The 103224-nt window shown below is 42.3% G+C and overlaps 1 protein-coding gene across 4 annotated transcripts; it reads left to right on the forward strand.

Moving 5' to 3' along the window:
* The first annotated feature begins 5805 nt into the window (after window positions 1-5805).
* On the forward strand, window positions 5806-74641 carry B3GALT5 (beta-1,3-galactosyltransferase 5). Of its 4 annotated transcripts, XM_033131658.1 has the most exons (5): window positions 40966-41166; window positions 60878-60956; window positions 63672-63790; window positions 72816-72982; window positions 73632-74641. In XM_033131658.1, the coding sequence occupies exon 5, from the start codon at window positions 73632-73634 to the stop codon at window positions 74565-74567; it is 936 nt and encodes a 311-aa protein (XP_032987549.1). In that variant the 5' UTR covers window positions 40966-41166; window positions 60878-60956; window positions 63672-63790; window positions 72816-72982; the 3' UTR covers window positions 74568-74641. The 4 variants fall into 4 exon arrangements, with proteins under 4 accessions (XP_032987542.1, XP_032987549.1, XP_032987536.1 ...); XM_033131651.1 differs by lacking the exons at window positions 40966-41166; window positions 63672-63790 and adding an exon at window positions 5806-5870; XM_033131645.1 differs by lacking the exon at window positions 63672-63790.
* The last annotated feature ends 28583 nt before the right edge of the window (window positions 74642-103224 follow it).

The raw sequence follows: 103224 nt of genomic DNA on the forward strand, positions 1-103224 counted from the left end.
TTACCCCGCTGGATGATAAACTCCATGTGATGAGAGATTTTTGTCTTTTGTCTTCACTGTTGTACCATTGGACCTGGAATAGTGCATACAGTAGGTACTCAAATCTGTGTTGAGTGATTGACTAGTTGTGTATACACTGAAGCTGGCATGAGGATGTCATTTCATACAGATGATAAGAAGATGTTTGCTCATTTAAGGAAAGAATAAAATGAAGACACATTTGTATTATTATACATTACTATGAGTTAAAAAGACTTAGTGAAATTTAGTTTGGATTGAAAACCTTGGTGCAGACTTATGACTTTGTAAGATGTAAGACTCCATTCTCTCAGTGAATAACTGAAGACTCCCTTTGGGGGTCACCTTGCCCACAGCTGTGTGGTTCCAGAAATGAACATTCAATCCTTTACTCTCTCGTCCCTCCAGGAAAACTTTGGTTGCCTGATGTTTTAAAATATAGTGTATTAATAGAAAATTTGAGATTCAGTAAGGCCACCAGATCAGGAGACAATTGCCATTGAAATTATAGATTGTTACTCACTGTTCCCAAAGGAGGGGGCACATCACACCATGTGTGTGTGGGGGGGACACACGGGGAGTATGAGGGTGGGTCAGGAGGCAGAAGCAAAGGGAAATCTGTGGGCAGGAGACTTGATCGTGGTTTCTGTGGGAAGGAACAGCTTAGGCAGGGTGAGGAGGCTTAGAATGGGCTAGTTTGAATAATTTCAGTGAACTCTGGGGCATAGGGACCGTTCCCAACTGTCTGGTACTTGGCCCTAGCGTGATTAGAGCAGGGAATAGTGGGCTGGAATATGACAGAAAGTGGTCAAGTGTGTGGGATCTGTACTAATTGGTTTGCATGTGAAAAGCATGCTTGTTGTTCACTATATTTAGGAGTTGGCTAACCCTGGGGTTCTCGGGCAGTCTTCCCAGGGTCAGCAAGGCCCCAGATGTCAAAGCATCAGACCACAGGAAGTAAGACATGGTTAATATACCTGAAGGGTAAGTAGCCCTAGATCCTAGGTCTTGGGAACCAAAAGAATCCTGAAATGCCTTGTTTTGGGAACACAAAAGTATCTGGGCATACAACTGGCATGGGCATGGAGATCATTTATGAAGCAGTACCCAGCACTCGGGGTGGCCAGGCATTGAGGAGTTTGGTCTGAAAAGCAGTGACAACAGCTAGTGAGAGCAAGCCAAGTCTATGAGAATCTGAAGTCCATGAAGATTCTGGGCAGACCCAAGTGACCGTGTCACCTAGTGGTCGTAATGTTAGGTGTTAATTATTTCAGGCATACTGTAAAATGATCGAACTAAGTTATGAGCTTTTCACTGAGATGGCCAAGACCCAGACATTATTTCTCTGTATACTTTTAGACTTGTTCAAGTTATGTTGGTGGCTTTGAATGTATACAGTTCTTTATTATTTTGGCCAGTATGTATCTTTATTGAATAATGTGTTTGATGTGTGTGAAAAGTGAGAGTTGTTCTCTAACAATTCATGAATTGTATTTCATATGCTTAGCTTACATGCACATACACACACATAGTTGGATCTGCCCCTCTAATTTCCTAAAATGGCACAGCTACCCTGCTCTTGGAATCAGGGAAATAACCCCAGTGCTTTGCTTAAAATATTCTGGGGAAATGTCTCAGTAAAAGATTAAAATCAGGACACCATTTTTTCCTGAGCCTGTTTCTCTTGTAATTTTTACCCAGGCCGAGTTCTAGAGGCAACACATGTTGCCAAAGGCAGCAGATGACCTCCTATGTTTCCTGTGCCTTGAAGTCCGGCCAATATCCTATTTTACTGCCCCTTGTTGCTTGGTAGCACTTGGAGGAGCCAACTTTATAAGGATGGTGGTTAAGTGGTCCCAAGTAATTCTGAGTAATGACCCAGACTCTGAGGCCTCCTTCTTGACTATACTTTGGAGAAGATGTTGGAACAGAATGACTGTTCTGTAGAGACAGGAGAGAAAATGGGCAAGGGACACTGAGAATTTCCAAACCCACCTCCAGGAGGAGCCTTGTTTTGTCTCCTACCTAATGTTCCTGTTTAAGTGGATGGTGGTTTGGGTGGATTTCTTTCCTTTCGTCAAACTACAAGGTGTGATCAAACAATTCAGTGAATGTTTAAAGAAAAAAAGTTTATTACAGTAAAAGACAAATTGCCATTAATTCCCCTCAAGATACTCCCCCTCACTTCGAACACACCTATCCCATCATTCTTGCCATTTTCTGAAGCAGTTCTGGAAGTCCCCTTTTGTGAGTATCTTTTATTGTGCTGTTGTAGCTGCCTCAATATCCTGACTCATTTTGACTTTGAGGAAGAGCCAGAAGTCGCATGCCAGATCCGCTGAAGAAGGTGGATGAAGACATACCATAATGTTTTTATTTGACAAAAATCACCATATACCAGAAACAATGTGTGACATGGAGTGGTGTCATGATGGAAGATAATTTACGGCACACTTTAAAACACACCTTCTCTCAATCTTAGCTCATACTCAACTGACAGCACTGTACAAGTTGAAACTTGTCACACATTGTTAGTAAGGTTCAAAGCATTGCTTCACATATTGAAGATCCCTGCCTTTCTGTTGGATGGCACTGGGCAGCAGCACATACCATATTTTTTTATCACAATGGAAAGGCTCTGTGTCACACATTGCATCTGGTACAGCAATTTCTGTCAAAAAAACAAAAACAAAAACATTATGGTGTGTCCTCACCCACCTTATTCACTGGATCTGGCAATGTGTGACTTCTGCCTCTTCCCCAAAAGCAAAATGACCACGTAAGGTAAACATTTTGAATCAATTCAGGATCTCAAGGCAGCCACGATAGTGCAACTAAAGACACTCATGAAAGAGGACTTCCAGAACTGCTTCAGAAAGTGGCAAGAATGATGGGATAATGTTCAAAGAGAGGGGGAGTATTTTGGGAGGGATTAAGGCCATGTGTCTTTTACTGTAATAAATATTTTAAAATTTAAACATTCACCGTACTGTTTGATCACACCTTATGTAAGCAAAACAGTGAACCTATGTGGTCTGAAGAGAAGGCCAAATGGTAAATTCTGGAACAGAGATCTTTCAGGAGTCATGAATATATGCATGTTAGAGTCAGGATTTGAACCCTAGTCACTCCATAACTTGGGGCCAAGACTCATTTTCTCCATCTCTGTTCATACGTGACACGACATTGTAAATAATCCTGCCGCTCCTCCTCCTTCTGATTCTTTCCCTTTGTCTCCTCTTCTTCCACCTCAGGGCTGGCCATTCTTCTCCTACATGTATTTCCTCCTCTGCCTTCTCCTCCTTCCTCCCTGCCTCATCTGTTTTTTCTCTTCCTTCTCTTTTCTTTCTCTTCTTCTTGTGGAGAGCAGGATGTAAGCTGACAAGGTCCTTATAGCCTGCAAGGTCATCCAAGGAGGCCTCACCTTAGCATCTTCCCCCAGAAAGAACAAGATAACACAAATACAGCCACAGGGCATAAAACCTTACAAATACTCAGCAGAGAGAGTCTCGTGCCTAACCCTCCTAATAAGAAAGAAAAGTGTGAGATTGATCCTTTTGGGGATTTTACTTCACCTTTGTGCTTACACCTTGTCTCCCTGTTTGGCCCCAAAGGATGGCTGGTTAGTCAATGACGGGTAAGATTCCTCAAGGAAGGAACAACCTAAGACAGGCACAGCCGCATAGGGGCCATCTGGAGAACTCGATCCCCCCAAAAAATGGCTGGTTAGTCAATGACGGGTAAGATTCCTCAAGGAAGGAACAACCTAAGACAGGCACAGCCGCATAGGGGCCATCTGGAGAACTCGACCCCCCCCAAAATGGCTGGTTAGTCAATGACGGGTAAGATTCCTCAAGGAAGGAACAACCTAAGACAGGCACAGTCGCATAGGGGTCATCTAATTACTCACGGTGTTGATAGAGTTGGGCGTAGTTCCCCACTTTCCCCATGGCTAGGAGAGCTTCTGCCTCTGGGGCTATATTCAATGATGTAATTCTTGATGTCATAACATCAGTTCTCCATCTATTCTTTTCAGTAAGTTTCAACATAAAGGTTTTGTCCCCTGGAAAGGTACATGCAACAGTAACTATTACATTCATGACACTTTCAACAGACAAGGGTGATTGGTTTAAATATATTTTCTGATATGATATGCGAGACTCATAGACCACAGCTTACACCAAAAAGAGAAGGGGGAGATGTGGTGAGCAGGATATATGCTGACAAGGACCTTATAGCCTGCAAGGTCACTCAAGGGAGGCCTCACCTCAACACCTTCCCCCAGAAAGAACAAGGTAACACAATTACAGCCATAGACATACAAATTTGCATATTCACAGAACAGTTTGTTCTTCTGATAATTGCTTGTTCTACTAATACTAGCTTGTGTAGGCAATTGTTCTAAGACTATAAAAACCGTGTGAGAAATAAAAACAGTGCCACTGCTCTGCCATCTGTGGACAGTGGACCTCCTGATCCCAACTTTCCTGTCTCTGTGTTTTTCTTAATCTCCCACCCTTCCTCCTCAGCCCCAGCCCTCCTGTCTGCACTGGACGCAGCACTTCTTGTCATTTTTCCTTTCTCCGTTTCCTCCTCCTTTCTCTCTTTCTTCTCATTGTTATTACAATTACAACTCATTGAATGTTTAGTGTTCCCAGTGTTGTGTCAAGCACGTCACCTGCAGTATCTCATTAAGTCGCACAGTTGGTATTATCCTTCCCATGTTGCCACAAGGAGAGTGACCATGAGTTCTCCCTACAAGGGGCTGGGATTTATCCCAGATCAGCCTGGCTTCCAAGCCGGTGCTCTTAACTATGATGGGCCCAGCTCCTTGAAGCCCCCTCAACTCTAAGTCTTACTCATGTAGAAAAAGCACCTAGTTTTCTTTCTAAGCATGGGTGCATGTTGTCCTCAGGCCTTGTTGTAGGGTTTTGTAAAATTCCAAGGTAAATAACTGGCTCTGGTATTGTTTTGTGTGTAGACGGGGTTATCTGACTTCATAACGACGGCCGAGATTCCATGCCCACATGGAGAGGTCCTGTCTTTGTGCAGTACTGCACTCACCATGGTTGGTGTGTGGGGCTGGCTTCTAGTGGGCTCTCCCTGAGAACTCAACCCCCCCAAACTCGACACCATCAGCATACTTGAGTGATGCTGATGACCCTGCAGACCTTGGCTTTCCTGTAGTGCCCAATATGGTACATCTGTGCCTCACCTTGAGTAATCTGATTCCTGGAAAAGAATTTGTAAATTATAATTTACAAAAAATTATAAAAAACATAAATTATGGCTTTTAGTTGGCCACTATTTTTTTTACTTTATTATATCAGTAATATATGTTTGAACAGAAGTGTATTTTTTTCCTTATTGAGGTAACTCGTCGTGAGATTCCCTGGCAGGAAGCCCCACCCAGACGTGACATAGACATAACATGAAGACATTTATGTACAGGCACAAATCCCATTTGGCAAGCCAAGCTGTGGGCATGGCTGTTGGTAAGGCCATACTATGCTCTCGAACACCAGAACCGACATGCATGATGTTTGGACATCAGAGGGTCACGATGGTTTTTAAAAATCTAATAATAAAACCAAGAGAAACCGTGCAAATAGAAACCAAGGAACTCCTCTGTTTTCCAGCAATGTCTGTAACCTGGAAAGCACCCTGGGAGGGCTTGGTAACTATGGCAACAGCACTGCCACAGTGAAGTGGCTGTCGGAGCTCAAGGCGCTCAGGCCAGGAGGCTAAATCCTCTAACAAAGCCTTTTCTGTGTTAAGTGGGCCCAGGAGAGCCACCGGTTGTGACAGTGGCTATGGAAAATCTTCAGCCCGAGGACCCGAGAGGGAAAAATGTGAGTCTTAATCTTCGCTCCATTAATTATTTTATGAGAAGATGAGTGAAAAATGTCAGCAAACCCCATGTAATTGGGGCTCCTGTCCTAAAGGATTCTTTGCTTCATGTGACATGTTCCCACAGGAGTGCATTTATTGCTTATCATCCAGATAGGATGCGTTCTTTAACTGTTGTCTCATTTTATGGACAAAGTGCACAGTCACCAAAGCTGTCTTGATGTCTCAGTGGGGTTATAAAAGCCATCCTTTCTACAGAGTTTGTTTTAAAATAAGGTCCCCTATTAGAATATTACGCTTGCATTAGATACTGCCTCAGCTGGTTTCGTCCTCAGTTACGTACTTAGAAATGAAGCAGGTTTAAAAGTAGCATTTTGTCATCATGCATGATTTCTAAGGTTGTCCACTTTAGTCACAAGATTTAGGGAGTTTATTGTCAACTAAGATAATCAGTGTGTTATGAGTTGAAGAGGAAATAGACACCAACTTAATAAAATCTCTGGGATGGGACGTGTTGAGCCTGAGAAGAGGTTTAATTTTGAATTCTAAAGAAAGAGGAGTGCTTAGTTTGGAAATTTTGGTGACGATAAAAATGTATCTGAATTCCAGTTCATTTTCATTGATGACAATAGCTATATTGGAAGGTATAATGGTAAAAAAAAAATCCTACATTTTGTGGTCTGATTCTGGTTTTCTTATTTTCCAGGTATGAGATTTGGGGTGAATTACTTAACCTCTTTTTAGAGTTCTTGAGTTCTAAAATGGGAACAGAAATAACAGCCCCCTTTTGAATGCTGTGAGCATTAAATGAGACAATCTCTGTGATGTGCTTTGTTCTGTGACAGGAAGAGATCAGCACTACTTTATAACATTGGTATATGCGTAGGAGCTCAGGTATGGCAGGGTTGCCTTCCACCCGCGGATGCTACAAGTAAAGCTGCAGTGAATACTATTTTCTTTTTAAAAAGGAGATATAGGGCAATTTTAATGTGAATTAGCCAACTTTGCCTTTCTTTAAACTTTTTTTTTCTATTTTTTGTTTTGGGCAAATACATATAACAAAATTTACTGTTTTACCATTTTTAAGTATAATCCAGCAGGACTAAACACATTCATGTTGTGCAGCCATCACCACCATCTATTTCCAGAACTTTCCATTTTCCCCAACTGAAACTCTGTCCCCATTAAACACTAATGCCCCATTCCCTTCCCCTGCAGCCCCTGGCACCCACCATTCTACTTCCTGTCTCTTATGAATTTGACTCCTCTGGGGACCTCATATATGTGGGATCATAGTATTTGTACTTTTTGTGATTGGCTTATTGCAATAAATATTATAAAGCAAATCTCCACCACGCGCTGTGTAAAAATTTTTATACCTAATATCAGAATTGTTGGGGTCATAAGGATGATTGGCTTGATTTGAGTAGACTGTACTCCAGAATGGCCCCCCCAGCTTTCACTCCTACCAGCCGAGCCTGCATGGGGGTCCCAGTGCCCCCACATCCCTGCCAGTCCTTGCCATCAGTCAGCTTTTGAATTTGTGCCAGGCTAATAGGTGTAAAGTGATTTTCTGTGGTATTAGTTTGCATTTCTCTGGTTAGTAATGGCCCTGAGCACATTTTCCAATGCAGGTCACCTTTCCCGGCCTCTTCCCTGTAAATGCTTCCATCCGTTTTTCTGTTAGTGTTGTTGAAATTTTCTTGTTGACTTGAAGACGTTTCTTGTTCTACATTTTAATAGCTTGTTGGTTTTATTCAAAATGGTTTTATGCAAAATCTCCCATTGTCATCTATTATCTTTGCACTGACCTTTTTCCAAACAAAAGTCCTTCATTTTCATGTAATCAAACTTAATGGTTTTTTTCTACATTTAAAGTTTTAATAAGTCGTAACCTACCTGTGGATCATAAAGGTATTCCCTTATATATCTTATTAACTTCATAGTTTTACATTTCTCATGTAGGTATTAAATCCTTCTGGAACTCACTATTATTTAGGTGTTGGGTAAAGATTCGATTTTATCTTGCTTGATATACTTAGAATTTCCCCAGTACTATTTACTAAACAATCTGTTTTTTCCTTTATGATTTTTGCCACCACCTTTATCGGATATTAAATTTCCATATAGATGTGGGTTTTGCTCTGCACTTTCTATTCTGTCTCCCTGATATATTTTCTACTTTTGTCCCAATGGCACACTGCTTTTTATTGCTATAACCTTGAAATATGTCTTTTTGTCCACTAGGACAAGCCCACTACTTCACTTGGCCTTTTAAAGTTCATTTATCATTTATAGATCTTTCTTTCTCTCTATATATCTTTTTCCTTTTATTTAAAATTTTTTTATTTTTATTGGAGAATGTTGGGGAATAGTGTGTTTCTCCAGGACCCATTAGCTCCAAGTTGTTGTCCTTCAATCTAGTTGTGAACGGTGCAGCTCAGCTGCAAGTCCAGTCGCTGTTTCAATCTTTAGTTGCAGGGGGCACAGCCCACCATCCCATGTGGGAATTGAACCAGCAACCTTGTTGTTGAGAGCTTATGCTCTAACCAATTGAGCCATCTGGCTGCCCCTCCAGCAGCTCAGTGGCAGCTTGTTGTCTTCAATCTACCAAGTTTCCCTGAAAATAAGACCTAGCCGGACCATCAGCTCTAATGCGTCTTTTGGAGCAAAAATTAATATAAGACCCGGTCTTATACTATATTATATTATATAAGACCAGGTATTATGTTATATTGTATTATATTATATTATGTTATGTTATATTATATTGTATTACCTTACATTATAAAGACCTGGTATTATATTATTTAAAGATCGGATCTCATATTATATTAAAATAAGGCCAGGTCTTATATTAATTTTTGCTCCAAAAGACACATTAGAGCTGATGGTCTGGTTAGGTCTTATTTTTGGGGAAACACGGTAGTTGTGGAGGGTGCAGCTCACTGGCCTATGTGGGAATCGAACCCACAACTCTGTTGTTAAGAGCTTGTGCTCCAACCAACTGAGCCATCTGGCCGTCCTCTCCATATATATTTTAAAATAAAGTAATATTGAGTTCCTCAAAACACCCACCTGGAATTTTCATTGCGAATGTACTGTGTTTAAAGTTTAGTGTGGGGAGAATGACATCTTTGAATGTTTTCCCTTCTAAAAGACATCTTTCATGGCCTCTTGAGTTCTTCACACCCTTGGACAAGGGTTAAGAGTGAACCCTGAGCGCTTCAAATAGGGTATTTTTGCCCCTGGAATGGGAGCATACCTCTCCTAGTCTCCATAACCCATCAAAATGGGGTTCAGCAGACTCTGGGGGGCTTTGGATGCTCTCCCAGTATCCCTGCCCGTGGAGGCAGAAGGAACTGGATCTTTTACCTCTGCCCACCTCCAACCCCCACAGCCTCAATACGCACTAACCAGTGTCCACCATGACTCATCTGCGTGTGTCTTGTAGCCCATTTGTGTCAATCACTGTGAGATGTCCTGGAACCCCAGGTCATCCCTGCTCTCCTCATTCCTAGCATCCATAGGTGTGTGAACATGGCTTGTATGTTCTGCATTTCCCGTTCTTCCCCAATTCCATATGCTGTTCCATTGCACACTCTGGAATACACTCTGCTGGGCCAGAGGTGGGGCAGGTAGTCCTCCTGCTCCTTTTTGCCCTTCAGACCTCTCTAAAGTCCTCAGCTCTGAATCTGATGTTGTCAAACCATCTCTCTCTCTCTCTCTCTCTCTCTCTCTCTCTCTCTCTCTCTCTCTCTCATTGCAATCATCCTATGATAGATTCTGGGTCACTTCCCCTTATTTCTCAATGCTTTTGGGCTCCTGGTTCACTGCCACTGTCTCCATCACTTCTCCATCCTTAATTCTTTATGATTTCAATACATGTAACTAATTCATCTAACAAGGAGCTTTCTTGTTCCTTGAACCCCTCTCTTCCAATCATTGTTTCCTGCACCTTCACCTAAACCCCTCGTTCTTATGGTTCATAATACCATAGACCACTGTTCTCCAATATGGTAGCCACTAGTCACACATGCCTACTTATATTTAAATCAATTAAAATTAAGAATAAATAAAAATTTGGTTCCTTAGTTGCAGTAGCCTCTTCCTTCCTTCCTTCCTTCCTTCCTTCCTTCCTTCCTTCCTTCCTTCCTTCCTTCCTTCCTTCCTTCCTTCCTTCCTTCCTAGTTATTGAAACCCAGAGCACTTTTATTATCTTTCATAATATGGACATTTTCTGATAAACTGTCCTGGGAAGGGGACTTCCCCAAGGAACTGGAAAGAGTTACTGTTTTTAAGTTCTTTAAATGAAGTTTGTCTTTATTTTTTGGCTGCTAGAACTGTCTTAGGATTAATTCATAGAAGGCACATTGCTCTTTATTTGTTGGATCTGTGTTTCATGCTTTCCATGGAAATGCCAGGCAAAATATCCTTGTCTTTTTCATGTGAACTTACTCTAGCCCTCCAGCCCTGCGGCCCCATCCATCTTTTTTCCTTCCATCATACACAGCTCCTCTTGCCCACTGGGGAATTAGCCAATCTTAATTCCACACCTGGCAATTTAGAAAGATGCCGAGCTCTCCTGGGATCATGTTCCCTGGACATGAGGTGCAGTGGACATGTTATCAGAGAGATGACCTTGATTGAACAGGCAACGCCACTCCCTGTGCTTTCTGCATCTGGGTGGCCCCGAGTGTTTGCTAAGAGCAGCAGGCAGCAGAGCAATTTAACACAAATGAATCCACTGAATGTTTTCAAACCTAAAGTCTCAATCCTTTTTGATTCAAGTTCTAGGGAAAAGTTGGAGCCAGTTGTGATTTAAAAAAATTATAATAAGATAAAAAATTGGTTCATTTGTCAGTGCCACCAAGAAATATTCACATGAGGAGGACTATCCAAAAAATGAAGAGTAGCTCTTTTCCAAGACAGATCTCTGGAACTCTCTCCCTCCCTTGCTCAGAACCACTTCCTCTCCTCAAATCTCAGTTTAAAACCTTCCTGTTTGCTTTAGCCTATGACTGACTCAGGCTCCATTCATCTTTCTTTCCTCTCTCTCCATGACCACATCCTTCCACCCTCACCATCTACTGCGAGAACACTTGCCTGCCTCTTTCCTCCCTCCATTGTTCAGCCCCTTTCCTGTTACCCTGCAGTGACAGCCTGGCATGCTGGGGTTCCTTGCCGGCCTGCACAAATCACCCTCTCCTGGCCCAGACAGGTTTGTAAATGAGGCCCTTCTCCACGTGGGTGCCAGCATCTCTTCCTGATTCTCAGAGGAGAAGATAATGAATTTTAATGGTACTTCCGCCTAGAAAGGCACTTTGCAAGTTGTATTTCACAAGTTACAGACTCAGAACCTTGAGAAGCAGAACACAGTAAACCTTGTGATAGACCCACAAAGCTACCCACCCCCAGCCCTGATTCCCTAGGGACAATTCAGGTGAGGCCTGCAGGAGAGTTTGGGAATAAAACACAGGCCAAACCAGGACTATCGTTTCACCTTCAGAATAGAGTTATAATTGTCTCAGCTGTGCTTCATATTTCCTTCCAATAACGAGGAAACGAAAGTCCTCAGCAGTTCTAAGGCAGGATTGGTCCTGGTAAAACAGTCCCAGAATATGCATAGGCCCAAGTGTTTTCATTCTTTTTGTGCAGGATGTATACAAGCAGTACTTTCTTTTTTTCTTTAAAGTTTATCGGGGTTACAATTCTAAGTAAAGTTACATAGATTTCAGGTGTACAGTTCTGTAATACATTATCTGTATCTCACATTGTGTGTTCACCACCCAGAGTCAGTTCTCTTTCCGTTACGATATATTAGACCCCGTTTACGCTCTTCTAGAGCCCCGTTCCGCCCTCCCCCCTTACCCTCTGGTAACCCCTAAACTATTGTCTATGTCTATGAGTTTTTGTTCTTTCAGTTGCTTGTCTTGTTCTCTTGTTGTTTTCAGTTGTATATACCACATATCAGTGAAATCATATGGTTCTCTACTTTTTCTGTATGACTTATTTCGCTTAGCATTATAATCTCAAGATCCATCCATGTTGCCACAAATGGTCCTATTTCATCTTTTCTTACCACCGAATAGTATTCCATTGTGTATATATACCACACCTTCTTTATCCATTCATCTATTGAAGGATATTTTGGTTGTTTCCATGTCTTGGCTACAGTAAATAAAACTGCAATGAACATTGGAGTACACTTGTCTTTAGGGATAAATATTTTCATATTTTTTGGGTAGATACCCAGGAGAGGGATTGCTGGGTCATATGGTAATTCTATTCATAATTTTTTGAGGAACCTCCACATTGCCTTCCTTAGCAGCTGCACCAATCTGCATTCCCTCCAACAGTGTATGAGGGTTCCTTTTTCTCCACAGCCTCTCCAACACTTGTTACCATTTGTCTTGTTGATGATAGCCATTCTAACTGGGTGAGGTGATATCTCATTGTGATTTTTATTTGCATTTCTCTGATGATTAGTGATGTTGAGCATTTTTTTATATGTTTATTTGCCACTTGTATGTCCTCTTTGGAGAAATGTCTCTCCAGGTCTTCTGCCCATTTTTCAATTGAATTTTTGTTTTTGTTTTTTGTTGTTGAATTGTATGAGTTCCTTGTATATTTTGGATATTAGCCCCTTATCGGAGGCACTGTTTGCAAAAATCTCCCATTCAGTTGCTTGCCTCTTTATTTTGTCGATGGTTTCTTTGGCTGTGCAGAAGCTTTTAAGTTTGATATAGTCCGATTCATTTATTTCAGCTTTTACTTCCCTTGTCTTTGGAGTCAAATTCATAAAATACTCTTGGAATCCAAGGTCCATAAGTTTAGTACCTATGTTTTCTTCTATGCAGTTTATTGTTTCAGGTCTTATGCTTAAGTCTTTGATCCATTTTGAATTAATTTTGGTACATGGTGACAGACAGCAGTCCAGTTTCATTCTTTTGCTTGTGGCTTTCCAATTCTGCCAGCAGAATTTATGAAGAGGCTGTCTTTTCTGCATTGTATGTTTTTTTGCTTCTTTGTCAAAGATTATCTGTCCATATTTATGTGGGTTTATTTCTGTGTTCTCAATTCTATTCCATTGGTCTATGTGTCTGTTTTTCTGCTAATACCATGCTGTTTTGATTATTGTTGCCCTGTAGTACAAGCTAAAGTCAGGGAGTGTGATACCTCCAGAATTGTTCTTTTTTCTTAGGATTGCTTTGGCTATTTGGGGTCTTTTGTGGTTCCATACAAATTTGATGATTTTTTTGTTCTATTTCTTTAAAAAAATGCCATTGGGATTTTGATGGGGATTGTATTAAATCTGTATATTGCTTTGGGTAAGACAGCCATTTTAACTATGTTGATTCTTCCAATCCATGAGCATGGAATGTCTTTCGATTTCTCTGTGCGTTCTTCAATTTCTTTTAAAAATGTCTTATAGTTTTCATCATATAGGTCTTTCACATCCTTGGTTATGTTTATTCCTAGGTATTTTATTCTTTTTGTTGCAATTGCAAAAGGAATTATTTTTTTTAACATTTTTTTCTGAGATTTCATTGTTAGTATATAGGAATGCAGTGGACTTTTGTACATTGATTTTGTAGCCAGCAACTTTACTGTATTTGTTCATTGTTTCTAATAGCGTTTTGGTGGAGTCTTTAGGGTTTTCTATGTATAATTTCATATCATCTGTAAAGAGTCACAATTTAACTTCTTCATTCCCAATTTGGATGCCTTTTATTTCTTTGTCTTGCCTGATTCCTCTGGCGAGGACTTCCCACACTATGTTGAAAAGCAGAGGTGATCGGGTACAGCGCTGTCATGTTCCTGAACGTAGAGCAAAGGGCTTCAGTTTTTCACCATTAATTATGATATTAGCTGAGGGTTTGTCATATATGACCTTTATTATGTTAAACTATTTTCCTTCTATACCTATTTTATTAAGTGTTTTAATCATAAATGGATGTTGTATCTTGTCAAATGCTTTTTCTGCATCAATTGATATATGATTTTTGTCCTTTATTTTGTTTATGTGATATATCACATTGATGGATTTGTTCATGTTGAACCATCCTTGTGCCTCGGGGATGAACCCCACTTGGTCGTGATGAATAATGTTTTTAATGCATTGTTGTATTCGATTTGCTAGAATTTTGTTTAGGATTTTTGCATCTGTATTCATCAGAGATATTGGTCTGTAGTTTTCTTGTGTTGTCCTTACCAGGTTTTGGTATCAGGGCAATGTTGGCCTCATAAAATGAGTGAGGGAGTACTGTCTCTTCTTCAATTTTTTGGAAGAGTTTGAGCAGGATTGGTATTAGATCCTCTTTGAAGGTTTGGTAGAATTCACTAGTGAAGCCATCTGGTCTTGGACTTTTGCTTTTGGGAAGGTTTTTGATGACTGATTCAATTTTGTTACTGGTGATTGGTCTGTTTAGATTTTCCAGTTCTTCATGGTTCAGCCTAGGAAGGCTATATGTTTCTAAGAACTTGTCCATTTCTTCTAGGTGATTGAATTTGGTGGCATATAGTCCTTCATAGTATTCTTGGATGATCCTTTGTATTTCTGTGGTGTCCGTGATAACTTGCCCTTTTTCATTTCTGATTTTGTTAATTAGTGTCTTCTCTCTTTTTATCTTAGTGAGTCTAGCCAAGGGGTTGTCAATTTTGTTAATCTTTTCAAAGAACCAGCTCTTTGTCACATTAATTTTTTCTATTGTCTTTTTGTTCTCTATTTCATTTAGTTCTGCTCTGATTTTTGTTATTTCCTTTCTTCTGCTGACCTTGGGTTTCATTTGTTCTTCTTTTTCTAGTTCTTTAAGGTGTAACATGAGGTTATTTATTTGGGATTTTTCTTGCTTCTTGAGATAGGCCTGTAATGATATAAATTTCCCTCTTAAAACTGCTTTTGCTGCATCCCCAAAATTTTGGTAGGATGTATTTTCATTGTCATTTGTTTCTATGTATCTTTTGATCTCTCCTCTAATTTCTTCTTTGACCTGGTCGTTCTTTAAAAGTATGTTGTTTAATCTCCATGTATTTGTGTTTTTTCCTGCTTTCTTTTTGCAGTTGATATCCAATTTCAAAGCCTTGTGATCAGAGAATATGCTTGGTATGATTTCAATCTTCTTAAATTTGCTGAGGCTAGTTTTATGTCCCAATATATGGTCTATCCTTGAGAATGTTCCACGTACACTAGAAAAAAATGTACAGTCTGATGTTTTAGGATGAAGTGCTCTATATATGTCAGTTATGTCCTTTCATCTGATGTGTCATTTAGGGCTGCTATTTCATTATTTAGTTTCTGTTTGGATGATCTATCCATAGCTGTCAATGATGTATTTAAGTCCCCTAGTATAATTGTGTTTTGGTCAATTTCTCCCTTTAGTTCTGTTAGTAGTTGCTTGGTATATTTCTGTGCTCCCTGATTGGGGGCATAAATATTGATGACTGTTATGTCTTCTTGTTGTATAGCCCCCTTTACCATTATGAAATGTCCATCTTTGTCTCTTGTTACCTTTTCCACCCTGAAGTCTGTTTCATCTGATATCAGTATGGCTACACCTGATTTTCTCTGGATACCATTTGCTTGGAGTGTCAATTTCCACCCTTCACTTTGAGTCTATGCTTGTCCTTGTAGCTGAGATGTGTCTCTTGGAGACAGCATATGGTTGGGTTTAGTTTTTTGATCCAATCTGCTATTCTGTGCCTTTTTATTGGTGAGTTCAGTCCATTTACATTTAGGGTGATTATTGATATGTGAGAATTTCCTGTCATTCTATCTTTAGTTTTCTGGTAAGGCTGAATCTCCATTGTTTCTTTGCCTTTTTGTTGTTGTCTATTATTTCTGTGTGGTGGTATTCTATGATGTTTCCCTTTGTTTCTTCTTTTATTACAGTATATATTTCAGTTCTGGATTTTTTTTTTGAGTGGTTACCCTTAAGTTTATGTAAAAGAAAGTTTGATATATTCCGTTTTCTTCAGCACGCTTACCTTGTCGATTCCCATATTCCAGTTCAGGTCTTTACTCTCCCTCTTTTTACGTTTTGGTTGCCACAAATTGTCCCTGTTGATGATGGTCGAAGAGCCTCGTTTAGTATTTCTTGTAGTGCAGGTCGTGTGTTAGAAAATTCCCTCAGCTTCTGTATGTCTGGAAAGGTCTTTCTTCCTCCTTCATATCTAAAGGATATCTTTGCTGGATACATTATTCTTGGCTCATAATTTCTCTCTTTCAATAGTTTGAATATTTGGTTCCACTCCCTCCTGGCTTGTAGAGTTTCTGCTGAAAAATCTGATGATAATCTAATGGGCTTTCCTTTGTAGGTTACTGTCTTCTTTTCCCTGGCTGCCTTGAGGATTCTTTCTTTGTCGTTGATTTTATACAGCTTCAATACAATGTGCCTTGGAGAAGGCCTGTTGGGATTGAGATAATTAGGTGATCTATTTGCTTCTTGGATTCGAGGATCCAGTTCTGTCCACATGTTTGGGAAGTTCTCATTGACAATTTGTTTGAATATATTCTATGTTCCCTTCTCTCTTTCTTCTCCTTCTGGTATGCCCATTATTCTTATATTGCTCTTTCTGATGGAGTCAGAAACTTCTTGTAGAGTTCTTTCATTTCTTTTAAGTCTCAAGTCTCTTTCTTCTTCCATCTGTGTAATTTCCAGGTTTCTATCTTCAATTTATTGAAGAATCACTGATTCTTTCCTCCATCTGGTCAACTCTACTACCTAAGCTGGCTATTTCATTCTTAATTTTTTCTATTGAGTACTTAATCTCCAGAAATTCTATTTCGTTCTTTTTTAAAATTTTAATCTCTTTCGTAAAATGCTCATGTTGTTCTTTGATTGTGTTTCTGAGTTCATTAAACTGCCTTTCTGTGTTTTCTTGCATCTCGTTGAGTTTTTTCAGAACTGCAATCTTGAATTCTCTGTCATTTAAGTCACATATTTCCATATCTTTAAGTTCCTTTTCTGGAGACTTTTCGCTTTCTTTCTGAGCTGTCTTGTTGCCTTGGTTATTCATGGAAATTACTGATTTATTATTTCTCTTCCTAGACATCTATAGGAGAGGCTTCTGCAACAGGTTGATAGGAAGAGGTCTTTCTTTTGTTTTCCAGTACTTGTTGGTAGAATGTTTTATTTTCTCTCCGACTGCAGCGTTTTTTTCTCTCTCACACGGTAGTGCTATGTTTTCTGTGCACTATTCCAGCTTCTCACACAATGGCGGGATTCCCTGGGAGATGGGCTACTCCTCTGTTAATAGTTCGCCTGGGTCACAGGGCGCAGTGTCCATGTGGGTATGCAGAGAGCTTTTGAAGTTCCAAAGCTCTTCCTGCACCAGATTTAGAGCCCGTATGTTTCAGCAGTTCTGTTTACTCCTGCAGAGATCCCCTCAGATAGGTGGGGCCAGGGGCAGGGTCAATTGTGAGAGGTGGACCAGAGCAATGGTGGCGACCACCACCACAGCCGGTCCTGCTTCCACAGCTCCCTCCCATTTGCCAGAACTAGTTGGGCTGCAAATCTGTGTCTGCGGTCCACAGTTCTCAGAACAGCAAATATTCTGTTCTTTTGATCTGAGACTGCTACTGTTCCGCTTCTACCAGTGGGCACATGGGGGCGGGGCGAGCTCTGGGAGAGTAGGGAGGGGCGGTTAGTCTCAGTGCCTAAGGCTTCCGTTCTCTGCTCCGCAGTGAGGGCTTAAACCACTATTTTCAGCTTTCTTCCCTCAGTCTTTGCTCCGAGGTCTCTGCCATGAGCATTGGGTTCAGCCGTGTCATATGCTGTCCCCTCAGCCCTATGGGCCATAAACGGAGCCCTAGCAGTCTGAGTTCTTCCCTCTCCCGCAGCTGCGGTAGTTCCGGGATACAGCGAGCTCTGAGCACTGAGCTAGGTCTGCGTCCTGCGCCCGTGGGGCTCCGTCTCCGCACTTCTCCCCTCCCTCACTCCCCCCCACCTCTTGCGCGATTTGCCCACCTCTAGGTGAATTCAGTAGTGGGCCTCTTCGTCTTGCCTGTCTGCTGTGCAGGGAATCCTTTGTGGAGTTACAGTTGTTCGATTAGTTGTAAATTCCAGGCGAGATTTACAGAGGCTCACCGCACGCCGCCATTTTGATGACGTCTGGTGAAGTACTATATTTCCTAAGCTCTCCCAGATTTTACAACAGGCAGAATATAAAAATTTTGTTCTTTGGACCCAAATGATGTGCAGATTTTGGTAACTGGCAGAAAAGGGAAAAAAGCTGGATCAGACTGTGGTCTAAACATTATGTAAACTTAGATGTTATGAGCTCATACAGAGTCTACAAGTTGTCTGTAACATTTGTTAAAAATATCGTAGTATAATTTTATTTTCTCCTTTCTCATGCTTGCCCTCTGAATTTCTGGTCATCTTGATGTAGCATTTTTCTTTTTTTGATTTCTATTTATGTTCATTTTATTTTAAACTATACCTAAAATGTCTGTTGCCTAGTTTGATCACTAATTAACTTCTAAAAACATTTCTTCTGGCTAAAGTACAGGAGGTGTAGCTGTGGTTTTCTCAAGAACTGAGGAAGCCACAGAAAGAATGATGCAATGTCCTTACAGAAAACATCTCACAACTCCAATCTGGGAATCAGAGAAGAACAGTGCACTCTGACTTTGACAAAAGATGAAGATGAGTGGGGAAAGTTGCTCTAATTTTCCTTTTAAACAGTTTAGTTCCTTCAGAGTCCCTCATAATCTGGCTGCTTAGGTGCACATTTTGTAGGGAGAGGTTGTAAAGGGGTGGGAGAGGAGGAGGTGGGGGGAAGAACTCTAAACATTGGTGAGAAATGAGGGAATGATTTGGGCTAAGTTTAGGATTTTCTCAAGTATGGTTTATATTTATTGTTTATAAATGCATCCTGAAAAAACAAAATATGTAAAGACTTTAAAACCACTTGATGGCCACGTGTATTTTAATTTTGGGTGAAAGGTGAGAAGAACTCTCCAGTGCAAGAAATGGAAACAAGTAGAAATTGGTCCTTGGGCACATGGCTGGCCTGTTTGCAGATGGCAGAGAGCACACACCAATAACAAAGAAATTGAGCTATGAACTATTCTGGAACCCAGTGAGTGGATTATAAAATGAATGTTTTATGCTCTGAGCCAAACTTCTCTGTTTGGGCAGCTCCACTGCTCTGTTGCATGATGATGAGTGGGTTCCCCTCACACTCAGGCAGGTTTCTATATAACATGGCAGCACATACAATTTGTGCATTGATTTAATTCACTTAGCAAGTTTATACCAATCATAACATTTTTTTTTTTTTGCACTGGCAGGAGAAAGAGAACCATGAACTATATATACTGCTTGAGAAATTATATTTTTGAAAAAGACCTTTTTCTTGGAGAAAAAGCAAAATTAATGACTATGTGACTTTATAGAAATAATGCGCAGAAGACAGTAAGGCACTCTTGCACCTGAAATAGTCTCCCAGGTTGCAAGTCTCAAGTAAATTATAGTGATTTAAAAGGGATAGGAATGGATTTTTGAAATATGGAGAGGCAAATTTTAAAACAATATTGTAAATATTGGTACCAAGCCAAGCATTTTAAGTGCTTTCTTTCATAATGCAGCTCCTCGTTAAATAGGTGTGGTTACAAGCTTTCAAAGGGCATCATGGGAGAACTCTCCTGGTGGCCAGATGTAGCACAGAGACACTCCCCCTCCTCTTGCAATGCCTACTGAGGAATTTAGGAATTGATGTGCTTCAATAATCCATAACTGATTAAATCAAAATTTGTAGTTATTTATAAGTCTCAAAACTTTGTCACCAGAGACAAAATACTTTGGGGGTATGAAAGAAAAACAGGTTCAAAAGATACCTGCAAAATACACTGTTAATCCAAGTTTGGGAAAGTGAAATTTTAGAAGATCCTAAGGGAAAGGCAGGGCTGGGCAGCTGATCTGCTGACCTTCACAGGCCCCCACTGGATGTGGCTATGGGTTCCACACATAGGGAGAAATTTATCCCTGAGCCCCATAAAGTCTTAATCAAAACATCCCTTTGCCTCTTACTTATAACACTACTTTCTGAAGGAGACCCAGAGATGGGCAGGGTTCCCACATTCTGCCGTTCTCTTTTCCTGGTTCCCTCCAAGTCTCTTCCCTAGGGCCCGAGCCCCACGTCCTCCCTCCTCCTTTAACCCCAATGTCACCTTACCGCAATCAGCTTATGAAAATGGATGTCAGGGTGGGGTGGAAGAAATACCTAGCCCCACACTCCGTCTGCACTCGAGCTCCACTTAGACTCACAGCTACACTTAAGTAAAGTATGTAACACAGTGCTTGGCACAGAACAGGAGCTCAGTAAAGAAATGGTGGCTGATAGGATTGGGACCAACGCTTGGGTTGCATGCAACATCCTCATCTATGTGTACAGTATGTAAGGGAACAATGGCCCTCACGGCAGTGAATGATCTGCTCTACACAGCAGTCTAGTTGGCAGGTCATATCTGTGACATGGCAGGGGTGAAATGTGGAGTTAAGGACTCCGGGCGCTTGTACAGGTCTGGGTGGACCCTGTGTAGAGTTCCTCTTGTCTGTTATCAGGGTTCCCCGGCTTCCAGATGGGCACTCCTGACATCATTTCCAGAGCAGGACTGAACCGATGTGCTGAACAGGCACTCAGCCGCTCCATCTACAGCTCTCATCCCACTAGGGGTACTTTCCTCTGCTGTGCTTCTCTTCCCTTTTCTGTTTGTCGTCCTTCTCATCATACCTCCTGTGTTTCTGACTTCCCTGGGAAAAGGCTGGTCTTTCATAGATACCCAGCCAGCTAGCACCCGGCTTTCCATAAGAACTATGCCCTTCCATAAGGCCATAGTCTTTGGAGCCTTGGTTCTTTTCAGCTGATTTTGTCTTTTGATACTGAAGACCTGCTTCTTCCAGATTAAAATGACTTTTGGGGCTGAGGCTGGAGGTGGGCTGTGCTCCGAGTTGAATTTTGTTGCCCCAAATTTATAAATTGAAGTCCTGACTCCTAGTGTCTCAGAAAGTGATTGTTTTGGGAGACAGTGTTTTAACCAAGTTTAAATGGGGTCATTATGGGGTCTTCTGATCCAATACGACTGGTGTCCTTGCAGACGGGGAGAACGCCATGTGAGCATGAGGACAGCCACCTGAAGCCAAGGAGAGGGGGTCAGATCCTTCCGCCCAGCCTCAGAAGGAACCAGCCCTGCCCACACCTTGATTTCAGACCTCTAGTCTCTGGAACTGGGAGACAACACATTTCAGTTTAAGCCATGCAGTCTGTGGTACTTTGTTATGGCAGCCCTAGAACATTAAAATAGGATGACTGACAGATCCAGAGCGATTTAGGAAACCTCATGGTTCAAGACAAGTATGATGGCAAGAAAGAAGGATATATACTTACGTATATAAACGTATACCTGTACATATGCATATACATGTACATTTGTATAGTCTCATTTTATTTATGTGTAAGGAATGGGGAATCCTTTCGGACAGGGCAAGATGCATGCCCCTCAGTTGATGTGTTTGGATGGGGCTAAGCTGCCAGCCTCTGTGCCCTAGGGAGGGTGGCTCCTAAAACAATGTCATGAGCAACTGCTTCAGAATTTCACCTTGGGTAAGTGCCCTGAGGACTGAATGGCTTATTTAGAAATGGTTTTGTCACTTTTGGTTGAGAACATCCTCTTTGCCAGACATTACTAAATCCGATGCTTCTGATCTCTCTGCCATAAAACCTCGTTTAAGTATTCAGATTCAATAAAGTCTGTAGCAAAGAAACCCTCCTGTCTCAGGGATGGCATATCCGGGACTGTTTTGTCACCTCTGTCTGTCTCTGCGCCTTGGTGGTTGGGACATTTGTAGAACTTGGTTTGGCTCTGGAATGCTTGCATTATGTCACAGCAAGCATGTGTACTTTTGATGTTTTTAGTGCGAGTGTGGGAAAAATCATGTGCTGCTTTGCTTTCATCCCCAAATGTATCCCTTTTTATATCCTGATGATAATGGAAGTGGCTTCCTACTTTGATGTTCTTGTTTAGGAATTTTGAATATGATCTTTTCATTGGCCTCAAACTTTTCAAATAATTGTCTTGGCATCTGCTTGATTTAATGTCTTGTTTGCACACAACTTTCCTTACTCTCTGGATTTTTCTGTTCACTTTATTTTAAAAAAGATCTTAAAATTCAGGGATCCAACTATAGACTCTTAAAGGGGGTATTTACTCCTCAGGAATAGAAGGCTTGAAAAAAGAAAATGATGATTCAGGACTCACAAAAAGCACCAGATGGAAAGGCAGCTAGGGAAGACAGAGGCTGTACAGCCTTGAGCAATAATGTACAGAGGATGGAGAGAGAGATGTGCATCCACATAGAAGAAAACTGTGGCAGGGACCTGTAAGGAGAGGGTGAGGGGACCAAGAAGTTGAAGACCTTCTGTGAGGAAGGTGCTGTTGTGCCATAGAAGGAGGAAAGCCAACCGAATCACTCAGTCTCTGGTCTGCCAAGAGGGTCTTCTGGTTGGAAAGAGCAGAACAGTATATAAAGGGAAGTAGACATCAGGGAGCGGAGAGAACAGTCAGAAAATCTAACAAGCATTTAAATGGTGAATAGACGCTTCAGCTCCAGACAAGCCACATCCCAGAGCTCCTGCCAGGCACCTTTGAGGATTCAGTCCTGGGAATGGGACTGGGACCAGACTCGTGTCAGTTCCCTTCAGAAAAAAGGGAAAATGGAGACTCTCCAGGCTGGTAAACTTCAAGTCAGTCCTTGGTAGCTTCTAGAATGGTGTGTGAAGCAGATGGTTCCTGAACATTTACAAAAGGGAATAATGAACACTGAATGCCAGCTGAGGTTCGTGATGAACAAAAACATAACAAATTAGCCTCATTTTTCTCCTTGTTTTTCATTAGGGATATTTCATGCATGTTTTAATCTCATTAAAACACTTGATGAAGCTTCTCATAGAAATATTCTGTGACAAGGTGGAAAAATGAGGTAATATGAGGCTAGAGACTAGAAAGTGGCTTCTTAACTGATGAAGGCCGGTCTTCAAACAGAGTTGATGAAGGGCATGGCATTGAGGTAAAGCACTGTATTCTTGGGTCACAAGTCTTGATCCTGGGCTGGGTTTTTGTTGTTAATCATGCAGATGAAGACTTAGTAGATGTGCTTATGAGAATTCAGGTCCCTGCAAACTGTCACTGTATCTTGTAGAAATTCATGTCCCACATGAGACCTTAGCTAATGACTTGTACATCGTGGGTCATCAGTACGTATTTGTTGAGTGACTAAACAGAATACATGTGAACTAAATTTGCACATCACAAAAGGCCAAATGGAAATTCCCATTGGGGACTCAGGATTAAAACATTTCGCTAAATACTGGAACATTTGCCAAGCACTAATACAAAACTTAAGAGTAAATGTATTTACTCTCTTATTTATTGTCTTCCCTCCCCAACTCCCCAATTGCATGTGCCATGCCTATAAGAAAGAACTGGAGACTTAACTTATAATGAGTTAAAAACAGGATGACTCTTGGAGCCATGGAAAAGCGCAGGCCACGTTGATAGAAAAGTGGTGTCTAACTGGGCCCATCATTGTCAGGGACAGGTCACACTTAGAGTATCGTATCTATTTATATGTGTGACATTTTTTTTAGAAGGAATGTTCAGATTGGACCACGTCCAGAAATGGGCAATTGGAAGCCATCATTTTTATAGAACTGGTTAAGAGGATGAGTAACATTTAACTGAGGAGATAAGAAATTTGGAGGCCAGATTAGTGATAGCCCATGAACCAATAACATTCAAATCCACTGGTGAAATCCTAAAAACTGAGGATTTCCAGGACCCAAGCCAAGATCCTGTCCCGCTATAAAGATCTATTACAAGATAAGGGAGAGGTATGTTTACAGGTTATCATACAGAATCATGTATATCCTACAGAGCATCACTACAGAAGAATCAACCGGGACCCAGGTAGAATAGGTGGAGGAAGTAGAGTAACTGAAACAAAAAAAAATAGTAAAAAAAAAAATAAAAACCAAACCAAATAAACAACTGGGTCTAGTGGTTGACAGGTCTAGTGATGAGTGGAGTAGACTTCTGTACATTGTTGAGAGTTCTTTGCACTGGAGGTATTTAGGCAGAGTTTGGATTACTGAGATGCAACATTAAAAAAATTACAGATTTGGGAGGGGAGTTAATTTGGTAAAGCTTAGCTTCTTTCATTTATTCAACAAATATTTAAAGAGCACATACTGCAAGGCTAAGGATATAGGGCTGAATAAAAACTAGTCCCTGCCATCTGGGACCTCATTCTATGGTTTAATGATTTCAACAAAGTCCAGACTTAAAGAATACCAGTCAGAAATGAAAAAGTCTAAGGAACATGATTACACAAAGAAAAATTTAACTTAGAAAAGAATGCACTCCCGTTTTCCCAGCAAAGAGTTAAGTTAAAAGAAAACATATAGGGAAAAATTGATTTTGGGTATGAATTTAGGCAAAAAAAAGTTAGCAAGTATATAATGTGCTATCAAGTATTCTGAATACTTATATAAGTTTAGTGTTGGTCTATTTAATGGAATAAAGTCATAATGCTTAATTAGCTCACAGACGGCAGATGGGCACATTGGTGATCTTCGAAGGGAAACACATGAGAGGATCTTCTTTTACTCATTGGCCTTAGTAAGGGGTTTGTAGGCGGTTAAGTTTTTGGAAAGAGGATGCTGGCTCAATAAGGTTTTTGAACTTCCTTTGAGCATCAGTCAGAGGAAATTTAAATTCAAACATTTCCTAGCTTTCAATGATTAACTTAGCATTATTATAAAAGTAATGTCATTGTATTTAGTGTATTTAAATTCTATGGTTTCAATAAGTAGTTTAGGGCTCTAAAGAGTTCTTTGGTGTTATTTTAAAATTTAATGTTAAATTTAAAAAAAAAATGCACAGACCAGGGTTTCTAATTCTGTCAATGATGTGCACATACACTGAAAATTCTTCTATTCAAAAGAAAAACCTAGAAATACTGGGTAACATACAACAAAGATGTTTCTATATGCAAGGTTGAGCTTGCAAAAATAGAGACAATATTTAAAGAAATAATGGCTGAGAATTTCCAAATCTCATGAAAAGAAACAAATCCTTAGATTCAGGAAGCCTGATAAAACCTAAGTAGGATGAATGAACAACAACTTGATACATAGAAATGAAACTACCAAATACCCAAGACAAAAATCCTAAAGGTAACCAGGGAACAAAGTCAGTTACATACAAAAGAACAAATTAGACATCATCAGACTTCTAACAGCAATAAAAGTCAGAAGACAATATAGTAATAATAAAAACAATAGGTAACCTTATTTGGCATTATTGTTTTTTAAGGTGGCATTATTATTTTTTAAGCGTTGTACATTAATTATCTCATTCAGTCTTTACAACGACCCTGTAAGGTAGGACTCGTTTTATCCCCATGAAACCAATGAGGGAGCTGAGCCCAGAGACTCGGAGTCCTGTGCCAAGGTCTTAGAGCTGGTGACTGGCAAAGCCAGGGCTGGATTCCAGGGGTTCTGAACACAGAGCCTGTGCTTACAACTCTCACACCACACAGGAACATTCTCAAATAGTTGAGAGAAAATAACTTCAACCTAGAATTCAATACCTAGCTAGGAATCATTGAAGAGTGAATGCAAAATGAAGACATTTTCAGAAAAATTAAAAGGAAAGAAGTAGACCTTCATTGAAAAGGACTACTGAAAAAAAAACAAAAAAAAGCATGGACTAAATGAAACAAAAATAATGATGACGAGTTTTGGGCTCTAAATACAGGGATGGTGAGACGCACGAGGACATCGCTGTAGGGCGTGGCAGTTGGGGGACTGGACTCCACATTGTGCAGCCTGTGTTGCATACTAGGACGAGAGACAGTTGATTAACTTTGGTCTTATGTCATGTATACCTACTCTAATTCTAAGAATAACCACCCAAAGAATAAAACGAGAAAGCATAATTTCCAAAGTATAGTTGACCCTTGAACCATGCAGGGGTTGGGGTGCTGTCCCCCATATTGTCAAAAATTCATGTATAACTTTTGATCTCCCCCAGTCTTAATAGCCTACCTACTGTTGACTGGAAGCTTTACTGATAATATATATCCTCGATTAACACATTTTGTATGTTATATATATTTTATACTTCAATTCTTATAATAAAGTGAGCTGGAGAAAAGAAAATATTAAGAAAACCACAAGGAAGAGAAAATACATTTACTGTATTTATTGAAAAAAAATCTATGTATAAGTGGAGCCATGTAGTTTAAACCTGTGTAATTCAAGGGTCAACTGTATAGAGAAAAAAAGGTAATAGAGAAAACTCCATTTATCTAATAATTGTTTTGATATAGAATATTCAATGTCATATTGACCCTCTTGTCGTGGGTTTTCATGATTGGATATGAATTTGAATGGGACTCTCATGTTTGGAGGAAGGGCACTAACCTTCACTGAGTGCCTACTGTATGCCAGGTGTTTTGCTTACGTTGTCTGAGTTACTCTTCACAGTAAACCTATATGGGCATGGGTAATGCCCCCAAGGAGCCAAGACTCAGAGAGTGTATGTAACTTGCTCACAGGCATACAGCTTTTATGAGGCAGCATATTGCTTCAAACATGACGTGGACTTAGAGGCCAGGATATTTCCACTTCAGTGGTTTTCCAAACTCCCGAGAAGCAGAGTTTTGTGAGGGACTGAAACCACGTGGGCCCCAGCTTTGGGCATATCTCGGATACACAGTCTTGATCCCTTGTGTCCTCTGTTGTTCAAATGTGGAGAAACTGTTATGAAACAAAATTATTTAAAATTTGAGGCTTTTTTTTTTTTTTTAAATCAGTGTTTATCTTCTCAGGCAACAGATGTCATCATGTGGGGGAACCCAGGGCATCTTTTTATATTAAGAAAAAAAAAAAGCAACCAGTCCTCTTACTAAATATGTGGAAATCCCTGAACTTGGTTTTTCATCCAAGACCCTCAAAGACCCCAGCCTTGCATAACTGTATAGACCCTGAGCTCAGGAGAGTGGAGACTTACTCTGCCTTTCTTGGAGAAAACCACATACTTTGCCTCTTTTGGCTTGAACTCTGTATGTCATGGCTAACCTTAATAATTTCAATTAGCAATGAAGGACTTAAATACGTCTTTACTATGTTTTAACACCTTCTGTTCTGGATCTCAGCCCATCTTCTACTCACTCCTTCACTCACTCCCTCACTCGCTCGCTTGTTCATCCAACACTTGCTGAGGGACACTGTGTGCCAGGTGCATTTTCACTGAGCTCTGGGCTTGCCCAAGGTTACGAGCTTGTATATGGAAGTGACTTGCCTTTAGATGGATTTTATATGGCTCTTCCATTTTATTAGTGCCTTTTTCTATTTAATCTCCTTTCTCTATTTGACAAGTCTTTATCTAAATGATGCCATTCAATATTTCCTGTGCTTTATCAAAAAAGGGATATGATTTGCTTTTGTGTAATTCTGTTTGCCTGGAGGCAATCTGTCCTGTTGTGTTTCTGGCCGAGCACTGCTGTGGATTAAGTCAGTCCTGGGATGACCAGGCAGATGGGGTTCCCAGACAGTGCGGGCATGGGGGAGATAGGCTGGCTTCTGGCCCTGACAGGGCCACAGCTGGGGGGCCGTCTTCAAGGACAGAGGATCAGGCCAGCACTGGAGGGATAAGCGGCTCAGCTGCTGGGCAGCCCAGAGGCTGATGTCTGAGGGACCTCGGTTGGATGAATGGACTTGCATCAGAACAGAGCCTTTAGCCTTCAGAACTGAAGGCTGTCCAGGGGATGATGGAAATGGGCTCGGGATGTTCTCGTTTTGCCAGCTCAGTCCTGGATTATCCTTGCTGTCTCAGTGTCATGCCTGATTGAGCACCTGTGCTCTAGAGTCTATTGTGTGCAGGTGGAAAAAGTCAGGTTTTTTTAATTGCTGGAAAGGAGGAGTTTGAGGTTATGATAATTAAGTATTGAAAGCTGCCCTCTGGGTAGGGAGGGATCAGCCCATAAGTGTGTACCCAGTGGGTCAAAAGAAGACCCGTTGTTCACTGGTCTGGAAACAACTGTCGGTTTTGATAATTCCTAGACAAGTGATGCTGTAAGTGGAGATGAAGCCTTTACAATTTTTCCTCTTGGTCCTCCTACTTCCTGGGATGATGGAATGGCCACAGAAAGAAAAGGCAAATGATCTCACTTTCAGGTTTACGCTATCATTTGATTATGATTTGCCATAGAATTAGGATGGTCAGAAAAGCTGGAAATTGAAATTTCATGACTGAACAGTGGTGATCAAATTAAATGTAAATGTAAGGTGATACACACACACACGGTTGGACAATTAAGTTCACAAACTTTCCACCATGTAAACTGTATTACTGATAATATACACACTCAATCAATATATGTATATGTATAAATTTAAATCTATATATATATACATTTACAAGGATATCATCAATAGTTAATGTCGGAACATATTATAGATAGATCTCCAGCTCTTTATCTTAAAATATAAAAGTATTATGATTATCCTTCATGGAGTAGGGTAATTAAATGTAGAAACAAAATCTTTCTTAAAACAAGTCCATTGGTCGACAGTGAATGTGTCAGTTTTTGTACGTGAACATGAGTATTCCTCTTCTCAACCTGGGAAGTATATAATCACTAAGACATAACCACTCATATATTAACAACAAATAACTTCCAAAAAATTAATCTAGGAAAACTAAATTTCTCTTTTAATTTGTTAGGTTTTTCTTATATTCTGGGTTTGATAAACAAAAGAGCTCTCATGATAGTTTTGACTTAATTAAAATCTGGAGAATGCCGAACAAACTCAATTGTTTTTGTTATATCTCCTTTCAGAAGGCAAAAGAGCCAATATTCGTGTTTACCTAATAGCTCTCCAGGAAACTTGAAAGATATCTTAGGTGTCAAAAACATCTCAACAGCTTCATGTTTCTAAATGTGGGGCCTGAATTTGGGAAAACAATATTAAAATGACTTCTCAGAAAAGATTGGCGACCAAACTAAAAACAGTTGTTGTCTTGGTATCCTCACTAGTAAGAGTGAAAATCAGCATTTAACATTAACACGATGGAAGCTAACATTACAACAGTTAGGAATATGAATCCTTACTAAGGAAGACGCTGTATTGCTTTATCTAAAATGACCTAAGACACCTATTTCCAGAGCTGGCCAATCTGGAGTCGACTTTCTCCTCCATAGATTACAGCTAACAACTCTGGGCAAAACACAAACAGCAATTACCTGATGCCTCTGTAAAGTAAAAACAGCAGGCAGATTCAGGAGAGAGGTCAAAGTGTAGAGCAGTCACCTTTAGAGGGTGACTTTTCTGTTTTTTTTTCTGTTTTTTTTTTTTCTTTCATCTTTGACCTGTGGGTTGTCCTAGTTGTAGGACTATGTGGTGAGTGTGGGCAGCAAAAATGTGAAGAGAAGTCCTATTTTTCTTAGTGTCTAGCACTGTACTGGGCACCCAATGGCTCCTGTGGATTAGTGTTGAACAAGGGAACCAGAAAAAAACACAGTTTGCAGACACCACTTTCAGTTTTACGATATTAAAAAAATAATTGTTTTATTTTTCAATTATAGTTGACATACAATATTATATTAGTTTCAAGTGTACAACATAGTGATTAGACATTTATATAACTTATGAGGTGATCACCCTGATAAATCTAATACCCATCTGACACCATACATAGTTATTACAATATTATCAACTATATTCCCTATGCTGTACTTTACATCCCCATGACTATTTTGTAACTATGAACTTGTACTTCTTAATCCCTTCCCCCTTTTCATCCACATCCCTAACCCCACTCTCAGCCGGCAACCATCAAAATGTTCTCTGTGTCTGAGTTTGTTTCTGTTTTGTTTGTTTCTTTATTTTGTTCTTTAGATTCCACTTATAAGTGAAATCATATGACATTGGTCTTTCTCTGTCTGACTTACTCCACTCAGCACAATACCCTCTAGGTCCATTCATGTTGCTGCAGATGGCAAGTTTTTATTCTTTTTTTATGGCTGAGTAATATCCCATTGTATATATATGTACCACCTCCTCTTTATCCGTTTATCCATTCACGGACACCCAGGCTGCCTCCACATCTTGGCCATTGTGAACAATGTTGCAGTGAACGTATAAATGCACATGTCCCATCAAAGTAGCATTTTTTTTTCCTTTGAATAAATACCCAGAGGTGGGATTACTGGGTCCTTCTTTGTCTCATTATAGCCTTTGTTTTAAAGTCTATTTTTGGGGTCTGGTATAAGTATTGCTGCCCTACTTTTTTTGTTTGTTTGTTTCCATTTTTGTGAAATATCTATTCCCGTCCCTTTACTTTCAGTTTGTGTGTGTCTTTTGATTTGAAGTGAGTCTCTTATAGAAAGCATATGTAAGGGTCTTGTTTTCTTATCCATTCAGCCACCCTATATTTTGATTGGAACATTTCATCCACTTACATTGAAAGTAATTATTGATAGATATGTAGTTATTGCCATTTTATTATTCTTATTGTTGATAATTTTTTCTTCTTCTTAAAGAAGTCCCTCTAAGATTCCTTGTAATAATGGTTTGGTAGTGATGAACTCCTTTAGCTTTTTCTTGTCTGGGAAGTTCTTTATCTCTCCTTCGATTCTAAATGATAGCTTTGCTAGGTAATCTTGGTTGTATGTCATTGCTTTTCATCACTCAGAATGTTTCCTGCCAATCCCTTCTTGCCTGCAAAGTTTCTGTTGAGAAATCAATGGACAGTCTTATGGGGGCTCCCTTGTAGGTAACTAACTGCTTTTTACCTGCTGCTTTTAAGATTCTCTCTTTGTCTTTAACCTTTGGCATTTTAATTATGCTGTGTCTTGGTGTGGGCCTCTTTGGGCTTATTTTGTTTGGGACTCTCTGCCCTTCCTGGACTTGTATATCTATTTCCTTTGCCAGAGGAGGGAAGTTTATGGTCCTTATTTCTTCACACAGGTTTTCAATTCCTTGCTCTCTCTTTTCTCCTTCTGTTACCCCTGTGATGCAAATGTTGGTATGCTTGATGTTGTCCTAGAGGCCCCTTAAACTACCTCACTTTTTTGGTATTATTTTTTCTTTCTGCTATTCTGATTGGGTGTTTCCTGCTACCTTATCTTCCAACTCGCTGATTCAGTCCTTTGCTACTTCTAACCTACTGCTGATGCCCTCTAATGTATTCTGTATTTCAGTGATCATATTCTTCATTTTTGACTGGTTCTTTTTTATGTTTTCTATCTCCATTTTTATGATTTCTATCTTTGTTGATGTTCTCCCTCAGTTCATTGAGCATCCTTATAACCAGTGTTTGGAACTCTGCATCTGATAGATTGCTTGTCTCCATTTTGGCTAGTTCTTTTTCTGGAGCTTAATTATGTTTTTTTATTTGGGACATGTTTCTTTGTCTCCTCATTTTGGCTGTCTCCCTGGGTTTGTTTCTATATATTAAGTAGAGCTAGTATATCTCCAAGTCTTAGTAGAGTGGCCTTATGTAGTAGGTGTCCGGTGGGGCCCAATGGTACAGCTTCCCTGGTCACCTGAGTCGGGTGCTCCAGGTATATCGCTTGTGAGAGTTGTGTGCCAGAGAATTCAGAACCTTCCCTTATGTCCCTGGTGCCTTTTGAGCTGGAGCTCAGAGAAAGTGAGTCTGTCAGCGAGTAAGTCCACGCGTAAGCCCTTTAAGAGGAGCACCTGGGACTCTAGCTGTCCTCCGTTTCACTCAGCCAGAACCTCTGCTGGTTCACCCTCTGATATGGGGACTTCTCTTCCCAGTACTGGAACCCAGGGTTAGGGAGCCTGTTGTAGGACTGGGACCCCTCACTTCTCAGGAGAGACCTCCACAGCTGAACTATTCTTCCCAATTCTTAATGGTCACATGTGGGTGTGGAACTAGCCTGTTCTGTGTCTCTACTCCTCCTACCAGTCTTGAGGTGGCCTCTTCTGTATGTCCTCAATTATAGGACTTCTGTTCAGCTAGTCTTCAGGTCATTCTCAATGATGGTTGTTCCGTAGTTTAGTTGTAATTGATGTGGTCCTGAAAGGAGGCAAACACAGCATTTACCTATCCACTGTTGTGGCTGGAAATCTTAAGTTTTATGATTTTGATTAATAATGCATAATCAGTTTGGGGGGAATGACTGGCTGAGATGACAAAGCCATGAGGAATTTGTAGTTGGGATTTTAACACTCAATTTCGATTCAACAGGGCAGGTCACCTGGGGTGGGAGCTAAGTGTGATTGCACAGGACACCCAATAAAAAAAAAAAAAATGAGTGTTTCAAGAGCTCTTGAAGCTGGTCGAGTATAAAGGCTATGACAAAGAAGGTCTTGTCCTTGCTTGTTCCATAGAACCCTACCAGGAAGAACTGGCCTTGTAAATTGTTGAATGGCAACTTCTTTTACCAATGGGGAACTTTTTACCCACTTCAGAGCATCTACTATTATCACTAAAAATATAGATGTAGTGAAATTTACAGGGTTCCGTTTAGAGACTGGAAAACCTAGACATTAAACACAAACCATTTTCTTATGCTGTAAAATAAGATCAATGTTCACTCAGGCACTCTTTACTACTTACATGGTAACATTATGTGAGATTTGGGGCATAAAATCGTGGTATGAGGTCTCTGGCCCCAAATGAAGTGACAGACACATGAGCCAATAAACACCAGCCCCAGCGGAGCCAGGTGGTGAGGGCTGCTTCCAGGGCAGGGACAAACATGGCAGGAGGATGAAGTCATCAAGTCTGAGCAGGGAAGAGAAGGTGGCATTTGATGTGGGTTTTGATGAATAAGTAGTTTTCTAGGTACCTGGGGAAGGGAAAAGTAGGAAGGAAAAGAATAAATAATGGCAGAGTGGTGCGTCACAAGTGGCAGACTGTCAGCACGGCTGATGTGCGGGGCTGTGTAACACCTGGACAGTGTTGAGACCAGGTGAGCAGTGGAGGCCAAATTATGACTGGTCTTTCAGGGTGCGCATGCATCTGGCTGGGAGTCACCAGGGCTTTCAAGCAAGGGCCCGATTTAATTAAGTCGGATTCTTCCAGGAGTGGCGCTTAGAAGGAGGCTATCATGCAGTGCGGATATAGTGAGGCCTGGTCTGGGGTGGAAGGCGGAGCTGACTTCATAGGCGGCGAAGAGAGCATCGGTCGGATTCAGTGAGGGAGAGAAGAGGGACCTCAGGCTTCTACCTGGATGTCGGGCTGGACCGTGACGCTGCAGACCCAGAACGACGACGGGAGGCGTCCGGCCGGCTGGTCGGTAAGCCTGTGAGTCAATAATGACGACCGCTCGGCTCCGTCCTCCCTCTCAGATGTCTCATCTGCCTTCTCAGCGTCTCATCCCCTGCCCACCTACCTCCCAGTCTTGTGATCAGTGGCGATTGTTAGAGAACAGACAGACAGTGGAACTTTACAGAGAGGCCACGCCGTGGTCCCAGCCGTCCCCACTATGTCCGGGCTCGAGGAGACGCAGCCGGGCGGAGGGGTGACACGGCCTGGGGAGGCCTGCTCACACATCTCTGTTCCTGGCAGGAATGTTGGCTGGTGTTGGTGTTTTCATGCCTGGGCCTTCTATAAGCGGGGAGGCAGCCAAATTTCTAGGGCCTGGTTCTCATCCAAATGAGTCGATTTGGAGCCTCCTGCTTTCCCACTCGCATTTTCTTGGAGAAGGCATCTGAGAACTCCGTCCTTCCTCAGCTGCCTGGGGGTTGGGGGGTTGGTGGTGCACAGCAAGGCAGAAAGTGCTGAGAAAGGCATGTTTTCCTGGCTCTGGGGCGAGAGGGATCCTGCTTGAAAAACATTCCATAAACACTTGGCTTTTCTTAAAACATTCAAATTTGTTTCCAAACACAGCAGTTATTTTGTGCCCTGTGGACTTTGGGGATGGTGTGGCGTGATTCCACAAATATCCAAAACTGAAGTTCACTTCTGGAGGTGCCTCAGCAAGCTTCCCCTCCTCTGTGCTCATGCACGGAAGTGGCATGTGGCTTCAGAACACCATTATCCAAAGTGGCGCTTTTGGAACATTAATCCTACAACGTGCTCTTTGGAAAATGGGTTGATTAGTAGATAAGTTTAGAAAAGGCTGCATTCCTTATGCCTCTCTTAAACCTTCACAATTCACAATAAAGGCTCTGAGAAGTCCTGCACTTAAAAAACCCGCAATGCTGTACAGTCGTGTACAACACGATGACTATAGTTAACAATACTGCTCTGTATATTTGAAAGTTGCCAAGAAAATAGATCCTGAAAGTTCTCATGACAACGAAAAAATGGCAACTATGTAAGGTGATGGATATTAACTAAAGTTATTGTGGCTCACTGCCCAACACATACATATATCTAATCATTATGTTGTACGCCTTAAACTTCTACAGTATTATGAGGAAATTATATCTCAGTAAAACTAAACATACTGTACAGACAGGGCCTCCCAAAGTTGTTTGCACATGAGACCTTGGACTCTATCTTTTGTTTTTTTAAATACATTTTTACCATCCACGGGACAGACTTTTGTAAATGCTGCCCTAGCCCACACAAACCATGAGAACCTTTAAAAGTCATGTTCTTGGGTCCATGGAAGAGGAAGGCCAGTGGAAGAACCCCAGGTAATGGACTGCAGGGCTGTTCCCGGACATCTAGAGAGCATCTTCCCCTTTTTGCATTAATCTTCCTTTTCCTCCTTTTACCTGGACTCTAATTAATTTTCCTCATTGCTCTCCACCCACCCTATTCCCGGATGTTTCGCCTCAGCCAAAAGTAGGCTAATTACAACTTTATGGGTTTTCTCCTTTGCTAACTTCTGCCAGCTCCCCATTCGCTTCAGGCTGAAGTGAGGAGCACTGTATCCTTAATTCTTCCCCCCCACTGTAGATTTTAGATTCATAACATTTATGATAAAAATCTGTGGGAGGAATTAGGTGGGCTAACAAAGTAACATACACACATTATAACATTTGGTTATTTCTGGTTGGCAGGAAATTGCTTTATAATTGGGCCAATTATTGGACTCTTTGTAGCTCAGTGTTTTCATCTGTAAAATGGGGACAAAATAGCACCGACCTCACAAAACTATAGTGAGAAATAAGTGAGTTAATGCTTGTAAAAACCATTCAGAATAATGATTGATACAGAGTTTTAATAACAATAATAATTTTACTTCGAAAAATGACACTTAAGTAAGTTTTCCTAAACTAAGCATGACCAGTTCTTTCTCCCAGACTTTATTCAGTAAAACCAGTAATGAAAATTTCTGGAAAATAGAGTCTTCACGTCACAATATTATTCATTTATTCGCCAAGCATTGCTAACACTTTTAAATTTATTTTGGTGAGCAGAAGCCCTTCTGTGGGCACTCAAACAACCACATAAAGGACACTGGAATAGCAGGGTTTCAGAAGGTTCCAAGGGGGGACTCAGAGCCTGGGTCCTGGTCCTCGCCCCTCCCCACCCCTCTGCCCCCCGACCCCGCTCCACTTCCTAGCGATATAATTTGCCGAACCATTAGAGCTGGCATGTACTGAGGGCTCACGATGTGCCAGGCACAGTTCAAAGCACCTTTCCTGCCATCTCCATTGTGGATTCGGGACCCTGAGTGGACAAGAGGTCACAGCACTGGTAAGTGGCTTTGGAGCCCATGCTGTTAGTCTCCACTGGGCCTCAGTTTCATCTGAGAAATAATAACACCTCCCGTGCACTCTGCCCAGTGGGGCTTTCAGAAGCTTGAGTGAGACTGCTTACATAAAAAGTGCTTTGAAAGCTATAGTGTTCCGTGACAGAAGAGGTCCTCAAAAACCTCTCTGTAGCTTGTGGTTTGACTGTGACTCCACTGCGTAGAGGGGAGCTGCAAGTAAGCACACCGCTGATTAATATTTCGTTTCCTTCCAGTTCTAAGTTTCCCATCCTCAGTCTGGAGAAGTTGAAGCAGCATAAGGCATAGTCCTAGGGGTGTAAGATGATGTCTCTGGAGGAGTGGAAGGAAGAGGGGTGTCGAGTGGGTTGGAGGCTCCCCACTCCACCGCCCCAACAGAACAGCTCTGATCTAACTCATTTTGGAATATTGGAGGCCCATACACATCCATTGACAAAAGAGTTTCTAATGCTCAAAAAAGATGGAATACAACCGATGAAGTCCAGCCCCCAGTTAGAACCACCTGGCTCTGCCTTTGTATGCCTAGCGCATTTTGTTAAACTTCTGTTAACATTCTCGTCCAGGTCCAACTCCTAACATGGTCTGTTTTTGACCAGTTGGTCTCTCTATGCCACTGGGTGTCCCTGAAGGAGAAAGACAATGACTTTTATCTTTTTAATGTGCCCTCCTCAAAGGATGATGAATGTATCGAGCCAAGGCTCCAGAATTTTTGCACTTTAAACAAATGTCTTCTCTTGCAAATGGTCTCTGGAGTGGACCTTCTCTTCAATGTGCTTCTCTAGGAGCTGTTTGCAGAGCTCAGGGCACGTAAAAGTCTCCTCAATCATAGAAAAATCTGAGTGTGAAGCTGATTTTCAATGCCTCAAAGAAATCATTTAGTACCAGGTAGAAAGCTTCTCAGACAAGAATGAGGTGGCCCTCTAAGAACGGGTTTCTTGAGAGTGCCCAAAAGACATTGTTGGGGTAAGGGTGTGGCTCCCTAATATGACAAGGAAACATGGAGTAACAACAAAAACTGACTCAGAATTGTTAAGTATTATCACACTGAAAGCACAGAGCGTCCCAGGAGCATCCCAGCCTTTGGTGGCGCTGGTGGTGCTATCTGAAATCCTCAGGATGATTCTGTCACCATGCTCGCTGTGTAGCCTAGGAAGCTGACCTGGCAGCCCAGTCACAGCAGAGCCAGAGGCTGCAAAACCAGGCTGCCCAGGCTGTTTGTACCCCTACCTCCCCATCTCCCACCCTGGCTTGGAGTGTCTAGCCTTAAGATTCAGGAGGAACATCTATTTTAGAGGCTGCTTAGCTTTAGATCCTCAGGGCCTCAGTGGTGATGCTGAGTGGGCATACCCCTGGGTGAATGATAGAACCTTATGCTGAGAATTTAATATAAATAGCCACCCCGACAGCTGAGAAGTCGTTTTCTAAGACTCATTGGGTTTTTCATGTGCCACAAACTTGCATTATTCTGGACTAATGAAAGAAAATGCGTACAGGAAAATACGAAATGCGAACCTTACTGACGCAAGTTTATATATTGTTCACTAGACTTTGGCAGTGACCTGAGCCCTGAGGCCTGAGGCCTCTACTCTATTTTTTCCAAGATTATGGGAGTCCAGTAAGCACCGCAGGCTTCCTCCCTAATCTGATTCTCCTGAAACCAGTATAGACTGCCCTTTCTGGTCCCACTCACAGTGCGAATTCCTTCATTGTCTGGGAAGGCATGGTCCCATCTACTTAGAGGAATGAGGGGCCCCAGGCTCCCCAATTTGTAGGGAATGACTGGCCACAGTCTTGCTGTGTCCTAACCACGGGCCCTCCTGGCTGTCACCAATAGTTCCTTGGCCCCTCAAGGGGTGGGGATTATAATTACACTCTGCAGCCCTGACTCAGGTGGGGAATAGCCAGCCTCTTTGTGGGGGGGTGGGGTCAGCCCAGGTAGGACAGGCTTTTGTGGGCCTTGTGAGCAGGATGTCCCCCTGACGGGGCCCCAGGACTATTAGCCATATCCTGGGCGTGTACACCAGCTGCTATGCAGCAGCCCTTTCCTCTGAGTGCAGAATCTCAGCTCCCACAGCCCTCACCTTGCCCCACGACAGCTTTGTTTAATGTTTCAGAAAACTGCTATGGACCTGAAAATCCTTTCTGACACATTTATTCTAATTAGGGTAGTGGCTTCCCTGGGAACACCATTTTCCAGGTCTCAAAAACCTCTGATCAGTTCTCTAAATTTGTACGAGGGTCCCTGGGACTGTCTCAGCCACAGAGGCTGGGTCTACCCAGGTCCTTCCATCAGAAGTGCAGGATTTCCTGCTGGCTGGGCTCTGACCTCTGGGGGATGAGGGAGAAGTACGCATCCCCGCCCCCTATCAGCAGCATGGATAAGTTGGGGAGGATCTTCCCCTGCCCCCCATAACTCCCCGAGACGCCCCTCAACAGCATAAAAGAGCTTCCTGCTTTCTCCGTTCCCTCCAGACACCGCACAGATCCCTGCCATTTGTTTGTTTGTGCCTTCACTTATTTATTTAACAAATATTGTTGAACCAGGCCGAGCCTTCTGCTGGAGACATGCTGGTGTGCCCTGAGGTCCCATACTGGAAGGGGCCACAGGGCACACAGAGGGACAAACGGACTTGGCGATGTCAGGCAGCAAAGTAGAACCAAGGGCGGGAGGCTGCGTGCATGTGACAGTATTCAGGTGAGTAGTCCCGGGCGGTAGTCTCTGAGCGAGATTTGGGGGAAGCCAGGGAGAGTTGCGTGAATATCTGGGAGAGGAACATTCCAGAAAAGAGAAGAGGAAGAGCACAGATCCTCAGATGGGAATGATTCTGGCCAGTTTAAGAAGCACAAGAAGGCTTTTGTTTGGCCAGGGGCCCATTCTGTAGTAGATATGACCATCCAGTCTGAGAAACTGCCCTCTTCCATGGGGCCATCACTGATCAAACGTGTTCTGCTGCTATTTGTGGGGTGCTGGGTCTCATCCCTTCCTATTAGAGCAGAGATTCTCTACAGGGGTCAATTTTCCTGCCCTCAGGACATGTGGCAATGTCTGGAGACAACTCTGTGTGTGTGTGTGTGTGTGTGTGTGTGTGTGTGTGGTGTGCTCCTGGCATCTGGGTAGAGGCCATGGATCCTGCTAAACATCCTTCACCACACATGACAGTTCCCCCAACAAAGAACTGTCTGACCCAAAATATCAGTTGTGCTGAGTTTGGGAGCCGCTGTTTAGGGTCTCGGCAACCTGGAAGCCTGGCTGTTTGACTGGCAGTCACGGGTCTCATGCTCTGGAATTGGTGTGGGATGAGGGTGGGGGACATATGGGCTGAAGTGCAGCCTCTCAAGGGAGCAGTTTGCACGGCCCACAGGTGAGATCCAGCCGCAGGGCAGGGGACAGAGCAGGCCACTGGTGGGCTCCTTTCGCAGGCAGCTTCACAAAGGCCAACCACAGGCTGCAGACGGAGCTCAGATGCAGGAACTGAGCTTTCATTTACGTGTGACAGGTGTGTCCAAGGCTATGTGATTTGTGCACACTGCCCTATCTGGTCTGCCCTGCTCTGTTAGCCCATTTTCCACACGGTAATACTGGAAATAGCCGTGGGCAGGCAGATTCCTGGCTCAGGGCCTCCCCTCTGCCTGGAAGGCTCTCTCCTTACCTTCCTGGGCCTTTCTATCATTCCAGTCTCAGCTGGAGCATCTTCTCTGTGCAGAGGCCCTGCTGGGACACGACCCCTCCACCTCTCAGTTCTGTCCTCCACTGACACCAATCGCTGGGTCCTGCACTTTCCTTGCTTCCTTCCTTCGTCTCGATTAAAAAACACCTGCCCTGTGTTGCAGTCCCTTGGGATACCCAAAGCTAGTCAGGTGAGACATTTGAGCTAAGGTGTCTGTGGCTGACAGAGGGGATGGTAGGCAGGGAGGGAGAGGGCAGAGGTGTGGAGGGAGAGCAGCCTTTACCTTATGCACCTCTGGGCTGATGCCAGCCCCATCAAATGGCTGTGAGGCTGCATCCTGCCTGGCTGTGCGGGCCAACAGCGCTCAGTCGGTGGTGCCAGGCCTATTTGGTCACCTCAGGAATCGTGCTGCCTAAAAGCCTGCACACATGCAGAAGCGCTGGGGAGTGTAACCATCCAGGCTGCCTAGCGAGGGAATGCTCCCCTGCTCTTCGGTCCTAACTCCTGCGCCCCTCCCTCCAACCCACAGCTTCTGCTCCTTCTGGAGGCCTCTTTCTTTCTGGGAAACTCTCAACCGATTCTGCATCTTTTAAGCTTCAGCAGTCCATCTCACTAAATATTTGGGGGTTTTCTTCACCCCTTCCCCACATTACCTCATTTCATCTTTGTCCAGGAAGGATCACGTGCTAACCATGGGGAAATAAGGCCTGGCGTTTTTCTGAAGCTATTGGAGATGTGAGGTCAGGGGGAGAAGTCTGATTCATGTGGCTTGTGGCAAAGCCTGAGAACTAGGGATTTTCAAAAATTTCCAGGCGATTTTACTGTGCAGCCAGTGCTGACAACTACTGATCAGCTGATCAATGATATGTTACCAACTCTTAAAAAAATACACATGTATGTATAATATACATAATATATATTATATATATTTTTTGTACATAAACATTTGTATATTTTTCCCGCCAGACTTGTCCTCCTTTTTTCTTTTTTTCCTTTTCTTTTTTTTTTTCAATATTAAGGAAGAGAAAATGGTTACAGACCAACAGTCTATTCATTTTATTTATTAATTATTCTTTTTGGTAAAGCTGGGGTCCCACTGGCAACATCTCGTCTATCTCACTACTCGTCCCTTTCAACTTCTCTGTGTCTCAGTTTCCTCATCCCTGAAATGGGAATAGGAATAGCAACGACTTCATTCCGTTGTCCTAAGGATTAAACAGGCCCCATAACTCCCCATTCCCTAACCTGACCATGACTCACCGCTCATAACCAAACCGTTTGCTATGAAAAAGCATCTCTTTTCTGAAAGCGTGGGGGGCTGTTCTTCCTGGAGGCATGTGGGATTTGGGGAACACAGGGCAGCGCTGCCTTACCGGTGTAGACAGTGTTTTCAGAGTTAACTCTGGGACCGTCCCCTGGGAGGGCAGAGGTGAACTCAAAGAATCCACCTAAAGGGATATGAACAAATTCCACCCCCACTAGTGTCTGGTGCTCAGGGAAAGATGCTCTTCCCCTCAGGGCCACGGAGGTTGAACGCCGCACAGTTCCCGACACCTCCCCCTGCGCGGGGGTCCTGCCCCTTCCAGCAGCCCTTTGCCGGGCGGGGGCTGGGATTCGGGGCGAACACCCAGCCCCCCAGACCCCCAGCCGCGCGCCCCGCGTGTCCCGCCCCGCCGCCAGCCTCCTCACCTATCAGATTTCCTGTGCGCATCGCCACACCGCTCCTCCCATCCGCGAAGTGCTGTGCGGAGGGGAAAGCAGCGCTCAGCCTGGACCAAGCTCCTCCAAGGACCCGCCGCTGGCCGGGCTCTGCTGGCCCCGGTGTGGCTCCGAGCTCGCGCGGCTGCAGCACGGCCGAACCCCTGCGGGAGAGCGGGACGCAGGGCGAGGGCCAGGAGGTGAGGGCGCTCGGCGTAGGGGCCCGAGGGCGCGGGACAGGAGGGATGCGGGGCCCAGAGGAAGTGCGGGTGCTGGGGGCGCCGGAGGGCAGGGGCTCCGGAGAGTGCGGAGGACGTGGGGGACGTGGGAGGTGCAGGCGCCGGGGGCCGGGGATGGAAGGGCGCGGGGCCCAGAGGAAGTGCGTGCGGGCGAAGCAGGGCTGGTGGTGGGGGGCGAGAGCTTGGGGTAGCGGGGGCGCTGGGGTGGGGGCGGTGCGGGGCCGAGGAAGGAGCGGGCGCCGGGACGCCAGTAGCCGGGAGCGCTTTTGACCACTGATGACTTCCCAAGACCGCGTACTGCAGACTTGTCCTCCTTTTTTCTTTTTTTCCTTTTCTTTTTTTTTTTTTCAATATTAAGGAAGAGAAAATGGTTACAGACCAACAGTCTATTCATTTTATTTATTAATTATTCTTTTTGGTAAGAAAATTCCAGTTCTACTCTCAGCAAATTTCAGTTATACAACACAGTGTTATCAACTGTGGTCTCCATGTTCTACCTTAGATCCTGGGGACTTCTCCCTATGTTCCTCATCCCCAGCCCCTGGCAACCACTTTTCTACTCTGTTTCTATGGGTTTGACTTTTGTTTTGATTCCACAGATAAGTGATACAGTAGAGTATTTATTTGTCTTTGGATGTATGGCTCATGTCCCTTAGCGTGGTACCCTGTGGCTTCATCCAGGGTATAGGAATCTGCAAGTTTCCTTTCTTTTTTAAGGCTGCATGATGCATTGTATGCAGACACCACCTTTTCTTGATCTATCTATGCATCCACAGACATTTAGCTTGTTTCTATAACCTTGGCTGTTATCCTTAATGCTGCAATGAACACGGGAGTACAGAAATCTCTTTCAGATAATGTTTTCATTTCCTTTGAATTATATACCCAGAAATGAGAGTACTGGATCATAAGGTAGTTCTATTTTTAATTTCTTGAGGAACGTCCATACTGTTTTCTATAGTGGCTGCACCAATTTACATTCCCACCAACAGTGCACAAGGGTTCCCTTTTCTCCATCTCCTTGTCAGCATTTGTTACCTCTTGTCTGGTGATATCCTGTTGTGTTTTTGAATTTGCATTTCCCTGGTGATTAGTGATGTTGAGCCTCTTTTCATGTATCTGCTGGCCCTTTTCCTGTGTTCTCTGGAAAAATGTTCCAGTCCTCCCCCATTTTTAATTGGATTTTTATGTATTGTTTTTTCTTTTTTTGCTATTGATAACAGTAAATTCATTTATGAAGTGTTATCCCTACTCATACCACATACGGAAGAAGTTGTATAGCTCTGTGCGCACAGAGCAAACATAAGAATAGGGGTTTAACATCTATCTCACAGTTAAAATGAATAACCCAATCTGAAAACACCCCGGCTCCTGGGCGCTCTGTACAGATAGTTCCCTGAAGAGCGTGGGAGTAGTGAAGGGGCTGACAGGCAATATGGTGAAATGACATCTTTTTATGAAGGGAGGAGTGTCAGTAGAGTCTTGACTTTGTGGAAAGGATGAGAAGGAAGTCTGTAGGTCATTCCTAAGTGCAGCGAGGTGCCTTACGATTTTGTAATCAACATTTTGGGCAATATCTGTACCAGCTGTGTGTGTATGTGTGCGAAATATGCGTGGTAAATATGCCTGGTAAATATTGCATCCCACTTTTTTTTTTTTAACATTTTATTGGGGAAAGGGAACAGGACTTTATTGGGGAACAGTGTGTACTTCCAGGACTTTTTTCCAAGTCAAGTTGTTGTCCTTTCAGTCTTAGTTGTGGAGGACGCAGCTCAGCTCCAGGTCCAGTTGCCATTGCTAGTTGCAGGGGGCGCTGCCCACCATCCCTTGCGGGACTCAACAAATTGAACTGACAACCTTGTGGTTGAGAGCCCACTGGCCCATGTGGGAATCGAACCGGCAGCCTTCGGAGTTAGGAGCTGGAGCTCTAACCGCCTGAGCTACCGGGCAGGACCCCCCGCTTTTTTTTTTTAATCCTGTGTCTCTTTTACTTTTTTTGTTTGTTTGTTTGTTTAGGTTTCTGACTTGTTGGGGATAAATATAGCTTCCAGTCATAGAAAGCCCTTGCAAATCTGCAGTAATGACATGTTGTGAAGTTATTTTTCACTCTTCCTTTATATTAGCATGACAAACTTTAAAAAAAAAAATCACCTTTTGTAAATATTAACGTTAGCTCCCATCTCTGATTCTCCATCCATGACTAGTTCTGCCCTTGCTTCATGCGATGGAGTAGAATTTAATGGAGATAGAGATCTGGGGAAGTGTCATATTACAATGAGTGCTGGGGGTGGGGAATGGCTGCTGTGTGGAGTATCTTATAGACAGAAAATCCCTGGAGTCACATTGGTGGGTAAATGCATGTTGGTTCTGCCCATCCTTATAAGTAATATTTCAGTTCAGTTATATAGTCTTGTATATGCCCATCTTTCATGGTGTTTCTTCTTAAACAGGTACATGTAATATGTAAATTGTTTCAAAGAGAGAGCGCTTGATATCTTCCTTTTAGTGAAAAAAGTCAGACAAAGACAAATACTGTATGATCTCACTTATATGTGTGGAATCTAACAAAACAAAACAACTCAGATTCATGATTGCCAGAGTTGGGGGGCGGGGCGTTTGGCAAAATGGGTGAAGGTGGTCAAAAGGTAGAAACTTCCAGTTATAAGATAAGTAAGTCCTGGGGATGTAATGTACAGAATGGTAAAAAATATCTGTATCTGTATATCATCTCTCTCTGTCTCATCTTTCTTTTAAGGAATGGCTGCCTATCTGTTATGACCTGTTTTCTATCTCATTTTTTCTTTCTCTTTTCAAGTCAGTTCATCTTATATAGTTCCTTTGTTAGGTAAATTAAAAAAATAATTAAAATCTGACATGAGCAGAGAGGATCTCAGTGTGAGGTCCATTGACATTTAGCTCCTGGAAATGCAACTCAAGGGTATAAATATATTTCACTAAGCTGTTACCTCAAAAAATTGACAAGGACAATACTATCTTTGCAAAGATTTTTCCAGACAGGGTGCCCTTTCTTTTGTAGGGTTTCTGAGTAGGTACTTTGAATATATAAGGACCACCATTAATGTCTGATTTGATCAGCTCCTACATGTGGGGTCAGGCTTCCTCGGACGGGTGACAACTTCATCCTTTTATCAGGGCACAGTGACGCAGCCCTTCTTCCTTAGTCCTGCTCCATCTGCTGCAGACTCAGGCCAGTTCAGACCGATCCTGGAAGGGATTCAGGGGCTCCATGCCTCCTGCCTGGGCATGGAGTTGGCCTTGGGCTCCGAGCCAGGCACTGGTATCCCAGGGGAAGCCTTTGCCTCCCTAGCATGTTTGTCCACTTGACTGGGCTTCTGATCAGGTTTCTACTTGGTTTTCCGCCAGGGCTAGAACCTGGTCCTGCATCCTGGCGCCAGTGGCTATGAGATACTGCTTGGCCCTTGTGAGCCTCTCTACCCAGCTGCCTGGGATGCTGACTAGATGAACCCAAAAGACCTTGAACTAACACATCCCTGTCCCCTTGAATATAACTTGTCAACAGGTGCGAGCTCACAGCCTCATTTTTAACTGTCCCCCTCCTCCATTAGAGCCCCCGGATGGCCCCAGGTCCGTAACCTCCTGTGGTGTCCCGTTGACATTTCTCCTGCTTCCCACCTGCCTCTGTTGCCCCTCCCTGTCCCCATGAAAGCCCCTTGAATGGGTGAGGGCTCCTCCCACCCTCTGAATTCTAGGCTCTTCTTTGCCCTTGGTCTGAAGACAGGGTTCCTTCAAGCTTTGTGGCTGGCCTCCTGCAGATTTTTTTAAAAATTAAATTTATTGAGGTAACATTGGTTAGTAACATATAAATTTCAGGTATACAACATTATAATTCGATACCTATATAGACTATTGCATACTCACCACCAAAAGTCTAGTTTCCATCTGTTACCATATATTTGACCCCCTTACCCCAATTCACCCTCCCCCAAGCCCTTCTTCCCTTCTGGTAACCCCAAGTCTGTTGTCTATCTCTGAGTTTATTTTTGTTTTGTTTTGTTTTGTTAGTTCATTTGTTACTTTTTTTGTTTCACAGTCCACATGAGTGAAATCATATGATTTTGTCCTTCTCCATCTCTCTTATTTCACTTAGCCTAATACCCTGTTGTTGTATTACAAATGGCAATATGTTATCTTTTTTAATGGCTGAGTAATATTCCATTGTATATATGTATGACATCTTTCTTAACCATTCGTCTACGGAAGGGCACTTAGGTGGCTCCCATGTCTTGGCTATTGTAACTAATGCTGCAATGTTTTGACAAGACTTTTCTTTGCCTATGAAGGGAGTGAGAGTTACCTGAGCCCGTGTCTGCAGAGGGAAAGGTAGAGGGGTGACTAATATGATTTATAGAGATTTTTGCAACTAAATGGCCTTTAGTTGAAAACCAGAATTAGGTGATTTGAGTATTGTGTAATGAGACTCATTTGAAAAACTAATCTACCAGAAATTTCCATCTCAGTTTGAACGTTTCCCCATATCCTCAATAGAAGAACAAGAACCAGAAAGTCATCTGGGACCAAGTTGGGTAAACAAAGTAGCTGATCCTCTGTTTACTCATTCAATAAATATTCATGTGGAGATAAAAGAGTTTGTGCCTGGGTTCACATCCCAGCTCTGTCAGGTACTTGTTGTGTGACCTTGGGCAAGTTACTTAACTTCTCTATGTCTCAGTTGAAATTAGGGAAAATGATAGGGGTGGTATGAGGATTAAATGGTTCTTGAATATATAGAGCTTTAGAACAGTGCCAGTGTGTCATAAGTGCTACGTAAGTTATAGCTGTTATTATTAGCTGTTATTATTATTTGTCTATTATGTGCCAAGTCCCTTACCATACTGAATAAGATTGTTTTGGATCAAGAATGAGATATGAAAATAAAGTTAAAAAAATCCTCATTTTCTTTTATTGAATTAAAAAAATTCCTGGTGTTAGGAGTAATTGAGGGGAAAAATGTGCCAAAACTATTCTGAGCAACAGCAGAATTGCTGGAATAAAATGACTCTCAGGAGCACGATGTTTAATTTGTTGTTTAAATTTTGGCCCCTACCTCATTTATTTAACCTCTGGCTCTCTATAATTATCTGAAGCCATTCCTGGGTATTATTATTTAAGTTTACAGCTCTGTCTATTCGTTTCTGCTATTTCTAATTTGTTTATTATTTTGTGGAGGTGGTTTGGCTATCAGTGTCTGTCCTGAACTCAGCAGTTCCCTTTTTAATCTCATTCTTTTGCCTTGTCGTTTCACGTTTCCTTTCTTATTTCACTGATTTCATGTTCTTAATTTTTTTGTAGCAGCAAATCGTTTATTGTAACAATGATTTTTTTTTTTGGTAGCTTACTTAGACTGTGGTCAACATTTTTAAAGCTTCAAACACATGGTAATACATAGACAGCTTTCATAATCATTGTTTAGAAGTAGGAATCATTCCAGTTTCTAATGAAACATACAAATCAACCTCAAGGCTTAAAAACGTCCCATCTGGGGATGGAGTCAGGGAGGGAGAAGCAGCCATGCAGCGTATTTATCTTGTGCTCACGGAGTGTCACCAGGACCTAGGTGACAGTTTCTAACCCACTTGTGGGAGTATGTTTTCTTCCAGACTGGCTTCTTCACTTTTCTTTCACACATTCCCTTCCCTTTGTCTCCCCCTTCCTTTCTGTAGTAGCTGTGCATGTTTGCTCTGCTGTTTTTTCTTTTTATGTCAAGTATATTTAACAAGGGCAGGTTCAGCTGTACCTTCAGATAGAATCTGAGTGTATTGTCCTTGATTGCATCTCTTATGCGAAATGTATTTGATTTCTTCTCAGAACTTCACTTTGTAAATTGAATATCATGTTTTGTCTGCTTTTCTGTGGATGTGAAGGAGGGAGAGATGGAGCTGGGATGGTGGATAATTATGATTGGTTGCTTTAGTCTCTATTCATTTTTCTTGTAATTTTGTTACAAGTTGCTTTCAGGGTACACTCAGGTTTCAGGTTGCCTCCAAATTCAGGACGTAGCTTAGAGGCATCACATTTCCTTTTTCAAGTTATAAAGTATTTCTAACTTTCTAAACTCTCAGAAGAGTTAGAGAACAGCAGACATGATGTGTGTGTCCATAACCCAGCTCTGTTGAGCTCTAACATTTTTCCATACTTGCTTCAAATTTAAACTGTAATTCAATGTTAAAACATCATTGAGGCCCCTCCACATCCCCAGCCCTAATCCTCTGGATCGTCTTTCTTCCCTGCTCACTCTCTTGAACTGTTATCTTTCTCGTGCATGTTTTTACATCACTACTATATAGGTGAGTATCTAGATTTAATATGGTATTATCTACCATTTTCAAGCTTTCTAAAATGGTTTTGTATTGTTCTATTATACTACAAGTCTTTTTTAAAAATAAGTTTTTACTTTTCATTTACAGTTTACATACAATATTATATTAGTTTCAGATGTACAACATAATGATTAGACATTTATATAACTTACAAAGTGATCACCTGGGTAAATTTAGTACCCACCTGGCACTATACATAGTTATTATAATATTATTGACTATATTCCCTATGTTGTACTTTACATACCCATGCCTATTTGGTAACTACTAATTTGTACCTCTTAATTCCTTCCCTTTTTTTACCCATCCTCCCAACATCCCTCCCAACTGGCAGCCATCAAAATGTTCCCTGTATCTATGAGTTTGTTTCTGTTTTGTTTGTTTGTTTAGTTTGTTCTTTAGATTCCATGTATACATGAGATTGTATGGCATTTGTCTTTCTCTGTGTGATTTACTCCACTCAGCGCAATACTCTGTAGGTCCAGCCATATTGTTGCAGATAGCAAGATTTCATTCTTTTTTATGGCTGATTAATATTCTACTGTATATATGTACCATCTCTTCTTTATCCATTCATCCATTCATGGACACCCAGATCGCCTCTGTATCTTGGCCATTGTAAACAATGCTGCAATGAGCACATGTCCTTTTGAAGTAGTGTTTTGGGTTTCTTCATATAAATACCCAGAAGTGGGATTACTGGGTCCTTCTTTGCCTCTTGTTATAGCCTTTGTTTTAAAGTCTATTTTGTCTCCACTTTTATTTTCTTTTTGTTTCCCTTTTCATGAAATATCTTTTCCCCATCCTTTTACTTTCAGTCTGTGTGTGTCTTTTGATCTGAAGTGGGTACTCTTGTAGACAGCATATGTAAGGGTCTTGTTTTCTTATCCATTCAGCTACCCTATGTCTTTTGATTGGAGCATTTAATTCATTTACATTGAAAGTAATTGTGGATAGATATGTAGTTATTGCCATTTTATTATTCTTATTTTTGATCTTTTTTCTTCTTGAAAATGTCCCTTTAACATTTCTTTGTAATACTGATTTGATGGTGATGGACTCCTTCATCACCCTTTTCTTGTCGGGGAAGCTCTTTATCTCTCCTTCAATTCTAAAGATAGTTTTGCTGGGTATAGTAATCTTGGTTGTAGGTACTTGCTTTTCATCATTTTGAATATTTTGTACCAATTCCTTCAGTCCTGCACATTTTCTGTTGAGAAATCGGCTGACAGTCTTATGGGAACTTCCTCGTAGGTTAACTAACTACTTTTCTCTTGCTGCTTTTAAGATTCTCTCTATCTTTAACCTCTGGCATTTTTATTATGATGTGTCTTGGTGTGGGCCTCTCTGGGTTCATCTTGTTTGGGACTCTGCCCTTCCTGGGCTTGTATGTCTATTTCCTTTGCCAGATTAGGGAAATTTCTGTCATTATTTCTTCAAATGGGTTTTCAATTTCTTGCTTTCTCTCTCTTTTCCTTCTGCTACCCCAATGTTGTGAATGTTGCTACACTTGATGTTGTCCCAGAGTCCCCTTAAACTATCCTCATTTTTTTGGTATTCTTTTTTCCTTTTGCTGTTCCAATTGGTGTTTTCTGCTATCATTCTCCAAATCACTGATTTTATTCTCTGCTTCATCAAATCTATTGATTCCACCTAATACATTCTTTATATCAGTTATTGTAATCTTCATTTCTGATTCGTTCTTTTTTATGTTTTCTATCTCCATTTTTATGTTTCTGATCTCTTTGTTGAAGTTCTACCTGAGATCACTGAGCATTCTTATAAGCAGTATTTTGAACTCTGCATTTGGTAGATTGTTTGTCTCCATTTTGTTTAGTTCTATTTCTAGAGCTTTGTTCTGTTCTTTCATTTGGGACATTTTTTTTTTTTTTGTCTCCCCATTTTGGCTACCTCCCCATGTTTGTTTCTGTGTATTAGGTAGGGCTGTTATGCCTCCTGGTCTTAGTAGAATGGCCTTTTGTAGTTAGTGTTCTGTAGGGCCCAGTGGCACAGTCTCCCTGGTCACCTGAGCTGAGTGCTCCAGTTGTGCCTCTTGTATGGGTTGTGTGTGCCCTCCTGTTGTAGTTGAGCCTTGGTTGCTATTTGCACATTAATGGGAAGACCTGACCCTCAGGCTGTTCGGTTGTAAGGACTGGTTATGACTACAGTGGAGCAGCTGTGGTACAGAGGCTGACCCTATGGAGTAGGATCCACTTTAACCGGTCTCTGGTGCCTGCCCACTTTGGGTGTGTCATTTGTGGAGGTGGCCTTGCAGTGCTCTAGAGTGGTCTGGGTCATCAGGTGTGCTGGTCCTGGGGCCTGTTGTGAGGGGCTCCGCCATAGGCCAAGTTCAGCTATAGCCTGTTCCCTGCCTGCGGCCACCTGGCATGAGCCACAAAGTAATTCACAGATGGCAACCACCTACATGGTGCTTAGAGGTGCCTAGGAGAGGCCAAGCTGTGAACAGAGGCTGGCTGCTGTTAGTGTTGTGCTTGGGGTTGCTTAGTAAGAGGTACGGGGCAAACCGAAGTCAGATGCTCCTTGTTTAGGGTTTGTGAATCTCTGAGGGACCAGTCTTGACATGGCTTCTTCTGTATGTCCTTAATTGCAGGACTTCTGTTCAGCTAGACTTCAGGTGATTCTCAATGATGGTGGTTGTGCAGTTTACGTAGTTGTAATTTTGACGGGGTTGTGGGATGTGGCAAGCATGTACAGCATTTATGAACTCTGCCATCTTCATACTATAACTCTTTTTCATTCATTGTGTTTTTGAAATTTATCTATGTTGAGACATTCAGCTCTACTTCATTGGACACCCATGTGGTTTTCTTTTAGAGTATGTATCTAGAAAAGAATAATTGGGTAAGGACATGTATATCTCCGTCTTTCCTAGATACTGAAGAATGCTTTCCAAGCTAGTTGTACCAGTGTACATCTGTGCTGACTGTGCAACTCAGTTGCTCAGTGTCTGTTTCTCCACAACATCATTAGCACTTAGAATTATTGGATTTAAATTTGTATTAATATGTTGGGTATGAAATAGTATCTCATTGCTTAAATGTGCATTTGCCTGATTCTAGTACAACATCTTTTCATATATGTATGTAAATACAATTATATATATCTATATCTGTATCTATCTATCCATCTATCCATATTTATCTATCTATCTATAATTGTGTATATATATATATATATATATATATATATATATATATATATATATGATCATTCTTCTGTGAATGGCCTGTCATATCTTTTACTTATTATTCATTTGGGGGAATCTTTTTCTTACTGATTTATAGAAGTTCATTTAGAAAGTCTAGATCCTCATTTTAGTAATATGCATTGCAAATATCTACTACTAGTCTGTGGCTTGCTTTTTTACATTCCGTTGATCAGTATTTTTTCATTTTTAATTTTGTCAAATGTAACAAATTTTCATTTATTGTGTTTGTTTTCTTCTGTCTTAAGAAATTTCCTCCTACTTTAACGTTTTAAAGATAGTCTCATATTTTCTTCTAAAAGTTTTCAAGTTTTCGCTTTTCACTTTCAGGTTTTTAATCTTCCTTGGATCTATTTTTGGTATGTTGTGAGCTGGGGATTCAAATTTAATTTTTCCATATGAATAGTCAGTAGTCCCAGATCATTAATTCAACAGTCAATCCTTTCCCTGGTGATTTGTAACACCATTTCGGGCATAAATGTGTAGATCGATTTTTGGACTGTCTGTTCTTGTTTATTGGTTGTCTTGGTCTGTTCAGGCTGCCATAACAAAGTACCACAGACTGGGTGGCTTAAATAAGATAAATTTATTTTCTTACAGTCTGGGGGCTGGAAGTGAGAGATCAGGGTTTCAGCATGGTTGGGTTATGTTGAGAACTCTCTTCCTTGCTTGCAGTTGGCAGCATTCTGGCTGAGTCCTCACAGGACAGAAAAAGAGAGAAAGAGTGAGATTTCTCTTCCTCTTCTTATAAAGCCATCAATCTTATTGGATTAGAACCCCACTCTTATGACATATTTAATCTTAATTACATCCTAAAAGTCCGACCTTCAAATATAATCACATTGGGGTTAGAACTATTTTTGGGGGACACAGTTCAGTTCATAACTTTGGTGCATTTGTCTGTATCTCACATATACCTCATTGACTTAATTAGTATGGCCTTTTAATAAGTCATGATATATTGAGCAAGTTTTCCCACCTTGTTTTTCTTTATAATGGATTTAGCTATTTTCAGTCTTTTGTTCTACATATGAATTTTAGGTTTATTTGTTATGCTTCGTTCAGAAATTTATGGGTTTTTTGGGGGGGATTTCTGTTCTATTTTGTCATGGTTGTATTTGTTTCTGCCCAAATACCACAGTTCTTTAATTGCTCTGTCTTTATATGTCTTACTCAGGAAGGGAAAGATTCCCCGCCTTATTCTTTTAAGTCATTTTTCCAGATCTTTTAGCTATGAGGAGAAATGGTATCATATTTATGATATTGCATCTTTCTATCTATGAACATGGTACGTCTATACATAGTTTACATCTCTGTTATTTGTTCTTTATTATATTTTTATGTTGTTCATTGAATGTTATTTAAAGAAGTCTTGTACATCTTTAGTTAGGGTTAGTCCTTGATACCTTTTTTATAGTTTTGGTGCTTTTGTGAATGAAATTTTTGTTGCTGACTTTAAAATCTTTATTTTGAAATAATTCTAGGTTTATGGAAAAGTTGCAAAAATTGTTCAGAGAGTTCCTCTATAGATTTCACCCAGCTTCCTTTTTACGTAGTTATGTAAGATGTTAATATTAATAATTCAATTACTGAGATCAGGAAATTAACATTGACATAGTACTCTTAATTAATCCTCGGATCTCAGTTGAATTTTGCCTTCCCCCCTCACCCCCCCACTCCCCTCCCCGCTAATGTCATTTTTCTGGTTCTGGATCCCAGTCAGAATCTCATATTGTATTTGGTTGCCATGTCTCATTATTTATCTTTACTTTGTAATAGTTCTTCAGTTTTTCTTTGTCTTTCATGAACTTGACATTTTGGAAGACTCCAGGGATGATATTTTGTAGAATGTGTCTCAATTTGGATTTGCCTGATATTTTCTTACGATTAGGTTGAAGATATATATTTTTAGTAATAAGACTACAGAAACTTGATAAATTTTTTTATTGATTTCAAGAGTTTATGTGTAGATTCTCTTGAATGTTTTACATAGACAATTATATTAGATATTTTGGTTATCTGTCTTTCTAGCATATTTTATTTCCCTAAACTTTTGAAGTTAGGCATGGGCATAAGACTTTTTCTGACCAATGAAATGGGAGCTTAAGTGATGAAGGCTGAGAGATTTAATTGCAGGTGCTTCATTTTCCAGCTCTCTTTGCTGTGTTTGTGTAAGCACATAGTGATATGAACATGTCATCAGATCAAAATACCATAAAATTATTAATATTTGAAGGACAGCTGCCTTCAAAAGTAGCCTGGGTCAGCAGTGGACTTTGTTTATGTGATAATAAACTTTTGCAGTGTTAAGATCTGAGATTAAGATAAATTTTTACGCTGTTAAATAGTCTAATAACCTAGACTATTTGGTCTGATACAATATTGTTTTTAAATATGAGTAGCGTAATTTCCTTTCTCCCAATTCTTATATCTCATCTATTCTGGTCTTATTGCATTGGCTGTGACCGTTAGTCCAGTGTTTAATAAAACTAGTGATAATAGACATTGTTGTCTTGATGTTGACTTTAATGGGAATTCTTTTAGGTTTCAGTATTAAGTATGTTGTTTGTGTTAGGTGTTTGAATACACTTTGTCAAATTAAGACAGTTCCCTTTGTTAAGAATTTTATTTTACTTTTTTTTTGGTTGTATCTTTTGAGATAATTATGTATTTGTTTTCTCCTTTAATTTACTCCTACAATATATTTCCCCCTCCTTTCTTTTACCTCCCCCCACCCCACTCCAGTTCAAGCCTTTGTTTCTCAGTCTAGTTGTGTAGGACACAGCTCCCTGGCCCATGAGCTGGTACTATGAGCCTTGCACTCCCCCTGGTTAAGGCAGTCAGTCGCCAGTCATTGGTCGGCTGCTCACAGCAGCTCATGGCAGCTCTCGCCGTCTGCTGGCTGCTCACGCTGGCTGCCAGCCACTTACACTGGCCACCGGCCACTCACAGCAGCACACAGTAGCCCACAGCAGCACACGGTAGCCCACAGCAGCACACAGCAGCCCACGCCAAACTCTGGCTGCTCATGGCAGCCCAGCTCCAGGGAGAGCTGTTGTTCACAATCTTATCTGTAGAGGGCGCAGCTCACTGGCCCATGTGGGAATTGAACCGGTGACCTCAGCATTAGGAGCACGGCACTCCAACCACTTGAGCCAGCGGGCTGGCCCCTGCTACAGCATATTAATAAAAATATGTTATTTAGGAACTTTACATTTATAATTGAAGGAGATAGTTCACAATTTTCTTTTTCTTTTACTATCCCTGTCTGAAGTTGGAATTTTTTCTGTTTTTCTGAAACAGCTTGTACAAAAGAAAGATTTATTTTGTTTCTTTAACATTTAGTAAAGTGGACCCCTATATTTTGTTTTGCTGTTGTTATTAAGGGTGGGGACAGGTAGAATTTAAATTACAGACTCAATGTCTTTAATTGTTTGTTTATTCAGGTTCTATTTCTTCTTCAGTGAACTTTGTTATTCATAGTTTTGAAATTTATTAGCATAAAATTGTTCATAATCTATTATGATTTAATTTTTTAATTTTTCTGTGGTTGTGGACCCTTTTAATTTTTAATATGATTTACCTGTGCCCCTTTCTCTTTTTTGGTTAAATTTTGCTAAAGCTTTACTTTTTTAGTTTTTCTAATAAACAGTTTTTAAGTATGTAGATATCTTCTTTGTTTTATTCTCTGTTTCATTTTTTTTTCTACTTCTTTGCTATTTATATCCTCATTTCTCCCTTTTTTCCTTTTTAATATTTACTTTATTGTCTTTTTTCTTGAATTACATAATTTATTATGAATCTTTTTTTATCTATAAATTTATTCCTAAGTAATTCTTAATTGCATTCCACAGGTTTTGACCAGTTGTTATTTTACTGTTATTTACCTTAAAATATCCATTGTCTTTCTCTTTTTAATTCATAAATTATTTCATGTATATATTTAAAAGTTTCAAAACATACATTTTTTTTTCTCATTATGGTTTTATGTTGAGTTTTAGTTCCTATAATTGGCACATGTGCAATTAAAAAGAATGTTTATTTTCTATTTGTCTACATAAACAAAGTTTATTAGTTTTCTTCATCAATTCATTATTGTTACTGTTTTTTGGTTGGCTTGTGCTATACTTTCTGAGAAGAATGTGTAAAAATACAATTTATCTTTGTAATACTGTCAGTTTTTGTGTTATATGTTTTGAGGTGACGTTGTGAAAGGCTTACAAGTTTATCAAGGCTCTGTATTATAAAATTATATGGTGAATTGCTGTGTCATATTGATGGTTTTGGCTTGAATTCTCTTTTGTCTCACATAGCTGTAACTAGCGATCTTATAGCCACCCCCTCCCTGCTACTTGAAAGTATCTTTCCGTTTTGTCTTTGTACCTTTATTTTGGGTGTGTCATTTGAATCTGCATATAGATAGATTTTTTTTGGCCAATCTTACAAATTTTGTTTTTAAATAACATTTTATTTTTAATCCATTCATAATAAGTGTGATTTCTGAGGTACTTGGACTTAATTCTATAATCTTATATGTTTTTACCAATTTTTTTTTTTTTTTTTAGTTATTTTTTTCTTCACTTTTTGTCTCCTGTTGAACTGGGAAGGTTTCCTGTGTTCCCATTTTCTCTATTTGCTGGTTTGCAAGCTACAGATTTTATTTCCATTCTTTTAGTGATTATCATTAATTTTGAGTCATGTGTTTTATCCATGTATAATTTAAAGTTTTTCAGTATTTCTGTTATTCTTGCTATCATGACAAGAACTTTAACACACTTGAGATATTAAACAACATCTCTCCTTTATTTTGTAACTGTTGCCTAGTGTTTGGATTTAACTTTTAAACACGAAAATTTAGTTATTTTTATAGACATAAATTAACTAAATTTAATCACATAACTGGTCAATTTCTATGCTTATTGTTGTGCCCTATATCCCCTGACATAGATTCTGGTTTGTACACCTTGCTGAAGTGCAGCCATTAGTACCCTCTTTTAGTGAGGGTAATGGCTGGTAAAACTATCTTACTATTTATGTGTTTGAAAATGTCTTAATTATGGCTTTACTTTTGCATGTTAGTTTAACTGGGTATAATATTCTAGATTGGCAATTATTTCCCTCCAGCATTTTGTATAACACTCCATTATCTTCTGACATATTATCAGTCATGAGAAATTTCTGTCAGTCTAATTTTCAGGCTTTTGTAGCTAATTTTTCTTTCTCTCGGATAGCTTTTGAGGCTTTCTTCTGATCCTTGATGTTCAGTTTCACAGTGATGTGTTGAGGTGTAGACTTATCTTTGTCATGCTGGATACTTAAGAGGCAGTTTTGATTTGAGGATTCATATCTTCAATTATTGAAAATTCCCAGCTGCTATTTCTTCTCATATTTTTTCTCTGCTATTTTCTCTATTCTTTTGTTCAGGAACTCTTGTAAGATTAAGTTGGCTCTCTTAACCTATCTGCTACGTCTCCTTGTGTTACTGATAAGTCCTAGTTGTTGTTGGAGACAGTTATCTCTGGGGGAAGATAATTGTTCTCTTTTTAGTAGTCCTTTTTTTCTCCCTGAAACATGGAAAGGCAAGCCAGAGGTTTAATCTCATTGCACTGTAGAGGGTCATTTCCCTCAAGTTTCCTACTTACCACCTCTGTTCATTTTTCTCCAGTTTGGAAAGGGAGACAGTAAGACTTTTGAGAATTTTAGTTCCTTACCTTTTCTCTGCTTCCATCTCTCATGTAAAAGGTATGTGTAAAGTTCTGGTGTTTTCAGAGTTTTTCCTTGGCCACCACTTTCAAGGAGTAAGCCAAGAGTTGTGTTCCTTCATTTGAATGTTGCTTGTATATATTTGGCCAGCTTGAATTTACTGTTTCATTTCAAGGTGGACAAAGTAGAGAAACAAATGTCCTGATACCTTACTACACATTTACAAAATAATGGTTGCTAATATTGTTCAAACCATCAGTTGTAGATCGGAGTGGATGTTCAGTGTCCCAGTTTTATGTGAAGTCTAGAACAATGCTTAGGGGTTTGGTATCATGGAGAGAAACAAGTTTATATTATAATTGGACATGAACTAAGGAATTGAGAAACTTGAATTAGACAAATAAATGGTAGAGTGCTGGCCTTACTAAAGTTGAGGTGTAGATGAAAGATGGGTTGACATTTTATAGATACAGCCTGTTACAAATGCTCCACAGCTAACTCTCAAAGTTTTCTGGGCAACCCACAAATAACTGAAATTTGATTTTTGGATACGTTTATTTGGCTTTCTCAAGGATGAAATGCCCAAATTCCCTCTTTGGTAGTTATTAAATAATTAGGTTGTCCCTCTTCCTCGCCCCCCCCCCCCGCAAAATGTGCAAAAAGATCAGTTACTCCAAGACTGTAGTTTTTCTCCTCATCCTCACTGTCTTGTAAATCTTGTTTTTGCTTCTGCTCTAAGAGTCAGTTTACCAGCTGATTCTCCCGTGGCAGAAAATCATTCACATGAAAGATAACTAAATTACATGCAAAATAAATAGGTTTCTCTGAGTTATTCTTTGACAGACCTACACTTCCCAATTTGGACTTATGGTGTGGCACTTATGTCTAATATCACGCATGCATTTTTTTCAGTTTCCTCTTTTGCTGACTTGTGGTGCAGGCTATTAACATTTGTCTAATTAAAGCTCTTTCTTGGATCGTCTGTAGCAACCTGTGGGATGCAAAAGCAAAGTGTTTGCACGTGTTATTCCATCAGGTAAAGTGGAAGTGCTTTTTCAGGCTAATGAAAACTGACCATGCCAAACAACAGTGGGAGATTTGAATGGTTAGAGAAGAGTTATGAGGTTAGAAAGGCATTTTTCATGTGGATGGTCCCTACACATTGAGATTCATTAAGCCTGGTGGCTCTCGCTTTCCTGCTGACCCAGCCATAACCCTACTCAGTGAATCTTTACCTGTTTGACTTCTTCATTAGTCTGTGGGATGTGTGTCTCACAAAGTGTTCTAGAATCAAACTTGGGCAACCCTGCCCACTAATCTTATTTTTGAGATTCACTCTGCCTGTTAACTTCATAAAGTTTCCAAAAAGTCCTGCAGTAAAGAAGCCTGTTTAATTTTGTTTAATCCAATGGTTCCCCAATTTACAATCCCAGCTCACTCTCATGCCCCAGCCCACTGCCCCCAAACACATACAGGTCTTCTTGATGTCTGGTGGGGCAGTTTTGGAAAATCTGACCTACACTGACAGAAAGGACTTTATGTTCTCTTTAGCTCTGATCTCAGCTTGCTTCAACCCTTAATTCTTGTCTTTCTTTTTTTTTAATTAATAGTTTTATTAGAGTATAATATCAACATCATAAATTTTACCCATACTGTTTATAATTCATTGAACTCCAATTTCTTTTTTATTATTGTGATAAAATACACATAAATTAAATTGACCATTTTAGTTACAACTCTATGACATTTAATGTATTCACAACATTGTCAGTTATCCCTACTGTCTAGTTGTAGAAACTTGTCATCATTCCAAAAGGAAACCTTGTACCCATTATCAGGCACTTCTCCCCAAAGTTGCCCAGCCCCTGGCAACCACCATTCTACTTTCTGTCTCTATGGACTTGATCACTGTGGGTACCTCATGTAAGTGGAATCATGTAGTGTGAGTATTTGTCATTTTGTGACTGGCTTATTTCACTCAGCATAATGTCTTCAAAGTTCATCCATGTTGTAGCATGTGTCAGAATTTCTTACTTTTTAAGGCTGAGTAGTATTCCATTGTGTGGACAGACCACATTTTATTTATTCATTTGTCTGTTGATGGACATTTGGGTTGTTTCCATCTTTCACTATTGTGAATAATGTTATGAACATGGGTGCACAAATATTTGTTCGAGTCCCTGCTTTCATTTCTTTTGGATATATACTCAGAAGTGGAATAACTCAATCATATGGTAATTCTGTGTTTTATTTTTTGAGGAACGTTTTCCACAGCATTGCACCGTTTTACATTCCCACCAGCAAGGCACAGGGTAGGTTCCAATTTCTCCACTTATTTGCTAACACTTGTAGTTAAAAATTCTATTTCTATACTAGCTATCCTAGTGGGTGTGACGTGGTATCACATTGTGGTTTTGATTTGCATTTCCCTAATGATTGGTGTGTTGAGCATATTTTCGTGAGTTTATTGGCCATCTAAGTATCTTCTGTGGAGAAATGTCTGTGCTGTAAGGACATATTTTTTGGAGGACATTTTGACCCTTGTCAAACCACTTCTTGACACCTGTCCCCTCACCAGCTCATACACAGTCATGTCAATTCCACTTCCAATATGGAAGAATTTGACCTTTCTCCAATTTCTATGAATTGCATTATTTTGAAGATGAAGTCAAAAGTGTCACTGTACAGTACATTAAATGGGACCATGTCAAGTGATTGTATACTGAGCAGATGTCAGAAGGGATTGTAGGGCCTTATGAATCAAGCAGACTAACATCTAAAAGTCTTAGGAATTATCTAGAATATTGCCTGAGTGCTTACTGGTTCCTGGTACCATGAAGTACTTATTTGACTTTCACAAAAACTTTAGGTCGTAGTTAGCATTGTTTTCTCATTTTACAAGTTTTCCATTTCTCATTTATAGAGAAAACTGTCTTAAGAAAGTAAGTATGCCCAGAGTCTCACAACTAACAAGTGTCTGACTTAAGATCTGCTCTAGCTCCCTTGGGTTCCAAACACTGAACTCTTAACATCTTGATTATTTTCTATATATAGCATTTCCCATTTTATTTTTTTTCTGTCCCCCTTTCTATATTTATTAGATATGCTAGAACTTAGTCCATTTTAAAGACAGTGTGTGTGTGTGTGTGTGTGTGTGTGTGTGTGTGTGTGTATCAGTGATATTTAATTTTAATATTTGGATAAATTCAATCCTGCTTTTAGTTTTATTATTTCTGCTCTTTTCTATAATTTTCGTTTGTTGTCTAAATTCTTTGAGAGCTTAGTGCTTTTCTTTCTTTTTTTTTGTTTAATAATGAAAATACTTAAGGCTACACATTTACCTCTGAAGGGAACTTTGACTACATCCTGAAAAATAATATTTAGTGTTCTCATTTATTCTGTTTTATAAATAATCTGTTGTTGCACATTTAATGTCTCCTTTGACCTCATAGTTAATTTTCTTTATTTCTAAGTGTTTCGGATTTTTGATGATCTTGATTAAACATAATGTTAATTACTACTTTTATTGCTTGATGGCCAGGGTGAGGGTCTGTTGTTTTCACTTTAAGTCTGCATACAGTTACATTGCTAATCAGAAGTACATGCAGTTATAATAATGGAAATGCTGGTTTAAAATGAAAATGATGAGGCTATGAAATCAGTGCTTAGACGTCACTTCGTCACTTAGTCTAACTTTGAGTTCTTGTTTCTCCAACTGATATGTTTTGTTCTTTTTATTGTTAATATAGACTATATAGTCTCAATAAAATTTTTAGGGCACATTGCCAGTTTTGGTTTTTTAAGGAAAATATTCTCAGCCTGTACTGTAACAACTAGCACTCAAAGCCAGATAGCAGTGAAAAAACGAAGAGGTGTTGTTAAGAGGAACAGTAGAACTCTCTAACAAACCCGTCAAAGTTTAACAATTTTAATGAGCTTTTAGGAAGTGCCATATTTTCACTGTGAACCGGTTCACATTAAAATCTGTGGTTTTCCTGCCAAAGTTATCTTTAGTGAAAGCTGTGTACTTTTAGTCAGACTTGGAGTGAAGTGAATGTGAATAAACTGGAAGCAGATTACATAGGAAATCCGAATGTTGGAGGGAGAGTCTTCTGAGCAGCTGTGTCTTGGTTCTGTTAATACTCCCTGTGACAATCTTAGCCACACTCTCCAACATTCCCATGACAGGGTCTCATTCGTTGATTACTTGGGTGTTGGTGACCCGGGTCAGTGAAATTTCCCTCTCAGACATTCTGGCTTCATCCAGGGATTTGTGGTGTCTGTGCTGGGTTTTCAAGTGAGAAACAGAGAAAGACACAGGAAGTAACTGGCCTTTGACTAGGAGATGCTGTTTGCATGTTAATATTTTCTTTTCCTATTTCAGGAGAGGTGGTTTACATAGATTCACTTGAAAGCTGGGATTGCCTAGAGGTGGCCAGAGCAGAGGACACAGTCCCTGGGAGGTAAGATGGGCAGAAATACCAAAGAGTGGGTGGGACACAGCTCAATGGAAATAGTCCCCCAGCTGTTTTCGAATCTTTAATGTAACCATTCGTCTGCTCTTGGATAACTGTTCCTGCCGGTAGAGTTTTCTCCAAACAGAAATAAAAATCCAGTGGGAAAAAACTATGTGGGGGAAATTTTTTCCCTTTCAAACTGTTCATAGTGAGAGGAGGAAGCAGGTACTGACAACTAAATGAAAATTTGCTGTGAGCAGACTTCCATCTAATACTGCTATTGTATTTTGTCGCTTAGCAAAGCACACAAGAGAAGACACACTGCAGATATTCAGGTAATAACTGCCTTGAGTAATTTCATTCATTTATTCACTTAGTAATTGTTGAAGTGTTGTAAGGCTACCATAAGAAAGTACCACACACTGAGTGGCTCAAGCAAAAGAAATGTGTTGTCTCACTGTGAGTAGGCTAGAAATAGGAGATCAAGGTGTCAGCAGGGTTGGTTGTGAGTCTGTGAGGGAGAATCTGTTCCATGCCTCTCCCTGAGCTTCTGGTGCTTTGCTTGCAGTCTTTGGTGTTCCTTGGCTTCTAGAAGCATCACCCCGATCTCTGCCTTCATCTTTATATATTTTGTGTATCTGTGTCTGTGTCCAAATTTCATCTTTTCATAAGGAGACCAGTCCTATTGAATTAGGGCTCACCCTACTCCGGTATGACCTCCTCTTAACTAATTACATCTGCAGTGACCTGATTTCAAAATGAGGTCACATTCTGACATCCTGGGGGTTAGGACTTCATATGAATTTGGGGGGAACACAATTAAACCCATAAGAGTAAATATTTACGCATCCAGTAAAAGTTTACTGACCATCCATTATGTGAAAAGTATCGTATGAGGTATTCAGATTTAAATAAATATGAAATAAATATTTCCTGTCCCAAGTCACTTACATTAAAGTAGAAGGCATATAATCAAATAACTGTAATCTGGTCGTGCTATGGTAAAGGTATATAGAAGGAATTATGGTATCAAGCAGGGGAATGCCTAAGCCTGCTTGTCTGGGAGAGGTCAGGGACACTTCATTGACGGGGTAAAGTCTGAGCTGAATCTGAAGGGATTCAAAGGAGTTCACTAGGTAGACCACGGGCATTCTGGACAGAAAGCAATGTGGAAGTCTGAAACAAAAGGGCACATTCATGGAACTTTAAACCATCTTTTGGCAGGAGTGTAGGGTGCACTGTGGAGGTGACAAATGGCCACTGGAAAGTTTTTAACGTTGGAATGACAGTATTAGACCTGTGGTTTTGCAGAGTTCTGATTGACAGCATGAAGGCTGGAGTGGAGGTGGTTAAGTCTCGAGTCTGTGAGATAAAACAGTGGCAGTAGGCATGGGCCTGGTGTTTGTGGCATGGCGTGGCTTCTGAGGCTCTTCAGCCCGAAAGGAAGAATGGAATTTAAGATGTCTGTGGGATGTCGAAGTGGCATTTGGATTTGGACTTAGGCAAAAAATGTGGAAGGACAACATGAGTTTTGTGTAAATCATGGAAGTGGATTAGGGAGACGATGTCCATCAGAAGAGAGGGTCAGGGGCACACCTGGATTTTAGGAGTAAGACAAGGAAGGAGAGCCAAAAAGGGCAATGAGAGTGAAAAGTCTGGGAGATGGGAGGAGAACCAGATGGGCACAGCATGGAAGCAAAGGACCGTGGTGGTTATAAGAAGAAAGCTTTGGCAGAAACACCCAACATCACAGGTAGGTCATGGAAAACACTGAGAAATTGGCTGTTGCAAGCCAGGAAGAGGGCTGTCACCAGAGGCTCCTCTGTTGTGTTATGGATAGGGGAGAGAGGACCCCTGACTCATCAGTGTGCAAAGCCTGGAGAAGGCCTGCAGAGCCCCTGATGATGTCCAAAAAGGCCAAACTCCTCACGTGCTCTTCAAGGCCATGCTCAGCTCACCCTGCTTGCTTCTAACCTCACCTCCACACCTTCCCTTTACACACTGCCCTGTTTCTGGAACCCACTAGGCCCTTCCGGACTTCCTGCCTCTGCTGGTGGGCCTTCCGGGGGCATCTTTCCTGAACACCACCAAGTGGGATCTCCATTCTCTCTTCTGCCCCGTCAAAGAAAAACTAGAGCTGGATGGTGGAGAAAGCAACAAAAACAGATTTTGTTCAGGAACTATTGCAGTAGGGGAAATGAGGTCTCAGTGTAGACCTGGGCTCCACTCCAGACAATGGAAGGGCAGGAGGGCTGTATAACAAAAGGGCAGGGTGGGGGGTGGTCAGTGGGTGGGAAATGGCTGGAAACAAGATCCAGGAAACACTAGGGGGCTGGGGAGATTCTGACTAAACCCACTAAGCAGGATTCTTGCTAGAATTGGGCAATGCGTAGATGGACACGGAAGTCCAGAGGTTGAGGCCTAGCGGAGAATGGGTTCAGAGGAGCCTGGCTGCGGTTTGGTCAGAAATGCCTTTGTCAGGCTCACACACTTCCTTGCTGTGTTGTACCTGCTTATTGCTCTGCGTGTTCTGAGGATTGTGACCCCTCAAATATTTGTCTTCCTTATCTTTGAACCCTGGGCCCCTGGGCCCCTGGGCCCCACCTGCCACAGAGGAATCATTCGGAAGAGGTTTCCTGAGGCAGCAAAGGGGCCTGGGACGAGGGTGCAGTGCTAGCCCCTTTGTGACAACCATGGCCACACTGGAAGTTCTTCCAACAGGATGCGTTCCTGTCTTAGCTGGTCAGCCATAAAGAATGGGCACAGGATGCCCCTGAGGCCATGCTGAGGAGAGGAAACTTCACTAATAAAATTTCCTACCGCCACAGCCATCATGAAAGGTGAGTGATGAATGAGAGTGCTGTTCACAGATCTTGGCCTAGCTGATGAGGTGAGGATGATGTGAAAGGCAGGGAAAGGAACCGTTCCTCACTGGGTCGGGGCACTGGAATCCGCTTCTCGCTAGGCGCCTCTAAACACCTCTGCGTGCAGACCCCAGGGCAGCTGGTGCGAATGGTCACAGCCAAAGGACGCCTCCTGTTGGGCCTCCTTTGAGCTGCCACTGGGAGTAGAATAGAGGGTATGACATTTCTTAAGTGGGAGAAGGGTTGAAATAGAGTTGACGGTGTATTTTGTTAAGTAGGAAAACTTAAAAAATTGTCAGCACTATCACCACTTTTTTCATAGGAATAAAAAAATATGTATTTTACCAAAAAGAGGGGTGAAAATGTGCAGCTCATAAATGTTCCACTCGACCCCAGCCTTGTCTCCTAGGCCCTAGCTCAGAAGATAAAAACAAGAACAACAGACATTCTTAGAGTGACTGGACACATGGGGGTGACCTCATCCAGTGCCTTTGGATATCCACTATTCTGTCTTCCCTCCCCGCGAATTGCTGCCATCATTACCGTATTTTGCTGTGTATAATGCACCCGCGTGTATAATGTGCACCTATGTTTTTAGCCCAAATTTTCAGGGGAAAAAAATATTTTGTTTTAATTTTTTAATTTGAATTTTTATTTGTTTACATGTAGGTACTTGTTTTTTGTATTATAAAGGAATTTTAGCATTTTTAAAAACATAGCATGGTACAAGAAATTTTCTGTGACAATTACAAAACACAAGAAAATATAAGATACAAGAAATTTTATGTACCAGTAACAAATTTATGATGTTTATGGATCACAGATCAAGAGCTCTTTGTCGTCGCAAGTTCTTTATAAGTTCAACAAAACTAATTATCATATTCCAGGGTATTATTTTGCATAAGGTTATCATTATTGATTTCTAGAGTTACACTTTTAACTCATAAGTATAAATAAAAGAATTAAAAACATGTATGTAAATACAGGGTTAGTACTACCCATGTATAATTCGCATCTTATTTTTCCCTCACAAATTTGGGCAAAAAAAGTGCGTATTCTACATGGCAAAATATGGTAGTTTTGAAATGTGACCACCAGGTATGTGGACCTATAGGAGACCCTGCATACCAGAGCAGGACTAATGAACTGGGGTCTCATACCTCGGATGGGAAAAAAAATTGCATTCTTATTTTCACGAACCTTTAGCAAAATACGTTATGATGACGGGCAATGCATTCGTTTCCTAGGGCTGCAAAGTACCACACACTGAGGGGCTTAACCCCAGGATACTTACTGTCTCGTAGTTTGGAGGCCAGAAGTCTGAGATCAAGGTAGGGGCAGCGTGGGTTCCTCCTGAGGCTGAGAGGGAGAATCTGTCTCAGGTCTCTCCCTGCGTCTGGTGGTTGCTGGCCATCTTTGGTGTCCCTTGGCTTGTAAATGTAGCACCACGACCTCTGCCTTCATTGTCACGTGGTGTTCTCCCCGTTTCCTAACTGGATTTTGACCCACCCTAACAATCTCACTGTAACGTGGTAAATTCCTGATCTCCAAATCGCATTCTGAGGTCCTGGGGGTTAGGACTCCCCAACATGTGAATATGGGGGGGACACAATGCAGCCCCTGACAGGTGCTGACCCGCATAGTAGTGGAGCCTGTGACTTTGTCTCCAGAGAAAGTTACTGGCATTTTCACATCACAATAGTAGTTGTGGTCATTGCCAAATATGGACAGAGCTCATGCTGCCTGCAGAATTAAGGTTGTCACTAGACGTGGAGCCAGAAGTCATTGTTAGATACAGGGATGAAGAAGTGCATGCTGGCACACTTTGAAAAATATATTGATAAATTTATTTCAACATAGCTGATTTCCTTTGTAATCCTATGTGTTTTGTTTCATGAACTGTGTTCAAAATATCCATGATATAAAAATATGTCTTCTTAACTGTCTTCAGGAAGAACTTACTTCCATCGCAAACTGGAGGAGGTCCTTTTCTGTTCTGGTTCGCTGCCTCTGCAAGAGAAGGTCACTGTTCTTCTCTGGTGTCCCCCAGGCTGTTCTCTCTCCAGGTCCCCCCACGGCCCCCCTAGGTGCCCCCAGGCTGTGTTCTCTCTCCAGATCCCCCCAGGTGCTCCCTAGGTACCCCCCAGGATCTTGCTCTAGATCCTCCCAGGTGCCCCTCCCCCCCCCCGTGTGCTCTCTCCAGATTCCCCCCAGGTGCCCCCCGGGTGCTTCCGAGGCTGGGTTTTCTCTACAGGTGCCCTCGAGCTCTCTGCAGGTGTGGCCTGGGATATGAGCCACCAGCCAGGAAGGAGGGAGGCTCTCAGAGCAACTTGCAGGCCTCCCTTCCCGTTCTCCTTGGGGTTCGAGTCATCCTGTGGACTGTGTACTCGCTTGTCTGGGACCGGGAGCATGCAGACAGAATGCTCTAGGAGGGTGGAACTTGAAGGGGAGACTGAGTTGACATTACTTGTGCCACCCAAACTACTAAAGGTCATACTTTGATAGGAAGTCATGGCAAATACTTACTGCCACGCATACGGTGCTCTCCGGTCTCCCTGTGAGGCAGGCGTGATTACCCCAGCTAGAGACGAGGATGCTAATCTGGAGCATTTATGCACCTTGTGCCAAATTACACCACTGAGCTGGATGTGGACAAGACCTTCTGTTTCCAACCTCCCACCCCCACCCCACCTTTCCATCTTAGCAGGCTACCTGAATTTAACAAAGGGGGACTTTGTTTTTTTCCTGCTGTATAGCACCTTACGCTGATTTATGATGGAAAGCAGAGTAGGTGCTGACTTGACAATTAATGAAATATTGTAGAATCATCAGAGAAGCCGCCCACTTTGATCAAGGAGCCTGCTTTCCATATCTGGCCAACAAGATATGTGAAAGCAGCCATCACTGCTTTAGAGCATGCAGAAAAAACAGGCCCCAGACTTTATTTCCTGTCTTTAATTTTCTGTACATTATGATGTTTTGGCATCTTTAAAAACCTTTCTGGTGGGGGAGAGACTGCCCCTCCCAGGGCTAGTCAGTTCTTAGTGATCCAAAGCACCGTGTCTGAAATATGACAGCTAGCCAATCCAGAGGCACCTGTCCTCTCCCTGGGCCTTCCACCCCAGGAGACAATATTCCTCTGCCTTAATCATCCCAGGGCCAGGGTCAGGCAACTAGGGGCCACCTCACAGCCCAAAGCCTGAGACAGTTATTCCAAGTAGCCAGTTCCAAGCTGTCAACCTGCCCTGTGTCGCCATATCCACAAAAGTGCTCAGGAAAAGCCATGGCCTGGTCCTCTCTCGCGCTCCTGCTTCTCCTTCCTGACCCAAACCTGATGTCCCTTCTCTGGCCCTGTATGGTGACCTGTGCTTCTTGTTTTTAAGAAAACTATAAATCACATTAAACATTTCTTCCAATGGCATTAACCCCTCTGAGTCGTCACTGAGTTGCCTTTATAAATTACGACACAGAACAGGGGTCTGTTCTGTTATACCCTGGCCCATGAAATGCATTGTGAAAAAAAAAATCAGATGTGTGGTGAAACAAATTTGGGTACTTCCACAGAAGATATCACTTTTTTAGAGACTTATTTTTAATTAAAATTATTTGAAAATATCCACATGGTGTAACTTACATATAGCAAAACGCACAAATCTTCGCTGTAGGACTCAGTGAATTTTGACATATATCTACACCCATGTGACTACCACCCAGCTCAAGAATAGAATATATCCAGCTGTCAAGAACGGTCCTTGTGCCCTCTTTTGGTTAATAATCCCCCAACCAGAGGTCACTGCTTTTCTGACTTCTGTTATCATTGATACGTTTTGCCTGATTTTGCACGCCATATATCCGTTCAGTACATACTCTTTCATGTCTGGCTCTTTTCACTCAACACATGTCTGTCAGATGACTACGTAATGGGTGTATCAAAAGTTAGTAATTTTTATTGGCTGTGGAGTATTTCATTTATCCATTCTGCTGTCGAAGGAAATTTCTTGTTTACATTTGTGCCATTTATCAATTTATTGCCTCTTAGCTCCAAATTCCCTCTTTTTGGCTACTCTGTGAAAATAGCTCTGGGCCCACGGTGACTTCTCTGTTCTCGGGCCATGCCGTGCTCTGCCCCGGCCAAGGAGGTCCTGATTCAGCCCTGGGTTGCGGGGCGGGGGGTGAGGAGGGGAGAGCTTGGCTGCCCCTTATGTCTGCTTTTGCCATATTCTTTAGAGTTCTCTTGACTTCTGACTGCTAATCTCTCATCTCTGGAATTCCTTACTAGAGTGAATGATTCTTTACGTTACACTTGCCCTGTTCAAATTGTGGTGTGGTGTCAATCTCCTGATTGGATATCACAGTTTTTGGTTATGAGCAATGTGCTGTGAACATTCTTGGCCGTGACTCTTGGTGGATGTAAGTAATCATTTCTATTGGCTCTGTGCCTGGGAGCGGTTTGCTGGGTCACAGCACATGTCTTTTACTGTAGTAGATACTGCCAAAGTAAATACAGCTGTCCAGAGTGCTTGTAGCATGTAACATCGCCACCCACTTCATGTCGATTTTTCTAATGGGTGGCAGAGGTATTTCAGGGTGGTTTTGTTTGCATTTCCTTAGTGACAAATGATATTGTGCTTCCTTGGTTTTTTTTTGGCCATTTGGATATCTTTTGTGACATATCTGTTCGCAATTCATTTTTTTTAAATTGTGTTTTTATGGTCCTTTTCTTGTTGACTCACAGAAGTTACTGATTTATTCTGGATAATAGTCCTTTCTCAAATATATGTATGGCAATTATATGTGGCAAATATAGTCTCCTAGTCTCCTGTGGACTCTCTTGATGGTATCTTTTTCTTATTAGTTTCAGGTGTACAAAACAGTGTAATAGTTAGACATATCACCCCTCACAAAGTGATAACCCCCTCCCCTAATCTATTGTACCTCTGACATCGTATATATCTATTACAATTCCATTGACTCTATAAAAGGGAAAAATAAAAAAATGGAACTTCAAAAGATATCATCAATTCCCTGTGCTGTACTCTCTCTCTATATATAGTCACGGGATGTGGAGTATAGCATAGGGAATTGATAGTATCTTTTGAAGTCCCATTTTTTTTTATTCTTCCCTTTTATTGTGTGTTTTTGTGTCCTGTTTAAAAATAAGTGCCTAGATCAAGATTAGAAACCTTTTCTTCCAGAAGCTTTCTTGTTGTACCTTTCACCTTTAGGTATGCAGTCCACCTGGATTTGATCTCTGTATATGGTGTGAGGTAGGGGTCAGATACTTCTCCCCATGTGGATATCAAATTGATGCAGCACTTTTGATTGAAAGATCACTCATTCTCCACTAAATTGTTGTGATGCATTTGTCATTTATCAGGGACCATATGTGTGTAGGTCTATTTCTGGGCTCCCATTCATCTATTTCCTATCATAATGCCAGTTTTCTTACATAGTTAAAAGGCACATCATCTTGCTTCTCCAGTAAAGGAAAGTGTTGAACTTTGCGAAAAGCTTGGATGGACAGTGTTTGTAGACAACGTCTATTCATATTTGTCCAGGCCGCCAGCCTGTTTGGGGACTCATCTGGGTTCAAACCCAATCACACGATGTGGTTGTTCTCTGCCTCATGCCTCTCTACCCACTCTTTCATCCTGTTGAGAAACCTGTGCTGGGATTCTTGAGGTTCTTACTCCTGCTATCTTCCTTAGGTGGGGTGGCCCTTTATTCCTCTTCATGAGCTGGCATCTCTTCTACACGCTTCCAGAAGAATTCCTTTGTCCCCTCAACAACATAAGTATCAGTGACAGGCTGCTCAGGAGACAGAGGGGCTCCCAGCATGCATTCGTCAGGATTCTCCAGAGTAAGAGAGCCCAGGAGTCGAGCCAGGTTTCATGGTGTCTGAAGCTTACACAGTTGGGAGCGGGGGGCAATCCTCTTTCAGAAAAAGAAAACAGTGGAGGTAAGTGAGTGGTCTTGAAGCAAAGCTTCGTTAGTCTCATGGAATAACCACCTGATAAATGGTTTTCCTTAGAAGGCCCAGGCTTAGCCTCCAGACCCTGGGCCAGGCAGTGTTGGTGTGGAGTTTGCGGTGCGGAGGCGTTGCTCATCTCTGGCTCCAGGCCAGACCCAGGAATTCACTCCTTGACCCTCATCTACTCTCCTCTTGCTCTCCTCCCTCTCCCCCTCCCCCAGGGGAAGGGATATTTTCAGTCTCTACAACTAGTCCACTTAAAAATTAGAGTGGAGGGGGTGGCCTGGGGTCTTTGACCTTACCCGTTTATGATGCAGTGCCCATTTGGTTGACTCTGTACATGTGGTTCCCTCTGGTGTTTTCAAAGGAACCAGCCTAGAGTATAATCATGCAGGACATGTAAATGCTGATTCTTGGGCTCCAGACTTGCTGTATCAGACTCTTTGTGGGATGGAACCTTTGAACCTGCATTTTAACCAGTGTGCTGGGTGATTCTTACACCCACTGAGTTTGAGAATCTCTGGGTTGTTTGGGTTCAGAGATTCCAAATATCATCCTCGCTGCATTTCCCAGGACGCTGTTCTATTTTCTATGGCCTGTGGGATGGCAAGTCTTCCAAGATGTGTGACAGTGGCTCTGGAGCAGTGTCAAAGGTGAATGCCAGCCCTCTGGATTGCCCACCACACTGCCTGAGTTGCTGTGGTCTGGAATCCCCTCCCTGTTCCCACCTGCCGCATCACACCCGCCTTCAAGAACAAAGTCAAATACCATATTCTCATGGCCCACCTAACTGGCGTGGCACCTGGCCAGTTCTCTGTCCACCCAGGGCCACAGGCCCCTGGGGACATGCCCCTGGTTGTGTTCCTTGGCCTGGGTGCTCCCTCTGGCCTCAAGGTTGAACTTGACCATCACCACCCACTCCACACCTTTCCGTTCAGATCCAGGAGGTCCTCCCCACCAGCCCCCTTGAAGTTAACTTTCCAGACCATCCCTTTGGCTTTCTAGCCCTCGGGCATGTGGACTTGTGAACCCTTTGTTTTTAGGTCCTGTAACTTGAGGTCAGAGGTCCTGCCCACTGGCCTGGGGAGAGACCTTCCATATGACTGGGAGGCAGTTAGGACTCTGACTTTCAGGTTCCCCACAGACAGCATTTCCCCGCCCTGAAGGCTGTCACTTTGTGCTATTATTTTTTCCACAGTAATTCAGATGTACCCAGCATCTCACCTGTGCACAACCCTCTGGGGGTTTTCAGAGGGTGTACCCCTGGTTTTCTGGGCACTGCGGCCCCAGTGGGGCACAGTGGCCCCAGCCTGGACCTGAAGCGGCAGCCAAGATACTTGCAGAGGAGCCCGTGGAGGGGGGAGGCCGACAAGAAGGGAGGGAGGGCCTGCCACCTTCTGGTTTGCCTTGATCTATAATTCATGCGCAGTGCGTATCTACTCCAGTTTCAAGGCTCTGGGTCTGTGTGTGTATTGCTCACAGGTTAAAAGAGCAAAGCCTGGAATGCAGAACATGCTGAATAAACAGTGGTTCCATTACTTACTGGTTGGCCGGGCCACATAGCCTGCTCCAGGTGTGCATAGGAGGTGGGGCTTCCATAGCAGTGGTGCCGGTTCATGGCCCTGTCCCAGGTCAGGTGGGCTTGCTTTAGGCGAAGGGCTCCTGCCTCCTGATGGCCTCTGAGGACCAGAACCCGGGACACACCCCAGCCCTTTCTAAAAATGTGCTGTTCCAGGCTCCGTCCCCTGTTGGTGCCGGGTGACCTCCTGGATGCATCTCCAGTGGGAAGCTGGATGCTGGGTCCTTATGGCATCCAATATAGACTCCACCAAAGATGCAGATGCTTTCAAATAGGGATTGCGAGGTGTATCTTTTGGAGAGTTTGTTTCTTGGTCACTCCATTGTCGGCAAGAAGCGTGTTCCAACTGTACATGAAAAAAAGTGATGGCAGGGAGCTTTGGCCAGTTGGGGCCCTGCCATTTGCTCTGCGTCCTGGGTGCCACTTGGTGTGAAAACAATGCAGGCAGTGAGCCACGCAACTATCCCTGGGGACTGAGATCCTTGTGAAGAAAGGTGCACTGGGGGGATGCGAGCTAAGGTTTACCATTGAGGCAACCTGCTGAAGAAGAGCAAATTTGTTGGAGAGAAGAAGCAAAATAGAGCAATACCATCTTTCCCTTCCATTGGGTTTTTATGTTTCTCTCTAAAATATACTGTGGGGGAAATGCAATTTGGTTCCTCTCACCCCTTCCTCCGCTGAAATAAACTACACATCCTAGCCCTGCAAATAAATAATCTCACAAAAGAAGAAGGGAGGAAATAGAATCCCCAGCGTCCTGCAGGCACTGGCTTGGACTCCTGCAGTGACTGAAGGCGGTGGGGTTCCAGCTGCACAGGAGGTCCTCAGGGGCCCAGAGGAATAGGAGCTGGACTGACTCGGCCTCTGGAGAGTCAGCTAGTTCTGGAAAGTTCCATCATCATTTCATCTCTTTTCTGAAGCTGTTTGACTATATTTGGAACATAATTTTAATCTAATGAAATTTTGAGGTCTTCTTTTGCTATCAAAATAACCAATCCTTTCTCCGTTTCACTCTGTGAGTTGCTTTTCTTTCTGGCCCCTCTGCTCTCTGTCTCGCTTAGGCTGACATTCTGAAGACACGCACTCAGTTGAGAATTGATGGATTTCTTACATTTTAAATTCTTTAAGCATCAGCCACCCTCTGTTCTGTAGAGAAAGTCAATATTGGTATGAGAAGTTGGAGTGTACAAAGCTCTGGGTGCTGTCCTAGTCTTTTAGGCCAGAATGAGACATTTGCATGCTGTTATTGTCGTGAACCACATGGTGGAATTTGCCTTGATCGTACCTATTTTACAGATAAGAAAAGTGAGGCTGGGGTGGGGCTCTAATAGCCCCTCAAGTTTACACAGGTAGGTGGCACTACAGAAACACTCAGGCACAGCAAATGGTGAAGAGCTGCTGATGAGGCGTGAGTGATTTGAATGATGCTATTCTTTCTGTTTTCTCCCTAGAGTGTGATTCCTGAGGAAGAGGATCATCATTTTTGGTAAACAAAACAAGTCCAGAACCTGAGAGAGAGAAAACGACATATGCTGACGACTCTTTGGAACGAATTTCCTCTTGGAATCTACCCTGTGGCTTAGTCTTCAAACCAGAGGTTCATCCTGCCCAGGAAACAGTGAGTTCTTTGCGTTTTTAATGTTATAACGTTAACGTGGATCATCCTGGATTTGTTGAGAGTGACAGAGACGGGTGGTCAAACAATGGAAGAATCAGACAGGAGATTTAAAAAAGTAACCTAAGAAAACAACACAACCACCATGTCCAGCAGGGGCGGAATTCCAGGGTGCCTGTGTAAATTAGAAAACTGGTCTTTTTCTTCCTGGGAGTGATAAAATGGTGCTTCATTCCATCAGAAAACAGTGCAGGTGGTCCATACAGTTAGATCTAGAACACGTGGTTTCTGGTCTTGTAGGTTTTCTAGCTGAAAGAAGGGCAGAGCTAGCAGGAGCTCATGAGAGATATAGTCCCGTATCCTCCGAGATAAGCAATGTGAGACTCTCCCCGGCGAAGGGCTGGCTAGCCTGGGGGCCAGGACCAGTGTCTGTTCCCTGTGGTCCTGATTGTGTCGCGTGGAGTGAATGACACCGGCAACAGTCTGTGCCTCACTGTTGAACCGCGGCATCCATCTGTGTGCAGTGAGATTCCAGCGTTTCTGAAACACGAGCCATGAAACGTGGGTCTCCTCCCCCTTCCCAGCCTCCCAGGGTAAAGCTACCATGCCTTCCTGCCCTTAAAGTCTAACCATTTGATTCTGTTCCTTTCAGATGGCCTACGTGAAGATAAGATTGATATATATTTCCTTTTTTGTTCTGGGAGCCCTTTGTTTGTATTTCAGCATGAACAATCTGTCTCTTTTTAAAGAAGAGCCATTTGTTCTCAAGAAAGAAAACGGGAAGTTCCTCCAGCTCCCCGATGTGGACTGCCGGCAGAATCCCCCTTTCCTGGTAGTGCTGGTGACCTCATCCCACACACAGATGCTTGCTCGCCTGGCCATCCGGAACACGTGGGGAAGAGAAAAGGTTGTGAGAGGAAAACGGATAAAAACATTCTTCCTCCTGGGGCTCAGCCCCAATAAGGACGTGGAGAGAGCGGTGGTCCAGGAGGTCCAGCAACATCGCGACATCATCCAGAAGGACTTCGTGGATGTTTATTTCAACCTGACTCTGAAGACCATGATGGGTATAGAGTGGATCCACCACTTCTGTCCTCAGGCGGCATTCGTGATGAAAACAGACTCCGACATGTTTGTCAATGTCTACTATCTGACCGAACTACTGCTGAAGAAGAACAGGACCACTAGGTTTTTCACCGGCTTCTTAAAGATGAACGAATTTCCGATTAGGTCAAAGTACAATAAGTGGTTTGTCAGCAAATATGAATATCCGTGGGACAAGTACCCACCTTTTTGCTCTGGCACGGGCTATGTTTTTTCCAGTGATGTTGCGAGTCAGGTGTATAATGTTTCTGAAAGCATCCCCTTCATTAAACTAGAAGATGTCTTCATGGGGCTCTGCCTGGCAAAACTGAAAATCAGACTGGAGGAACTCCACTCCAAGCAGACCTTCTTCCCGAACGGGTTGAGCTTTTCTACCTGCCGTTTTAAGAAGATTGTGGCCTGCCATTTTATCAAGCCTCAGGAGATGGTGAGCTACTGGCAGGCTCTGGAAAATTCTGTGGGAGAAGAGTGTCCAGCTGAGTGAGAGAGGCTCGGGGAACATCTGGACACACTTCAGACAACCCACGGTGATGGTTTTGGAAAGACCTTTGGATGGCATTGCTGAGAATCGTTAGGGGTAGGGAGGGAGGGAGAGAGAGAGAGGGATGAAGGACGGTGAGGATGACCTCCGGTAGGGATCAGACCTAAACTAGAACGTGAGCTCAGATGAAACCGCGGATGAATTTCCACTTAGTGCCCTCAAGCAATAATAGATTCCATCTCATAAGTACCTCCACTGTTGCACTGGGTGTTTGATTTACACCTACGCTTTCTCATTTCAGGGGCTAGCATCATGTGAGGTGGTGGGTGTTATCATCCTCATTTACACAGGAGGAAACAGTGGCTTAGCGAGGTACAGGAATCTCTCCCAAGACTCACAGCCAACAAACACTGGAGCAGGGAGGAAAATCCAGGGCTGTCAGAATCCAGCCAATGTCCCTGACTTGGTCCGCCCCTCCCTTGGGAGAGAACAATGGTGAAGAGGCTTGGAGGGCAGGCTTGCTGCTGGCACCCTTCAGTCTATTTCAGGAGTTCCCTCCTTCACAGCTCCCAACCCTTGTGCTCTTTAATGGGAAGACGGGGGTGAACACACCACCCCACACCTCCCTTCATTTCTGTGATGGATCTGGCTGGACACTGAGTCCCCATTAGCAAGCAGCACGACACTCCGCTCATAGCAGAGCCCATCCCAGAAGATGTCTGCAGTGGCTGCAGCTCAGCCCCCCGAGAAGTGGCCAGCTCCAGACAAATCGATTTTTATACGTTTTGCTCGGAAATCACTGCAAAGCCTGGCCCGGCACACAGACTTCTTGGACACACTGCTTGGACACACATGCTCCCCAAGAGCATGGCATCTCCTCTGAGCCAGCTGCGGCATCCCGTCTGTTTGCTTCAGATGCCCTCGGTCTCCTGTAGGTCTCTGAGTTCAAATTGGAGGGCACCGGGGTACAAGGTGAGGTCTGTGGAGGATTCTGGGAGCTTTTCTGGGAACTCAGGTGGATTGAAGTCAAGTCCTTCAGAGGACTCCCTCGGACACTGAGCGCCAAAGTGAGCCCTGGCCAAGGGAGGTCGGTCCTCTTATGTCCACTTCCCAAGCTGGACCCAAGCTCATCTTTGAATTTCTTGTGTGGCTAACAGACAAGTGAGTTTTGTGGTGGGGAGTTTAATCTTCAGTTTTCTTCTCCCTGGAGGATTGTCTGAGCCTGTTCTGCAGGATGGTGTGAAAAAGAGGCGCATCTTAGCAAGGGTCTTTGCCCTTCATCCACTGGAACATTCCACGCAAGGCCGTCTTGCTCCTGGTCACAGGAGTGTGTGGTTCTTATTTTGTACTCTACTGGACTTAATTTTACCAGCACTCAAGGCAGAGTCCTCACATAGCTGCGTGATTTAGAAATGTTGGACTAAGTTCTGACCCGAACTCAGGAAGAGATACTTGCTGCAAAATGGTCATGGTGATGTGAAATTGCAAAACGAGGTCTGGCATCCTATTTTGTGCAGCACTTTTCATGTCTGGGTTGAGCTGCTTCTTTGCAGGTGTGTTTCCTTATCCTGGCAGTCCTGAACATGTTGGGTCATGTTCAGAAAAACCTCCTGCTCAGGTGGGAACATTAGGGACTTTGTGTGTTGTTTGAAGCCCAGATTTTTTCGTAGCCATGTCCCTTGGTCCCATAGGATGAGCTGCCTCTGATCCAGAAGATAATGGTAGGTTTTGAGGGTGAAGCTGTTGGTCTGGCAGTAGTGCTGGGTCTGTGCTTAGATGTCCCCTTTGTCTGATATGCACGTCCATATGGCTCCCGGGACAGGTGGGGGAGATGTGGCTGAGGCCAGTCAAGCCAGCGGTATCTGCGTGACTGGCTCAGGGTCCGGTCTTCTCAGCATCAGCCTGCAGTCCACGGCCACAGGGGCCCAAGAGCACAGGCAAGCCTCCACATACAGCCTCAGTATCTCCTTAAAGGATTTTCTGTCAAACACACGTTTCCCCCACTCTATTTCTTTATATAGTGAAGAATGTTTTCCTCTAGGGATACCTTATTTCCTGGCTATAGAACTTGGACCTAATTGCTCATTCAGTCCTGCCTTCATGTAGGAGGAAAATAAAGCTGCAAGAGACCCAGATACTTGCCCAGGACATCACAGCTTGTTGGGGAATGCAGGTTCCAGCTCAGGTTGTTCCGTTACGCCATCTTGCCTTGTTCGTGAGAGTCAGAAACTGGGAAAGCATGAATTCGGAGGCAAAGCCATGCTTTTACATTGGCACCAAATACTGGTTTCAGAATGGGGCTGGAGAGGAGGCAGGCTGGTGGTACGGTGGCTTCACCCACAGGCACCCAGACAGGAATGCTGGTGATAACAAATGCTGTTTGCCAGGTCTGAGATAAGGCCTGTACATGTATTACCTCCTTAAATGCTCACAATAGCTCTACTGGGAGGTTACTGCCAGGATCCCTGCTTTGCAGATGAGGAAACTGAGGTGGCGAGAGAGGGTGAATCGCTAGGTTGAGGTCACATAACAAAGTCGCAGAAATATGTTGTGAGCCCCAGCTGTCGAGGGCACTGTGTGTTGGTAACACTCAGGCCTGTGGTCCCCCAGGCTGTCACCTGATCCTCTCGCAGTGTCCTCGAGGACGCAGAAGCTCACTGTGTTGGCTGCTCAGGCTGCATCTCCGGGTACTTCCTCAGTGTCCCGCCACCACACATGCCTACCCCTAGCGTCTGAACCCCGATATCCTGCCTTCCACTGGGACTGGAGGAAGGAGTCACTCGGAGGCTCCCGTGGTGACTCCCAGCCTCTCCACTTTTGGATTTGATTCCTAGCTCTGTTTACCTCGTGCAAAGTGAGACACCTGCCCATCTTCATGTTCACCCTTGCTGTCCATTTCCCCCTCTCTGCTGGATGGCCCCACAAGTACGCTTGCGTGCTACCATTTCCTATCTAAAAAAACATCAGCCACCTTCCTTTGATACCCGCTTTCCCTTCACTGCCCTGTTTCTGCACCATTTTTGCACTTCAACCCCTAAGGGGAGTTTTAGGTTTGTCGTCTGAAATTCCTCTCCTTTCTGAAATCCCCTCTGTTCAGATTTTGGGGCCCCACTCCCCCAGATGGCTGTTATTGAGGTCACTGATGACCTGCATTGCTGGGTCCACGCTCAGAGCCCAGTCCTCCTCTGGGCTGAGCACAGCTGGTCTTCCTGCTTCCTGGCCCAGCTCTCTCTGGCTTTGCTGGTCACGCCTTTCCTGTCTCCTTTGCTTGTCCATGTCTTTGCTCTGACTTCTAATGTGGGAGTGCTCAGGCCCAGCCTCAGCCCCCCTTTCTTCCCTGGCTCCATTCTGTGCTCTGGGGGGTCTCATCCCACCTCAGGGTTTTAAATGGCCCGCATCGTGTTGATAGTGCCCTGTAAATCTGCAGCTCAGAACTCGCTCTTGCTTTTCTGTCTTGCACATTCCACTGCGCTACCTGACGTTGCATAAAGAGCAAATCCAAAACTGAACTTCTGATGGCCGCTCCCTCACTCCTTATCCGCTTGACCTGCAGCCTTCACTACCTCAGGTGATGGACACTCCACTCTTGCAGCCACCCTGCCTCCTCCCTCAGCCGAGGCCTCCACAGACACTGTTGGCTGTCCTTTCAAATTATACCCAGGCACTGACCACTTCCCACTGTGTCCACTGCTGCCACCTCGTCCGAGCTCCTGTCACCTCTCACCTGTGTTGCTGCAGTAGCTTCTACCTGGCCTCTTGGCTTCCATCACTGCATCTCTTTGGTCTGTTCCCCAAAGAGCACGCAGAATGCTCTTTGAAAACATAGATCATAGCATCTCACTTCTCTGTTCAAAACTGTCCAGTGAAGCCACTGTCCAGTGGCTTCCCATCTTCTTGGAAGAGCCACACCTTCAGTATCACTGTCTGCCCTGCTGCTCTGGACCTCACCCCTTCTCCCCTTGCGCACTTGGCTTCCCTGAACAGTGACACTCTTCCAGCTGCACCGGCCTTCACGTTATTCCTAGAACATCCCAGAAACGCTCCACCCCCCTCAGGGCCTTTGTACTGGCTGTTCCCTCTGCCAGGATCACCCTTTCCACAGATACGCTCGTAGCCCATTCCTTTGCCTCCTTCAAGTCTTTGGCCAGTTTATTGCCTTAACCCTCTCATAGGAAATCACAACTCATGGTGCCACCCACCTCCCCTTACCTTGTTACGCTTTTCCCATCGTCTAACAAAGTATAGAATGTCTAGCATAAATCTACTGTGTTTGTTGTTTACATTTGATTCCACTTGAACAGCAGCCTTGTGAAGGAATGGATCTGTGTTTTCTTCACTGATGCACTCACACTCTTAGCACAGCTCCTGCCACATAGTAGGTACTCAATAAATATCTGCCGAATGGAACTTCAATGACCTTGGTTTTAGAGGGGAATAGGTGAACGTCATGTGAAAGGGGAAGGATTTATAAAGCATAGCCTTCACTATGGTTCCAGATGAACCAGTAAATGGGAAAACGGGTATGTTTTTACTGAAAACTGTGACCTGAAAACCTGGAAGTGCTGTACAGCAGTGCTTCTTGACCTCATGCCCCGCCCCCCTTTCTATAATGGTAAACCTCGCACACTGAGAAGCAGATAAAATCCTGTAATGCCCTCCATGCGCCTGTCCCCAGCCTCCCACACAGCCCATCTGTTCTCATCTACAACCTTCTCCTGTTTTGATGATTATAGAAATGAGCCTGTTTCCCTCAACTGTATCCAACTTTTAGTCTTAGGAGAATGACAACCACAAACCAAGTTGTCAGGAAATATATGTGGGATCATGAAAGTGACTTTTCAGTCCAATTGTCTTCTGTATATGAATAACTACATACGTATGCATTCTTGGGACACCAAAACCCACACTATGCCAACATTCGAGTTTATTTTTCCAAACCAGAGCCACGAAGCAATGTCAGCTCTCTTGAGCTGTGTGAGTGAATTCTGGACTTGGGACTTGGTGTCCTGAGACCTGGCCAGTCCACACATGAAGCATGTAGATGGTCCTCAGTTACCCAGGAAGGGTGTCACTTTCTGAGTCCGCTCTGACCCCACTGAAGGGATTCATTGCTGAAAGCCTGGCCTGGGTTAGGAGACGGTTTCTCTGATAAACAAGCCTGCTGTATAGATTTCAAGGACTGTGGTTAATAATAGAAGACTGAAGTTTAATTGAATACGTTCTACTTGAACTAAAACTATTTGCACACTATGGAAGGGAATGAACCACTTTAACATGACAGCAAACAGAAATTGCAGGGCATTTCATTTTATAAAGTGCAGTTCCTGCCTTTTATTTAATTACTGTACACCGTCCCTTCGCTACCCAGTCTCATAGACATCTAAGATGAATTACATCTTAGATGGGTGGAAATCCTAATACTACAGCTACTTCTCGTAGATGGTACTTTTGTCCGCAGGTCTAATGAAATTCTTCTAATACTCCTGCCCTCCTTTCATGCCTCACAGTCATTTCATTCTTAGAAATCTTCATGTACCCTTTCATGTCTCCCACACGTTGTTTTTTCTTGACACTGTCTATTCATGTTGCATGAAAATTCAGGCGGTTTTACTTCTTCTTATGCTCTGAGGTTAACCACCTTGTCCTCACATTCTCACTTGGAACATGGTGCTGGGAAACCCCACGATTATATCTTGCTCCTTTTTTTTTTTTTTTGCTGCTGTCAAAGCATGAATGGCCTGGGGATCACGTTCCTCATTTCTACACATGATAACAACTGCAAGAAAATGTGAAACAGTTTCAAGTGAAAGTAGAATTTAAAGAGGCTGCAGAGACCTGGTCTGTTTAGTTAGGTATAAAAACCAAGATTTTGAGAATTTATGCTTCATCTCAGCTCTCAGATTTCCTAACCCTCAACCTGACACGGTGCCGTACTGTTTTGATTTTTTAAAAAATTAAATGTACTTAATTCTTACTTGTCTGAAAGCCACATAGCACTTGTATAAAAAGAAAGGACAGAAAAATCCAAACCCAACAAAAACTCGCACATCTCCTCTCCTTGAGCTTTGTACCTCAATTCAACAGCCTGGTTAACTTCTCTGGGACACCCTGAAGGTGCATGGAAAGCAGGATATCTAAAACCACCTCCACACCCCCAAGCCCGGTCTTTCCCCAGTGCTTCCGGTCTCAGGAAATGTTGTCACTGTCCACCTGCCCATCCAGTTCTGCAGGCCAGAAATCATCCTGCGGTTTTCCGCTCCCTCATGGCCCTGCCATGTCTGATGGTTGCCAGTGCCTGTGGATTTGACCTCTTCTCCCAGGTCTGTCATTGTAACCTCAGTCCAGGTCACCATCTTGGTTCAACTGGACTCAGGCCATGTCCTCTTAATTAGTTTCACGGATCTGAACATACTGCCTCTCAGCCTGTTCTCCACTTTACATCCAGCGTTTTTCCCCCCCACAAAAGCAGATCTGATTAAGAAACTCAGAGATACAAGGAAGCTGAGTGATTGCCCCTGGGCACCCTGTCCTATCCATGAGCTGTGGGCTGTTCCAGAGGTCAGATTGTTGACCCAACTCCTGCTGGGCACCCCAGCACTGCTCTAGTCCCCAGAGGCTGACAGAAGTACCAAAATGGACTTTTAAAATGAAATTAATTATTTTCACGTGAGTTCTTTGATCCTCTTGCATGTGGTCGGGCTGCCTGCATTTGAATTTTACCTCCCTCCGTCACTCCCATAAGCAAGTTACCAATGTTCTTTGACCTCAGTTTTCTTATCCGAAAAATGGGACCACAGTAGTTCCCACCTCACAGGGTTACTGGGTTGGTTAAGACAGTGAGTGTAGATCGCTCAGTAATTGGGTGCCGTGATGATGACCAATGTGTAGGCTGTGAGTTTTCTCGCATACTGTGATGGCATATGTTTAGTGATCTGTGTGTGAATCAAGAAATCTCTGGGCTGAGTCTTTAAGACTTTGTTTCAGTTCTTGAATCAGTTCAGTTCCTTTCTCTCCTTTGAATCTTCCTCGGAACTCTTGGAGAAATTCTTATACCTGTGGTGTTCTTCAGAATTGCAGACCACAGTGTTCTAGATTTGGTTAATGTAGAATGTATGAAAAAATCTGAACTGGTAAAAAAAAAAAATGGAGCTGGAATGTGCCTTAGAGATCATCTTCAGTTTAAAAAACAGCCTCCTTTTTATAGATGAGAAAACCAAGGCTCAGGAAAATGGAGTGACTTTGATAAGTCCTTCAGTTTGCAGCATCTCCAGGGTTAGAAATCTGCCTCAGAAAGCTCACATCAGTACTTTGCTCTTTTATTTGTTTATTTATTGGGTAGTTATGCTCAATGCTTTTTATGAGCTGTCAGGAATGAGGGTCAAACTGAGGTTCTTGGCAAAGAGAGCTTTAGCTGGGCAAATATGCAATCTCGCAATGGTGACTAGGGCATTTGTCCTCTTGGCAATCGAAGGAGGAAGGGTTTATTCAGTGCCTTCTCTGTGGACACACATCATAAATCATTTCCACACTTTCTTTCCCATTGAATCTTCATGACAGCCGTTTGAGGCAGCGATTCTTATTGTAATCAGCCCCATGGTTTTGAGTTGAGAAGGCTGAGGTTCAGAGTGACTCAGTGACTTGCCCCAGGGGCTCAGACATGGCAGAGACCCAGCCCCTTTGCCTTCAATGTCTTGCCCTTCCCTAGAGCAAGGTTGGTGAGTCCTCCCATGGTGCCCAAAGATGGGCAAGGCACCTCGAGTCTTCCACAGGAAGCTCAGGGCTGACCCAGCCCAAGGGGTCTGCCATCTTGTCCCTTTTCCTATGTGTTGCCACTTCTTTTCTGTGTTGACACACATCTCCAGCTGCTCCTTCCTGGTCCTTTCTGACCTGGGACTCAGCCCTTTGTCATCTGCGGCGTTCCCAGGAACGTCCTGTTTAGCTGAGTCCTCCAACCTGTCCTGTCCCTGTCAGCCTCATCTTGAGGTCACTCATGTTTCCTTCTGATGTTTCAGCTGAGTGTCTGGCTTCAGAACAGGAACCCCTCCAGTCCAATCCAGCCCACTTTCCACTGTTCTCTCCCTATAGCCCTTGCAAAACAGGCCATCTCTCAAAAGAATGTGGGTTCAACACTAGACATGTGGCTTCTATCAGTGTGTGTGTGTGTGTGTGGGGGGGTATGGTGTGTGAGTGTGGAGTGTGTGTGAGAAATGTGCTCTGTGTGTCGTGTCGTGTATATATGTGGAGTGTGTGTGTGTGTGTGTGTTTGTGTGTGTGTATGTGTGTGTTCCGAGGTTCTGACTAGAGGCACTATACTCAGTGGCAGCTGGTTTCTGAAAGTTTTTTGCTCTACCCAAGAGCCTGTGACGGGCAGTAAGAAGAGCAAGGCCACGTTTGCTTACATAGGATGTAAAAGAACAGGCGCCCCCAGGGCTCTCCTCAGCCATTGCGATGACAGCATGGAGCTTGAGAGATCTCATTTATTCTCACTTTTGCACAGTCACACACTTATTACACAGCAGGTATGTGACACATGCCACCTGTGGTGTGGAGGAAACACGGGCTGCAGCGATGGGCAGCAGTCACATTATTCAGAGATTTTCCCGAATGCCAACTTCCAAACAGAATAAAACAGAGTGAAATAAAGTGGAAGATATCAAATAGCCTATTGAATATGGCTGTGTTTCTTCCAAGCAAGAGCTGTGCGGGCACCGCTGTTTAGTCATCTGCACACATAGCCTTGGTCCACAGGCTGAAAGGAGCTAGGCCGGGCCTGGGTGATTCTCATGGACTCCCCACACGAAGATTCTCCAGACTGTGATAGATGGCATAATTCAGAAGTCTGAGTTAATATAACAGCTGCTGTGCCTCCTCCTTTGAAAAATGGATTAGAAGATACATATCTTTTCTCTGTGTCTCCCATTTGGAAGTATTTGTTTTCTCATGATTTTTTGCAAAGAATTAATTTTCAGCACTTGTCACATCAGGACTGACATCTTAGCAATTTCCCAGGAGATCGTGAACTTTTGTCAGGCTTCCTCTTCTCTCTTTTTGGATCCCTGGTGGGGTGCCTGGTGGAGAGGAGATACTTGATAAATATCTATTGGGTTTCAAGGTGATTTCCCCAAACAGGTTTTCAGGCAAAAGGGTGGGCTGGAGTCGATGTAGTGAACTCTGAATTCCCTTCAAACATCAATTCCTGAACCTCTTTTATAGATTGTTATTGCCACCTATTTTTGTTTCTGTTTAGTTCCACATGATTCAAAAATCTGTATGTGAACAGCAGGAAAATTTATCATGGGCTGAGATGTATTTGAAATAAACTCTTAATTATGTCTGTGGGAGAGGAAACATGCTTACATTCTCTGTTTGAATATAGATGGAAGGATCTGAAGCTTGTGGCCCCTGGACACTTAGAAGCATGGATTCTTCTCTATTTTCCTGCTTTGCAAATATGACTACCAGGAAGGGGCCCCTGCTCTCAGATTGGCCCTGGCGATGAGTGGTGAAGCCACCCGTCCCGTGTGGGGCAGAGAGCCGTGAAGGGCTGGATGGGCACAGAGGTGAGGAAGCAAGAATGCGTCCTTGGGTTTGCCGACTGGAGTACTGACAAACAACAAATTAGTTTTTAATTAAAAAAAAACCCAATTTCTTCCTTATCAGATATAATCAACCTTAAATATGTAAGTGGAAAAATGAATTCCACAGCCAAATGTACTTTTTGGTGTCACATTGTTTTGCGAGGTCTGTTTGTTCTACTACTTCCGTTCTCTGGTTTAAGAAATTGGTGCCTGATGCATACAGAGCTAGGGTGCCAGTGTGGCTTTTCCACAGCCTGGCCTGTTGCTCCTGCCACACACATAGTTCGGGGAAGTCAGTGGTCTCAAGCATCCAGTCTTTTAGTCCCTAGAGATAAACCAAAGAGGTGATGACACACTTAGTTAAATTCTGCTTTGGGAAATATCCAATGAGGGCGAATTGACTTATTTTATACCTGGTCAAATAAGACATCAAGAAAAATCCAGCATGACTGGAAATTGTTTAATGCCAATGGAGGAGACTTTGTGGTCAAATTTTGTTTTTCCTGAAAGACAAGAAATAAAAGTAAATTTATATGTTACCGATTGGTATTTGAAAATGTTGTCTCCCTGTATTTTAGTGGGATCTGCTAGACTCTTATCATATTGTGAGAGTGGGCATATATATTATGATTTATTAATAATGGTACATGATCTAATAAAAATTAAATTATTAAAATAGCATAACTGCACTTACGTCAGTTCTAAACTGTAGATAGACATAAACTTGGGCTCTTCCTGAAAATTGGGCAACGTATGGTATAAACTGGACAATTTTTTATTTTATTCTATATGATTTCTATATTTTGTGCTTGGGAAAATATTTTTAAAATTTGACTTTGATTTTATATGTTTAGAAAAATATGCTGAACAACCTTGACGTGCTGACTTTGTAAAAGATGGTGATTTCTTGTTTCACTTGGATTTTGGAAACAAAGACGTGGGGCCCTAACTCTTGGAGGGTCCTTAGCGGGGCAGGGTCTCGGTGAGTGGGGAGGGCCGAGGTATCCTGTCAGAAATTATATGCCCAGAGCATTTTCTTTCTCTCAGGTATATTTATATTTTTTAAAAGCTGTCATTTAAGTTTAAGAAATCAAGCCTTGTGGATTGATACGGTTTAGAATCTCCACGCTGATTTATCTCTGAGGTGTAGAATGGATCCTTGATCTTTCAAAGTGTCACTTAAATGGAAATAAAGTGATTGAAACCGATGTGTTTTCTTTGATGTTAGCGTGTATTTGCCATAATTCTTGTGATACTGCGGACCTGGAAATCGCTGTCCACCTACGCTCTTTGCAGGCTGCATCCCCAGCCTGTCTCAGAAATAAAAGAGAAGTTGGAGGAGAGAGGCAGGGGGTGTAGGGATGTGTGTCAGGGGCGGGGGGTGTGGGATGCCCGGAGATGGGCGGAGAGTGGAATGTCTTCTGAGGATCAAAGGCCTACTCTTCCCCACCCTCCAGCCAGGCCTTGTCCTCCCTCTGTGGTCCCCTCAATGACCATCCTCCCCACCTGTCATTCTGCTTCCCCTCACAGACTCCACTCCCATCACTCTCTCCTCCCACCCTATCTGCAGTTCCAGTTGCTCCCTCCCTTCTAGAACATTCTCACAGCACACAAACATGCTCTCTCACTTCCCACTCAGAGACAACTTTCTAGACCTCCTTCATTTGCCTTTCTCTTTCTCTTCCTTTAACACTAAAACTTCTCCAAAGAACAGCCTTCTTGTTGCCACTCCTCCTCAGCTCCCATTTTCTCCTCACCTCGTCCCTGCACAGTAATCATTCTGGTGGAATCTCCAGTGCTCTCCATCTGGCTGGCAGCTGCATCTTGCTGGAGCCCTAGTGCCATCTGATATCCCAGAGCCTAGCCTCCTTCCTAAGACTCCCGTCCCCTGGCTTCTGGGACACCACATCTTGCTGTATTTCCTCTCACCTCACCTCCTGGTTTCCTTTGCTGGCCCCACCCCACCCACCCCTTTCTAACCCTGCCAGCCAGCATTCTGGAGCACTCCAAGGCTAAGAGCTCAGACTGCTCTTCCTTTCATTGACACTTGCTCTAAGTCAAATTACGTTTCCATGTGTCTTAGTCAATTTGGGCTGCCATACAGAATACCACAGGCTGAGTGATTTAACAGAAATGTATTTGTTCTCAGTTCTGGAAGCTGGAAATCCAAGATCAAGGTGTCAGCCAGGCTGGTTCCTTCTGAGGCCGTTCTCCTTGACTTGTACGTGATCATCTTTTCCTATGTCTTCATGTGGTCATCCCTCTGTGTGTCTGTCTGAGTTCTAATCTCTTCTTATAAGGACACCAGTCAGATTGGAGTAGGGCCCATCCCAGTGACCTCATTTGACCTTACCTCCAAATACAGTCACATTCTGAAGCCTTCATATAAATAACAATTTGCACAAGCCAAATGCAAACCTAGTACAATCGATATCACCTCTTTCTAGCCCTCAACTTTTGCCAGTTTTAGTTGCCATTTATCCAAAATTCCATTCTTACCTGTCCTGCCAAAAAATGATAAAGTTGCCTATTTTACTACCAGTCCCCTATTTTCCTACAATTCTTTACATTAGGTGAGCCATTTTTGTAGGTAGAAAGTGAACAATATAATATCAGCAATTTTATATGGTTCTAGCTAATACTTATCTATTGGTTTATACAATTACACATATTACCTCACTTAACTCTTCCCAGCAATTACTGAGTAGGGCCACTGTCCGCCAAAAGTCTTCAGGACCTTAATGCTGTTTAAGCAAACATAGAATAAACAGAAACTTCTGTCATCTGAGGGTTGGGAGTGGCCGCAGATGCTTGGTGAGAAGCATGTTTGATCATGGTCCATAGACAAGGCCGGGACGCATGGACATGCTGACTAAAGTGTCCCAGAACTCTAAAGAGTCATGGGTGTGTTACCACTGTGATTTTCTACCTAAGTGACCCTTTCTATACCCACCTTATAGTTCTGCTTCCCAGGGCAGTACACCTGCATGAGCTTAATGAAATAATGTAGCTACACCAATTTCTAAATGCTTATCAGCCGTTCATTTAAGCTAGTCAGGACTTAAATGGACTATGGGCAGAAAAAATAGACAGCTACTTAAGAAGTATGTGTTAAGAGGTGTGTGGAAGAGAGGTTCTTCTCCCAAAGATGAACACACTATTCTCTGTCATTTCACAATTACAGCTTTATTCCTTTGGTTTGCAGAGCTTTGCCTAACAATCTCTGGTGGACGCTGGGCAGCATTGTGTCCTTAGGACAAAGTAGCCCATCTTTAACTCAGGAGGTTCTAAAGATACTGTATTAATCACTGTCTATACCCCTAGAGCCACAGGAATGGGCCACAACTCAGGAATGGCCAACCAAGCTCTTCCATCAGCAACACGATTGACCAAGGCATGGGCATGTGACACAAACCAACCAATCAGAGAGCTTCATAGGGATTGATCCTGCTCTTGCTGCAGGCTGTTACTGCAGAGTCCATGGTCTCTGTCACAGGGAGAGGACCTGATACAGTGGAATACAGCAAGGGTATCTGCAAGCAAAAGCAGGGGAGAGACTGACTGCCAGGGAGTCCTGGGGATCCTCTCCACTTACAGACTAGCTCCCCCTCCAATCCTGTAGGATCCCCAGGAACCTCGTCAGCCAGGTGGGCCAACAAATTGCCCCTTGGATTAAAACTATTTGGAGAAAGTTTCTCTCATCATTAAAAGCATCCTAACTCAGGCAACTCTTTTTTTTTTTGTCTCCTTAGACGAAGACAAAGGGATGAACTTAAGCCCGATTGCTAAATGCCTGTCATGCCACCTGCAGAGCACACCAGCACCCAGGATCTCACATCCATTCTAAGACCCTGGATGCAGGAAGGGGTGTCGCTGATCTTTTTCCTCTCCCTTTTCGGAGCTCCACACAGCAGTCCCACTGCCTTTCAGCCCGGTTATTGGAAACCCAGGCCCACCCTCCAGCTCATAAAATCAAGCACGTTCTGGCTTGGCTCTCACAAATGATAAGCTTATTCATTTGTGCAGAAAAATGGCTTCCTGTGTGAGAAGCACTGCTTTAAGTGCCAAGTTTATGGAGGAGAGAGACAATAGAGGTTTACACGTATACTATGGTGTAGAGCAAAGGAATGAGGTGACAGGAGGGAGCTATTATGGGCTGAATGGCATCTCCTCCTCAATCCCTGAGGCCTGCCAAGTTTCTGTTGAGAAATCAGCTGACAATTTTATGAGGGCTGTCTTATAAGTTACTAAGTTGCCTTTCTCTTGCTGCTTTTAGGATTCTCTCTTTGTCTTTAACCTTTCTCATTTTAATTATGTGTCTTGGGGTGGGCCTGTTTGGGTTCACCTTGTTTGGGAGTGTCTGTGCTCCCTGGACTTGTATGTCTATTTTCTTTTCCAGGTCAGGATAGTTTTCCATCATTAGTTCTTCAAATGGGTTCTGAATCCCTTGCTCTCTCTCTTCTCCTTCTGGTTACCCCTATGATGCAAATGTTGTTACACTTGATGCTGTCCCAGAGTTCTCTTAAATAAACTATTTTCATTTTTTAAAATTCTTTTTTCCTTTTGCTGTTCTGATTGGGTGTTTTCTTCTACCTTATCTTCCAAATAGCAGATTCAATCCTCTGCTTCATCTAGTCTGCTGGTGATTCTTTGTAGTACATTCTTCATTTCGGTTATTGTATTTTTCACTTCTGACTGGTTCTTTTTTATGGCTTCTATGTCCTTTTTTTAAATGCTTGCTATCTCTCTATTGAAGTTCTCACTAAGTTCCTTGAGCATCCTAATAACCGTTGTTTTGAACTCTGTCTCAGGTAGGTTGCTTGCCTTCATTTCATTTAGTTCTTTTTCTGGAGTTTTCTCCTGTTCTTTTATTTGGGATGTATTTCTTTGTTTCCTCATTTTGGCTGCCTCTATATTTGTTTCTGTGTATTAGGTAGATCTGCTATGTCTTCTAATCTTGGCCGGGTGGCCTAATGTAGTGGGTGCCCTGTGGGGCGCAGTGACATGGTCTCCCTGGTCACTGCAGTGGGTGCTTCAGGAATGTCCCTTGTATGGGGTGTCTGTGCCCTCATGTTATGTTTGAGCCTTGGTTGCTATTGGCACATCAGTGCATGGGATTAACTCTCAGGCTGACTGGCTGTGGGGTTTGGTCACATCCACAGCTTATGGGCTGCTGTGTGGAGGGCTCACCACATGGAGTGGGATTCCCCCCAGTGGGCTCTGGTGCCTGTTGAGACCTCCCATTGTGTGTGCCACTTGTGAGGCTAATTAGATGGTGCTCTGCTGTGGTCTGAAGCCAACCTCCAAGTATGTTGGTTCTGGGGCCTCTTGGGAAGGTCTTCTGAGTAGGCCTAGGTCACCCACTGCCTGTGACTGGTTGGGAACTACCTGGTAGGAGCTACAAAGCGATCCACAGTTGGTCACTGCCTATGCTGGACCTGGAGGCGTGTGGGAGAGGCCACGCTGTGAACCGAGGATGGCAGCCACCAGAACTGGGCCTGAGGTAGCTCCACAAAATGAATTCCAGGACACACCAAGGCCTGCTGCTGCCTGTTGCAGGTTGCCGGCTCTGGTAAGGTTCAGCCTCTGATAAAGCCTCCTGCAGTACGGAGTTGGGTGGGGCGGGGTCCCACCTGAGTCATCAGGGTGGAGCCCCAGTGCTCACCAGGCCAATCAGATTCAGATTTGACCGTAAGCATAGGGGGCGGGCTCAACATTGGAAAGATGGCGTCTGCCTGTCAGCTGCATGGGATGAGAACCCCACTCAGGGAAAAGGGTGACTATCTTCCAACCCTTACCTGAAACGACACACCTCAGTCTGTCCCCTGTATATCTCCGATGCCCCCTGAATCACCATCCCTCCGCTGGAGCCCAAGGTGAGTGCCTGCAAGTGAATCTGTGTGCGGGCCTTTTAAGAGGATGTCTGGGTTTCCCGCAGCCTTCCATCCCACCCAGATGGTCAGAATCCCCACTGTTTTTCACAGCCAGATGTTTTGGGGGCTCCTCTTCCCCACGCCAGTACTCTGGGCTGGAGAGCCTGGTGTGAGGCTGGGCTCCCTTGCTCCTCTGGGGGGAAACTCTGTGACCAAGATATCTTCCCATTTTCACCCACCACATGGAGATTTGGGGCTGGCCGTTTTGCGTCTCCACCCCTCCTGCCAGACTCAATGTGGCTTCTTTATATCCTTAGTTATGAAACTTCTGTTCAGCCACACTTCAGATGGTTCTCCAGGTTGATTGTTCTATAATTTAGTTGTAATTTTAATGTGTTCATGGGACGAGGTGAGCACAGCATGTATCTACTTTGCCATCTTAGGAATCTGCCTCCATTCTCTCCCCACCTCGTCTTTACATGTGTAATCTTCACTATGTCCTCAGCAACCAGTAGGCAGGGTGCTAACTGGAGTCCGTTCAGTTCCCAGATGAGAACTGAGAGGTTTAAACCGAGTTGAGGGCACTTAGGAGACAGACGTAGGTCCTGAACACAGGCTTAGTTCCAAACCTAAATAAAGTGCAGGTGAGCAGGCGCTTCCCACAGCACGTCTCCTTTCTCTGGGTGGGGGGTGGTGGCTGGGCCCTTTTACTAAAGGTATGTTGTACTTTGGTTATAGCTGTCGAGCAAGGAAGCAGAACCAAGATGGGAGCAGGGTTGCACTGGAGGAAATGAGACTGGGAGGAATGGGTAAGAGGCGGTTGGAAAGGCAGACCTGGAGGATTAGAGAAGGAAGGTATCATCAGCCATCACTCTGAGAAGCCAATAGATCCATTTAGAGTGGCAGTTGGGGGAGGGGGCAGCTTTTACTCAGTAGAGCTGAGTGGTTGCAGAGACTGTGTGGACCGCAGAGCTATAATATTTGCCATCTGGGCCTAAGGCATGATGATGACATATTTGATGAGGAGGAGTTTCTTTTTAAAGCTGTATTGAAGGTAATAAATAAGGAATGATAGGCTGTGAATGTTGCCATTTTGCAACCCTTAATTTTCAAGTGATGGATCAAAGCAATAATTTTAAATGGCTATATATAATCACAAAAAAGAGAGACAACCAGATTTTATGGGCCTTCTGTTAGAATTGAACAATACACCTATGAGTTATTCTTGTAAAAAAACCTCCAAACAATACTGAATTGGATCAAACCTCTTTATCCAACTACCAATGCGTGGGAAACATAGGGGACAGACGGATATCTTGACTAACGACACAGGCTAGCAGACAGTGAAGTCCCAGCTGGTGGGACACTTTACAGGACACAGAACTCGGTTTCTTCCACAAATACACTGTAAGGAGAAAAAAGGGTGGGGTGGGGAGGATATTATGGATTAAGAGAGAATGAAGTAGCGTTTTGATCAATTGCAATTATGGCTTTTTTTTTTTTTGTCTTCTGATTCACACACATAAACTCTAATAAAACATTTCTGATCTAATCGGGGGAAATGTGAACCCACACTGTATATTTAATAATATTATGGAATTATCATTAAATTTTAGATGCTATTATGGTTATGTTTAAAAGAAGAGTCCTGGTCTTTTACAGACACATACTGGAATATTTAAGTATTGAAAGATGTCTGGGATTTGCTTCAAAATAATTTGATGTAATTGGGAGGAAGCGGGTGGGTATGTCTATGAAAAAAGATGAGTTGATAATTATTGAAGTTGGCTAATGAGTACATGGGAGGTTGTTACACTGTTCTCTCTACTTTCACATATATATTAGTTTTCTGTAAGTGTTGTGAGAAATAACCAGAAACGTAGCTCTCTGACACAGTGGAAGTTTATTATCTCATAGTTGTGTAGGTCAGAATTCCAACCTGGGTCTTCCTGGGCCACGATCATGGTGCCAGCAGAGCAGAGCCGCGTTCCTCCCTGGGGGCTCGAGGGGAGACTGTTTTCTTGTCTTTTCATCTTCCAGAAGCTGTCTGTTCCTCGGCTTGTGACTCTTCCTTCGTCTTCAAATCCTCCAGGGCGGGTTGAGTCCTTCTCATGCTGCCATCTCTCTGGTTCTCATCTGCGAGGAAATGTTTTCTGCTTTTATGGCCCCTTGTAATTATTTTGAGTTCACTGGGTTAACCCAGGATCATGTCCCCATCTCAGGATGATCCGTGACCTTCATTCCATCTGCAGCCTCAGTTCCTCTTTCTGTGTAACGTACGACAGGGAGGGCATTAGTCTGCATACTACAGTGTATGTTAGATACTTCCCATAATGAAAAGTAAAAAAACAAAAAAAGCACCTGAGGAAATTTCCTTTCATTGTATTCTTTAGACAGTGTTTATAAGCCAGCGGTACCACCAATTAGGCTTGGAGCAAAAACAAAACTTTCAGTTGAAAATGATCCACATAGATGCCGATTGTATTTTTGCCTAATATGTTACACCGAGGAGCAAAATGTAGATGTGTAAACTCACTATTATGTAGATTGCATTTAAAGTATTAAACAGAAGGAGGAACCATTGCAGGGTGAAATTTTGTTTGCCTAATTTATTGTCTTATTTTCAAAGCAAAACTGTAACATGGTGAGTTATAGAAAAAGAAGCTAATTGCTAAAAAACAAAACAAAACAAAAAAAACCCAACCAACAAACAAAACAACCCAAACCCAATCAATTAAAAATAGCTCTGTACCATTAGAAAACACTTTCATACACAACAGCGTTTGATTTGGGCAGAACAAATATATTTTCTCCCTTTTGCAGCAGAAGAAGTTAATTGAGACGCAGCAGGATTGTGACTTGCTTCCAGTTTTTTTAGTTAATTGGCAGGATGGAGATGGGACCCAGCCTTTTTTATATTGCACTGCACCAAGCTGCTTTTGTAACCACCAAAAAAAAGCTTAATTGTGCTCAGAATGCTCTGTTTATTAAGACAAAGATAAGTGTGAATCCATTCTGTTTCAATAAACACAAGATACATGGGGTATAAAATTAAAGGTATCTTTACAGTCAGTTGCTTTGGGATTTCTTCCCTGAAACCCACCCTTCTGAGCTCTCACATCAACGTATGAACTCTGGCTATGAGTTCCCAGTGGGCCTTTGTGTTTACCCGTTAAGATAGAAAAAGAATTACCGAATTCCATTTAAGATTCCTCTTCCTGGTACAACAGAAGATGGCATCTCCCCTGCTATTCGGTTGAGGTCACATGACCAGTTCTAACCAATAGACTGTAAACAGAACTGTCAGATGTGGCTTCTGGGTCGAAGCATAGAAGAACAGGTGTGAGTACTCCAGGCTTTTCCTTTGCTTCTAGTAGTGAGGTTTTTTTTTTTTTTTAATTTATTGGGGTGACAATTGACTTTTTTTTTTTTTTTTTTTTAAGGAGGGCGCAGCTCACAGTGGCCGATGCAGGGATTGAATGAACAACCTTGGTGTTATTAGCACCATGCTCTAACCAACTGAGCTAAATGCCCACCCCGCTCCTCGTAGTAAGTTTTGAGGCCACTTGTTGATATGGTAGAGCTCCAGTTTGGAAGTGGTTTAGGTCTCAGTGAACCACAGAAGTACTCTTTGTTACTAGTATCTGAGGGCACATTTAAATTAGCAGATTAGTATAAAACAGTGTGTGTGTTTCCTCTACAAAATCTTGGACTATCACAGTGAGCAGGAGTGTGTAGTCGGTTCAATTGAATATATTTTCTCTACAGTCTGACACTAATATATTTTACTTTCTTATGAGAGGCCTGTATTGCCCTTAAAACATGGCTTGACAGACTAAAATGAAGAGTGGCTAAGCAATATTTGTAGCTTTTGAGAATTATAACGATGGGACAAAAAATATAACTGGCTGAGGAAGATAAGAAAGTACATTAGAGATTTATGTTACCAGCGGTATAACTGACGATTGTAATTAAAGAAGCCGTGCTTGTTGATGAGAATGACGATGTATTAATCATCCCTTTACCGAGGATGGCCTCAAGCCTACTGACCCCAGTCAGGGGCAGAGGGCACAAGAAGAGGCAGGGGATCCACGACCCTTTGTGTCACTCCAGGAAATCTTTTCAATCAGCCAATTTACAACTCTTAGTTAAATCCTTTAAAAACAAAATAAATGATAAGGAAATTTTCTCCCAACAATAATGTAACATACCAACTTAAATGTGTTTGCAGAATGTGGGTTTGGCAAAGGGCACAGATGGCTACCTACAGATAATTTACCACCTTGAGGTTGTGTACTGTCAATGGTTTACAAAGCACATGCTCCTTTTGCTTAAGACGATTCTGCGAGGTGGACAGAGGGGTTACCTCCCTATTTCCTGGGAAGGCAGGTAAGGTTCAGGCACCTGTTCCATTGCCGCTTTTCTTAGCACGTCTCTTTCCTCTCCTGTTTGCCCTTTTACACATGATGCTTTGGCAGGTTGTTATCAGCAGAGTGTGTTAGCGCTCACCTCGTAACCTGCAAACTCTTGTCGATTTCTCAGCTTCCCTTGCGATTAGTTTGGAGTCAACTCCTTCGAGCCAAGGACCCAAGACAGAAGGCAGTGATGAGCCAGGGTGTCTTGTCCATCTGTTCCCTTCTCTACTCCAGTTGACAGTGGTCCATGACCTCCACCACACTTCTCGTGAGCGTCTATTGTGGGAAGCCACTGAAATTTCAGAGTTTCTTTTGTTTTGATTCATCATCACATATCGTATCCTGATTAATACAATGACTTTCTCTCTAGCCCTTCCAACTGTGTCACTGAGAGCTGTGTGCAGAAGAAGCCACAGAAATTGGTAGCTCTGAAATTGGAATGTGAACTACTCTGGAAGACGAGCAGTATCTTTTCTATTTTTACATTTACATGAACTTTCCTTTAGGCAGACTTAACAGAATTACGTAGTTATTTTTATCAAAATGATGCGTGTGCAGAGTGTGAAAAGTCACTGGTACTATAAGACTAAGTCATGAAAACAGCAGTCTTTGCCCTCTCCCGTCCTCCTCAGGCCTGATCTTTTCTGTGGTTTATTCGGGCAGTTGTGTCAATATTCCTAAATAATCTTCTACTGCTATGTCTTGTTAGGTCACTTCAGACAGTTTCTATCGACTTCCTGTTACCTCAGATCGTGATTGAGGTACCTCACACCTTCTGCCGCTACTTCACCTCCCTCACCTTCTCATTCATTATATCCCAATTTTTGGTTGCATCTTTATTTTCTATTTGTTATGTATGACCATGTAAATATCATTAACTACTAGGAAAAGTACTGTGCTGTGGTTACGTTTTTGTTTTTTCTGTGAAAATTTCTCCTACCCCACTGGAATTAATATTTGTGCATTTTCCTTTGCTTCGTTTATATATGTAGCCATCAGTAATTCTTCCCTCCTCATTCAACTGCCTGTCAATTCTGTTTGCCACACGACCAAAGGTAATGGACCAGTTTCCTGATGTAACTTTTATTGGAGCCTTCTCTCCTGAGCTCTTCACACCCTCGTCAGAGCTGGCTGGCTCACTCCCCAGGCTTGCTATACAGCTGGCATCCTGGATCCCATTTCCTGGAATCAATGTCTTTGGTTTATCCTCTTACGTTGGTGGAAAACACCCTTTTGTAGTTTCCAGATAAAGGGTGCATAAATGGTAAAATTTTTGATATCTTGCTATGTGCTATTATTGCTTTCATATCTTGCTCAGTTGGCCCACATTGGTGTTGATAGCTTGATTGGACTTGGAAATGGAGTTGAAAACAATTTCCTTCCCAGTCCATCTCTGGACACACACCCTGGGAACTGCTAAGAGTGTTTGCTCCCCCAGAGCAACACTGGCAGTTGGGGGTGGAGAGGGGCTTCCTTTTTCCTTACATAACCTTTGTGCTATTTGGTTTTTAAAAATTATTTGTAGACACTGTTTTATAAAGAAGATGTGGTACATGTATACAATGGAATACTACTCAGCCATATAAAGATGAGACATTGCCATTTGTGACAATGATGGATCTTGAGGGTATCGTGCTAAGTGAAATAAGTCAGATGGAAAAGGACCAGAACCATATGATTTCACTCATATGTGGGATCTAAAACAAAGAGCAACAAATAAACAAACAAAACAAACATGCAAACAAAAATAACAAACTCATAGATACAGACAACAGAATGGTGGTTACTAGAAGGGAAGGGGACGGGTGGAGGATGAAGAGGGTAAAGCGGTTCAAATACAAGGTGACAGAAGGAGACTAGGCTTTGGGTGGTGAGCACATATGGAATATACAGATGATGTATTATGAAGTTGTACACCTGAAACTTATATAATGTTATTAACCAATGTTATGCCGAAAGGTTTAATAAAAATTACAAAAGAACTTAAAAAAAGATACTAGAAAACAGGAAACATGGCAAATATGAAGAATTTAAATTATCCCCCAATTTGCCATGTATTACATTATATTTAACATTATTTGAGCCATTTGAGCCTTAGGAGCAACATGTTCAGTGCAACACAATAGTTTTAGCATTAAAGCGGTTTTCTACAGATTATGCTATTGTGTATGCCCAAGTGTAATGACCATAATTGCATGATATAATGACATCTCACAATCTTATCTTAGAGCTTCTAAACAAATTAATGAAGACTTGGAAATTTTAGGGAAAAGGTGTACATTTAACCCCAATGTTGGCCATCAAAGTTTGAATTAAATTGGTTTTAAGCGGTCTTCCCACATACTGAAATTCTTACTACTCATCCTTCCCATTCTCAGCCCCGCCACACAAAACCATTTCCACATTAACCGGTTGACTTTCACAGGGCTTTTCTTGGATTTTCACAGTTCAACTGAATACCAGCGCTGCAGAAAGCTCGGCCTCTTGGCGAGCAATGCAAACCAAGAAAGGTGAGATTGTTAAAAGCCACAGTGCAGCACATCATGTTAGACAAACTTCAGAGCTAAATGAGAATATGAAGGGGCAATGGTTAAACCTATGTATTTTTTTGTGATAGGTATTTGATTACATAAAGCTCGCAGCCTTTTCCTTAGGCACAGGAACACTTTTAATTATACAGATACTGCTTGTTAATCTTTCCTGCTCTCCCCAGTAATTGTGGAAAAACTGGCCAAGGAGGAGCCTTGACGCACGCATAATAATTTAAAGGATATTGAAAAGAAGGTACATCCCCATGATTATGTTAATCTAGAGAGTGGTTCACAGCCCAGGCTGGACTTTATAATCAGCCAAGAACTGTAAAAATACTGATGCTTGGGTCTCTCCTGAGAGATTCTGAATTGATGGGTCTGGCTACATCCTGGGCATTGGGAGTTCTAAAAGCTCCCCAGTTGACTAACATGCAGGAGACCTGAGAACCACTGGTCTAGGGCTGATACTGCCCTCTAGAGACGAAAAAGTCGAGAGGTTATTGTTTACTTCTGATGGGTAACTACCATGTTTCCTGGAAAATGACCTAGCCGGACCATCAGCTCTAATGCCTCTTTTGGAGCAAAAATTAATATAAGACCTGGTCTTTTATTTATATATTATATTATATTATATTATATTATATTATATTATATTATATTATAATTATATTATTATATTGTATTATAATTATATTACTACATTATATTATAATTATATCATTACATTATATTATAATTATATTATTACATTATGTTATAATTATATTATATTATAATTATATCATTACATTATGTTATAATTATATCATTACATTATGTTATAATTATATTATTATATTACATTATAATCATATTATTATATTATATTAGACCCGGTCTTATATTAAATTAAAATAAGACTGGGTCCTATATTAATTTTTGCTCCAAAAGGCGTGTTAGAGCTGATCGTCTGGCTAGGTCTTATTTTCAGGGAAACACGGTAACTGACATATCTTCAGACACTGTCGTCTTCAGATATTTTATCATTCATTCAATATAGATTATTCATTAACTTTTTAAAATAAATGACGTTTCTTGGGTTTTATTTCTACTTATAAAATGCATGCTAAATACTCCCCAGACTTAACTATTATTCAGTTTTCAGTATATTTTCTTTGTCTTTTATCTACTTTTTCACATTAAAAAAGGTGAAATATACACCAAACATGAAACTTATGTAGAATTTAATGACTAGTTATAAGGTGAACATATGAAACTGTACTGGGTGAACTAGCATGCTAGAAGCTTCTTTTGTCCGTTGCCTGAAGAAATAACTCTCAATTCTTTTGATAATCAATGTTTCAACTGTCTTTATAATTCCACTGCTTATGTACACTTTCCTAAACAACATGGTAGAGTTTGTCCGTTCTTTCGTTTTTCAGCTTTATAGCTGTAGTTTATCTAGATGGCTGTAACGTATCCCATTGTGTGAATATACCAAACTGACCCTCTATCGTTGATGGACATTTGGGTTGTTTTCATCTATTGGCTGTTAAGAGCAATGTGCTATTAGCAACACTCTTGGTTATGTCTTCTACTGCCCATATACAATAATTTCTCTAGAGTATGTATTCCTAATGTGGAATTGCTGGGTCATCTGGTAAATATATTTTCAACTTTAATAGAAAATATAAAATTGATTTTCAGATTATTTGTACTAATTTAGTTCTACAAACAGTCTGAGAGATCTCATTGGTTTGAATCCTCCATAGAATTTACTACTGCCAGTTTCTTTTAGTGTTTACCAGGAGATGAGTGTGTAACAACATTTCCTTGAAGTTTTAATTGGCGTTTCCTCAATTTATAATGAGGCCAAGAACATGTAGCAAATGCTTCTGTTGTATTGTGTTATACCTTTTGACTCATCTTCTACTTTCTTTGAGTTTTATTTGCTGTTCCTTTTCTTACTCCTTGAGATGGATTCTTAGCTCATTAATTTCTAGCCTTTCTTACTTTCAAATATATGTAGTTAAGGCTATACATATATTTCTTCCTAAATACAGCTTTAGTTGCAGCCCACATGTTTTGAAATCTAATATTTTTATAAACTTTCAGTTCAAAATATTATCTAATTTATAAATGTGTTTCTTTATTACCTAACATATGAAGATTTTCCAGATATATCCATTAGATCATATTTGTTATTCATAACATTCAATTTTACCTTTTTTTTTTGCCTGCCTATTGTATCAATTACTGACAGAGAATGTTAAAATTCTCTGGCCACGATTGTGGATTTAGATATATATACTGGGGGTGCAAAAAAAATGTGTACAAGTGGACATTTTAGTCAACATTGCTCAAACAGTAGTTTGCTCTAATCAGAAGTGTCTGGATGCTGATGGTAATCACTTTGAACACCTCTTGTAATTCTGTGTTTCCCCGAAAATAAGACCTAGCCGGACCATCAACTGTAATGCATCTTTTGGAGCAAAAATTAATATACGACCGGGTCTTATATAAGATAAGATAATTATTTTAATATTATATTAAAATAAGACGGGGTCTTATACTAATTTTTGCTCCAAAAGATGCATTAAAGCTGATGGCCTGGCTAGGTCTTATTTTCAGGGAACCACAGTTGCAGAAGTCAAACATGGCTTGTATTTATCTTTTGTTATCGGTATATGTTGAGTATCACAATTTTAAAATAGTTTTTTCCTTTCTTAAAATGTGTATACATTTTTTGGCATCCTCTATATGTATATATGGTGTGTGTGTGTGTGTGTGTGTGTATGTGTGTGTGTGTGTGTGTATATATATATATATATATATATATATATATAACCAGTTTCAGGTGTATAAAACAGCATAATGATTAGACATTTACACCCCTCACATGTGATAACCCCAACAAGTCTACTAGCCCTCTGACACTGTACGTAGCTGTTACAATACCACTGACTATATTCCCTATGCTGTACTTTACATCCCGTCTCTCTCTCTCTCTCTCTCTCTCTCTCTCTCTCTCTATATATATATATATATATATATATATATATATACACATATATATATGATCTTAAATTCTAGTTGACATTCAATATTATTTTATATTAGTTTCAGGTGTACAGCGCAGTGTTTAAGCATTTATATATTCTAGAAGTGATTCCCCCACAATAAGTCTAGAACCCATCTGGCACCATACATAGTTTTTACATTATTGACTGTAATCCCCATACTGTATCTCACATCCCTGTGACTATTTTAGAATTACCAATTTGTACCTCCTAATCCCTTCACCTTTCTCACCCATCCCTGCAACCCCCTCCTATCTAGCAGCCATCAGTTTGTTCTCTGTATCTATGAGTCTATTTCTGTTGTTTGTTCCTTTATTCTATTCTTTAGATTTCACATATAAGTGAGATCATACGGTAGTTGTCTTTCTCAGTCTGACTTATTTCACTTAGCATTATACCCTCTAGGTCCATCCATGTTGTTGCAAATGGTACAATCTCATTCTTTTTTTATGGCAGAGTAATTCTCCATTGTATAAATGTACCACAATTTCTTTATCCAATCATCTATTGATGGGCATTTTGGTTGTTTCTGTATGTTGGCTATTGTAAATAACGCTGCAGTAAACTTAGGGTTAGATAAATACCCAGGAGTGGAATTGCTGCATCTAAGGTAGTTCTAGTTTTAATTTTTTCAAGGAACATCCGTTTTCCATAATGCTGTACTAATTTGCAATTCCACCAATAGTACACAACAGTTCCCTTTTCTCCACATCCTCACCAACACTTGTTGTTTGTTGATTTATTGATGATAGCCATTCTGACAGGTGTGAGGTGGTATCTCATTGTGATTTTTATTTGCATTTCTCTGATAATTAGTGATGTTGAGCATCTTTTCATATGTCTGTTGGCCATCTGTTTGTCCTCTTTGGAGAAATGTCTATTCAGGTGCTTTGCCCATTTTTCAATTGGATTGTTTGTTTTTTTGTTGTTGAGTTGTATGAGTTTTTTTATAAATTTTGGATATTAACCCCTTATCAGGTGTATCATTGGCAAATATCTTCTCCCATTCAGTAGGATGTCTTTTCGTTTTGTTGATGGTTTCTTTTGCTGTGCAAAACTTTTTATTAATAGTTTGATGTAGTCCCATTTGTTTATTATTTGTTTTGTTTCCTTTGCCCAAGGGGATATATCAGTAAAAATGTTATGAAAGATAATAACTGAGAGTTTGCTTCCTATATTTTCTTCTAGGAGTTTTATGGTTTTGGGTCTTACATTTAAATCTTTAATTCATTTTAAGTTTATTCTTGTATATGGCATAAGAAGGTGGTCCAGTTTCATTGTTTTGTGTGTATCTGTCCAGTTTTCCCAGCACCATTTATTGAATAGACTGTGTTTCTTTTCTTTTTTTTTTTTTTTTTGTCTTTTCTTTACCTTAATGTAAATTCTTGCTTCCTTTGTCATTGATTAAATGACTACATAGGCATGGATTTATTTCTGGGCTCTCTATTCTATTTATTTATTTGTTTTATTTTTATGCCAATACCATGGTGTTTTGATTACTTTGGCCTTGTAGTATAATTTGATATCAGGTAGTATGATACCTTCAGCTTCTTTTTTTTCAATTCTTTTTTCATTTTGTTGTTTCGATTGGGTGTTTTCTGCTACCTTGTCTTCTAAATCACTGATTCGATCCTCTGCTTCATCTAATCTGCCTTTGATTCCTTTTAGTGTATTCTTCATTTCCAGTATTGTATCCTTTATTTTTGACTGGTTCTTTTTTATGGTTTCTGTGTCCTTCTTTATGCTTACTATCTCTTTGTTGAAATTCTCACTAAGTTCTTTAAGCATTCTTATAATCAGTGTTTTAAACTTTGTCTCTAGTAGGTTGCTTGCCTCCATTTCATTTAGTTCCATTTCTGGAGGTTTCTCCTGTTCTTTTATTTGGTACATTTTTGTTTGTTTGTTTGTTTCTTCATTCTGGCTGCCACTCTGTGTTTGCTTCTATGGATTAGGTAGATCTCCTATGTCTCTCAGTCTTTGCTGGTGGCCTTACGTAGTATGTGTCCTGTGTGATCCAATGGCGCAGTCTCCCTGATCTCCTGTGCGTGTGTTCCAGGAGTGTCCCTTGTATGTGCTGTGTGTGTTCTCCTGTTGTAGTTGAGCCTTGATTGCTTTTGGCATGTCAGTGGGTGGGATTGACTCCCAGGCTGACTGACTGTGAGGATTGGCAATGCCCACAGTGTATGAGCTGCTGTGTGGAGGTTGACCCCTCAGGAGGTTTCACCCCTGTTCTTGTGCCATGAGACCCCCATTTGGGTGTGCGGCTTGTGAGGCTAACCAGTTAGTGCTCTGGTGTGGTCTGAAGCTGGCCTCTGGGTGTGTTGTTTCTGGTGTCTCCTAGTGGGGTTCCCGTGTGGGCCAATTTCAGCCCTGCCTGTTACCGACCTGTGGCTATGTGGTAGGAGCCACAAAGCTATATGTGATTGGCTGGTTCCTGTGCTTGACCTGAAGGTGTGTGGGGGTGGCCTCACTGTGAACTGAGGCCAGCTGCCACCAGTATTGGGCCTGAGGCAGCTTAGCTAAAGGTCCAGAGCTCCCTAGGCCTATTGCCACCTGCCGGCTGCCTGGAAGGCTCAGTTATTGAAAGAGCCTCCTTAGGTGCTTGGGCCCGGCTGGCTGACCCAGTGTTGAGAGTGCCCTTGGCAATGCAGCACTAGCTGGGCAGGGCAGAGCGGGGTCCCAGGGAGTCACCAAAGTGGTGCGCATGTACAGATTTTACTAGACCACTGAGGTCTCAGATTTGGCCCTTTGGGGGAGGGTTCAACATAGAGAAGATGGCACCCTCCTGTTAGCTACACGTCAGTCAGTCTCCACACAGGGATAATGGCTCCTGTCCCTCCAGCCTTCGCCTAAAAGCCAAACAACTCAGTCTTTCCCTGTATGTCTCTGGAGCCTCTCAAGTTGCAGCCCCTCCACAAGAGACCAGGTGAGTGTTTGCAAGTGAGTGAGTCTGTGGGTGGGCTCTATAACAGGGCATCTGGGCTTCCATCTGCCTTCCATCTCACTGAGACACAGAGTCCTTGCTGCTTTTCACTGCCAGATGTGGGAACTCTTCTTCCCAGCGCAGGACCCGTGGGCTGGAGAACCCAGTGTGGGGCTGGGACCCCTCACTCTTCAGGACTGACCTCCTGCTCTGAGTTGTCCCTCTCAGTGTTCAGTCACTATCTCTGGGTTTGGGGTCAACCTGTTTTGCATCTCCACCCC

The sequence above is a fragment of the Rhinolophus ferrumequinum genome, chromosome 2 (genome assembly GCF_004115265.2).
Source record: "Rhinolophus ferrumequinum isolate MPI-CBG mRhiFer1 chromosome 2, mRhiFer1_v1.p, whole genome shotgun sequence".
In the NCBI taxonomy this organism is placed as follows: domain Eukaryota; kingdom Metazoa; phylum Chordata; class Mammalia; order Chiroptera; family Rhinolophidae; genus Rhinolophus; species Rhinolophus ferrumequinum.

Bases quoted from the DNA above. Each gene is read 5' to 3' on its own strand.
- B3GALT5 (XM_033131651.1), top strand. From the start codon at position 73,632: ATGGCCTACGTGAAGATAAGATTGATATATATTTCCTTTTTTGTTCTG.